Here is a 144,179-nt window from a genome sequence, read left to right on the forward strand (position 1 = left end):
GATGAATTTGTTTAGATCAGTAATTTTTTATCCCTTCACTCGGAGTGTGTGAACCGTCGACCTAAGCATTTTTACAAAGCTTATGTTGAATTAATTAAGTAGAAAAAGTGGAATGGGATCAGGAAATAAGAGAACATTTTAGAATGAAGTTAAGCTAAAAAATAGATTTTAAAATATCATTACACACACCAACAATATATATATATAAAGTGTATCCTCTAATTCTTCATTCAGCTTGGATATAAACATGGCAGGAAGAAAAAAAAATGTGCCTGTCTAAAATTTTTTGGTTATGCAAAGTTTTTATGTAAGTACCATATTTACAGAAATTGTCTATCACGTGGCAAAAAAGAACTTGAAGAATTATGTGAAATGACAATTATTTCAGCTCTATAGCTCATTTAAGAGAGTGCCTGGAGCAATTTAAAAAACTGTTGTTGGTTTCTGGGCATATGTATATATATATAGCTGTAATTCAGAAACTCAGTAAACATATTTGGAGGGAATTTAGTAATTTACCATGCATATAAAAATAGTACACCTATGACAAATTTTTTGAAAATTTCAGATGCTGAGGTTTATAGAGTGTGTTGAGTTCACCTGAAATTACTCAAAAAGGTAAATTTGAGGCAGGCTTGTAAAACATTTTTTTTTTTTTTCACCATTCTAGTTGATTTTTTAAATCTGAATGAAATTCCCTTACAAATGACCTAAGGTCAAATTGAGATGCACATATTAACTGTCAAACATCTCACAATTTAATAAAAATCATCACAATTCTAGTACCCAAGTTCTCTACATCTATTTCTAGTTTCCATAAGAAGTAGTGTACCTTTTGACACAGTCAAAAGTACATACAACATAGTGCAGTTTTACATTCAAACTTCAATTATTCATTTTTGATTAAGAATATCAGTTAAAATCAGAATTATCAGATTAAGAATATCAGAATAAAAATCAGTTTTCCTGATGTATTTGTCTAATAGTATGCACACTGTAATATCATCTCTTAATTCTTTTAAAAGAAATTACAAGACTAAATGTCATTTTTTTTTTTTTTTTTTTTGCTATTTTGTGATGAATGGCATGGTTGTTCTTCATCTGTGTTCTATCTGTGAGGTGTGTGAATGTGCCCACCCTGTAAAAAGGGGTTGTGCAAGCGAATGTGTGAGTTTCATCTTCATATGAGCTAGAAGTCAGACTTCTGCCCTCGGGTGCTCAGGGGTATTTACCCTCAGAAGCTACTGCACCGCCTTTCCGTGGTAACGCGGACACGACATCATCATCATCATCAAGTGAATTGTTAAATTAAACCATGTATGTAGTCGCTGCTGTCAACAAATCATTCTAATAATTGCTCCAGTTCTTTTTTTCTGTTATAAACTTACAAAAACAAATAATATTAACGCAATGCATAATATCTTACTATGCGAAGACAAATGTAATAATAATCAAAAAATAAATTCTTAGCGCGTGAAGCGTCTGAATCATCAGTGACCTTGGCTTCCAAAAGCGATTCTATTAGCAAAGGATTGCTTAATACTTCTATGATTTTTATTCATGGTCCAAAAGGGGAAATAAAACTTCGTTGCATTTTTGATTCAGCTTCGGAAAATAATTACCCTGGTATAGTTAGTCAACAGATTCTAAGACGACCGCATTGCGATGATTCCACTTCATTAAGGGATGAAACGCGGAACGATGAGTGCATTTCCGGTATTCTCTTTGACCTTGGATTTTCCCAATTAGATACTAGTAAATGTAAACATTGCATTTTCCTTTCACCCCTATTTTGACGAATTAAACCCATCCTAACCCATGCGCAAAAGCGGGGAGGGTTTTACAATCCGTTGCTTAACTATAACACACCCCGTCCGATACAATTGAAGCCTTTATCGAGGAGTAGGAATTTCAGCTTATACTATTACAACATTACATATAAAGACTATTTAAATAATAAAATCACATTCATAAACTGAGATTTCGTTTTTTGTAAAAAAAAAAAACGGTTTAATTTATTAATAAAAATGTGATTTTAAAAATATATTTTTTTAAATTTTAATGATAAATTTTTAACGTTTTAGTACATTATAAGTTACGGTCCTTAGCATACTTGCTATTTCCTTATAATAAATATAAATAAATCTTATATATATATATGTGCAAATACCATTTTTTACCTAAAGAAGTGATTGCAAAATTTTAGATCTTAAAGAAGCAGATACAAAATTTTTATATCATAAAGAAGGGAATGAAAAATAGATTCAAAATTCCCATTGTATAAAAATCGGCATTCTTCATAATAATTAAATATTATTATAATTTTTTTAAAAAAATCATATACCAACAATTTTTTAAAAAATTCAATGTTTCTTTTTTTTTTGTCGAACTATAAAGTGCACAAATCCTTGCAATCATTTTCGTAGAATATCATCTTATCACGGTTGATATTGCTTAGTTTTGAAAAAGGCAAAAAACTATTTTATATAGATATTTCCTTTTGTTTTCATATTTGGTAAGACCTATACATATTTTAATAAATTTTTTCGTTTAAATGAATGGTGGATTTTGAAATGTTTTTAATGTTAGATTTGGAAACTAGATGTCACTACGTGCAATTCCAGCACAAAGAACTTCAGGGATTGCTTTATCTCTTGTTGCTACGCTTGTTCAATTTTTACATTCCCAAATTTCTGTGAACTCTATTCTTGTGAGATAAATATCATTCCTCTTATAAACTTTCCATTAAGTTGAAATTTATTTTGTGCACAAAACACAAATATTGTTATTTCCTTATTGCTACATGCTGCTTAAAAATTAAACTTATTATTAAAAAAGAATGTTTAGGATCATTTCTAACTAGTTTGGGCATTATGCATTGTACATAGAATGATTTTATTAAAAATAATTATTGTCTTATTTCGACTTATTGTATTATTAGTTTTCAAATTCGTTATGCATATTTCAAAAATCCAGAAAACATTAGTGACGTAAGATAGGAGGAGGAGGAATTTGAAATTCCTCTTGCATCCAGACAAAAATTAACTTTGATAGTTTGTTATGCAGCAGCAGTGGCGTAGTGAGAATAAGTGCTTCCAGATTTTTTCCATCCCCTCACTATTGCCATCAGCGCCTTAAAAAGTGTAAATGGCTCGTTAGAGTGTCCTGGTCGAATTCTGCTTCTCCCCAAAACTTTCTCACATGCTCTCCAATAAAGTACTTATCCCTCTCATTCCACATAAATTTGATTTGTGGACGTTGGTGAGGCCGCGAATTCTTGCATGGCAATGACGGCAATTGTCATGAAATATAGATCTTTCGCGTGAATCTAGCATTTCTATTTTCTCGTATACGTAGTGCAGAGAAAGTATAGTAATCGTCCAAAAAATTCGAACTCGAGATCTTGGCTAATCTCCACGTTTTGTACTTCCATGAGTTAGAAAAACACATTTTTAGAAAATATCCGTCCATCTGTCTTTAAGAAAGGTAACTCAAAAACGCTTTGAGCTAGGCAGCTGAAATTTGGTATGCGATCTTTACATTAAATTTTCAGATTTCTATCCATTTTTGAATAAAATCTGCTCTGAGGAAGTTCTCTGCCGTTCTGAAGATATTAGAAATATCCGAAAAATATCAGGGAAATTTCTTTAAAATCCTGGAAATGTCAGGAAAAAGTCTAGGAAATTTAAACAGCAGGAATACTGACCACCTTCATAAACCAAAAGTAAAAATAAAATATACTGAACAATCTAATGTCCTAAATAGTTTAACTTAATTATATTATGTATGTGTTTGATTAGGCTTTGTCCTTGATTTCAAGTTACGCTCATGAAGTCATATAGTTTTGGATATCTTATTCTTTTTTTTTTTATTTCACGGGATTAAGCAGAAATTTAAAAAAAAACAGATAATAGACATATGAACGAGATATTTATTAAAAAAATTTCATTCGATTAAAGTATATAATCAGACAAAGACATATTAAAACTTTAAAGAAGAGGGGGGGGGGAGATTAGGAAAATAATACAGAGGGGAAGGATATCATAATTTATTATCCAAGATCCCCCGGAGTCTTTAATTAAGGAACAGTCAAGAATGTTAAATAAAATAATTTTATGCTTTTGTCATTCTTTTAATTCTGAAGTAAAAAGCTCGCGTCATTTCATATTTGCGTAGAATTGATTAATGCTTCCAATATTTGATTTTCGTACACATGCTTCGTCTTTATATAGCGTTTACTTATTAAATTTCTATAGATGAGTAATTTTTTTACATGATATATGCACATAATTTTGTTAATTCTTTAGTTGTACAGGTAATATTATCAATGTTTCTGCATTGATTATTTTTACGTTTATTACTGTATTAAAAATGTTAAATCATACTTGTTTGAAAATTGCATGACAGTTTCAGTTACAGTTTCATTAACTGTAATAATTTATACATTTTCTGGTTTCTCAAGATTTTTTCATTCGCCTAATACATAAATGACAATCATTTCATTCAAATAGAAGACAATCATTTTATAACGTTAAAATCTTTTTATACCTATACTAAAATTGCTTACTATATACAAAATTATTTATTTATTTATTTTAAATAAGCGCACTACAGAGACTGACTCCATTTAGAGAGTGCATTAATCAAAAACACGCAAGGAACACTAGCCACAAAAGAAATTAAAACACACATAAAAAAGTAACTGCAAAGAATAAAGAATTACAAAGTTTTTTATATCAATTAACAGATTAATTCCATTAATAATTTAGCAATTAATTCCAGTAATAGCATTAGTATTAAGACCAATTATTGAGTTTAAACAAAATAAGAATTGTCTTACATTATTTTATAATTATTTAAACCAGGGTATGTTATTATTATTTAGACTTTTATGCCAATGTCATTCCTTTTTATTTTTGTAAAAATACTCGGTGTCCCTATTTAAGTACTTAAATCTTTTGGGGAGCCTACAAGTTGACATAAATAGTATTAAAACCAGCAGGATTGGAAACCCAGAAATTTTCGCTCATATTCCCAGATAAAAGAATTATCTCCCTTCTCCCAGTAACTTGAACAATGCAAATACTCATTTTTTTTATTATTATTATTAATATTATCCATCTAACTCTTTGCGTTTCAAAATTATCGTATTCACTTGTGAAAGGACTGACACATTTCTTGCTTGTGGATTCCATTCAAAATTTGATAGAAATCTACAAATTTGGAGTAAAGACCACATAGTAAATTTCATCTATCTACTACAAAGTGTTTTTGAGTTAGACAGATGACCACATAGCAAATTTGATCTATCTACTACAAAGTGTTTTTGAATTAGACAGATGATCACATCGAAAATTTCATCTATCTGCTACAAAGTGCTTTTGAGTCAGACGGATGACCACATAGCAAATTTCATCTATCTACTACAAAGTGTTTTTGAGTCAGGCAGATGAACACATAGCAAATTTCATCTATCTAATACAAAGTGTTTTTGAGTTAGACAGATGGCCACATAGCAAATTTCATCTATCTACTACAAAGTGTTTAAGTGTTTTTGAATTAGATAGATGAATTTTGTGTATTTGAGTTATTGTATATAGTTCCAAAACTCAGAGAGGTCTTCCTCGTACTCAGAGAGGTCTGAAACATAGAGATTCGTTTAAAAAAAGTTCAAATATTTTGATGAATGTAATACTTTTTTTTTTCTTTCTCATACTTCATGTATGAGAAAATAAAAATGACTTTTCCGAACTCAATGTGATACAACAAAGCCAATTCTTGATTTTGACTTTAGCTAATAAAATTTGAGTAGGACATCTTCCCTATGCTTTGAGATTCAATTAAAGGAAAAGATGCCCTACCAGACGACCACCCAAATTTAGGGCGCAAATATTGAGAAGGGCTTTACTGAAAGGACTGGGTAATGAATGCTGAGTGTTAAAGGAGGGTCAACTGGTGACTTCTAATCAGGGTGGCAGCGTCAGCCATTCGTCAACGGAGGATGTGATCTTTTCTTTATAATAAACTGCAATATACTCCTTAAGGTTCTTAAGTCTTGTAATATTATACAGTAATATAATTATGCATGAATGTACATGTATTAAATTAGCAGTGATGAATAACATTATTTTTCGAGCAAATCAAAAAATCAAGTGCATTTCCTTTTTTTTATGATTATTTTAAGGAATGCTAAAAGGTTCAAAAACCAACGGGACCGCGACGGCCTGGTGGTAAGGTCTTCACTTCGGTATTAGAGGATTCCAGGGTGGAAGCCTGCTTTCAGCTATGAACCGCCATGTAAGAAAGTCTGATGTACGCTGAATCTATCGGGGTTAGATGTCCTCAGTTGTCGTCCTCGTCATCTGACCGCGATTCAAAACTAAAAGGTTCATACCAAAGTAGACTTAGTGTTGTTTTAAGTTGGAACGTTCATATAACGAAATTAAACTGGACAAATAATGCTTTATTGAAAAGAAGCATGATATTAAAATCTTTTCTATAATAGTTGAAAAAATTAGCATCCTTAAGAAGTATTTCATTTATAAATTTCAAAAAACTCTGATTGTCATATGTTTGCGGGATGAAATACGTGTTCGGTACCATGAATGTACCAAAATGTTTTGACGATTATTCCGTATTTGTATACGTACTGAAATAATAATATTCCTAGTTTACGATTACCAACAAAAAAATTCTATTAAAATTATAAGTCAAAAGTTGAATAAAACTTTACGTCATTAATTAATTTTCTTTCAAATTATTTCACTTTTAAAAAGATAAAATTCTGGAATTTTTTTTTTTATTCGCTTTTTGAATGGGCTACAGTTTTAAAATTTTGTGTGGTTGTGCATTCTCGATAGCAAAGAGTTATTTTAATATTTTCTAAACATAATTATCATCTAACTGATTAATTTAATTAAAATTTTATTTCATACAATGGCGTCACCTGGTATAGAATTTGCGAAACTTTCATTTCAAGTTTTCTTAATATTCTGATATATTTACATAAACTAAAGAGTAATAAGTAATGAAAAATAGGAAATGTTCACTTTCTAATATGATAAGAAAGATGTGTTTTAAAAACTTATTTTTCTAACGACTTAAACAAAACTTATTTTTCTAACGGCAAATGATATTCAGACGATATAAATCAAAGCTCTACAAGCAAAAAATAAGATTGTGCTCAGAAACTCACTGAAGAAACTGGAATGGTTTCCCCAAAACTTTCTCGCATACTAATAAAGGTGTTATCCTTTACACCCCTCAAAAAATTGTGGACCTTAAGTGGTCTCAACTGTAGTTGGAAGCGTCTTGCATATCATTGGCATACAATACTTACACGAAATATTAGCCTTTGACATAAATTTAGCATTGTTGCTGAATATACCGAGTGATCCTTGGGGCGTTTTATACCGATTAATCCCTAGCAAGAGGTTAATTGCATCCGAAAATCGAATTTGTGTTTTAGTCAGGTTTTTTCGAGCTGACTGAAATTAAAATTTGACACTACAACGTTTGAAGTCGCAAAATGCAGTGCAAATGTAAATGTACACTTGTAATCACAGAATTACAATTGTGATATAAAATTCAACATACCAAATTTCATCTATATAAATCTTTGCGTTTCTGAGTTTTCGCGTATACATGCTTCTGAAAGTACAGACCGACAGACGTTCAACCCTTTATTGGATTTGGGTTAAACATTGATATCAGTCTGCTCTATAGATGTTAAATCTGTTCCGAATTTTATACATATAAGTCTTTTGGTCTTTTAATTACAGTGTCTTATATTCGAAGATCTGGGAAGACAGACTTCCTTTGAAGGAAGTTTGTCCAAATTTTGATAGAAATTTACAATTTAGTGCAAAGACCGTATACCGAATTTCATCTCTGTAGCTCAAAGCGTTTTTGGGTTATCATTGTCAGAAATAAACAAATACATTTTCCAAAAATGCATTTTTTTTTTTTTTTTTGAACGTCTGAAACGTGAAGATCCATCAAATTTCCTGAGTTCAAATTTTTTAATGATTACGATACTTTCTCTATACTTCGTATAAGAAAAAGAAAAAAATAATAAGATATGACAGCGTTACGAAAGACAACATGTAACTTGTTGATATGCGCAGTTGCTCATGCCATGTGAGTATGACGTTAGTCTTCAAAAGTAAAAAGTACATCGAAAGCAAATTCTTGAGTGGTTTCTTCCACTCCATTATTTCCCGCTGGTGTGGTGTGGACGTGTGGAGAAGAGTGCAAGCTCAGTTGTAGTTGTCGTCTGATCGTGGTTCAAAATGACGAGGTCCATCCCAAAATAGCCTAAAGGTCCGTCCCCAAATAGTGTTTCTCTAAAACGGGATGCTAATATAACTAAACTAAATTAAACTAAACTGAAAAAAAAAAAAAAGCACTACATTATTAAACTTGTCTTGAAAGAATTTAAATATACTTTTGAAGAGAAATTTCAATTTATTTTTTAAAGGAGATAATAAGCAATTGGTCTCTGCTACACATAGTGCTTTGAACTCTATTGCATGAAACCTACAGAAACCTCCTGGTCAATCGGGAAGGACAGTGTGAAGTGGTTTTGTGGGAACCGCTCTCTGATGCCGTTTGCAAACTAATGGAGGAACTTCCGGACGGCGGAAGTCGCCTTCGAGTCACGTGATTGTGGAGGGTAGGGAAAGACAAACGAAGAACGGCAGCCTGAGTGGCCTGAATGCCGAACAGCTTAAAATGAGGCTGACAAAATATAGCAAGGGAAAAAAAATATTAAAAATATTGAGTGGGCAAAATTGAATTTAAGAAAACGATTCGACTTTTACTGAATCTTAGTTTATTCTCTTAAATCCTTATATTTTTTTTTTATATTTGGAAAACATAAAAATAAATATATGGTATAAAATTTATGGTATACACTTTATATTTAGTTTCATAAAGCAAATACGATGGATGTTTTCGATACAGAAATAGTTAAAAACTGTGACGCTATTTCCTAAACTGGAAATCAAAGCTAAATAGAAAAGACAAATAAGTTCAGTAGGAAAATATCTGTTACAGAATGAAATAATTCAAGTTAAATGTAGAAAGTTGTTAACTGCCGCATTTTATGTTATGGCCACTTTGATCACTTGTTGTATAACCAAGCCACATGTATTTTTACATCTGCAAAATGAGCTCAAGGAAATTAAGCACTTTGCGTTTTAAACTAAAAATTTGAAAATAAAGGTAACTAAAATATCAATTATTAATATTGTTACGAATCTGTGATGCGGCTTCCCAGCATAGTTGGTTCCATAGGAGGTCCCAGAGCTTGGCGACAAATTTGGCGACCATTTGGCGACTTGGTGACAAATTTGACGACTTTGGCGCCAAAATAGATTATACCCGAAACATCGAGAATTTTCCCGATCCGTCCAGTAAGAACCGAGTTACGCCTCAAACGTTCCTGATAGGTTGAGAGGCTTCTAGCCCCGCCTCCTGAGACCTATAAAAAGAGCAACCTGCAGCTGCCGAGTAGTCGTGAACCAGTCGTAGTCGAGAGTAGTCGGAAGCGACAGAGAGGAATAGTCGTAATCGACGGTAAAGAACTGGCCTTCCCGAGATAAGCGGAGCAGCGACGGAGTGAAACTAGTGCTGGACTAAGCTGTGCGCTACTGTCTGCAGTAGAGTCTGGTTATATGCTGCACGTCTCGGCTGAAGATAATCGTATTTTGTGCTGTATACAGTTGTCGTCTTTGTGCTGTCCTGTGTGTCTTCGTGTAAATAAACGTCGTTGTTTTATTTTCTACTGCCGCCTGCCGTTCTCCACACCATATAACTCCCACTATCCAAACGAACTCGGAAATTTCGTAACAATATATAAATTTAAATTATATATAGATGTAGCAATTATTTTGAAACATCATTAGAATCATATTTATAACTATTTATCCAGATATCATGATGTATCCCATAGATTTCCTCTTACTACTATTAAACTGTCTATAGTCATGTGATCTAGCTGTATGTTTCAGCACTACCGTGTGATCAGAGAAGTTACTTTTTATTAGTTCATCATTACCATTAAGCATATTTTTATATATTCCATGCATAGATTCCTTTTATTATTAAATTGATTTGAGTAATGTCTATGGTCACATGATGTCGGTTATGCTGCAGCGCTACACTTTGATCAGATGAGTTACTTTTTTTATTAGTTCATCATTATCATCAAACATATTTTATTGTACATCTCATACATAAATTTCCTTTTATTATTAAATTGATATGTGTACTGTCTGTGGTTATGTGATTTAAGTGCATATTTCAACGCCGCATTTTGATCAGATGAGTTACTTTTTTTTTATTAGTTTATCATTATCATCAATCAAATTTCATTATACATTCTATACTTAGATTTCCTTTTATTATCAAATTGATTTGAATATGGTCTGTGGTCACGTGAGGTAAGTTATGCTGTAGCGCTACACTTTGATCAGATGAGTTACTTTTTTTATTAGTTCATCATTATCATCAAACATATTTTATTGTACATCTCATACATAAATTTCCTTTTATTATTAAATTGATATGTGTACTGTCTGTGGTTATGTGATTTAAGTGCATATTTCAACGCCGCATTTTGATCAGATGAGTTACTTTTTTTTTATTAGTTTATCATTATCATCAATCAAATTTCATTATACATTCTATACTTAGATTTCCTTTTATTATCAAATTGATTTGAATATGGTCTGTGGTCACGTGAGGTAAGTTATGCTGTAGCGCTACACTTTGATCAGATGAGTTACTTTTTTTATTAGTTCATCATTATCATCAAACATATTTTATTGTACATCTCATACATAAATTTCCTTTTATTATTAAATTGATATGTGTACTGTCTGTGGTTATGTGATTTAAGTGCATATTTCAACGCCGCATTTTGATCAGATGAGTTACTTTTTTTTATTAGTTTATCATTATCATCAATCAAATTTCATTATACATTCTATACTTAGATTTCCTTTTATTATCAAATTGATTTGAATATGGTCTGTGGTCACGTGAGGTAAGTTATGCTGTAGCGCTACACTTTGATCAGATGAGTTACTTTTTTTATTAGTTCTTCATTATCATTAAGCATATTTTATTGTACATCCCATACATAAATTTCCTTTTATTATTAAATTGATATGAGTACTGTCTGTGATCATGTGATCTAAGTGCATATTTCAACACCGCACTTTGATCAGATGAGCTACCTTTTCTTATTAGTTCATCATTATCAACAAGAAAATGTTATTATACCTTCCATACATAGATTTCTTTTTAGTATCAAATTGATTTGAGTACTGTCTGTGGTCATGTGATGTAGGTTATCTTGCTGCGCTATACTTTGATCAGATGAGTTACTTTTTTCATTAGTTCATAATTATCATCAAGCAAATTTTAGTGTAAGCATTATCATACCGGGTAGGTTTGTTTTTTTTTTAATGTTTTTCCGCATTAAAAAATCCACGAAAAGATTTTTCTACAAATTCTTTGTGTTCTTGCTGTATTAATTGAATGCATTTGTTGAACTCATTTCTCCTTCGTAAGGCTATGAAATATTTAAAATTATCAAAATCTTTGCGGGAAAAATTACTCGTTCTCTTATTTCCCGGCTATAGTTATTTGAAACAAAGGGTTCTATTGCGAAGCGCTCGCGCAATTATCTGGCAAGTATCACCCCTTGAAACAGTAGACTTTAATTGAATCCCATTATAGTCCCGGATCGTTACTATTCTAAACATCATTTCATAGTCATAATAGTGGACAAAATTGTTGGTCTTAATGGGAGTTGTCTTAATGGAATAACCGTTACCAATCAAACAATCGGCTGTGTGTTCAGTGGATTCGCCTGCGAATTCAAGACGTTAAAATTCTGGGATCGGCGGTCATTTTCAAGTGATTAATATTTGAATTTAATCGTCTAAGATTGAGAAGTAATTTTTAATTACTATTTTGTAAATATATCTCCTTTCAAATCATGATGTCCATTTGAAATTTCTGGTGATTTCATTTTAATCTGAACTATTCATTTACCTAACACAATAAAGTGGACTTTTTAGATTATTTTCATTTAAATAATTGATGCTTTTTTAAATGTTTACTAAATCAAATAAAAAAATATTTTTTTATTTCAAATAAACACATATGTAAAACTTTGCTTTCAGAAAGATAATTTGATACATAATTATTCACCTGCTACAAAGAGTCGTTTATTGCTCCAAAAAAATAAATATATATAATTGTTTTAAGTTGAATTCTCTTGTTTAATCAATTTACATCTTCTAACTACCCTGCAGGTATGCTCCTTCATTGCTCCCTTCATTGCGTACATGAATCTTTATAATGAAGATCAGTCCCATGACGTCACAGCATTATTAAAAACGTAAATGTGATTTTCATTTATCTTCCAAATTTTATGATATCGTAACTTCATTTTTTTTTTCCCCATTCTTCTTATAAAATGCACAGATATTAAACAGAATCCTTTTTCTTTAGCTTTCATCAATGTTACAAAAATCACGCTATCAAATATTTCATGAAACAGTAAAAAAGGTTTGAATTTCAGGACAACAATATAATCAATTGTTAAAACTTAGTCAACAATTTTTTTTTAACTTGTCAAAATTCTGGAAAAATGTAAACGACTATTAAATTGATATCATCAAAAAGATAGTTTTTAAAATATTGACACTGTAAAATTTATTTTTATGCTATTATATTCCCGGAAGACATTGCAGAAAATCAGCAAAAATTAGCTTAATTTTTAATTTATTTAAAATTTGAAAAAAAAAATCGCTTTGAAGTGCACATATCCACCCTCCAAGTTTTATATGTGCCATATTTGGCACATAATTCGCTCTATCCCATTGAAGACTATAACAATTGTGTTTTTATAGTTTCCTTGTTGCCTCCGTACCAAGAGCAAGTCTTACATTGAAGGCACTGCAATTTGGTCTTTCTACTAACTGCGTAGTATACTAAACACTTCTTCAAGATGGATAATCGGAATCGGAAGGTTTCAGGTAAGAAATCCGTATCCACCGAAGAATCGTCGTGTAAGATGTTTGGTGCATGTTAAATCCGTCGGAGACAAACGTCCTCTCGCTGGTGTGTAGCGGAATTCGGAGAGGAGGTGTCAGCACAGGTGTCGTCCTCGTCATCTGACCACGATTCAAAATTACGAAATTCGTCCCAAATTCGAAATCCGTCCAAATTAGTCCTAATGTTGATTTAAAACGGGATTTTAATACAACTTATCTGAACTTAAGACTGACAAAATGAATGACTAGCACAGATATTTAAATATTATTTTTATTCCCTAAGACACATTTAAATATAAATTTTGGATGTTTCCTATTTGAAGTGGTGGAGAAATTAGATTCACCTATTTTAAATTCTACTCTTGAATGGAAATCTTAATTCCTGTCACACCATTGGGATTCTTGAATGAAAAGAGTACTTAATTCATGACACACCACTGAACTCTTTCCTCATTCATAACTATCTTAATATCACAACGTAATTCAAAGATTAGCTGGCAAAATTCAAGCACGGGAAAAATGACATCAGAAAATAAGTTTGGTGTGATCTCAAGGACATTCATAGATTCATTGGAAGGAAAAGGCGGATGTACTCGCAAAAATGGTCACCCATAGCTGGAGTGGATTTCTTCAGAAGATTTAATTTCTAATTATCAGGAAATTTCACGACAAAAAGCGAATTACATTTGCCAAAATACAAATATCAAAAATCTATTGGTGATTTTCCCACCATGTTTTCCCTTAATCCATTTCTCAAAAATAGAAGAGAAGATATCATAACTGCTCATCTTTTAAACCGGATGATTATAACTCCAGTTCTGTTGGATAGATTAGGTCTACACAATTATCTTCACTGCCAAGTTTGTAATCTTGAAACAACATCGGACATATCATCTTTTTTTGTTCCGAATATGCAACTCATAGGTCAAATCTTTTTGCAAAACTTAATACTGATCTTCATACTTGTTCTTCATTCAAAACGTTTATTCAAAAAGCTGTTTCTAATAAGCAGTATCTTCGAATCCTTCTCCAATCTCTGAAGTTTTTTAACAAATATTGAAGAAACTCTTTTGGCATTAGGAGATAACGGCCTTTGTTGCCAAAAATCCTCATCCCATTTCAATCAATCAATCACAACGTAAATGTCACTCACACTGTGAAAAGTTGTTCACAATTTACCTTGATCTTCGATTCTAACCTTCTATCCAGATAATTCTCTTTATTAGAATTTTTGTTGAATTAATAACAAATAATAAATACAACTTCAAATAATAACCAAAAAAAAAATTTGTTGAATTAATAGAAAGAAGTTTCATTCCCCCTCCCCCTCCGAATAAATACGGTTCTGTTGCCGAGTGGTAACTTGCAAGGAAGCATTCACACCTAGCGTTTCAATAACAGCCCAGAATCCCCACATTTAAAGCCATAAACCTGCCTATCTTTCTCCACAATAAGTATTTAACTATGTATCGAGTGCATTATCGGCTATAAGACTTTCACTGCCGCCCTTTCATCAGCCATATGTCCCGTGTCAAATGCACCGAATCGGGGAAAACCGCGAGGGCTTAGAAGTATCTTTTCAGAAGGATCCCAAGATTAAATCTGCGGGTGGTGACTCGGGGGTCGAGGGATCAGAGTTATTGAAGAAAGGAGGGACACGTGCCAGAGGAGGCCACTAGGTCGTAGGTCAGTTCCAGCTGCCCTCATTGTTGCCCCTTGCCACTAATCGGGGCTTAAGCGAAACCGATGCTTATGCGTCTTACTGTTGAGATTAAAGGCAGATGCCTGGACTCAAAAGCGCAATCTAGCGACTGAAGAAAGCCGTTAGGAGAAAGTATGGGCAAATTTGATGCAGAAATTTGTTACACAGAAAGAAAGGACACTTCTTTATATTGCTGTGTCTTTAAGAAGAGGACAAACTAAATGAATATAAAGTAGGTTTTTATTAGTCTAATACGTTAGTTTATTGAATTATATATGAAATAATGATGCCAAAGAAGTAAATAGTCATTAACAGAAAATTATAATCCCAGAGAAAATATTTTGTCAATAAACTTAGTAGCAATTGCTCTATTTTTAAAAATATTTTATCATTTCGAATATTTATTCGAATATCTTTTCGAATATTTGTATACTCCTCAGTTCTGTACCAAAAAAAAAAAAAAAAAAAAAATTATCTTATAGAATTACAGCATCAGAATAATTGTTTTTATACTGCATCTCAACATAATACCTTGATGTCACACTGATTTTTTTTTAACCTTAATAAACAAATTTTCAATCATTAATAAGAATTTACAATTATTGTTGCAGCAATATAAAATTAGTTTCATTTCAATGTAAGATAAATTTCTAAAATCCCGGTTTAATATATATTTTAGTATCTATTTTAAAAAAGACTTCGAATTATTGTTATATAACGATTATGGTGTAGTCATATTCCAATACTTAATCGAAGCAATATTTTGAGACAGATCACTTAATATTGAACGCTGGTAAAATGAAAAAGTTGCCACCGTCTTCAAATTTCCGTTCCACACCAACGGGTGGACATCTGTAGCGATGAATTTAATCTGCCTTCTTCTTATTACTGGCAAATTTGTTAAAGAAGCGTATATTTCATAATATATTTGAAATCTGAAATGAACCTATTAGCATTCTTCAATGATAACGAACATGATATTTTTAATGACAAAAATTTTTTTGAATTGCATTAAGAACTTTCCAGAACTGATATTTGCGATTAGGTCTTTTAAACCATTGATGTGCGTATTTGTGATAGTATTTTTATTATCATAATAACTGCTGCAGTTTGCTATAGCATGAGGATTCGGGTCTGGTCGAGTGACAGTGTACATCTGATCTGGATCAGGACATAAATGGTATAGCGACTACGAATGTAACTGAACCTGTTCTTATTGCATGATTCCCTGTTTTACTTCGCCTTAGTAGATAGGGGTGTTTCTAGAGTTATTGCCAGTTCCAATTTGAAATCGGGATATAATGGAATTTAATTAAATCAGATTCCTCTTGTGCTACGAACTATGCATGACTTTTCTGTCTATGATGATAATTATTGTATTTTTTGATTCAGTAAGAAGTAATGTAATTGTTCCTAGATTTATTGCATACGTAATTCGATGGAAAATTATTCAACATGACTGTGAAAGAAATATGTAATTCCTCATTACCAGGTAAGTGCTCTATATTTTAACTTAAATTGAAATATGTTTATGATTTAACACGTCATTTCATATTTGGTTGACAGTAAAAGTTTTCATTCAGTGTATAATTTTATGCGAGAAGAACAACCCTGTGCTTAATTTATATTTCCTTATTTTATCCGGTTGTTCACTGTGCGAATCGCCTGTGATTATAGCTATCTTCTCCATTACAACTAAGAGAGTAAAGAAGTAAGCATCTTAAGGATTTTCTTAACCCTTTCGCCAACAAATAAATTTCCAACTCATGGATCGAATTGTAAAACTTTAAGTACTTAAATCCGTAACTAAAGTCAAAGTTATGGTTTATTTAAAAGACAAAAATCATTTGAGAGCAAGTAAATATATTACTGACTGTCATTACGTCTATACTGATTTAAACAAATGCCCCAAACAGAATGATATATAATTGGAAAGTTAAGGAAATTCGTAAACAAATGAACTAAGAGGAAGTATAGATGCCAATTTCAAAAGATATTAAAACCTATTTTACGTCATGTATGTTATAATTATTTAATTGCATTTATTATTCACATATCGAGGGTCACTTAGCACTTGCTCTAAGTAAAATCTGAGATACCCTATCCCCGAGTCACCCATGATTCCAAGTACAATTGTATAGAATTGCCATCACATATAGTTCAATTGCAAGAAAAATAAATTTTATTTTCATTTCACATTAATAATAACTTGAGAGAGCTTTATATTGTAAATTTTAATTAAAAAGAAACTATTGAAGTCAATTATTTTCTTATCAGGCGATTCTGGTAAATTCTGACTCATTAACTGATTTTATTATTATTAGATGACCCTACCCATTTCTGAAATGTATTTTGTTACTGATTCATATAATAACTTATTGAATACTTAAAATATTTGTGAATTATATGTGATTTTTGTACCATACTGGACCGCGGCTTTGAACGATTCAAATTCGGTTAATAAGTTTGAAGAGTGACAATTCGATGCTCGTATGAAGCACGGTCACAACGGTTGTCCCTTTGCAGTCGAATGTCTTCTCTCAGCCACCATTCAAGACGGTGCATCATTTTGACATCTTATTTATTTATTTAATTTTAATTGTTAAAAATACGTACAATATATTAAAATGATGTAGATTCATTCATTTCAACTTAAAATAACTGCATGTATTTATTTTTCGGTGTAATAAACAGGTCCATGAAATAAGTGAATAATTATGCATCGAATTATCTTTCCGACTGCAAAGGGTTAAAGGATTCAAAGAGACATTCTCAATTCATGGTCCGAAAACCTCATATAACTATTTGGTGTCTTTAACTTTAAATGCTGTTTTCAAATAAATATATTAATGGGGTTTTCCAAATTGGAATAAGGGGAAATTGCTATTCACTTTTGTTGTATTATTTTTATGTAGAAAAGTTAATTTTTTAAATTTAAAAGTAATAGGAAAAATCTTTTAATTTAAAAGTAAGTGAGAAGGATGAAGCGTTTTAAATATTTCATAAATCCTACTTTAAAGAGCATGACACAAACGGTACATTTTAACAGAATAAATCAATTCTAAATAATAGCCTTTGGGAATGAAACGTTTAGCACTGTCAAAAAATATTTTGAATTTTAACTTCATAATGTAAACAAATTAACTAAAAGAGAACATTACTGCGATTAAGAAAGTATATAGTATATATTGGTATGAAATACAGAAAGTGTATAAATATATTTTTAAAATTTAATTAACTATAACTAGGATAGAAAAAGCCCCCACCCCCCTGAAATCAGGTTTTGTCAATTTTTTAATCGGAATATCATGCCATTTCATACAATATATATGGAATTGTATACTTTTAAATCCATTTTTAGTTACTTTTGTACTTCAATATTTTTTTAATGCTATTTATAATGGAAAATGCTGTGTATTTTTTTTATATTTTCTAGTTACAGGAAATTTAGCATATTTAATTTTTTTAATAGATTAAAATGCAACCAAATTCATTTTAATTATAGTCTTATTTATAATTGTTTTTTCTGAAAAAAAGGATTTATAGTTATGAAATTCAAATTGAAGTGTCTCAACGCATTTCCGATTTGACTGATGAAAATTAAGATGTAACTATTTTTATGTTATTTCAACATGAAAACAATGAACTGTTTTTCAATTCCTACTATTAGTTCACACTCTCCCTATATATATTTATATATCTTGTCAAATTTTCAATCGTTAATAAAATACTCTTTATTCATCCACTCAAGTTCAAATATATTTTTATAAACTTGTAATGGATGACACTTGATGTTAATACAGTTTTTTCAAATATTAACTCATTAATTAAATTTAATTAATTTTTAATACTTTAAATAGAGTTTTAGCAGTTTGTAATGAAAATTGAAATCAACAGGCAGTAGCTAGCGGTACACCTAAGCTGATGAATATATGATCTTTACACTAAAGTTGTATATTTACACTGATTTTGGAATAAATCCGTTAAAGGATGGTTTGTTTACTCATTTGTCTGTCCAAATACATTTGAATTTTGAAACTCAAATACACGAACAGCAAGATAAATGATGGATGTTTAATGTTACCACTTAACCCTCTCGCTACTAATCCATCCCAGTCCGGCCGTGCAAATTCTATACTAATGACGGTTTGGGGCCGGTTTCTTTCTCAAACGAGGAGTTCAAGATGTAGAACGAGGGCATCCTTAGTGATAGTTTACATTATATGCTGTTTCCTCGTTACAATCAGAAACCGGCCCCAAACCAGCCCATTAAGATGAGACTTTCACAATCGGTTTGAGCCGAGTTAGTAGTAAAAGGGTAATATCGATATAGATCAGGAGGTGATAATTCTATGGAAAAACTTCTATGGTTATAAAAATAATAATGTTTTAAACATATAATAGTTTATAAGATATTACGCAAGAAGCACGTAAATATATGTGAAAAATACAGATAGTCATTTCTAGTTGTATATTATTTTTTATTTGTTTCTGTACATAAAATGCGATTCAACATTGAAAAATGAATTCTCACAATTTGCTGAAACCAAGAATTTCTTAAGTAGATCTTATATGCATTCAACTAATATTATTTGCTTGTAAACAACAAGCTTCATTCAAAACAGAAAGAAATAAACATAATAAACTAATATTTCAACAAAATAGATAAAAGGAATTAATTTATCACATCTTATAACAAATTTATGAATGTATAAAAATTTCGTAATCCAAAAACATTAATAAAATAATATCGCTAATTAAATATTTAAAATTTTCGAGTTATTAAAACCATAAGTATTAAAACAATGTAAACAAATAAATTTTGATTATGTAATATAAATAAACATTCATAAAGCAAATAAAATAATTTTTATATTTTATACTATAATGTTAGTTTCTAAGCCAGTCTTATAACGCATTTTTTTTTAATTGACTTGAAACATCAAGAAATTTTTAATATTGAAAATGAAGATTTTTGCAAAGTTCATGTTAAGTTTAGTCTATAATGAAAATTCTAATATTTTTACACTAATTTACTTTAGCAAAGAAAAAAAAAATTTTTTTTTCATTAGGATAAAACCACAATCAATAAATAATTTGCACTTTTCCGTCTTTTTTTACAAAATGAATTCATAAAAAAAAAGAAAATGATTTAAAAGTATGCAGTAACTAAGCAGTCATAGTAATTATCACTTTATAGTCACTTTTTAGTTTATAAAAATATTTTGAAAGAACTTTACAATTGCCTGTGTCATTAATTTTCTAATAAATCAGAGACATCTAATTTATTTTGCAAAATCAAATTATCTTTTTATCATCCAAAAATGAGTGCTTTTACAAAATTTAATTAAATTAAAATTTAATAAACACTGGCTATATTTTCAATACTGTCACATTAATATTTTAAGCATTTCATTTAAATATCATTTGTTCAGCTTACTCTTTATTTTTAATTCATTAAAAGTATTTTCTATGAATTGTTTTTCTATTTCGTACTTTTGAAATCTGTGCCAGAAAAGCAAAATTAATACATTACCAGTGAATTAAAGTCACCAACGCAACATTATAGAAAGATAGTACTTAAAAATCAGATTTTTGATGCTACTAAAAACAATGATATTTAAAATTAGATTGATAATTTGACAAGCCGAAATCCATGTGCATCTTGGGAGATAAAAAGAAAATAGTGTCTCAGCGCAACCGGCATTTGGATTACCTGAATAGTTATATTTGCTTTTGATTGCAGCCTTATATAAATTGATTCCATCATAGCATTAATTTATGTTCATTTCAAAGGTGTTAAAGTTTTTTTTTATTTGAAATAAACATTTAGTATTATTTGTAATTCGTCGTCTTTCTTTATTTTATTACCTTAAATGTTTAAGTTTTATTTAAAATAACTATTTGAAGCAATTTACTCCAAATATTGACTAGAAACTATAACTACAACAATAATGATTTTCAAAGGTCATTCAAAAATTAAATTATATACCTTATCATGATATGTATGTGTTATTTGTATATGCGCTATGAATATGCAAAATCGAACTTGTGTGCTTTTAATATAATTTAGCATTTTGCGAGTGTTTCTCACAAAAATTTGAAACAACACATTAATGACAGAGATTAAAATAATACACTGAAAATTAATTTGGCTGTTATTTGATTGGCATATGGATAACTCGATGAATAATTAGAATGGAAATATACTCCGTTTTTCTGTCTAAACTAAATAAAATTCAATATCTTACAAAGAAACGGTGCATGTCCAACCTTTCAAATTTCACACTCGAAGTTGCAGCCTGTAAACAGTTCCCTTTATTATTATAGGACTGATTCCATTCAAATAATTGACAAGTCTGCAGTGCTTCGCATTTTTCTAAATCGTCTCCCTCTCCCATCAGTTATGCATAATGAGAATAATGACTAGGTACAGAACCTGAGTGATGATGAGGTAAAGCATGTGTCGTTGGAATACTTGTATAAATACTGCTGTTAGGGCTACTCCAGTAACTTGTGGGAGTCTGGAATAAATTGCTCGGTGGGGCAACAGGACCATGATGAGGGTTGACACCAAAATTCAGTTTGTGACCATGCGTATAGTTGGGAAACAGTAAATCAGTTTGGTACTTGTAGGCTGTAGAAGGGTCCGATAGAGATGGCTGTGATGTTTGCTGAGTCAGTCCGTGGAAATCGAATTTGTAAGCATACCGCTTTCCGTGGACTTTGGTCATGATGTTCTTGTCGTAGTAATACCTCAGGGCTCGGCTTAGTTTGTCGTAATTCATGTTGGGCTTGCTCTTGCGCTGTCCCCACCTTCTGGCGACTTCGTCTGGGTCTGTTAGTTTAAACTCTCCATTGGTGCCTTCCCATGTGATACAGGAGGCGTTACTGCTGTCCGACAGTAGTTCGAGCAGAAATTGCCACAACTGAATTTGTCCGCTTCCTAAAAGGAGATCATATTCTTATGAAATATAATACATAACTAGCCACTTTTGGCGACCAGTTTGTTCACTCAAAACATTAATAATTGATGCATCTAAAAAAACAAGACTTTGAAGAATGTGCAGATATTTAAAGGGATAAAATAATTCACTTTATGCAAAAGAATACATAGCGTTATTTTAAAATTATATATATATATATATATATTTAATTTCTTAAGTATTAAAAATTATTAATGCAAAGCTAATATTGTTCTGAATTATCAAAATTTATTTAGGGAAAAAATGAAAACTCTATCCTTAATAAAAAAGAACAAAGGACTAAAATATTTAAGTATTTAAAATATTTTCTCTGCTTTTTTCATGACTTCTATTTAAAAAATTTTCAGAAAATGTTGTAGTATAAAATATTATGGTTTTTAGTTCGGGAGAGGGTAAATCATTTAATATTAATAATCAAAATTAAAATTTTTAGGATATGCTCCAAACTTTGTTACTGGAAAAACCTTTCCCTTAGACTTTAAAGAAAAGTCCGGCTATCTTTATAAATAACGCATCAATTAATGATTAATTAAACGCTTAGAAATAAGCAACTATCACAGACTCACGCACGCATACCCGCAGACACACACTGTTTATTCCATTATTTCTGATAGTTAATAATAATGTCTCTTTCTTAAGACTTAGGTTACTTTTCGACGATAATCTATAAAATTAAAAAATAATAAAAATAATGTGAATGTAATTCTGGAAACTCAAGAAGAGAAATCTAAAAGCGTTCTTAAAATTTCTCTAAAAAGAATTTTAAAAGTATGTACTTATAAAAAAAAGAATTATTCACAGCAATATGTGAGCAGTATAAACGTCGATCCCATCCAAAAGTATTTTAAACTATGGAGAAAGATGTCAAGTATGCATATTTGCTGTCGAAACTTTATTCAATCAGCATTATTGTAAAAAAGAAATCAACATGCATGAAAACCGTACTGTGTCATAATGCATGAAAATGACAACGTAACATAATACTGGAAGATGCTTTCTTGCAAGTAGCTCACGTTTTAAACTATAGATGAACAGCCAATGAACTATCGTGCAAAATGCGTAAAGATCGTATTAGAAAGTAGTATTTCCGAGATTTGAAATGCGTAGTTTCAAAATGATTTATAGTGCTTGAAGTGTATATGCTGACTAACTAGGAGAAAAATTTAAAGGAATAAGCAGGCGTTTGTCGAATTTGATACAATAAATTTATTATTCAGTCTGAGGATATAATTAATTAAAATCCAAACCAATTCTATTTTAATAAAAATGATTGAGAATACTGGAATCTAGCAAAAAATAGCAATTTTAAATTTCTACATACTAGATGACAAAAGACCAGAATTCATAGAAAAATTCTTATTCCGTGATATCCCTAAAGGATGTATATCATTTAACTAAAAGAAACCCACCTCCATTTAAATAAAAAAAAAGGAATTTGTGAAAAAATAAATATTTTTTTGGAAAAGGAAAATACGGCGCATAGATTTTTCTTGATACGTCAACACTAAATTTGTTATCTCCAATGAAATTTAAACATACACTTTTATGACTTCGAAAATTACTAATTATATTTATATCAGAAGTTTATTTTTAGAACTATTCCATTGTTTTTATAGTTTATTAATTAAGATCCAATATTTATTGTAAATTTTTATTTTTCAATATTTTTATATGTTAACTTTTAAATATATAATTCCGTTATTTTGTAAAGTTCAGAGTTATTTCATGAAATAACTGATCATATTGTATAGAATAACAGATTTATTTCAAATTTATATATATATATATATATATATATATATATATATATATATATATATATATATATATATATATATATATATATATGAAATAGTGGCATATTAGCTTCATATAAAAATATATTTGAAATTCCCTCACCCCACCCCAATTGTAGAAAAGAATGAAACCTGATGGTATAGAATGAATCATACCAAATTATTAACAAACGATAAATACATAATTTCAGATGAAATCTCAGTGATTATATGTAACTGTGTTTATATGTATAAATAATTTATATACCTGAATTAGCGAGTCTTGTACTAGTTGGACCAAACATTTGATAAGGATCTGAAAATGAAAAGCAAAATGAATGAATAAGTATACTAAATAAGACAAACTACAATTTTATTTTATTGAAATTAGTATTTAAATTGCTGGCTCATAAATTTGAAAATTATAATATTTTTACTTTTATACGCAAATTATTTTCGATGCGATTTAACAATTTAAGACCAGGATTTTAAAAAAATTGGAAGAAAAAGTGCAGCTTATAGCTTAAAGGCAGCAGATGTTGATTTAAATGCATCTTTATTTATGCATATGCATATATCAACACAAAATTTAAATGCATATGTCAACACAAAATTTTGTAGATTTTAAAAACTGCATTTCAATATGAAATTGCATGATTAATCTTAATCTTTTTTGCTAAACATATATGAATATACCCTTTTTAAAAATTTTTTTGAACAGGCCTCCTTTGGCATAGCTTAACGGAAGTTTAAGATTCATTCGTGGAAATTAATAATTAAATGACTCTTTAATTTGAACTTAAACTATGAAACATAAACAGATATCCCATCAGATGGCTGATTTTAATTGAATTGCCGTACACTTTAATCTTCACCGTTTTATATTAGTTTAAATAGAAGGGGAATATATAAGAAACACAAAAATAAATATAAAAATGTTCTGTATGGTTGATCTCTTTATAAAGTGAAGCTAACAGAGAGTAAAATAGTTTATTATTAAAAAATGAAGCCAACCTACATTTAACATAAATTCTGTTAATAAGTTGTTAATAAGAATCATTTATTGGCGAGTACAAACCAAGACAATCAGGGACACTCAATTCAAAATCGGAAAAAAATCAAAGACTACTCCGCTAATTAGTGCGGTATTCGGTGCACCCGAGTTTTCAAGCAGCCATGACATAAAGAAAGGGTCAAAGAATTTTTCTAGCCATGCTAAATGCGATCATGGCTAGAAGTTTCTTATGCCAAATAGACAATTTTGTAAAATTAGATGAAGTGTTAGATTAGTTTTACTGTGCATTAATAAAATATTGCTTAATTTTGGGTATATTCGCAGAAACTGTAGTGTTAAAATTTATACATTGAAAGCTTAGAAGATAATGTTTCTGAAATAAATGGTCTGGATGTTTTTCTCGACATCCTAAGAGTTTCTTATGCAAAATAGTTAATTTTGCGAAACTAAATGGACCATCCTTTTGCTGTACATCATAAAAATATCCCATAAGAGTGGATAAATTTTACAAAACGTGAGATGTTAAAATCTATACGCTGAAAGCTTAGAAGATAATTTTGTTGAGATAAATGCCGAAAAGGAAACTTAATGTCGCTTACCTTGTGTCTGAGCAGAAGGAGGAGCGCTCCATGCCGTTTTATAGGAACTCTCTAGAAGATGGAGAAATTGGACAGATTAGTGATGTTTCTGTACTTAAAAAGTACCGTTCAATGTCAATTTTGAATATTAAAAACATGGTAGAGGTTCATTTTCCCTTCAAAGAACGAAAGAATATTGTTAGCTTCAGAAATCTGAATAAAATGAATTAGAAAATATTGTTTTGTTACTTTACTGAAAACTGATAAAAGTAAACACATTTTTTTTTTTTGTAATTCTTAAAAATAAATTTGTATTTATTAAATAATGGAAATTAGAATAATTGTCATTTTAGATACTGTAACGTCTGGCAGTCAAATTAACAGACGCTATCTATATCCGTTGTTTTTAGTTATAGCAGGGAATAATTGATTGACAAATTCGTAAAATGCGCAAACTTTTTTTTTTCCCCGGAAAGAATTCAAAAACAAAAAAAATTGAGAGGAATAATAATAATAAAGACTGTCTCGATAATAATCGCCTTACAGAACTTTAAATTAAAAAAAATTAACTCAAATTAATTAATTACCTTATGTGATTATTTCGAAAGCAAGTGCTTGGCAAACTCTTTCGTACACAAATAATGTTTTGGATAGGGGGACAAAGTATTTAAAGAATGATGTTTTAGTTATTTTTAATTGGTGACAGATGATAATAGATTTTCTATGGAATAAAAAAAAGCAGAGGCGCAAAATGAAATTTTAAGCAATCATTACATTTATTATATATTTCAATATAAAATTCATGTGAATAACAGAACAGATAAAAGGTAACAAAAAATACTTCAAAGAAAACCATAATCTATTTTTATTTAAATCAGAGTTTTTATTATTTCAAAAGTTGAAAAATATCTTCTTTTCTAAATATAGCAGGGCTATACAATTTGCTATATAAATATTAAAGAAAAAAGCATCCATTTTCTTATATTAGCCAACAAAATAAAATGAAACTACTTTCAGGGGTCAGTGCGGGTTTTTTTCCCCCCAAAGATTTTTTATTAGACTTCAGTTTTTTTAATCATTGATTAATTATTAGAGAAAAGCATATATATTTCCTTTATTAACTAATGAGTTATACAAAGCAGTTTTAGTGAAAGAAAAGTATAATATAATGCAACTTATTAGATTGAGCTATTCAATTTATCTTAGCTTAACAAATCATTTTAGTTTAATTTGTCATTTTGAATAATATTAAAATGATAGAAAAGATGAAAAAAAAATTTAACTATTGTGTTTACAGTTCATTGATATTTTAATCACTAAATGGCAATAAATCCTTAATTTGAAAGCGTAATACAAATCTCTTTTATAAATAAATAATTTCTTTTAATCTCTTTTATAAATGAATGAAAAAATAATTGATCTTTAGTAATTTAGAAGCAATCATTAAATATTTAAATATAAATAAGTCCAATTACTTTGTATTATTAACAAATCAAAGAAAATGATTTAAACAAAAATACAAAAAATAATAACAAAATAAGAGATACATAACAATACAAAGGATCAAATAATATCTACTTTACCTGCAAACAACATTTTGAATAACAGTCAATTCTATTCAAACAACAAACATATTTTGTGAAAATTAACAATATTAATTAATAATCCATATCCTAATTTCGTGTCAGTATTAAAAAATCTTTTGACAATCACTGAGTTTTCCGGTCTGTTGTATATTTAGCAGTTATTAAGTTTTTATAAGTGCTTATCTAAAAAACAATGAGCAGTTATTAAAATATCAATAGAAATCAAATAAGTAGTTTTTTGCTCTTATCAGATAAGCAGTGTATGCGCAACTGATTGATCATTTAGTGTAACTTACTATAACATCTCCAGATTTACTTTACCGTACTGTTAGCGAGTGGGCGGGGATTTTCTACAGATACACCAATCGGAGAACAGATAGTGATGATGTCATCCAAACTCTGAAGCCGTGATTGGCTACTCAAATAACAAGGGAAAAGTGTGCTTAAAGAGGTGGGATATTGAATGAAATGATGGGAACGGAGTCTGTACGCAATGTAACGTGCTAGGTAAAAGTAAAATTGATCATCATGGCATCATATGCATGAGTAATTTTAATCATCGTCATAAAATAAGACTGAATATTTTATTTCAGCTTGGATTCTCTATTTTAATAAATCTAATTAAGGCTTCCTTAAACCATAAGATTCGACAAGCCCAAATAAATCTTGTACGTGGAGTCGCGGAAACATAGGTAGAACCAGCATCTGTTAAATTTTTTTTATATTAGCAAAAAAAAAAAAAAAAAAAGAAAGTTATAAAATATCTAACTAATCATCGTTTTATTTCGAATTTATTTATTTATTATTTATCGTTATTATCTTCGAAACATATAGAATGTTAAACATTTTTTTTTTCGCTGAAGAAAGGCAGAGAAGGGAAAATTCAGAAACCTCACTTTGTATAAAATCTGGTCACTTTTGGCTTCAATTAAAAACATCAGTAGTAGTGGGATGTTTTTTATTATTATTTTTTTAATCTCCACTTTGGCACCTTACGATAGTTAAGCAAATATTGCAATTCAGACTTTCTTTTCTTTTCTTTTTTTTCCGTTATTTTTGTACGTAAAAAGATTCTGAAAGTACTGATTTAGGTCTCTTTAAGCATATCAAAATCTACTCCATCCCTCAAAGCGTATGGAAAGGGTTCTTTAAGTATGAACAATTCTCCCCCCTTCCGCTGCACACTTTTTGGCTTTTCCGAACAAAACCTTTGGAATTTCCATTTCTGTATTAAATAATACTTCCAATGCACATACGTAATGAAGGGGGGGGGGTGAAGAGGGCTGAGCATTAATGAACAATAAATAAAAAAGAATTTTTATTTCATTCTAAATGTTTAAGTTTACTTGGGGGTGGCGAAAGAGGAAACCCCTCAGTTCAGACAGAAAGGGGGGGGAGCTGCACCAAGAGATAGATGCTGCTCTACTAAGCAGAAGACGAAATTCTCTTACTTATTATTATCTCCTATTAAACGAGGGCGTGATCTAATATTGCATTCTAAATTTAATAGCATTAATCAAATCATAATTTGATATCTCTTTGTTGAATTTCATAATAAACTGTTTTAAAAACTACAGTCCACTTCATTTTATTGAACTAGAGACGCTCAAAAAAAAGTAAATCAATTTAGCACGATTTTCTTTATTTTCTTATAAAACATATTTGAAAAATAGATTATTGAATTTCTTGCTCCTCGTAACTATGTTATGGTCTGTGATATAAAATTACAGCCAGGTAACATAGTCTTGTGGTATAAGAAATTTCAACATCCCTGTCGTTGGAATAAAAGTTCAATTTAAAGAGTGCGGTTAGTAATGAGAATTCTACTATAGAAGCAAAAGGCAATATCTTATAACTTTAAAAGAGTAATTTGTGCATATATGTATATATAAATTTATTTCGTGCATCTCGGAAATGGATTTAATGATTTGGATCAAATTTTTATATTTAAATAAGGTTTTGCTTTTTAACTATATCTATATAGGTGTCTTTCCTCAAAAATCGCGATTTTACACACACACACACACACACAAAAATTATAACTAACTATTAAGGATTTCTATCTGATCTTATGCAAGGCCGCAGTGGCTTGGTGGTAAGGTCTCGGCTTCGAAACCGGAGAGTTTCAAACTCGAGACCCGATTCCACCGAAGAACCTTCGTGTAAGCGGGTTTGATGCACGTTAAATTCGTTGGGACCAAACGTCTTCCAGCTGGTGTGGAGTGGAAGTTTGGAGAGGAGTGGTGCCAATTCAGATATCTTTCTCGTCATCTGACTGCAGTTCAAAATTACAGATCAGTGCCAAAATAGCCCTAGTGTTGCTTCAAAACGGGGCATTAATATAACTAAACTAAACTAAACTGATCTCATGCTGACAATGTCATTCAGTGTCATCTCGGATCCAATTTTACCATGGTAAAACTAAGAGCAAGTTCAAAATATAAGTAATGACAAATAAACTTAAAATGAAGACTGTAATATCGCAGACTGTTTTGAATAACAAACGCATCCATAACTAAACTAAATGCATTCATGACTTTTTTTTTTTTTTTTTTTTTTTTTTTTTTGACTGACCAGTTCATATGTAGGTAAGATTGAAAAAAATTCATTCGTAATCAGTATGTGATTCGCATCTAAACATTTTCTTAAAAAAAAAAAAAAAAAGCCAAGCGGAGTTTGACCTTTCAGATATTACCCTCAATAAACGAAGGTGAATGACAAAAAGTATATTTATAGTGAGTGAAATATAAACTTTCGCTTTTTATAAACTTGCTGAAATAAAAATGTCGTGTCTTTTCTGTAATGACCTCACCAAAAGGATGAAACTAGAAGCCAAAACATTCAAGTAAAGCATTAATCAGTCTAAGAAATCTCTTTTAGCTGAATATAATGCACTCCTTAGAACATATATAGCGGACGGTTTTCAAAGCAATTGAGATTGTTTTTTATTAATTCAATTGGTAATTTATATAATCCAATAGATAATTTAATTGTACATAAAATACTTCCAATATGTAATGTGAATGTGCATTTTAAGAAAGAAAAAATAAATCTAAATAAGAAAGAAAAGGAAAGGATACAAGCAGGCCTTTCCTTTGCATAATTTGTTTCTCTATTCGCTACTAATGAGAATTTCTATATGAAGACAATTTTCACTTTCAGTTATAGTTTGCAGTTATAGCGGACCTTTGGCGACCAGCTTTATTCACCTAGATTATGAACTTTGGGGACAGTTGAATATTAATGCGGAATTCATGTTTTTAAGATTTTATCCTTGTTATTCGATAAGATAGAAAAACATGAATGAAGGAAAGAAAAAAAAAAGATTAAAAAAAGAGAAAAGGATAAAAAACAAATCAAAACAAATTATAACGTGTGCAGTTAAAAAAATGTACATGAAGAAGAGATTCTGATACCATACAAATTTTAAAATTCAGATATTTATTTTGTAATGGCAGCTTAAATGTCGTGCTATTTTGCGTAAATTCCACAATTTTTCAAAATTTATTTTTTAAATATATGTGGGAGTTTGAAATGAATTATATGATAGTTAATGCTTTTTATTTCTTAGATGGCAACGCGTATATTTAAAACATTTTTTTAAAAATGTATGTAGCATTTTTCTTAGTCGTGAGTGGCAATCCTCAGGAAGTTTAACACATTAATTAAAAAAAATTGTCCTATTTTTATTCAACTTGAATAAAAATAGGACAAATTGAATGAATGACAACATGTATATTAAACGTGTATATTAAAAAACATCATATATGACTATTTTTCTTTATTTTATAAGATACGATGTATTCAAAGAGAATGTGTTGTATTCATCCAAAAATTCGATCTCGAGATTCTATTTCAGATCTTCCTGAATTCAAAAAACAGACTTTTGGAATTTTGTCTATCTATCTATATGTAAACTCACTAACTCAAAAACTATCTGAGCTGGAAAAGGAGAAAATTTAGTATGTGATCCGTATATTAAATATCTACTAAATTTTGAAGACAATTTGGTAAATATCTACAAATCAAGGAAGTTTGGATGTTTATTTGTAGGAGCGCAGGTAAATATAATAACTATAAAATTTAAAGAGCTTTATTTATAGTTGCACAGTTTTAGCATCCAACATGTAGATCCATATCAAATCATAAAGGCGATAAAAATCACTCGGCTCTAAGCCGCGTTCTCGGGTAAAAGGGACGAGGTGGCAAGTCTGTCGCAACAGATCTTTTTCTTAGTTGTTCAAGTTTTCAAAAGCAACGTAGGATAATGTTATTATAGGCAATGAGTTGGTCGGTAAGCATGCAAAAATTAAAAATTTTGTAGGAGCCTGTCAAGATATTCCTATTCCATTTTATTTATTTTAAAAAAATTCCAGAATAATGAGGAGCTTCAAAGTTAAAGCCCATCTCACGTGACTGACGGTAGCATTTTTCGAAGAGGGACCGGTGAGACAAATTCTTGCCTATTCATGACGATCATATCGAAAAGTAATCATGTTCTTTCATGACTAGATAATAAATTCATTTTATCATTTGGTTTTCTGAGCTTGGGGGGAAGGAAGGGAAGAAAAAAACGACTCTTGTATTAAGCATCCAATGATGGTGAGTTTTGTTGCACTTGAGTGAGCTTTATTGAGCAATGAAAATAAGCTTAAAATGTAAGAAACGGTGGTTTAGTAATAAAATTTTGATTTCCATGATATCATGCATAAATTTCAAAACCCAATTCCACTGGAGAATCACCTTGGTACACGTTAAATCTGATATTGTGTGCCAAACGTTCTTTCGCTAGTGAGAGTTAGGAAGTTTGGCTAGGGGGTGCTATCGCAGGTGCCGTTCTTTTCATCTGACCACGATTTAAAATTATGAAGTGTATCCCAAAATATACTTCGTGTTTGTAAACAGATTATTAATGACTAAATTAAAGACATCACGGGGAGAGAACAATATTCATGATTAATTAATATTTAAAAAAATATATTCGATTCCTAAAAAATTATGGTTTTAAATTTCAATAAAATTTGAACTATATTTTAATTTTATAAACATTTTTTGCTAGCAATATTAAATTCTCTTTTACTCCCAATACACTGATTTGTAAACAAACCTATTGAAATTTACCATGCAGTGCGTCGTTCAAATTGTGCTTGTCGAACCATTTTTCTAGCTTTCTTTGTCAACTGTGTTTTTTTTATGCCATATGCGATTCTATCTCAGGACATGATAAACAAGATAATTTCTCACGCGGTGCTCACAAAGATGTCTCACAATAGCTTTTGTTGAAGGATGCGCTTCACAACAGTAAACAGATTCTCGCGCCTCCTCCCACGCACGAGTACCTGTCAACATCAATAACTGATGGGAGACCTTTCAGAGGAGTATGACACCCGAGAAATCTCGCCACGTGCCTCAACGTCCCTTTTTTCACCCCCGCACCGAAATCCCACAAAAATCGAAACAAAGAACTTATCATTTTTTAAAATTTATTTTCTAGTAAAAAAAAACGATTTCCTCTTAATTCAAGAATGCTTTCTAAAATTTAAGGCTGTAGTTCGTACCATTTGAACTAACTATCGGTTTTCTGCATCCCCAATTTATAGCAAAATCAATTGCTTAACGTCTTTTGGATCATTTTAGTCTTAATTTATAAAACAATGTTATAATTTATAGAATAAACAAGCAAATGATTTTATAAAGAAACCTGTTCAATCATTACGAGCATTAATCTTAATTTATAAATAAATTTTTCATGTCTTTGTAAGGCCATTGCAAAAGTGTTGTAAATACAACTAAATTCAAAACTGTTTAAAGTTTTATTTTCTTTAAAGAGAGGAAAATAACATTCGTCATCAATCTTAACATTGGAAACTTGCAGTTTCTTTTTTTATACATGTAGTCGCTGATGAACCGAGTCTTTGATAAGAAAATGCTATAGACAGCTCCTTTTTCAAGTTCATTTCATGGACCTTCATGGCTACAAAAATTTCAAATATAGCTTATTTTGATTTTATATGCCTTATTACATTAAAATCAAAATTTATTTCCCTAAAAATTTTTTACAACTAGTATTATAATGTAATTTCTTTCTTTGGGAACGAATTTTTTTATCCATGTTTGCAGTTTTCTTTGTTTTCATATTTTAAATTGAACTTTAAAACACTAAATGTGTTACATGAAGACGAGATGAAAAAGCTCCTGAAGGAAAATACTCATGAAAACTGCCATATGGTTCGAAAACAGTTATATTTTTGAATATTTGTCAAAAAAAATATTGAAAAAACATCTTTCAAACCAAAATATACCAGTTAAGTGGGAAAAGTGTTTTGAACCTCGGGAAAATATGGCTTTTTTTTCCTGGTTAAAAAGAGTTATAAAGCAAAAATCTTTTAATTTAGAGGTTTATCAAATGATTTTATTAAAATTTTTATGATAGCTTAAGGAATATATTTCTATTTCCTGAACTAAAATATGAATTGTATTTTTATCCATTCTATAAATATTGGCGTTCGAATGTTAGCACATTTTTTTTACATCGTGAAGCACTAAAAAAAACTATAAAATATTTCTAAATGAATATATCACGTGTTCTCTTATTAAAGATGCTGAAAGATTCTATGATATTCTGCAACATATTGTGAAATTATCATAGCAAATTTAAACAAAAAAATAGGCATTAGATTTTAATTTATTAGGTTTTACAAAAGAAAATTCGATCAAAGATTAGAATTTGAGAAAATATCATCTAAAGTTGTAAAATAGCATTAAAACGTTTGCAAATATAAATATAAAAAGCAGTATAACTTCCCAAAAAGTAGACTTAGAAACAAAATTCTAACGGCTTTATAAAGAAACATTCACACATTAAGGACATTAACTAAAAAAAATCTTTCATAATTTCGCAAAAAATTGACATTTCAACGTCGTCACCTATCTTGATTTGCACACAATAAAATAACTTGTAAATAAGATTAAAAGCAATTTTTAAATTGATAAAACCTGATACTTTAAACTATTTTCTATCAATCAGTATTAAATATGGCCGAATTACGTTTCGTCATTATGAACACTTATTTTGTAATGTTCAGTTTGCCATTAATAATTATATTCTTTCATTATATCTAAATTATTTCTCATACATTTCGCACTGAATATCAAATGGCAGATTTTTTAATTCAAGATTTAAATCGTAAATAACACTATTTTATTCCTGCAGAAAAATAAATAAAAGTAACGAATAGTCATCTTCAATTGAAAATCTTTTTTAATATTTTACTTATGTTTTCATGCTTTCGACCTAAAAAAAGATATCACATATGTTAAAAATAGTGCTTCCGTATTTTTCTATTTATTTCTATTATTAAATTTATTTCACAAAATCACATTCAAAGACACACACTAAACATAGCATCGCACATCATCTAAAATCAAATTAGCTGTCCTTTCGTTTCCGCAGAGTGTCCAATGGATAGAAAAATTGAAAGGGAACGCACATCAGTTATATATGATATAAATATGAATTGAATCTATTCAGCATGTTTTCAAACTTCTTCAAATGAAAGAGTTAGCAGTAAACAAGTTAACTCGTTTCCATAGCAACCAGACTGACGAAACTCTGACATTATTTTCGCTTTTTATTATTATTTACCCTTTATCGAATCCGACGTTGTATGACAGAACTCTTCCTTTTCCATCATTTCCACGCAATGCAAACAGTTGGTTCTTCACGCCTTTGACAACCTCCGACCCCTCTCTTGCAAATCGATCAGTTTCTTCGGCGTGCAGCATATTGTCATCCCACCCACTCTGGGTTCAGGGGGTCAGTATACGAGTCCCCACGAAACGGATCAGTTTCATATACTTGGTAAACAACTTTTATATTAGTTTTCTGGATGGTGAAGTATATTTTTTTCAAAAAAGGGGATATATACAAATTTAATTCTGTAATTCAATGAATGAAGTTTTGGGGTGGTTAAAATTTTCAGTCCTTAATTTATATAAACTGATTTCTGAATTTTGATGATAAGATCCAAATTTGCTCGGACAAAATGAAAAACTATCAATGATTATTATATTCTGTAGAGAAAACGAATTTATTCTTATGGGGGCATTAAAAACTGATTTTTGATAGAATGACATTCAATCGTTTACTGATTTTAATTTTGAAACTCTTTTTCAAAGAAAATTTATTCAAAGAAGTAACTGAACTCAACAAATCATGCAAGTCAAAAGAGAAACACCAATTGAATTTTTGAATTTATTACTTACAAGAATAAAAAGAACTTGAGGTCACAATACAAAATAATGTGCTGTACATTGTTCGACAAGCGCATTCCCATTTCTTTTATAAACGGACGCATCGAAAGTATGCTATGATTCTTTACTTCAACTTCGATAATCAGGAAAGTTTCATAAACGGATAATTTAAATAAAGGGGATATATTCATAAAATTGAATATATCCCCTACGTTTAGAATTTAGACTATACGAAGAATTTTTGAAATAATATTAAATTCATATTTCTATTGCAATGTTTAAATATTATAAATATTATGACTTCTTATATTTTTCACTCGCTCTAATATTTTTGCAAAAGAGGATATGTAATAATGAAATTAGTGATATACTTATTTATATAATTTTCAACAATGACGATTTGAGTAAATGAATTTTTTTTTTGCCATCACTCTCTAAAAAGTTATCAATACTTTTGCGTGTTTTTTATATCTTTTTTTCATACGGAATGAAATAACAATAAGGAATAAAATAACAGTATTTTTTTAACATCATTAAACCCGAGCAGTTATTGATTGTAGAAAATGGTAAAAATCTTACATTTGGTTCCCACCCCTCATCTGAAATACTCCAAGTGGGTCGCCGCAACAAAGGGTCGTCCCGAAATGCCTTCTTTTAAGTTTGTTTTTCTGCGGGTGAAAGAGTTTTCCTCCATGTGATCGTCACAATGTGGCGGGTATTGACACGTGCCCAAAGCATGATGAGGCAAGAGATAAGGTTTGCACTCATTCGGTGCCTTTTTGTGGATAGAATGAGAGACAAAAAACGGTTTTTGAGGGGTGAGGATTTGACGGATACACTTCTTGTTTACAATTCAAACCGCAAGAAGCATGAAAAAAAAAAAAAAATCGACAATCTCCTTCCTTTCCCCCTCTATACAGTCGGAAGATAAATATTTTATAATTGGTATTTATTTTTTAGTTTTGAAAAGATCTTTTCAAAAGTGTTGAATTTTCTGATTGTTATTTTTATATTTGATAATATTTAAATTTTGATTTTCTATATGTAATGATATGTCTTAATTTAATTTAAATCCTAATTAATTTCCTATTTTTTATATTAAATTAGCCCATGCCACTCTTTTCTAAAATTTTCCAATTCGAATCCCACTTTTTTTATTCAGTTATTTTTAACACACGGTCCAAAAAAATTGATCCGCTCCGAGTGAAGGGATAAAAATTCCTAACACCTACGGCATAACTTAAAAAATCCAAGATTTCCTTTCCTGAATCGACAGATGTCGAAGAAATCCCCAAAAGAATATCTTAATGAAAGCACTAAGAGAAAAATTTCTCAGATTTCGCTCTTGTGTTCTGGTGCGAACGGTCGTTTTCTACCTTCGGCCCGCATGAACAAATCATGCCCTCGCCATGAAAAATAAATTGAAGTTAATTCTAACTGTGCCTTTTTATCGGCCATTCATCTACAAAATTATGTTGTATATATATATATATGTATATATAATCATGGGTTTACATTTCAGAAATTCAATTTTTGGTGATAAATTTGAAATATATAATCAAAACAAAGATTTTTTTTAATCCAAAAATTAAAATAAAAATTCAACGACGCTGTCTGAAATTTTTCTGCAATTTCAATAATTTTTTAAAACTTATTTTTAATTATAGGCTTGATAAATTGTAGAAATATTAATTTTACATTAGATGAAGTGACAACAATAATAAAAAAAATACATAGAATAATTACCTTGAATCTGAGAGACAACAGAGAAGTACTGATTTTATCCTTCAATCAAATTTACCGATCTGACCATTTTTTGCGATCTTTTCAAATCATTTAATAAATCAGGTTATAATTATTTTATGTATCCCTAGTTCAGGAATTTAATACAAATATGATTACATATCTATAATTCTGATACACACATATGGCATTTTATCCAAGCTTTATGGGGTTTTGAAAGGAGAAGCGGTGAACGGACAGTGAGGTCTCAGCTCTCACCCAAGAGAGTTTCAGGTTCCAAATCACATACCTTTAAATATTTGTCAAGCTTACGGGCCTAGTGCATGTTGCGAGACAAGTGTCCTGCCAACGATGTGGTTTGGAATTTCGGAGATAAAGAATTGGTTCAGGTATCGTCCTCATCATCTGACCGATGTTTAAGCCTTTATTTACCGATGGAACTTATAAGTCCCCTCGGTTTTCTAATTGTATTGCCTTCATTTTAACGCTTTGAGACCCTTCTCAGCCCACTTCTATGAAGTATGTTCGTCAATTGAGATCTTTAATTTTGAGACATTACTTCTTTCTGGGAACTTGCTAGAGATAAGATATAAGATGGTGAATGTCCAAGAGATCTCTATTTTTTCTATTTTCTATTTTTATACTAGAATAATATAAAAAAGAATAGTTTTACAGAATAGAAAATAAATTTACAGAATATATATAAGAATAGAATAATAAGCACAAAATAATTTTATAAAATTGTTATTGTAGTCTTTCATATTACCATTGAAATTTCAAATATTATAAAATAATACAATAATTATTATTAGAAAAAAAATTGTTTCCATAAAGTCCTATTGAGATTCCCAAGTCTTAGATCATTTTCCATAATGTTACTGATTGTTTATACTGAAAATTGAGCTATGATGTGTTCGTCTGACCCTCAGTTAAGTATTAAAAAAAAATGGACCGAATTTTAAAAACTGTAAAATTTAGTAAACAAAAGGTTGAAACAACGAAACCCATATCAAATCAGTTCTTGCGTTGCTTTAAAAGTGATATTAATATAGCTAATGAATTTAAATTTTTAAATTAAAAAAATTAACTAAATACAATCTAATTTTTAAGACAGTTAGCTCACAATTGCATTGGCATAATTAAAAAAAAATGTCATTTTATTTTCTTTCAAAAATGTCTTTTTGGAAGAATTAATTTAACAAAATTTAAAGATCCAAATTTCTAGAAATTACGTTTTTTTTTTTTTTTTTTTTTTTTTTATGTATGCGAGAAGAATTTATATATGGATACTATAAACTGATAGTTCTCACATCTTCGCGTTAATTTTCTTCTATTCATTAAAATAAATGCTCTCATACCCGCCCATATATCTAAGAATAGGTTATTAAATTTTGACTTTTCTACTTTTATACACCACGGCAACCTAAAAATTATCCATACTCTTAACCTGAAATCAGACACAAAATCCAATATTCAAATTAACTTGAGGGAGAAAATAAACTAGAAATAATTTTTCCCATAACTTTTTTTACGACCTTACGTACATTTATAACATCCCACTGTATATTTTCAAGTACCGTGGCATGTTTCTGAACAGGAAGAAGGTCGTTTATTTTAAGGCCTATTCACTTGCAAAGTTAACCACGCGACCCAACAAAAGCGGACCAATCGGCCCGTGAGTGCCCGCGAGGACCCACACCCGTTCTGCTGATAGATGAATGATTCGCACTGATTAACTGTCGCGTTCGACCAAGTATTTGCTGCGACAGGACACTTTGGTTTAATTGATGGCCAACTTCCGATTTGCCTTTCCACGGCATAAATTTCAGGAAATTAGGCTACGTGATCACAATAACATTGGAAGCATTGTTAGGACGCGGACATTTTTATACCGCCATTGACTGTCGCTTCCAGAAATTTCGTCTTGAATGACCTTTTTAGTGATGGATTAACAGAAATAGACCGCTCATATAATGCGCAGTGGGATACTCGAAATTCTTTGCTGTAGGAATAAATAGACGGTTGCCAGTTTCAAACCAAGAAGGACGGAGTTGCCAGAGTTGTACAAATTAAAAGTTAAAATTATGTACCTGCGATGCTAAATAACAGAAAGAATAGTTTCACAAAACGTTCTCGCATGCTCTTTAATAATGGTGATTTTTTTTTTTTTTTTAGACATCAAATCCAATGAATCTTCCAATCGATTGAAACAAAAATTGATGCAAAAATACTATTGCGGTCATATCACATACCAAATTTGATATACTGAAGTCATTGCGTTTTTGCATTTTCGTGTTTACATGCTTTTGACAGATTGATAAACATTTAACTATTTGTTGGATTTGGCTTAAAATTTGATTGATATCTATGCTATAGATGTTAAATCTGTGTACCGAATTTTATCCTTCAGCTATCTTCATTTTATAATTATCGTGTTAACTTATATTCGAACAGCTGGAACAGACAGACTTCTTCTGAATGGAGTTTGCTCCAAATATGACATAAATCTACAAATTTGGTTTAAAGACCATATATCAAATTTCATTCCTCTAGATCAAATTGTTTTTCAGTTATCTTTATAATATACAAACAGACAGATATTTCCCAAAAAGGTATTTTACGATCTGAAAGGTCTAAAACGGGAAGATTCGTCAAAATCTTGAGTTGGAATTTTTTGACAACGATTTGACTTTCTCTATATTTCGTATACGAGAAAGCAAAAAGCAATAGTAATTTCTTGGATAAACTTTAGCTCAAAGCATTTTTGAATTATCTATCTCAAACAGGCAGAGGGGCAGTGTTTCTCGAACTCCGGGAGATCTAAAACGTGGAAATTCATTAAAATCTCGAGTTCGAATCTTTTGATGTTTACAATATTTTTTTTTATTCCTCGAATACAAGAATCAAAAATAAAATCTCTTAATATATCAATCGCAAATTTTAAGGAGAAAAACAAGAAAATTTTGATAGTTATTTCTTTTGTCTTGTTCTTAGATTTTATCTTACCCATATTGAAGATGAGTAATTGTGATTTAAAGTGCTATTTAGTTACACATTTTATTGAAATACATTACATTGAAATGGTTCTCATGATATAATTTTGTAAAAATATCTGAACAATTTTTTTCCTGTTGAAGATCTCAATGTGTATAAATAAATATCTTACTCGTATTATCTTGTGAACACAATATCTGGAACAATTTAGACTGAATTTCAATTTGTAATGGATATACTGTAGAGATTTTGAAAATCTCGATCGAATAGCATAGCAGAATCCCATCACTAAGATTGTGCCGCTGAATGAAGAAGTTTGAAATGTTCATATATCAATTTGTTTTCATTTGACTGTTGCCATTCCACAATAAGTAAGAGCGATATCTGTGACACGTACGTTTGCATATATATATTTATTTATTTAATATAGATGTTCATGAGAGAAATTAATAACGAATATAAACTATGTGCAAGTGTAAAAAGGATTGTCAGCAGATAATGTGTTAATTGATGCATGTTATGTTAAAAAAAGTCTCCCATGGTGATTCCCTAGCTAATTAACCATGTCTAACCATGGTGATTCAGAAAGCTAACTTAACAATTAATCTCAAATCCTTTACTCAGCATTTAATAAATAAATAAAATCTCACATTTCTCTTACAAAGACATCAAACAGCAAATAAGTACTGCTATTAGTAGGATGAATTATTATTAGAATCTGCTAAAAATGCAATCCCGAATTAAGATGAAGAGAGATGAAGGAAATATTCAACCTTTATAATTGAGAAAACAATTCAAATGCTGGTAAATTTCAAAAACCAAATATAGATTTCAGATAATAATTTACATTTTATCTCTTTTCACGAATAAGGCTCGCGACTTGAATTAGTTCTATTCTAACGATAAATCAGATAATCAAATCCATAATCCCATATTCATTTTATCATCACCTGAAATTCGGTAGATGTAGCTTTTAACACGTGGTCTGGAGTAATCATGTAATAAGTCAACAAGAAAAAAAAAAAGTCCTTTTTTTTAACTAGATTATTTTGTTTTCTTTTCTTCTCAACTCCATATGGCAGAAATTGGTCTTCTTACAATCATTTAGGATTTTTTTTCCATATATTGCTGAAGGCTATTAATTTGCATTCGGGATACTACAAGGGGTGTTCAAATGAAAAGGTACGAAATGTCATAACATATTTGCTTGTGCCGCTATGGGAGAACGTAGCGAAATATCTAGGGATGCGATTGAAATCTCCAACTTACATCGGAGCATGCGTGGGCACCCGCATGCGCAGGAGAGAGAAGAGGCTCTTATAAAGAGCACCGTCCAATTGACGTGGCAGTGCATGTAAAGACAGGATGGCATTCAAAAATTGCAAAATTTGAGGATTGAGGAGCAGCGCGGCGTTATCCGATCTCTGACAGCCGAAGGTGTTACACCGGTCGCTATTCATCGCCAGATGGTCACAGTATACGGAGAAGACTGTGTGTAAGACAATTCAGTGAGAAAAGGGAGTGTCCGTTTTCTTGCAGGCCGTGAGAGTTCGGTCGATAATCCGAGATCAGGCCAGGCAAACACAGTCATCACGGCCGATCTCATCGACATGGTGGACAACCTAGTGAGAAGTGATCAGCGTGTCACATTGCGAATGTTGTCGGTGAAGGTGGATGTCAGCGTTGGAACAGTGTGGGTAATTGGTCAAGACAGGTTGCGTTATCGGAAGGTGTGCGCGCAGTGGGTTCCGAAGCAGTTGACCGACTAGACAAGGAACTGCGTATGGGCCTAGCACTTCAACATCGGTTTTGATATCATGAAGACTCCGCTTTCCTGAAGCGAATCGTCACAGGTGATGAAAGCTGGTGCCATCACTACGCGCCAGAAACAAAGCGGGACAGCATGCAGTGGAAGCATATGTCCTCACGTCCCTCTAAAAAGTTCAAAGCCATGGCATCAGCAGACAAGGTGTTGCTCACCATTTTTTTCGACGTCCAAGGTCCGCTACTTGTTGAATTTCTCGAGCACAGAAGAAACATTAACTCCGACGTGTACTGTGAAACATACCGAAGACTACGCAGGTCCATCAAGAACAAAAAACCGGGGCTACTCACAGGAGGTGTGGTTCTGCTCCATGATAACGCGCGTCCACACGTGTCCAGGAGCACACACGTGGAACTGGCCAAGTGCAAGTGGGAGCAGCTCGACCATCCGCTCTACAGCCCGGACATGTAGCCCTACGATTTTCATATGTTTGGTCCCCTGAAAAAAACATCTGAAAGGGAAGCGCTTCAACTCGTACGGCGAACGCAAGGACGCTGTGAAGGACTGCCTCTCGTCACGGACACATGAATTCTAAGAATAATGAATCCTTCGTCTCGTTAATCAATGGGATCGTTGAGCTCAGGCCTGTGGTGTATACTTTGGATAAAGTCTTCATTTATATCCACAACATCATTTCGTACCTTTTCATCTGAACACCCCTTGTAATTTGATATTTAGTATTATACTAATATCTGATCTAACTAATTTGATGCTAACATTAATTCGATATTTAGTCTGATATTAATATGTGACGTTACTAATTTGATATTTATATAGCAATAACTCATGTTACTAATTTTAAACTAATACTAATTTGATATTTACTGTCTTACTAATATATGATGTTACTAATTTGATATTTAGTATTATACTAATATCTGATATTAGTTGATAATTTGATACTTGGATTCCAACCATCCTATCTAAGCACGGAACATTTGTTTCTTTCAATCCCTTTCTGCACCAAAACAAAATACGAGGCCAGGCATTTTTCGATGACAAAGCCAAGCATCTTCCCGCGAGTGGGGTACACAACCACTTTTCCATTGCGATTAGGCATTCATAACTCCCTCCACCCTCCCGGCCAGGGAAAGGGCTTTTTGTTGATGTCTGGGAACAACCCTCGCGTGACGCCGCCACGCGACAGGGTCCATTGTAGTTCACGGTCCGCATCGGACACCGATCTTAGTGATGGGATCCCAGAGCACGTGGCCCCCATTGAACCACCGGAATCGCTGATTTAAATCCAGGAGTCCCAAGTACATGATCGGCTTGGAATACAAACACGAATTAATTTTTTTGGCGGTGACCTGTCATAAAAATTAAATTTTCGTTTCTGGATTCGGAAAGCTTTCTGGAATTTAAATGTTTGGATAGTGATTTAAAATTGTGATTTTATATATCTTATATTATAGTCAGTAAATTGATTCAATATCTGAATTGGAGCGGAATTTTAAGACTTTTCTCCGACTTTTTTTTCTTTTCGCTTTTTGTTTTAAAAATAATGAAAATATATGCATGGCATTCAGACCAATTAAATATAAACTTCCTGTAAGTTAGAAAACCAAAAGAAGAAAAATCCTCATTATTTTGTAAAAGAAAAACGAATGGTCTTATGCATTTTTGACCACTCGAGGCAAATTTTAATCAAACATTATTACCATGAATGTAATAAATACCAAACCTTTAATCATCGTCCACCAGTTTTTTTTTTGTTTTACTTTTCTAAATTTTCGTAATAAAGAAAGAAAAACCTGAGCAGTTATAATATTTTTCACAGTTGCGTTTGTTGACATATCAGATTATGATCACGAGATGCTTATTCCTGGTTGGAATGATTCCTTCCTAGTTAAACGCTTTACGAATATGGCTAAATGTTCCGCTTCCTTTTCCGTTTGTGTCTGTGAGGTCTTTCGTTATATTTTTGTTAATAATGCGCAATAATTTATCAGTAAACTCATTTCTCATTGGGATTGAGAAAGAGACGGTGCAGAAAACTCTTCAAAGTATGATTTTATGTTTGAACAAAAATATCATTTTACTTTATCGTATACAAAGTATAGAGAAAGTACAGTAATCGTATCGTCAAAAAATTAATTCTGGAGATTTTGACGAATCTCCACATTTTATACTTTTATGAGTTTGAAAAACACATTTTTAGAAAATGCCCGTCTGTCTGTCCGTGACAAAAATAACTCAAAAACGCTTCGAGCTAGATCGTTGAAATTCAATACATGGTCTTTATACCAGATTTGTAGATTTATATCAATTTTCTCTAAAATCTGTTCAGAGGAAGTTCGAATATAAATTAACCCTTTAAAGGGTCATTTTTTTCTAGTCATATTATGTTAAAATATTTTTAGGCTTGAAATTAGAATAAGAAAAGGGATTCATTTAGCTTATTAGATAAATTTAATTTGATTAATTGATTAATTTGGTTAATTAATAATTAAATAACAAATCAAGACAAATAATTTTGTGTGAGATAAAGAACTGAAGCATCTAAGTTTCTGTCTTTCTAAAAAAATTTGTCAGAACTTATGCCAACCTACATAAATTCATACAAAGATTGATAAATTTGTTGGGAAGCATACTTCCCACGGCCCTAGAAAGGGTTAAAACGATAGCTACAAAATGAAGATAGTTAACATTCGGTTTGCAGATTTAACATCTATAGGGTAGATACTTGCCAAATTTTCAGATAATCCAACAATAGATCATAAGCAAAATAAACGAAATCCCTTCAGAGGAAGGAAGTTTATATGGTTGTTCGAATATAAATTAACATAATAACTACAAAACGAAGAGAGCTAGATAGTTAAAATTTGGTACACAGATTTAATATCTATAGTGTAGGCACCTGTCAAATTTTAAGACAAATTCAACGATGGTGTTGTCTCTCTGGTGGTCTTTATTTTCAGAAACATATAAACGCGATCATTCAAAAACGCAATGACTTAAATGTATAAAATTTTGTATGTAGTTTTGGGACTGCAATTATAGATCTTGCTGAATTTTTGCTTTAATAGGTTGGGACGAACGTGTCTGAAATACAAATATTCGATTTTTTTGATACTATTGATCGTGTGACAGGGATTAATCGCCAAATAACTCGCAAAGGATGACACGATTGATTCAGTAAAATTGCTAAATTCATGTCAAAAGTTATTTCGTAACTATTGTACGCCAATATGGCGTTCCCTGGTATGACAAGATTATTAGAGTATGCGAGAAAATTTGGGGGAAACCATTCCTGCAGCTTTTAATTATTTTAGACACTCTAGATTACGAAAAAAAAATTATGTTTTTAAATTTAAAAATTTATTTAATTATTTGATATTATTATTGGTTGTTATTAATTGAAAAATAACGGAAAATCAGCAGATTTGATCTTCAAAACTTTATCGCGTACTTTTTAAAGTTATTTTTAACGATATGTAATACATTTACCGTATACTCTTACTATATTCTTGGTTTTACTGTACTCTTACTATATACTTGGTTTTACTGTATTAATAAACTATTTTTTACTGTATTATATTTTATATTGCATGACAAACTATGAAGCATTTAAACTCAGTTTCGATCAAAATTTTCAAAATCAGATTAGAAAGTAAGTAATCACATTTTATGAGAAGAAAAGAAAAAGAAATTTTTTTTTATTGTACATACTTTATCTTATGACATTAAGAATGAAATGATAAAAAGGTTTTAAAAATCAGCAAAACAGAGGGGATGAATGAACAATTAAATCATTCTGACAGATACACAAATTAATATTAAGCATGAGAAATTCCGTCATGACTAGTCATGAAATATTAATTTCAATTTTTAGAAGATTATACAAACTTTATCTTATGAAATTAAGAGAAAAATGATTAAATGTTTAAAATCAGCAAAACAAAGGGAATAGATTAACAATTAAGTAAAACTTATCAGAGATATAAATTAATTTCAAGTTTGAGGAATTTCATCAGGAAAAGTCACATTAATTAAGTTGTCTACGGAAATGAAATCAATGTTCTGGTCGCTTGAGAAGATTATACAGACGGGACATGTAGAATAATAATAGTTTTCTAATATTACTCCAGTTCTTTTTAAAGCTTATGACTGTTGGTGTTGTTTGAAGAGAGCATTTTATAAGAGACGAGTGATTAATAAACCACATCCGACCGCTCCCTTCCTGTTGTTTCTTTGTACAACGTACACATGATCTTCAAAAAAAAAAAAAAAAGAGCTGAGAGGGAACTATAGTCTTAAGATGTTTTTACTTTTTCGTAGACGAAAGAGAAAGTATTAAAACCGGCAATAAATTCGAGTGCGAGATTTTGACGAATCTTCTCGTTTCAGTTTCCCACGCCCCATCAAAGTTCGAAAAACAAATTTTTACTTTCTCGTATATGAAATATGGAAGATCATCATTTTTACGATCATCTTATCCAGGGTTCAAAATATTATGATTTGCAATTTTGATTAAAAATTCATCTTGGTGCTATTTTGAGTTATTACATTATCAATACATGGATAAACATGCCGATATACAGTCATCCTGATAATGGAGTTGGTCTACATTTTGACTCATATCTATGATTTTTATGGCAAAATTAAACTACATTCAGGTAGTTTATTTTGTTCTTCAGTTATCGCGCTCAAAGCCTGAAGGACATGTTTTCATAAATGTTTTTTCGGATTAAGGTTGGGTATAAAATAAAATTAAAGAAATTCGAATTTCTAGTGAAACCCATAGCAGTTTGCCAATGGTTTAAGGTTGATTTGTCTTTATATTATTTTCAAAGTTTTACTTTTTTGTATAGCATCAAAAACGGGTATAAAAAATGTATTTTATATCAACGTTATCGCAACATCCAGGAGCATAAATGCAGTAACTAAAAAAATGAAAAGTATTGTTGTAAAATATATTTAAAATATTTTGAAAAATTTAATATTGTTAAAGAAAAACTCTGTAGAAATAAAACTGGTATAACTGAAAAGTGGTGTAAAAATAAAATTTGTGTGATAATATGTTTTAAGGTTATTGAGGGAAAAACTTGAACATGTCGATTTTTTCTCCAACAAACTTTTTATCTTTTTAGTTATATCTTTATCTAAAGTTTGTATTTAAATCTTTACTGAAGAAGTGATTACATACCAAATTTTGGCAGCTTTAAATGCAATAGTTTGACCTGGAGAGATCCTTCTATGAATTTTGTATCATGTACGGTCATCATGAAATTTGCTGATAATATATAACTTATAAACATTATCACGCTAAAATATTTGAATATTGGAAATAAAAAAAGGAAAGTCCGATACCATTATTGAAGATCAATATTTATGTGCAAATTCTCAAGTGTTACAGCTAACTTACTGCTTCATAGATCAAAAAAAAATTATTAACGATTAATTTTTTTTTAATTTACAAAAAAATTTGTACTCGCCATCAGCATTTTTGATAATTATAAACAGATAAAATATAATGCTAATAACAATGTTCTGTTTATTTTAAAAATAAAATGGGAATGTTTTAAGAACCAATTAACATTTGTACAAATTTTGGAGGATGAAATAAGATATTAGAAAATCGTAACATAAATGTAGTTTTTGAGTTTTTAAAACTTTTTGAACGAAAGGTAAAGTTCCCATTGCCTCTTTTAATAATTATCAGAAATTTGTTTTTTTTTTCAAATATATATTCATTAAAAATAGAAATTTTTCTCGTGCATATTGCATTGGATAGCAATTATGTTATTTTTAATAGTTAGCATTATTTTTTTCTAATCCTAATAATGCAGAAAAAAAGCTCTATGAAGATACAGAATATAAATGCTCTCCATAACCTGAAAATAGACATTCGCACTTTCTCAATTTTTATAATAATTGAAGCTCAATAATCTATGCATTTTATAAAAGTGTTTTCTTAAAAATTGCCAAATTAGCATGAATTTTATCCTCATTTCTATATTCTACTTTTCATTTTTGTAATTTTTATAAATATACATAATACGTATTGAGAATATTTACATGTCAGAGTGAAAACAAAAGATAATACATGGTAAGGCATTCTTATGGAATTTGAATTCTTTTAAGTTAGCATTTTCTATTCGAAATTAATATTTTCAAATGTAATGATTGTAAGTAGGGATTGCAATACCGGACCAAAAGTTCAATACCGGTATTCGGTATTTTTTAGATCTTAATACCGGGATACCGGTTTTAATAACGGTATTAGAAATTTTAGGAAAAAAAAAGAAAACACGGGTGTATCTTTGTTTTATTTACACACGGGTGTATCTTAATTTTATTAGAGAATGTAAATATCACAAAATAATTTGCAACTTATAAATTATAACAGTATATATACTGTTATAATTTATAAAGTCACAAAAAAGTAAAGGAACATCTTCTTTATTTCAATCACAAAAAAGTGTTGTTGTTGTTTCTGATCCAAGGTGCTATAGCTGCGCTATACCACCTTCATGAGACCAAAGATCTCTAAAAAGTCCAAAAACAATAGCAAATTCCTTAAAATCTCAAAAATCGTAAAATTTTGAATGGGGAAAGTTGAAACCGTATGAATGGGGGAGGCTTGATCTGCCTTGCACCAAGGACATTCAGCAAAGATCCTCCGTCCGTGTTGGAAGGTGAGGGATGTGGTGTGTCCACTGAAAAAACGAGAGAGAGCCGTTTGCTGTTTTCTAGAGATATTCAGACGGTGACACCAACCGGGACTCTTACCAAAGTACCAAGGGTGAGAAGGTGGGACTTTCCAAAGTGCACTCGGCTCCTCTTTTTAATAGACAAGATTTCAGAATAAGCCAGTTTTGCTTTACCCTGAAATGTGTCAGCTGAGGCAGTCTTAGCTAAGTTATCCGCTATCTCATTACCATTTAAACCAACATGTGAGGGGCCCACTGAAAGTGTATAGAGTGTTCAGCGGAGAGCCTAGCAATAATGTTTAGATAAACAAAAAAGTGTTAACATCACTATTCTGTCTTTGGTACTATTGCAAATTTTTTTAATGTGATCTTAAAAACATAATGCATCAATTGTACTGTCATTAAGCCTGGAATGTAATTTTGTGCAAAAATTATCAGCTGTCGAAAACGCTCTTTCGGCATCTACGATATTGGTGGTACGGTTAGCAAGTTGCGATATACTTTTTCCAAATATTTACCTCTAAATCCCTCATCTTGAAATAAAGCGATTACTCATCGGATGGTTTTGTATATATCTGATTTCTGTATTGTATTTTGGTTTGTTGAATTTTTTTATCGCTAATTTTAATTTTTGTTCAAGAGACAATTCCTTCCACATTAGTGTCATCATAATCTCCGATAACTGTACCGAATTCTTCTGAATGTGGATAGGTTTGTGGGATTTTTTTTTTAAATTACTATAAACTTGATCAGATTTGAATTGATTAGTCTCTTTTCTTCTTTTTCATTTTTAAAATCATTATAATTATGTAAATACCGTAAGACATTTTCTATTTCGATATGCCTTTCTTCTGTGCGATTTTTCAATGTAATATATAATTTTTCAAATAGTGATGTGTGTTGTTCTTTCAATGACTGCAACATGAAATTTATTGTTGCATTAGCTGTTAATAAATTAGAATCTCTCCGATATAATGCCTCAACAGCCAGTTTTAATATTAAGTTTATATTAAGTTATAACAACCTGTTCTGGATATTAAGTCGAATTCACTATCTGAAAAATTAATTTGCTGGTTTAAGTCGATTATTGCTTTTTAGATTGGATTTCTCAGTTTCAAAAATCGTTCCACCATTAGGAGTAAACTGTTCCAAAGTGTTTTAGAATCTCCTCCTAAACATCTCCTTTCATCGCCTTTCCTCCTATTTTGTCGAATAAAACCCATACTAACGCATGCGCAAAAGGTGGAGGATTTTACAATCCATTGTCGTACAGTATTTTATCACTTCTCTTGATTGTACGATGCAACTTTGTATTCACAGCCTAATTAATTTCTCCCTTTAGGGTGACATAAAAACAAAAATGTATTCTATTTTTCTATGTTGGCGATCCCTGAACAATTTAAACAATTATAAGACAATTTAAAAAATTTCTAGTAAATACCGAAAAACTGGTATTTAAACTTATGAATACCGGTATTTCAAAATTGTACAAATGGTTCAAAATACCGGTATTCGGTATCCCGGTATACCGGTATTGTAATCCTTAATTGTAAGTTAGTACTCTTTTATTTATTTAAATACTCTTTTTTTTAAAAATAAGTTGCGAAAGATCATATTTTCCAATTCTACCCTCTAAAAGTTTTTTTCAAAATGATATATAAAAAAAATTCAAGCATTCGATAAGTTATATTTGATGCTTTATAAAAAAAATAACTTTTTATTCAATGGATCCTATGTAAAGGGAACTGATGGCAAATGATTGCTTCATGAGACAAATAATTAGGTGAATAAAAACAGATAGATAAAGCTTATCTATAAATTTTTGATAACAATTTGCTTTGAAGAATTCAAATGTGGGATAGGGAATTAACATAGAGCTTTCAGTCTGATGTTTTAATATTTATGAGCAAAAATAACTATAAAATTTATTGACAATCAAACTTGCTGAACAACTATTTAAAATTACATTTTATTTTGTTCATAGTTTTATTCAAAGAATGCTTCTTAATCTTAAGGTTGTTATAATTTTTCACCAGACAATAGAATCTCAAGATATTTCCCACCAAACTTGTTTTCAACAAGTAAAAAAAATAATTAAAAAAATGCTGGCCTTTTTATTAGGCAACTATTAATGAAAAGCAACAGTTTAGCAGGATTTCAATAAAATTGGTTTATAATCTATATATTGCTTCCAGCATCAAAAATATACAATAAATGATACATCAAGCAACTATAAGGATAAAAGTAGAAACTAGAGACGCAGATCATTATTATCCCCACTATAATGACGAATGATATTTTACTAAAAAATCGGTCCCTTTTACAAAGGACGCGCGCTCCACATTAACCGTGCAATGCGATCAGTCGTTGCGGCTGCATGCCCCGGGTTATGTTCAAAACCCCTCTTCAGTTGAACGCGTGTCGGGCGACGCATACAACTACAGCTAATACCAATTTTAAGCTGGGTCAGGCACAGCATGCCCGTAAAAAAAGAACTAAATGGTTTCTGCACGAGCATCGAAAACAAAACGAGATAAAATAAAGAAGGGGAAAAAAAAAAAAATGGAAGTTCAGATTTTTTATAAGTACTGTATAGGTTTTTGATATACTCCGCGCTGAATTTAATATTTCAATGACTTTTCGAGTGCTTCTTATAATCCGTAAAAAATAGTGCGCGGCATTATTTTGAATAGATTCGGGAGCTTATGGCGTAGAACGGAATCAGTGCTTGAAGCTAGTCTGGCACATGCAAGTATTAATGGGGTTTTCAAATTTCAAGTGGAATAAATTTGAGATTAGAAAAAAAAATCAAATTTAAAAACGTAAAATAGAAAAAAGTTTTTACTTTCTCATAAATGTAGTATAGAGAAAGTATAATAATCGTCAAAAAATTTGGACTCGAAATTTTGACGAATCTCCAATTTTAGAAATCGGTGAGTTCGAAAAACATATTTTTAGAAAATGTCCGTCTGTCTTTCCGTGAAAGGATGAAAATTTATATACACTCTTTAGACCTAATTGTACATTTCTATCAAATTTTGAGTAAAATCTGTTCAGAGAACTCCATTTTTTCGACTGTTCGAATATAAATTAAGGCGATAACTACAAAACGAAGAAAGCTAAATAGATAAAATTCAGCATACATAATTGATATGTATAGTGTAGACACGTATCAAATTTGAGCCAAATCCAACTACCTGTTGACTGTCTGTCACTCTATACTTTCAGAAACAAGTAGGCGAGATAATTAAAAAACATAATGACTTATATCACGTTTGATATGGGATTTTGTGAATACAACTAATGTTTCGTGTTAAATTTTTCTTTCAATCAGTTGAGAAAAATGTGCTTTAAATACAAATTCAATTTTTGGATACTATTAGCACATGCCAGGAATGAATCGCCAAATAACTCGCCAAGAATAACATGACGAACAGAAAAAAGTGCTAGATTCGAGCTAAAAGTTAATATTTCGTAACTATAGTACACCAGAGCCATATAAGGCGTTCTATGGCATAGTAAATTTATTACAGCGTATGTGAGAAAGTTTCGGGGAGACCATTCCCACTGGTTTTAATTTAGATTAATTATACAATTAAGAATAAATAATGAAGTAAGAATATATAAAAAAAAGCTCAGCAATTCAAAGCAATTAAATATAAAAACATATGCGTTCATACAGCAGTTCATTTAAGCAGTGAAGGTGTTAAGGAAATTTAAAATTAAGAGATACTCGAGAACAAAATAGATAAAATGGCAATGAAAAAAATTTAATGATTGCCATCATATCTTTCCGTTGTTGAAGCATTTTTGCGTTTCAATTACTATTTCATATCTTTTTTCTTATTCCATTACAGGATTTTAATTCCAGAGATGTTTAATATGTATTTTTATTATTATTGAAAACTATTGCGCAAGGCAAAAAATGCCATTAGCATAAAAAGTTACTGATTATAATATCTGTCATTTCTCCTATGTGTTATATATTAAAAATTCGCTGATATACCTGCGGCTTCGGCTACTTCTATTTGTTTTATATGTATTTAAGAAAAAGCAAAATAAAGTATACTTGTAAATCGTACAGGTTTTTATATTCAACTTATAAACTTTTTTTAAATCTCTTAGGGGTTTATTAGTTGTTATTAATTAATTGTTACTGTAATCTGGATAAAATCATTCTTAGTTCAGCATTTGATGCAAATAACCGAAGATTTGAGTTCCAATCTAGAATTTGGCTACATATAATTAACCATGCAAATAACAGTTTCTTGGTTCAGAGTACTGTTTTTAAATGGTTAATAGTGTCACAATAAGAGCTGCAATGAAGCTCAAATTAATTTAGTAGGGTTGGGGGTAGGTAATTAGATACTAACAAGTATGTAATCATCTAGTAAATTAGATTAGTTATTATGTCGTTCCTTTTTTAACCATTGACTAAGGGATAAAATAGGAAGAATATCTCTTAGTAGTTGCTATTCTGATAAGTTTGGTACATATTTTGAAGAGTGAATTTTTGGTAATCTAACTGTTTTTTCAACGGCAATAAATTCAATGTATGGATATGACTTCATGGCCATTTTTATGGTATATTCTGTGATTCAAAGAATCGTTTGGTATCTTGGAGTACAAAGAGTTTCAATTACAGAGACTGACTATAGGCAATAGTAATTTTTTTTCTAGAGCTGAGTGGTCATCAGTAGCTTGATAAATCGCTAAAGCTTTGACCAAGTCAAAATTAATGGAATGAATACGATAAGCGAAAGATTGCTAAAAAAAGACCTTTAATTGTAATAAAATACTTTAATATTAACAACTAAAAAAATTTCAAAATTGAGATAACATACAAATATTTTTAGCGAATAAGATTTAATGTGCCTATTGAAAATGCCAACGTAATGTGCCTATTGAAATGCAAATTTTGTGATCTGCATTCAGATAGCATTACAAATATTTAAGAAACTTAATATTCGAATTTTTGATAATATTGAATCAAATATTCAAAATCTAGTATTTGGTTTTTGAATTTATAAGCAAATTTATGAAATGAAATAAAATCTCTTCAATAAACTCAAATTATAAAACAGTAAAAATTAATATATGATAGGCACATTAAAAATTTTAAAATTACTAAAATAAGGAGACAATATTAGATGAAAATTAAAGAACTCCTAGCAATTTTAAAGACATATCAAAAGGTATTATATAATAAATTTAACCAAAAAAAAAAGTAAGTAATAAAAGTAATAATGTCACGAGAAAGTTACTTAACTTCAATGTTAGCAATAACAAAGAAAGCAAATGATATATGTGATTAAGCGAGATGGTTTAATATGTCGATAAAAAAGTGGAACTAATAAAAATTAATTTTATATTAAATTTGAAAAAAATTGATTAGATATCGGTGAAAAAATAGTACGGCAATGGATTATATAATTACTACAATTACAAAGCTGTCTTAATTTTAAAGAGGTAAAAAAAATTTTTGTCGGTAATTTACCAGAAACTATGGTTAAAAAGCGTTAATTCCTTTATACTCCTTTCAACATTTAATAGTGAACATTAATTAAGAAACATTTTAATAGTGCAGTTAATCTTTCTAAATATTACTAAAATGAAAGCCAAATTTCGTTTGAATCCGTCAAGGAGGGGGAAATTATATAAGGATCAATTAAACAAACAAATCATTTAGAATGATGCAAAAATAATTGAATAAATTAATAAAATAAAATGAAATATTATAATATTAAATAAAAAAAAAGGATTAAAAATTAGGTTATAATTCAAATTCTCATTCAAAAATATTGCGAATTTTTTTTCTTCAAATTCTGAAGACTTTTATTTCAAAAATATTTATATCAATGAAATAAAATGAAACTATTTTCGTATTTAAACATGTATTTGTTTTAATACTAATTTTTAATGAGTTACTAGGTTTAATTATAAATAACGGTCAGTTATTTATAATTAGTTAATTTCAGGTTTACGATTTGGTTCAGAATCGTTTTTAATTTTAATTAAAATCGAATCAAATGCTGAAACTGGACTGATTGAATAAGAAAAAGATATGGAATAATACATCGATTCTTAAGCATTGTTTGAATGTCTATCTATGGCACAATTTAGCCAAATATAGCTCTTGTGCAAAAAAAAAAAAAAAAAAGAAAAACCCGCATCAATGTATATTTTAAACAAATGCTCTTTAATAAAATTATGCGTGGACCGAACAAATAAAACCATGAGCTGCGAAATTGTTATATATTGTACACAGAATTAACTAGAAGTCTATTTTGAGACCTTTCCTGTTTCAGTTCTGTTTATAAAGTTTTATGATTTTGAGTTATAATTCAGATAGATATATAAATTTCAGTCCTGAAATATTTTCTTCAGAATAACTTTTTTGAGAAATATATCTTAATATATATAAATTACGTGTCACGTTGTTTGTCCGAGATGGACTCCTAAACTACATAACCGATTCTAATCAAATTTGCACACCGTGTGCAGTTTGATCTAACTTAAAAGATAGGATAGCCCTTTTTTTGAATTTTTAATTAGAATTTTAATTATTAATCAAAAACTAACATTCCCGCCAAAAAATCTTTTCCCGCCAAAAAACCGCCAAATAAGTACGGCTCCAGTTTTTTTCCCCAACAGTCATGAGGCTATTCTTAAGATTTTTCGGCTGATTATTTGAAACGATTCTATTTATTTTCTTAATGTTTGATGCATTTAAAATTAAACATTGTTAATTAATCGATCTTTCAGATTCATTCTTAAGTACTTTTGAATTAAAATAAAACAGAATAAAGGAAATTAAAAATTTCTAATCTGCATAGCGTTACCCCAACTGCCGTAGAAACACTCACGCATTTGCGTTACGTTTCGAATCCGAATGTTCGAATTATTTATGATCCTATCCGAAAACGTTTCTCAGGAATAAGATATCATTTTCCACAATTATTTTTTAATGCATACAATAAATTTGATACGTTGCAACGGATAAAGTATCACGATCTTATGTTTGAATTTTGTATTACTGTGCACGGTGGCAATTCTCAGAAATAAGATATTTTATTTGAAAATGATTAATTACAAACGTTTTAACGGATCACTGATCAATATAACATACTAAAATTCTTTTTTTTAATTATAAAGAAGTTTGGAAAAATACTTGGAGGTGCACACGGATAATTATTACTTTTCGTTTTGAATGAATTCCGATTCTTTATCTGACTGTTTACTAAGAAAAATGTTGTACGGCAATAACATTTGTTACCTTCATTGAATTTTCAATTAAATGATTTTATTTCTTTTTTTAAGGATATCGTAAAAAAGATAAGTGAACGAGCCAATAATAAGTTCCTCTAATCGGATAATAAAAAAAAATATTAACTCATTTGAATGCTAAATGAAATTTAATCTTTTTTTATATAAATTATTGAAGATATGATAATAAAAAATGGTTACAATAATCGTTTCAGTTTTTCATTTCTTTACTAATAAACTGCATGTACGTATCAAGTTATGTCAGCTATCATCAACTCAGGTATCATTCACTTCAGCTACAATGCTTATCATTATTTAATAAATGTTTCTGAAACTGATTTCATTTTGTAAATGAATTTTGAATTATTGCAACAGACAAATGTATCAATGACGGAATAAATCTCATGGCAACTTCATGTGTGGAATATATCTTTTTTTTTTTTTTTTTTTTAAATCTTTCCTTTAAGCTAAGGAAACCAGAATCTGTATCATTGAAGTTAGAGGATTTATTATACATCATAAAGGGTTTATACTAAGAAGGAAGGTATTAAGAAGGAACAAATTATTTGTTCATTATTTGACAGTCACAATTATCTGTTAGCTCCAAGCGATTCTAACAGATGGCGGTATCTGTTGACTGGATTAAGTAAGTATTCTAACAGATGGCGCTGTGTTAAAAGTACCAACGTTTCACATGAGCTACAATTTAATGGCATAACCACCACGTGTTGCTGAGGCTAAAGTATAAGTTAAATTTATTTCGTAGTAAACGCAATACAATGAAATTCAATTGTTCTTACTTTTTCAACTTTTGGTATTAGCATAGCCGACCACGTGTTATGTAGACTAAAGTATAAATTGAATTCATATTATAGTAAAAGTAATACAGTGGAATTCTTCTTGCTTTTTAATTATTAGTGCTTCATTGTTCAACAATCTTTAATTAAAATGCATGTTTAAAACAATCATTCTTATGGCGAAGTGTTGAAACACTTCGATTGGCCATAAACATGTGCGTACAGTTGCAAAATGATCCATCAGCACAAATATTTTCTGAACAATTACTAGATATTGGGAACGGTAAAATAGAACTGCAACCAAATACGTAATGCATTAAACTGTCAGACAATTACTGAAACGAGTTAGATGAATAAAATTTGACATGGTCTTTATATTGAAGATTTGTGTCAAATTTCGGACAAAATTCTGTCAAAGAAAATATTTGTCTGCCTATCCTTTTCACGCACATGTGAATACAATAATTCAAAACTTCAGTGATTAGATGAATAAAATTTGGAATAAAAGTTAATATCTGAAATTGGATTTATATCAAATTTCTAAGTGTTCTTTCGTAGCCTTGAATATTTGTTGGTATGTCTAACGTTTTCTGTATTTGCGGACGTGGTACAAATAACAATATAATCAAATGAAATGGCATATCGCCTTTTGACATCAGAATAGCAAATGAGTACTCAATCTTGACTTAATCATTCAGAGTGATCCAAAAGTTATATTTTATTCCTCTATATGTCACAAAGTTTCCTATAGCAAAAAATGCCAAACATTGTTAGGATATTCTCACAATATTGTTAGGTTTTCAGAATATCGCACAATATCTTGTACTGATAGGTTGTTATATTATGTAAATATACATAGCAATCAAAAGAATAACAGTTCCGCTATAACTTAACTTATCTTGGAAGTATAACTTAACACATATCTTCTAACTGTCGCCTCAGGGAATCCTTTAGTTCACCAAGAGTATTGTTTACATTTGTTTTCAGATAAAACATTTAAATATTATTAAATGTGCATTATTCCGCCAAATTGTCTGAAATTAAAGTCATATTACTTCAATTGTCTTATTTAAACTCTGTTTATTGTGTACATAAACTTTTCTCATGGGGTCAGTCCAATGAGTTGACAATGGTATTAAAAACACAATCACACTAATCATTTCTTTTCCAAATTTCGTGACATTATAATTTTATTTTTTGAATTGTCTTGTAAACTGCTCAGATATTAGATCATTTTTCTTTTCAGCTTTAGATCAGCTTTCAATAAGGGAAGAAAATCACGCAGTTAAATATTTGATGAAATAGCGAAAATGGTAGAAATTTCAGAGTGACAATATAATCTGTTGCTGAAAAATTAGCAAAAATAAATAAATAAAAATAAAAAATAAAAAATTAAAAAAGAATGGCTAAAATTCAACAAAAACTTCCATTGTTATCAAGTTCGTATCATTAAAAAGATTTTTTTTAATATTTTAAAGCAGTGTAAAATTAATTTTTTTTCAATAATATTTTTGATTATTATCATGGATAAATAATAAAATTTCTCTTAATTTTTAAAAATTGTTCCGAGGTGCACATTTCCACCCACTAAGGCATATATGTTTTCAAATTTGTAGCTGTAGATCAACTAATCAATCCAGTAGAGCGCCAACGCATTCACACACATGCACATGCATTCATCTTTATTATTAATACAGATCGATAAATCTACTCTTATCTATTTATTTCAAGAATAGTTTAATGAAATTGGCACTTCTCAACCACGCTGTATAATTAAAAATATTATTATTAACCATTAATTTTTATTTAAGTTGCGAAATCTTTGTTAGCGGGCTATGATTTCTTATTCACTTGCATTATCTTATAAATGTTATGATACAGATAAAGCATCGAAGAATGTTTGACGACAACAAGACGCAATGATAGTCAATGCTCTTTACTATTCGTCAGTGGTTCCTCAAGATATGACAGTTATTTATTCACATGCGGGTTTTCAGTCAAGATATCTTGAAGAAAAATAATGCATTCCGTCAGCAAGACTCATCGATATCGGAAGTGCCCACTTCCGGAACAAGCGAGTTTTACACTGACCGGAACTGAGATACCCGTGATAGCGAGTTGGGCTGATTTTCATCCGGATGCATTTCCGGCATCTATAATTGTAACTATTCAAGATGTCTCTCAAGGCTTGACCCCTTCGGTCAAAGATTTGTTTGTTTACTCATTTTTTTCAAGTCATGCAAAGTAACAGAAATATTCCAAGCCAGTAATCTTAATAGTAATTTTCAGTAATTCAGTGTAATTCATCTTATATATAAGTACATGTCTCAAAATAGAAAGGGATATTACGATATTGCGTTAAATTTGAAAGAACTTTATCTAAATATTTTCATTAAAAATTAAAGAAATTAGATCAAAAAGATAATATGTAGTTTTCATTTTCACTCTTATATGCACACAAGTAATATAATAGAAATATTTCAATTCAGCAATTCAGAGAAATTCTTCATATACATAAGTACATGTTTTAGAATCGAAAGGGATATTACGAGCTGAATCCGAAGAAAACCATGTAATATAATTATTTTGTTTTGTTACTAAAATTGCAAATCAATATCAAATTTTGGATCGTATTCGAGGATAGCTAGAGGATGTAATTTTCGATCTTTAGACTAAAATTATAGATCTGTATTTCGGACTAAATCCCCTAATAGGTACACTATCTGTCTGTGTAGTGTGAATATGGGAAAGATTAATTGGAATGTAGCCTTGACAATAAAATTGACGATCTGCTTAAAAATTTAGATTTAGTTGGTGAATGAATATATGTTCGAAATGCCTATTCGATTTTCGGAATTAACAGAAGTAAAGCACAAAACATGTAGCACTGTATAAATATACGAAACAAGGTGTTTTATTGCATTGTATAAGGAAACTGTCCATCTTTGGCAACAATACCAAGATGTGTTCTTTAACGAAGTGAGAACCATTAGGCACGAAATTCAACTTGTGGAATTGTTAATATAGGAATCTCACTCTCATACATATAATGCTAACATACGTGGCACAGAAATCACTTTTATTACTTATTGTCGAATGGCAGCAATCAAATGTAAACAAAGCATCATATGAATTTCAGACTACTTCATTGAACCTTTTTAAAGCTACTTTGAATTCAGCTCTTAGTTAAGGTAATTAATAGGGGTGCAAACTATTAAAATTGTTCTAAGTTGATTCGCCGTGTCACCAAAAAAATATTCAGACACAGAAAAAAAGATAAAAGAAATCACGAAATATGCTTCAAAAAGAAAGTTCAATTGAGCACAAAATATATGCTTAACCGTCGCCAAATAAGTAATCGTTATAACTTACTTACGAAAATTGTTGCTCCAATCTTCCAAAACAAATATCTTACAGAAATAGTCCTTGTATTATCTTTAATATTAAAAAAAAATACTTTCTTAATGATATAAATTTTATTTCCACTCCATTTTTCCTCCTTTACTTTAATAATATTTTAATTTCAATTTGATGCACTATTTGCCACAGTTTTTTTATGATAGAATTCTAACCATCCTTCAAAACATTCAATATCGTGTTTTTACCATAAACTCCGTAGAATTTATATTTCTGCTTTTATTACTTAATGCATGCACTTTTAAATTTTCAATAAATTGATTCAATATGCAAATAGATTCAATATATAGTATGCATTCTATATTAAACATTTAACAGCCTAAAAAGTCCATACCCGGACGAACAAGCTGGTCGTAAAAGACAACTGGTATATTAGAAACAACTGACATGCTTCTAATGCATCGCAGCCGCGTTTACAAGATCACAATATGACTTTGCAGCCATATGTAAGTTATTTAACTGAATCAATAACCATAACGGCAGTTAATCAGTAAGACACAACGAAATAAGTCATATAAATTCTTCCTTTTTGTAACAATACCTAAAGTCACAGTTTCCCTCGGATCTTCATCTCTAAATACTTGAAACCGATCTCTGAATTTGTATTCGTGAGGATTATGAAAGAATGGAGGATTCTGAGGAAAAATTTGTATTTGTATTTCTTAAACATTGACAGAATGGATGCCATGAAAACGCTCAGCATAGCTTCTGGGCCGGGGGAAAAGAATGGTCCCCGTTTTTTTTATCCTATAATTTGCATCTTTTGCTTGTTTGTAGGAAAAATGCAAAGAATGTAGTTTTGTTTTCCAATAAAATAAATGATTAAACTTTAAAATCTTTATCTTTACTTATAATGAAAATGAAAGAGGTGATGTTTAGTCTCTACTAACCTTAGACCGTTTGACTTAGAGATCCAAGCATGGCATATATATATATATATATATATATATATATATATATATATATATATTGAAGGGTAGAAATAAGCATCTCAAACATATCTTTTTTTTGAAATTTTATTTAGAATTTAAAAGATAAATCAAAATTATAATACCAAAAATCTAATTTTTGGTGTTTTCTATAATCTCAAACATTTTTTTTTTTTTGAAATTTTATTTAGAATTTAAGAGATAAATCAAAATTATAATACCAAAAATCTAATTTTTGGTGTTTTCTATAATCTCAAACATTTTTTTTTTGAAATTTTATTTAGAATTTAAGAGATAAATCAAAATTATAATACCAAAAATCTAATTTTTGGTGTTTTCTATAATCTCAAACATTTTTTTTAAAATTTTATTTAGAATTTAAGAGATAAATCAAAATTATAATACCAAAAATCTAATTTTTGGTGTTTTTCTATAATAACTCCAAAAAATATAGCGGTACAAAAAATATTTTTACATCAGCTTAAAATCCAAAAAATTATCTTTTCAATTATAGAAGTTTTTTGAATTTTAAAATTTTTTTATATATTTAATCAATTATTAAAATATATTTTCCAACAAAAGCACGAAAATAGCTAGAATTTTGAGCGAATGTTAAACATTTCACGAATGTTAATAAAAAAGATTAAAAATTCTGGAATACCAAATTTAGTGATAAAAAAAACTAAAATTGCAGATATTTTTCCTTTTTTTTAAAATCAAATTATTATCGATATTAATACAAAAATAATGATACGGGTAAAATACTGAGATTCACTTTCTATCCTTAACCCAAATTATTATTGGCAAAGCATATTTCAGAGAAGCAAGCTTATTTAATTATGAGAAGAATCTGAAAAATACTTTTTTCATAATTAAATAAATATATCGCAATTATAAAATAAGTAAATTCAGTAAATTGTTAAATTTATATTTGAAATACTCTTAGCATGAAGAAAAATCCCAAATTTTACAATCCAATTTATTTAATTTTCTTATTTGTTGTTTATAGATAGTGAAAACTAATGTTAAACAAATATTGTACAAAAACTCAACATCTATAATTAGATTTAAAATGAAAATTGCGAATTTTTAATTGTATGATAAACCAGCGACAATGGTCTTGCCTAAACTTTATAAAAACATCCTCTTTAATAAAGGTGTTTTACACCACCACTCCTAAAAATTGCTACTTTTCGGCCCTAAGTGCTCAGATTTTTTTTGTTCATTTTTTTTAAGTTTAATTTATGAGAGTTGTGTATTTCATAATATAGTAAAGAAATCTGGTACTTTATAAAGAATAGAAATCTTTGTAGTGAATTTAGAGAGCTATCTATGGGGATTAATCGCTGGCCTACGGTTAATACACAAGTACACTAGAGAATCAAATACATATTTTGGATGCTTTTTTATCTCTCAATTGAAACCAAAATTTGACACAGAACTTCAAATACAATCATAAGATCACAAACCAAATTTAATATAATTAAATCATTGCGTTTATATCCATGGAAAAGTACAAAACGACAGGCGTTCAATCCCTTGTTAGATTTGGCTAAAAATTTGATAGAAGTTTATAGAATTGATATTAAATCTGTATGCCGAATTTTATCTTTATTTTGCAGTTAAAGTATTAATTTATATTCAAACAGCCGGACAGACAGACAGACTTATCCTGAATAGATTTTTTTCAAAGTTTGATAAAAATCTGCAAATTGTAAAATGCATATACCAAATTTCATCCTTCAAACTCAAAGCTTTTTTTTTTATTTATTTATCTTACTTGCAGACAGATATGTTTCCAAACATGTGTTTTTCAAATAAAGAAAGGAGGAATCTGCATAACTTCACGTGTTATGGCATCTTGCAATTCTGACACATCTCGTGGACCAGGCGTGTACAGCTTTGATTTTAAATAACCCCAGAACCAGAAATCCATAGGAATGAGTCGGGGGATCGCGTTGGCCACGAAACTGCAAAGTTACTAGAGATGACTCTATCAGCAAAGTGTTGTTGCAGCACTGGTCGAACACATTGGGCGACGTGTGGAGGAGCCCCATTTTGCATCCATACAATGTCCCTAATGACATTTCGTTGCTGCAATTCAGGAATAACGGAATTCTGCAACTGTGTCAGAATTGCAAGATGCGATAACACGTGAAGTTATGCAGATTCCTCCTTTCATGTTACGTTCGGCATTGTTGTCCACAATCTCCCGAATGCAATGCGTTGTCGCCTGCGAAGATAAACACGTTGAAAACCTGTAATTATAACTTTCCATTCCAATAAAAACTTTTTTTCTCTTTCCTCTCTGTGTTGTCATTAGTCCTTTATAATGCTCTTCTTTGCAAATGCTTTAAGCCGGCAAATTTCGTCACACGCTAATCGTTCCAACGCCATTTGTGGTTTTTCAATACGCGGATCAATATGCGCAAGGAAAAAGTGAGTGTTGCCATTCGAAAATTTCAAAATTCTCTCACTGTAACCGTAACCGTGAGCTCTGCGTTGTTTAGAATCATCACAATCTCCAGCGCATACCTTCAAACAACCATGTCTGAAATTTTGGTTCGATTGGTTGAGCGGATAGGCAGCTAGGGTTTCATATATAGGGGAAGTTTTTTTTTTGACCACCCTGTATATATATAATCTTATTCGTCTGAATTCTGAAGATTCATGATAATATTAATCGCATGGGCATATAACAGGGGGGGGGGGAAGGGAATTCAGCTATTATCAATTGAAAATTCTAAGAATAAGCGTAAAAAAGGGTTTTAATCAGAATATAAAATGATTAATAGTTATGAAAATTTTCTTTTTTAAGCGCCCGAGAATGCAATGAGCTTGCCGCGGAAATAATCCTTTCCGTTGGTGATGACGTTTAATTGTCAGTGAGGTTCCGGACAACCATCCGGTGCTGAGCAGTACCGCTACACTACACGCACGGAGAAAGACACCAACAAAAAAACAAACTTGCAAATCGACATTGTTTTAAGGCTTCTCAAAATAGCACCCTGGCTGTGTTTGCAACTAACTATAATAATCATAATATGCGATGATTTATATCGATTTTCAAATTTCATTGTCATATAATCATGGAGATTCTATGGCAAAATGATGGCAAAATCCGTTAAGAAATTGAAAATATTTCAGTATATTGTGTCTTTTCGTATGATGATAGTAAATATAAAAAGTGTACGCTTTTTCATTGACGGATACTACCATTACAAAAATAAAACAGATATGAAGAAAACTACAATAAATAAATAAAAATTAATTGCTACTTTCTATGAGATCTTATCACAGATCGCTATAGTAATGACTGAAAATAAGCATTTCAAACTGAATTGTAAATGCGGAAAAGGTGAAATAATCTATAATTAGAAATCAAGCATGTTGCAAACCTCGAAAATGCAACGAACAAGAAGATTGATATTCAGTATCTGGTATTTACACCCAAACTGTGTATAGGTATCAATCCGTTGACGGAAAGAAGTGTTTTCCCCTAAAATATACTCGATTATCTATATTGAATTTTGAAATTAATAGGAAATAAAACATATTTGCATAGTTTATTTTTACCAAGCACTTTATCTTGAAAAAAAAAATTAACTACATTTTTCATTAATTCATTTGCCAGCACAGTATTAATGAAATGACTTTTACAAAATTTACCACCGAAATTAGTGTAATTAAATATTTTGTTTTCTTCTTATTTTTTGTTTGTTTTGTTTTATTACTTATTTGCCTATTTATTAACTTTTTTAAACTATTTATTTTAAATCTCAAGAACATGTAAATTCATTAACTATCACGATCTTGTAAATTTGTTACCATCAACAAAATCATTTGAGTCACAAACCGTCAATGAATAAGAAAGCTGTAGTACTTTTATTGAAAATTTATCAATATCGTGAAAATTGTGTAAGGCAAAGGCGAAATCTTTTTCGACCAAGCGTTGATTGATGTCCTTCCGTGAAAGTATATAAAGAAAAATGATTTTAAAAACACACTTTTATTAATCTTCTAAACAGTAGAATATTATTTTTAATTAAAAATCTGGGGAATAGTCTGAAGAAAAAGCGTCAAGCTCTAATAAAAATATTTTAAATATTTATATCTATGAAATTTATTGTGAATATTATATATATGTGAAATTTATTGGGATTTCAATCGCAAGCATTATATATTTTAAATTCTTAAAGAAAAATTTTCTTTCTTATTATTATTAACGTATCTTGATTTTTCCATATTTCAGTGTGTCTCAATTTTATGATCTTCTTGTTTTTCCCTTTAATTTAATATGCTAATAAAAGAAAGTTTTTTTAAAAACTATTTTTATCTTTATTTTGCAACTCACTATTATCAATACCATTTATATTATTTTTTTTCCTTGTGTACACTATTAATTGAAATCATTTGTGTAGAAGTAAGATTTAACTATACCTAACCGATTAATTAATAACTAAGTTTTAAATATAAATATAAAATGAATGTACTGAAGTTTAGAAAAAATAGCTGCTGAAACTTTCATGACTTGAACTAATCATGAAGTATGAAAAAAAAAAAGAATATAAAATTCCATCTTAACAACTATGACAATAACATTTATCAAGTTTAATTAAATTTTATAGAAACTCTAATAGAATGCAGAGTAAATAATTCCTATCTGCATACCAAATATCTTGAACATAAAAAAATATTACAAAATCTAAAAAGAAATTATCTCTCAATTGTTTGTAGTCATGTTCATTTATAAAAATGTTTTTTTAATACTTAAATATATTTAAATCTTTTAATTATTTACTTAATAATAAAAACTGATTTTAAGCGATTATTTATTTGATTGAAATTTAATGGAAATGATTAATGTAAAATACCTATTTCGATTCAATTTCCATGCTAATTCGCATATAACATGAAAATCCATTTTCTGTTAATTATTTCATGGTATTTGAATTCTGCAGCAAAGCACCACTCGAGATTAAATGATTTCAAAGGGAATGAAATGATTGAATACAACTTTTGCTTAACCTCTTATATCATAAGAATTTATTTGTTACTATTATACTTATATTACATTACAATATAAATGCAATCTAGAAATTGATTATTGCAATTTGATGAAAAAAAAACGGATTGTTAAAGGGATTGTTTTGATTTGTATGTTTATTAAAACATTGAATAATTTGTCATTTAAAAAACACCGCCTCTCCTTGATTTTTCTTATATATTGACACCCCTCCACCGTGGCACCACAGAAATGAGGATGAGAAGCTTCCAATATGGTGGTTGGTTCTCGCCACCCTGGTGGGCGCAGAAATGGTGGGAGTCGGCTGCCTCCTATTGATGATGGGACGTGCTTTCTACGGGAAAGGTTGTACAGTGGCCGGTGATGATCTTTAGGATTTAATCATAGTTCCCTCCAGAATTGCTGTCGCGGTGGTTCGGTCAATCCGATTTAATTTGAATGCCTCTGTTTTTTGGGGGGATAGTCAATGTGGTTATAGGTTGACATAATATTGAGCACTTCGTACTTTGTAGCAAAATGAAGAAAACTGAGAACGTATTTTGGGTGTCTTCCTTGCAGTATTGGTGACCAAAATAAATACTAAATTTAATTCTCCAAAATCTTTCTTTTGATAGAAATTTGCAAATTTGTGAAATGGCCATATACTGAATGTTATGCCTGCATTTCATTCCGTTTTGAATTAATGCATTCACAAGCTAATAGACAGACAAACGTAATTGTAAAACATAATTGTTTGGAATCGTGGAACTCTGAAATATAAATTTAATAACATGAGTCGATTTTTTAACGATGATAATACTTTCCCGTTGCATATAATTCTATACCAGGAAGAAGAAAAAAGAACATAGCTAAAAAGAAAAATTGAATACTTATGAGTAATTGAACGCTTATTATAAATATTCAGTTATATTAATATTTCATTATTATAAGCATTCAGTTATATCTTATGTAAATACTTATGAAAAATCGAAATTAGTACTTACATTTAGTTGACTTACTTTGGAAGTTGTTTTAAAGCTTTAATTATTTGTTTTATTTGTAATATCCATAAATTTTTGATTAAGAAAATTCAAGATCTTATACAAAACGGTTTGTAATAAAATGAAAACCGTTTGCCAAATTTTGAAATCACAATTGGAGGATGAAAACTTAATACATAACATATCACTCTGTGGAAATATTAAAAGCATTACATGATAAGGTAAAATCAGCATGAATGTTTTGAATCTGCTTTTGAAATCGCTTGTGTAAATGACAACCATTCCTTAACTTAAAAAAAAAATTTCATTTCCATAACCAGATTTTTCTTGACTTTATCGTTCTCCTAAATAATTGGAATCGATTTAGTACATGATATAAAATTTCAATTATTATCAATTTGATTTATTACTATCAATTAAAAATGATTATTTGTCTTTCGTCATGGAAGAAAATGTTCTGTTTTACTAAACCTGCCCTCTAAAATTAAAGGAGAAAAGGGAGGGGGCTCTAATATTAAATTAAGTGACAAACGAAACGGGATGACGATATAGCTTATTAAGAGCTGTTTAAATGCAGAAAATGAAAATTTTTGCGTTGAATTTACGAATTTTCATTTAGCTAATATCAACACAGAATGGCACATTTTCACATCGAGGAATTCTCAAGGAAGGATAGTTTTGCTTATTAGTTTCTTAAAAACGTAGGAAACGAAGACCAATTAAGTTTAATATCTGTTTTTAAATTATACGTAAGTATTTTGCATTGCTCTCATACATTTCAAAAGCGGACAGATAATAAGGGGGGGGGGTGCTTGTTTGGCGGAATATCCTCTTCAAACCTAAAATACTACACCAGAAGGTAGATGGAAAAAAAAAATCTTGCCAGCAAGCCGGAAAGTGTAAATAGATTCTTTTTGATTAGTTATAAGAAAAAAAAGGAGGAAAAAAGGGGGAGAGGGCCTTTGCCCCATTTTCCTCACTCTTATTTTAGAAGGATTGGAGCTATGAGAGAAAAAAAAGGGGGGAAAAGAAAGATAACCCTTTTCCAATATAATATTCCAAACTTAGATTAAAAAGTAATCAAACCTTAAGAATGAAAATCTCTTCTCGGCCTCTAAATTTTGAAATAATTTCAGTTACGGAAAAATTCTATACCGAAATTTTTAATTATAAAGAGGCAAAAATACTAATTTGAGTTATATTTCTATTTTCAATCATAAGAGAATTAGAGAAAAGGAACATTTCCTCCTACCTACCCCACCTTTACAACTCCTTTTGATTTGATTGGTCCATCTAAGAACTCGTCTGATATGTTCACACAGCCAAGATCATTTCACACTTTTATGAGAAAAGATGAAAGTGTGGTAATAAGCAGTCTGAAGAAAGGAAAACAAACAAACAAAAAATCTCATCTGATTACGTAGTTTTTGGATAGATGTAGTTTCTTAAAAGCTAGCCGCTGAAAAAGGATTTTTAATTGCCAGCTTAATCTCAGCTTACAATAGTTTGGTGGAAAGCATTCATTGGTTATCACTTTTTCCCTCCTTCCTTTATTCTCATAGATACAACTCTTATAGAATTAAATGAAGAAAGAACTTGCTTCATCAAATTTTCCATTTTCAAAAGATGTTTGAGATTTCGATTAGGTATAAGCCAAAGATTAAAACATGTATTTTGTCTCGGACATAAATATATGACAAATTGATCCATTCGATCCGATTTTCAGATTTTGCCGAAACTTTATGACTGAAGAATGTAGACCCATGAAGATTTTACGTTTGCAAATAGCAGATAAAAAAAAATAATAAAATTTTGGACTTACCAAAGGCTTGTGCTCTCGATTCCGGATACACTACACCGAAACCATTTTCGGATGATCTTAAGGCCGTGACCACCGGACGATAGATTTCAGAATGAGTCTGTCCTCCACTGAATTTCGAGGATGAAAAATTACTGAAAGATTCGCCTTGTCCTGCGAAATCGCTCGGGTATTGCAATAGTTGACTGGGATAACTCAAGTAAGGATCCCTCAGGGTAAAAACTGAACTGTATATAGATCTCCCTTCCGGGTACTCTGTGCACTTGAAGCTTTGACTAACGTGTTCTTCGGGTAGTCTTGGATCTGAATCAAGATCTCTATAATCTAAATGAAAGACAAGTGAAATTATTGTTTGAATCGAGATTTCGATAGTCTATACGAAAAGAAAAGTAAAACTATTGTTTGAATCGAGATCTCGATATATACGAAAAGAAAAGTGAAATTATTGGCGCTTTTTTTTTTAACCAAGGATTTAAAGATTATAAAGATAAAAGTTTTAATAGTTGCAAAATGAGTTGTGTCATGACATTTTTTTCAAAAATGAAGGGAATAAAAGTTTTTAGACAAGTTTTTTTTCTCTGAGAGATTGGGACGGTTTGTATCCTCAAAAAATGTTCAATTTTAGTTTCATAAAATAGAGGGTATTCTACTGATTACAGAAATGTATAAAGTGCATAAGGTGGAAAAGTTGAAAACTCGTGCACATTTAAAAATAGGTGTAATAGGAACTCTTAGGGCATAAATAAATAATTTTTACCTTTTTCGTGTTTTTTCCCCTTTTAATTTGGCTACACATATGTAATTTCTTTTTTAGTACCACTATATGAATAATATATAATATTTACAAGTATTAGACAGCTATTAGACTTATTTTTATTTATTTTTGGGCATTAATGTATTATTCAGAAGCCATTTATAATGTAAAACCTCATGTATTTTACAGATTTTCAAGTTACATGGCATTCAATATTTTTTAAATTTTTATTTTAAGTACAATAAAAAGAATATAATTTCACTGCAGTTATTATACATATACTTACGTAATTTTGGAGTGATTTTGCTCATAATTTTGTTTGCTGAGTGCACCAACTTGTGATTTGATCTAAGATTGTCGCAATATGTTTTAAAATTACATGATTTTTTTAGAATCAAATATTTTTATATTTTGTAATGACAGCAATTAATTCATACTATACATTTACTACATTTACTTGTAAAAAAACTTCATTATTTGCTATTCAAATTTCGACGATTTCCATTGTTGGGAACAACACAGTTTTCTTAACCTTTAAGTACTTCTAACCTGCTATGTTAAATTTTTGAAAATTTTAAGAGCCTCCAAAACTGTAATGAAATATATTCTTTCATGTACATTTGAATTAAATTTTTCTTAAAATTTTTGAAATTGATTTTAAATATACATTTAACAGTTATTAAAAATTATCACCAAGGTAAACTGATTTAGGATGCTTGAAGAAACTGGTTAAAGAAGCATTAGAAAAACATTATTTAAAAAGCAATGATATCATTCCAGAAATACAAAAGTATACCTTAATACCTTCAAAGGCGATAATTTTGGAGGAGTAATAACTAAATATGTGAAAGGTCAGTTTATATTAATTTGAATATTGTTCGACAAAAAGCGAAATATGCTTGAGTTAGAATGTTTTAAACTTTAAAATGTAGTTTTTCTATTCAAAACGACGAAAAAATCTCAACATTAAAATTTATTAAATAATATGATCCTATATTTTCTGTGCGTATAAACCATTAATATAGTGAAATTTCTTTTAACCATCGAATTATTAAAACAGAAAAGTTAGATAAAAATAATTTTTAACTTTATCTTTCTTTATAATAATAATAAATGTATTTGAGCATTTGTATGTCTATATGCTAACCCTCTACATGTTGGAGACTTCGATCCAAAAATACTAAATTTGGCACATATATATACTTAAGATAGTGGAAATGTACACATCCAAGCATTTTTTAAAATTAGAAATCTAATTAAAAATTTAGCAAAATTTTTGGGTTTTTCTTTTTGCGATAACTTTAGTAAATAACAGTGATAAAAATCACTGTATCACTGAGTAAGAAATTAGTGATTTCGGTACTTTTCCATTAGCCGGGCGCAAGCGAAAAATCGCCAAATAATGTAGAATTTCGCAAAATTTCTTACGCCAAATTCGCGTTTAGTTTACAATTGGCGACATTTGCGCCGACTAACGGAAAAGTACCGTGATTTCTTAGTGATAAAAATCACTAAGAAAGCTCTAGTTGTAGTTGAATTACATGTCTATCAATATTTGAAGCTTAAAAATATTTTATTAAAGAAAGTATTAATATCAAATTACATGGAATATTTAAATGCAAATTTTAGTGATCATTAAACTCGGCGAAAATAAGTCCATCGCCAGAGGCTATTAGTTCTGAATAAAATTTTATTTTAGGTAGAAATTACTTTTTTTTTTTGTTTTTGTTTTCTGTAACATGTGTGAAAAATCGCTTGAATATTAATTAAGTTATATACTCAGAAAAGCAAAATTGTGGTGCATAAACTCTTGTTATGTAATTGTAAAACAAATGTATAACTCAGATTTTGTTTATTGTCATCAAGTTGTGCACTCAAAAAAACGTAAACAAACAATCGTTCTAATTTTAGTTGGTATTTATAATTGCGGTTTTTACTCATTTCCTTTTTCCGATGGCTATTTCAAAGTGAAACATTTGTGTAATCAAACGGTTGTGAAATCTTTTTATAAAGAATTCATTGCAGAATGAGTAAATTTTACCAGAAACTAAAGCCATTGTACTTGATGAAAAATTGATGAAAATGTTACTGTGATATTAGATGACTTTTTTACTCCTGCATATAATGTAATGTTTATTTTTGTGGTTTGCACTAATATAACTATAAAAAAAAACTTATTGGCTTGCAATTTTCTTGAATAACTGATAAAAAAAATGTTTCTGGAAGAATAAGGATCTAAAAATCTAATAAAATTAATTTCAAAGAGAATAATTTGAGGAATTCTACTCATCTAATAATTTATTTATGAGGGAAAAAAAAAGGGGGAATGAAATCAATGAAATTTAGACAATGGTTTTCAGAATTCATTATATTAGTCAGAAGAGACAAGGGTATTATGCTGCTAATGGTCCTGAATTGTTACCACCCTTAATTGTTGGAGCTATTCCGTGAACTATCGCTATTTAACGCTTTATTTGGAGCTCGGTTAATAAAATAGTTTTTGGAGTTAAAAGTTTTAAAAACTCAAAATATGAATTTAATATTCAGATCAATGATCCTGATGTGCATGATCATGTGGAATCTGGCTATATATATTCCAGCAGAATTGTCATGAAAAATGCAAATTGCTATTATGTGTTTCTCCATATATTAAATATGTAAAAAACCCCAAAATAACAATTTTATTGGCTTAAGTTATAGAGAAGGCTATCCAAAACAAGCCTCTAACCTTACACCCGAGTATGTGACCGTATAAGGAGCGGAAGGCGTGGAAGTTTTAACGCCGGTTTTTCGCATTTAAACAAACTTTATTGAACTTAGTGAAATATTTTAAATGAACAAGTTGTAGGAATTGGAAAGACAAAAGAAATGAGCTAAAGAACGTAAGCGATAGCTTAATTTGATCAGGAGTAAATTAAAAGAGTAAAAATATGAGAATATTTTTATTTTTTTAAATTTGAGTTAAAATTTTTAGAATTCTATTTCAGTTATATAGAATAAATAATCAGTAAAATTTTCAGGTAAATGCCTGCATTATTATTATTTTTTTAATTGACTTCATTGAAATAAATAGGATCATCAAAAAATGCCCAGAAATGCTTTTTCATTAGTAGGAACTCGCAAACCGTTAAAAAAATTATTTTAAAAGATTTATTCTGCGATTTCATTTGGTATCACAATGTTCGACGTTCTAAATAAAAAGGTGGGGAGGGGGAGGGATTTTCATTATACAGCGATTAATTCTCGGAAAACGTGAAAAAATACTGTTAGCAAGCGTTACGGTCCTCAGAAAAGGAATTCACGCTTAGGAATATAAACAAATTATTAACTTCTTATTCAATTTTCGTTGCTTTTTCTTGAAAATCGACCATTATGACACAACTTGAAATATAACTTTCAGAATAGGAATCTTTTTCGGCCCTCGAATTCTGGTTGCTAAAAAGGTATTTATATGCAATTTTCGATTGCCCTGTTGAGGGTGGCTAAGTGAACAGATCACCCTAATTATAAAAAAGGGGAAGAAAAGAGTTGGTACTCTTTTATCACTTTTCATTTCCCTCCTTTTAAATTATTTTCTTAATTTTATTATTTTTTATTTCATATATATATTCAATATTTGTTAAATAATATTAATTTTTTCATTTTTCATGTCGAAAATTACTGTTCCAAAATATCTCAGAGGGTATTTGATGCACATTTCAAAACCATTCAAAAGAGCTAACCGAGATTGTAGCAGATCAAGCGGATATTAAATTCATCTCAATTGGTGCTATTAAAATATAGAAAATGTATCATTCGACATGAAATGTAACAGTTTTAATTTAATAAAAGATGGCAGATCTTTTATAGGTGTATTTTTTAACACATTTTGTTTCCGAACTTCATACATTTGAAGACATGCATAAACATTTTTTTTATACCAGATATTTGCAGAGTTAGAAAATTTTTGTTATGAAAGAAAACAGTTTTACGTTCGGAAAAGAAAATCATTATCAGTTCTAGAAAACAGAATATTGAAACAAGTTTTCAAGGCAGAAGTTAAAGATTAAACGTAAGCACAATAATCTTTCTTTTATCAACTCCTATATATATAATCAAACATTTTCCACAATTCTTTCATAACATTAAAGTTCGCCTGAATCGCCAAACCATTGTCCACTACTTACATTGTTTGATAGGTTTCTGCTATAAGTTTAAGAGTTTTTTAAAAGTTCTTATTTCTTTATCTATCTTTTCCTCAAGGGGACCATATATTTTTCTAAAAACCAAATACAGCCATTTTAAAAAAACCATCATAGAATACTTATGGTTGAAAATTTTTTTTTCTCATACTTTATGATAGATTACACAAAATATTTAATTCTACCTAATTTACTTTCTTTTATTTGATCTATCCTTAATGGTTGTCCAAATTTTTAGCTGTTGATCTAACAGTATGTCCTGTAGAGCAGCACCCCATTCTTATCACACGCATTTCATCTCCTTTATTATTAGAAAAGATTATTTGAAGATGTATCTATCTGTCCGTTTTCCAGTTAACAATATCTCATATCTAATTGTCACAAATTAACTAACGAACCTTGAAATAAAAAAATTTCAAGCATATTAGTAGAGTGTTTAAGAAACAAAGAAATATAATTTGCAGCACACTTTAGATGCAGATGAATAGTAAGATGAAGAGTAAAAGTTTTGTTTCTTTCGGAAGGGATATCCTTTCTCTATAATTTTCACGAATTCTCAGATAAAAGCTAACCATTAAAATTGGATTGAAATAAACCATGATACAGTACAAATTGCAATATTCAATACAATTTTTTTTTTAATATTGAAAGAAAATATTATCAATAACTTCAATCTGGTCAGTAAAATGAGCATATTATGAATCAGCATAAAATAATAAAAATTACAGATTTCAGCTCATTGACCTTTATCATTTATTCATTCTAATGTTTATTCACACATTAATAAATCATTAAATTTAAAATTACAATAAAATAAACTGTCTCAGTTGTTAGAAGCCAAAATAGAAGTTAGGATTTCGTATCCGATAATGACAGCGCCCCAAAGGCAGGGATGTTTTTAATTCCGCTCAGCGTTACAGATGGTTATTTACTATTATATATACTATTTCATATAACTGTGTTATTGTGTGCTATTGTAAATTTGGATTCTGTTTTACCTATTTTATTGTTTCATCTTTATCCTTTACTTTTTACTTCATTTAGAAACAAATAGTTCTCTGTAGCTACTGGCTTTTGCATCTGCGATTAAGTGCTTTTTTTTTATGTGCACCTAATCTACTCTTGAAATTTATGCTTTCCTCATGTTTCACATAAAAAACAAAATATTCTCGATATAATATCGATCAAATACATTCGCGAAATATACGAATTTATTACATATAACATGCAAAATTGCACAAAATATGCAAATTGATTTTTCTTTCACCAGGCAATCCATCCCCCCCCCCAAAAAAAAAAAAAATTGATCGAATTTTTTAATGATGTGATTGAAATTTTTTAATGATGTAGCATTGAACACGGATTTAAATTTTATAAATCTGTTATTATTATAGAATTGATTATTATATTTTATATCTGATTTATCAAGTGCACAGAAAAAAACACTGAAAAAAATCAGAAGCATGGCCCAAATAAGAAACAGTTATTTTTATAACAAAATATTAAACAAACGTCAAAAAATTCTATTTGTGTTTCTGCGTTATGTGAAACGATTGTGTGAACGATATTATTTGAAGTTCTGCATTGTGAAAACGATCAAAATGCGAACATAATTTTTCTTTGCATAATTTTTACACATGCCTTCTGAAAAATTTTAATATAATTTACAACATGTAAAAATTCTTAATTAAAAATTGCAGTAAAATCTATCATTTTTTTAAAAAATAAAAATGAATCAACTGATGTTTGCAAGACAATAGTTCACTTTTTTTATCTTCATCTTAAAACGGGTCAGTATTATAAATAAAATCGTACAAGTAAAAAAAAAAAAAAAGTTTAAAATAGAAAGAGGGAATGCCATGTAGTAACAAAAATAATTTAGATATCCAATATTGAAACAAAACAGTCTAATTTTGTCGTTGTTAAAGAAATAAACCTCTTAAAAGGCAAGTGCATAATATTAAAAAAAGAATACTTTTAGAATAGAACTGATTCCCTTTTGGAGAAAAATGGAATATTCTACATTTTATTATTTTAACCAAAACAAATTTTCACATACAATGGGGAATATATGCATATGTAACAGAATTATAATATTTTTGATATCCATAATATTAAATATTATGGACAAAGGTCTATGTTTTAAAACTTTAATTCCTTTACTTCCAATTTCAAATCTATTATTCGAACCTTGCACATTTTTTTTTTTTTTTTTGAATTTGCCTGCTTTATCTTGATGTTCAATGTTAGCTTTTTTTAGCTATTTTGGTGTGTGCCTTTAAATTAAGAATTAGAAAAAAAAATTAATGCAATTTAGCCATTTGTTATTTTTATAAAATTGTTTCAATTCAGAAAAAGAAAATGTTTCCTATCAAAAGGCGGTTTCTGAGAATTTCAATATCGAGGATAATTAAGAGTGAAAGCAGAATTACCAAAATATCACGTGCATTTATTTATTTAAGAAAAGAAAGCATCTTTTCTAAATATGGTTCTTGAAAAATAGTTTTCAGTTAGCATTTGGAAAGAAATATTTTCATGTCCCCAGAAGTTTAACATATTATAATAAGTTTCCTTTTTAAATTTGATGCTAATTAACTATGAAGTGATCAAAACATAACACAATTGTTTCAATTATTGTAAAAAATTCATTGAGTTCTTTTATAACATTTGAACAACTAAATGCAGAAATTTGTTTCAAAACTGAATATTTTGACGTTTGCATAGTAAATATCATAAAATTTTCAGTTTGCCAAAATACTTTTATAATAATATTTCACATTAAAGAAAATTCAAACATATTTATTGAATTTCTTGGGAAAATCAGGGTAAGTACTAAATTTTGGAAAACATTGAAATTAAATCGGAATAATAAATAGAATAAGAATAATAAATAAAATATTGAAATATTATTCATTGCCTTTTGATTTTTATAGATCAATTTAAAATATATTTAAACAGCATTTTAAACTTCAATATTTTCTTTATTCTGAATGGGCAGTTACCTGAAACCAGACGCTTTTGTTTACAAACAATGGCTAGAAACTTACCAGTGGTTGCACCCCTTGTATCTTCAAAAGAATTCTCTCGAATTTCGTGGGACACCAAAGGCGGATGATTCAAAGATTCTTTCTCAGAACACAACCCAGATGACCATTTGGCATCTTCGCATTTTATTTGTGGAGTCATTAGATTCGATCCACAATTGTCGAGTGCCCTGTTGTCCGTCGAACTCTCTTCAACTCCATACAGTGTCCTGGACACCTCAAGAAGCCCAACGGTTCCGTTTTCCGGTTCTTCGGCCGGTTCCGGCTGACCATTGCTAAAGTTCTGTTCTTCATAACGACACTGGTTAGAACCTTCGAACATCGTCGCGAGCCAAAGTCGGAATAATTGTTACGAACGAACCTCCGGTCTGACTTCCTGTAGTCCTTATTCCTGGAAGTAGAATATAGCGGAGGTTTTCCGGCGATTTTGAAACAGAGCTACTTCCTCAGGAAGGATGCAAGAACATCGTAAGGTGAAAAATGTTTGAATAATTCCGGATTATAATTCTGATCAGTGACAGTGTCCACAAAAGCTCTCAACTACTGATGAATTAGCAGATTCTGTCTCTCTGCGGATTGCAACTCATGAATGAAATAGGATCAAGCGGAAGAGTTACAACTTGCAAGTAACTAACTGCCAATCGATTATCAATCTCGACTTTTTTTAGAACAATTTCACCTCAAAAAATATTTTAAGCTGTTTCTAAATCGGTATTGCCGATTCTAGCTTGATAAGCAATGTTTTTCGGATTAATTTTTTTTCATGTTTTCTTTTACACTACAGAAGACTTAACACTCTCACAAATTTTACAGATAATAATTTTGTATTAAAAATTATCATAAGTTTAACTTAGTTTTTGAGCGAACAGAAACTGAAATTTCTAATAAAATGTTTGTCTTACCAGTTTATCACAATAATTATTCTTAATCAGCCAACATAATGCCACGCTACACATTTTCAACTATTCTAATATTTTCAAATATTTCAATCATCAATGTCACCATAATACTATTCCATTACCAAATATTCCTATTTAAATATGTTTCTTTTTTAAGTATATTATTACGAATAATTGGCACCTCTTTTCGGTTATTGAGAAGACCAACCAGTCAAATTTGATTCTTTTTTTAGCCAGTGTTTCCATATAATCAGCAATTAAAACAACTCATTACACAATAATTTTCAGTATTTTTTTTATATCAAATGATTCTTTTATCTGTAAAATATCTTCTCGATGAACATTGTTATCCTGTAGATAATTAAAATATTATAATCCTAAGGTAAGCAAATACCTGAACATGAACTTAAATAGTTGTGACTGTTAACCGTTTTGTCTCGTTCTTCATATATATATATATATATATATATATATATATATATATATATTAATCCTTCCGTGGCTTATGAGAAATCTTTTTTTTTTTTGAAAGACCATCTACAAGTTTATTGCAAAAATCAAGGTAAATAAAAGAACTAATTGAATTCGAAACAGTAAGATTTCAGAATGTAGAATCAAGAACGTCTGAAATGAATTTTATGACCAACCATAAGTAGTAGAAAGTTCATGATTATTTTTTAATATACACAGCTAGTGAATTCCTTTTTAACTTAGTGAGAATGAACTGAATACGACTGCCCTGGGATTAGATTTAAAAATTGGTCTCAAGATCAGCTCATCCAATTGAGGGGGCAGTGGTTCGCATCATCCCTCTACCCCCCCCCCCCCCCATCTACTATCGCTTTCAGACTGGTAAATTTTTATTAGATGCCTGATTATGGATTGCATAATTTGTGATGTAGTCTCCATTATGGCTCATTGGGGTGGATTTTTGTTTCTCACACATACACTTCCGCTCTAAAGTTACGCATATCTGTGGGTCACACGTCGCCAGATACGGTGTTTATTGGGAACATTGTTAATCAAACACGTGACGACCACGCGCTTGACACAACAGTGAATATGCATCACGCAATGCTCGGCTGGGGGAAGGAGAGTTAAATGGGGTGAGTACAAAGTGTCATAGTCTCATCCCAGCTTTCGATGAGTGATGCGATGTATGGGATGGGAAAATAGTTGCGTGTTATGGAAATCGTTTTGATTGTTTGTGCGTGCTTTTCTTTTTTGTTTGACATGCTTTTTTGTTTGAGATCGCATATTGGGCAGTGTAATGGTCACTAATGATGGTGATGAGTCGTGGATGAGTTGCTACATTGTTTCGTGGGAAATTCATCTTTCTAAAGTAGAGAATTGAAGATTCACACGATTTTCTGTTCATCATTTAGGAAACGTTTTATTATAGTTACATTACATTTACTTTGCGACTATATGAAATGAACTGAGCTATAAATTTTATTAGCTATCCTTAAAAATACATTCAATTAAATAATGTAAATAGTTCTTTAAGGAAATAGAATTCATAAAGGTATATTTGTTGAATATATTTTCATGAATTCTGTTTCATATTTTTTATAAGACAAACAGTAATAATGATAACTTGTAGATAAATAATTAATGAGTAATAATTTATATATAGAATAAAGAATTCAAGCGCCCTATATCCAACCGTCCTCCAGTTGGTTGGTATGGAAGTTTGAAGAAGGGGTGCCAGCTCAGCCGTCGTCCTCATCATCTTACCGGGGTCCAACATTAAGAGATCCGTCCCAAAATAGCCCTCGTGTTACTTCCAGATTAGAGTCATATGGTGCCCGGGTTTACATTTCCCGTATATAATGTTTTTCCTCATATAGCATCATTCTTCTTAGGTCCCAAATAAATTACTATATTTGCAATGCTAAAAAATCCCTGATTTAACATTATTACTTTGAAACATTTCCCTCTTTTAACGTTTCTTAGTGGGAAGAACTCAGTGGAATTTTCCTAAAACGTTAAGCATTTGTGACGAAAAAAAGAAAAGAAACCTTTCTTGTCAACAAATGCAATAAAGTATATGAGATCCCGCATTCCCTCTCACTGTGTTAAAATGGGAAGACTCCTTATCTTCCTTGGCCATGTGAAGGATTGGCTTACCCATATTGTAGAGTTTAGTTGCTACAGTTGCGATCTAGAATGTCAAGATTTTTTTGGTGGTTTTATTAGCTCTGGAAGTTGGAAGTAATGAGAATAATAAAGCATATCTAATTTGCTAAAATTCACATGTATTGAGAATGTCATTTGTGATGCAACTGATAAAAACAAGATGCAATGCAAAATGATCGATTTCTTCAAAGGATAACTTTAAAAACTGATGTCAAAACCATTGTGAAGGAAGAAATAAAAGGTATGCAGCCAAAATTAGTTTTTATTTCATGATCAGTGTTTTGTTTTTGTCCCATCCCTATATAGCGTTCATTTCTTTTCAATCAGTAACGTTAAAAGGACTGTACTGCACAAGAATTATGATTTTTTTTCCATTTTAATAATATTCATACAAAATTATAAATAGCTAATTCTTAAGATAAAATTCAATATATAATATATCTTGATTCAATTTATTTTAATATAATGGTAAAAAAAATCAATGTTTATCATTGCTTTGTTAGGCTTAAAAATTTCATAATGCATAAAGAAATGAATAGAATTGTACTGGAAAACATACCAAAAAATATTTTGTATTTAATTTAGTTAAGTTATATTTACGTGCTGTTCTGAAAGAATATGAGGTACTTTGGAGCGGACATCACAATTTTAAACCATGGTCAAATGACGAAAGCGATATCTGAGTCGATATTACCATTACCAAATTTCCGCATCGGACATTTGTCATCGATGGAATTAGCGTTCATCTGCTCAACCTATGCGGCGATATTTCGGTGAAATCGGATTATGAGCCTCGAATTAGTCAGTTCCGAAGCCGCCGCAGTTTTCACATTTATTTGGATGCGATACTTATATTTTACTGAAACTATATTGTTAGAAGACAATAATATTGATAACTTGTAAATATATGATTACTAAGGTATAATTATAATAGTTAATATAAGGTGTATCTAAAATAAAGAATTCAAACTCTCTGCATCCTCCAGTCCACCAGTTGGTGTAGTTCGGAAGCTTGAGGAGGAGATGCCAGTTCAGATGTCTTCCTCATCATCTGACCGGAGTTCAAAATGACGAGGTCTGTCCCAAAATAACCTCATGTTATTTCCAAACTGGAGGTTAATATAACTAAACATACATCAAATGCTCTACATCGCTGTGATATATAACCCTTTATATTCATAATATATACATTAAATACTATTTTTAGGGGGAGGGAGTATATCACAAATTGAAGCAATTTTAAAATATTATTAAAACAATAAAAAATACCTGCACTGAAGACGAAAGTAGTTTCATAATTAAATTTTCTAATTCCCAATCCCAGTACCAAATAATTCTAAATTTAAAGCTCTCTAATTTTAAATTCTATTTACAAATGAAAATCAATCTAGATCTTACTTTCTCTGATTTCCATATGATGCGGTACTAATTCAATATTTATCAGGAAGAACTAAGAAAATCTCTTTCAAATGTAAAATCTGATTTACATTCGAAAGCTTTAAAATTTGTAAACATATTTTTAATACTGTATAGTTTCGTCTCCAATCCACAATAATGTATATATTTTTTTAAAAAAGTTATTTTATGATCAAAATTTTTATGAAATACTCTATTTTGCTATATGTTGCATTTTATACATAATAACAAATGTTTTCAACATCTATCGCACGATTAAAATACTGGAATTAATGTACATTATAATTATACAGCCAATGCTTGTAATGCTCATTATATATAATGTTAGTATAATTAATGTACAAATAACCATGAAATCTTTATTTATTAATTGCATTTTTACCATTGATTATTCTCATGATCAGCTTTTACTCTGGCTTTCATTTTTGAAGTTTTATTTGAGGGTGTTATTCATTTTCACATGTCTGATATACAATAATTCATCATCTGTGTACTTCTCATTTATACATCTTTTTGAAATAGTCCCTTTCCTTTCGCAATCATTGTAATGTATTCCGTTTATGCCATGCAAAAGGCGCAACGTATAGGTCATCCATCTATCCCCTTCTTCCTAAAATTCGCAGGATTGCTCCTCAGAATAATACGCACATCACCATCCCCTTGACAATATTTTTCAAGAATGAAATAAAATTTCAGGGTTATTCATAATTATAATTGTAATTAAGCAATGATGAGGAATGCGAAGACGTTATTTAATGTTCCTTTAAAAACTCAATGAACTCCAAGAATAATTTCAAACGTATTTTATTCGTCAAAATTTTAGTAAAAAAAAATCTTCAGGAAAAATTCGATTCATAATTCTCTTCTTAAAGAAAATCAATGTGCCAAGTAATCATAATCAAACGTTCATAATCAAACAACTATCTGCATGTATATAAATTGTATAAATTAATGTATGTATAATAAATTGTAGAAATGTCTAATTAGTACATAAGATATGCAATAAAAGTATGATTTTTCCCACTTTTCTGATAAATTTTAAAATTTAATTTCTGTACTTAATATAATGTAGTAATGTGCAAGCATTGTCTTCCAAAAAATTAAAAATGATTTCTTTAAAGTTAATTTTTTTAGTAGCATTCAATTTGTGATAACCAAAGTTCCTTTAATCAAAATTTCGATTAAAAACCTCTTTATATATTAGTCATTTTATAGAATTCATTGAAAGTATTAAAAACGGTTCTTCAGTGTATAAAGAATGCTGATTTCCCATATCCCATACGAAAATATCCAAGGGAGTTAAATCTGGAGATCAGATAACATTATCACAGATTACAATTTCTCCATAGAAACCTTTACTTTACAACCAATCTTATGAAATTAGAAAAGGAAAAGGTGTGGGAAGGAGAATTTTCTTTTCCTAATATGCTTGGACTAAAAGAATTATTTATATAATATTTCCGTTTCAAAGATGACATTTCCCTATAATTTAAGCTCATAGACTCAATTTTCGGCTTGGCGAATTTTAACGCTATACCGATAATAATAATAATAATGCAATATACAGGAAATGCAGGAATTCACCAAAAATTAAAGCAGTAAATTGCCGATATGCAGCAGGGTTCACGAAGTGCTTGAATTACATGGTTCTGTATCTCCAGACATTGCTTTTATCTGGAAATAATGGAATTATAAATACTTCACAAATGCCTTAAAGTTACAAATGAATGCATATAAAAAATAAGTATGTTATTTGCAAAACATGATATATTTAAAAGCTGGGTGATAGACTGATTGTTCACTTAATAAAACTATAAGAAATTTAATTTCACAGATTCATTCTGGTGCGTTATAAGTCGTCGAGGAATTAGTAGCAGAGCAATTGTCTTGATCTTCCTAGGTTTTTTTGGATGCCTTGTATGATAAGCTTCAATTTCTTTAATAACAGCATTACATTTTTTTTCTAATAGCTCAAAGATTTTTGTGTACGTCGTTGACGATAGGTTGTAAATCTTTTTTTTTTATATATATATCAATATTACGAACAAAGCGCAGCATATAACTTGTTTGCTTTGTAGTTTTATTTTGAGTTTTTAATTTTTTTGATATCAACAGCAGTTGCCCAGATCGGTGTTACGATATATGAGGCCTTAACATGATTTTCTGCACAAATAGCTCCCGGATAATTTGCATGGATTACTGATTTTATTATTGGATAGTTTTGTTTTTGTACTTTTAAAATCATATTAGATTTTCTGAATGCGATTTTTAAACATACAATGTTTATCGAGAATCTTATCAAATATTGCTCAATCATTGCATCAGTATCATGCAGTGATACTGATGAAAGGATTTTACGTTTAAGGATTTTTTCAAAGAATTGTGGAAGACAAGGATGGTTACGTTTCTAGGTAAAAAGAGGTTGCTTGAATTTACTGATGTTAACACAGATTTTCTATTATAGAAGTCATTTTTCAATAATTTTCACATGTTCCTTTAATTTAATTATGATTTTGTAAGGATTCTTCTCAGGCTAGAGGTTTGCTGTATCTCCCGCAAGAAACTGGAGTTTTGCTTTTTGGAGCTTTAAAACATCGTTAATGATTATGTTGAAGCATTGGATCGAATTTGTAGCTAAAGACACTTTCTGCTTGTATATCTACCGGAGTAGAAAATGAATTTTTTACACGAAGCACTAATTTTCTATTGCAGAGATATAATGACAATAATTTAAATATTCAATTTGGAATTTTCATTTGTATATGGGACGTTCAACCCAAACTTGGTCGAATAATTTTGCGATGTCCGTGAAAAATTTTAAAGTATTTTTTCCGGTATCGAATCCTTGTCTAGCGTTCTCACTCATTCTGAGTAGTTGCCCATTGCCTGTAGATTATTTTTAAAAATCCTAATTGAAAAGATGAGATGAACATGGTTATTAACACCATTGAGGGTAATTTGTCAAGTGATTTTACTTTGACTAAGAAGGAGGTTTACTGGACGACAACTAACGGATTGATTAAGATTCTTGCCTGGCTTGTGAATGGGAATAACAACTGTTTTTCATTCACTGGAGAAGTATTTAAGTTTCAGGACAGAATCAATATTTTCAGTGAAACAGAAACTTGTTTGAAGGGGGCGGGCGGTTCTTAATTAGACAATTATTGATACCATCAATGCCAAAGTATTTCGAATACGAGGTAGAAGAAATTTCAGTTCTGATTGAAATAATTGGAAGGAGAAAGGGGAAGGATTCAAAGAGATGGAAGGCTTCTAATTTCTTACCCCCCCCCCCTCTACTTTCAGGGCTGAGATGTTAAAGCAAAATCGTATTTCCTTTTATTTATATTGTCTTTCGCCATGGGCGACTAATAACTAAGTGAATTCAAGTTAAAAATTCTTTCGATTTAAGACGCGCTTTCGTAAAATAATAAGATTTTTAAAACAAACTTTAAAGAAGCGGTTCCTGCTTTGTTTTAAATTGCATAAGATTTTCTAAACAACAGTGAGGAAATATCTGTAAATTTTATAAATGTGACTGAAAAAAAAATTTTTTTTGAAGAAATGGTGGAGGAGCCTACAACTATGCAGTGTCTGTAAACCACTTCATAATATACTTACCTTGTTGTTCTTAACTTCAAAATCATAACAATCTATCCATTTGACTGTATTTTATATTTGTTATTCATTTAGAAATTTAAAAAAATGATACTTCTACAGAAAAAAAATAACCCTTTTTCTTTTAAAAAAAGGCTCTACGTTTGGATGTGCGGAACATCCGTATGAATCGGAAATAAGAGTTCCTTTTCCTAATATGCTGCATTAGATTAAGGAAGGAGCACATCTCATAAACTAACATCCTAGAAGGGTATTTGAGCGGATGTTAAAAGCTAAAAATCTATCTAATTGACTACATTTGTTTTTAACTAAAAAATTGTTAAATACAAATAATTTTGAAGCTTTATAATTATTTCCTTTATTAGTGAATATCGCAATCAGATGGTATTTCCTTCATATGACGTTACTTTACCATTCCAATTCATGAAATCTAAAACCATCTATTTTAAAAAACTTGATATTTAATAAAGTAATTAGGTATATTATAATTTGCTTTAAAAATAATAAAATGCAAGACTCCAAATTTTATGTTTCGACTATAAATTTTCATTAATTTTGACGGACGATTTCGCAAGACATTATTTTGATATCAATATTTTTATTTGCTACATAAATATGCAAATTTAGAGCCTTTTACAAAAACAAGGGAGGCAGGAATCCTATTGCGTTGTAGAAAATGGGATAAATTGCTGGTAAATTTAAATCATATTGCCACATTATTGATGTAGATTTGCTTTCTTGTTGTCCCTTATTTAAAAGTAATATTTTTATGTATGAAATTAATTATTTTTAACACAAAATATGTATAATTTGAAGTTTCTTTAATCATGAAATTTTAAGATTTGCAAGCTGTGTAATAAAAGTGATCAGCTAGTGTTTTTTAGTTATAAGAAATACTTACTTGGTATGTGAAAAGATTTTTTTTCTTCTAGAAATTTGAAGTAATTATGAATTTTTGATGACACATTTCTCCAATCATCTTATTTTCACCATGCAAAAAAAAAAAAAAAAAAAAAAAAAAGAAAGAAAAAAAAAAAAAAAAAAGTGCATTTTTGATACAGGTAAGTTTCTGGGGAAAATATTTCTAAACATAAATAATTCTGAATCCCTATTTAGTTTAATTCTTTTAATGATAATTTTTCATTTTCCAATTCGGAATTATGAAAAAGAATCTAAGAGAGGAAGAACCTAAAGAACCTAAGCACAAGAGAACCTAAGTAATGCTAGTAAATATAAACATCAATTAGTACACATCGGTTATTTGATAGCAATTCTGAGACATAATGCTAGATAATTATAATCGTAAAACCTCACTCATATTTAAAGGCTCCAATATTTATTACTAAAAATTATTATTTACTGGAATTATTCAATAAGAAAAATTGTTTTGCTGTTGAAATTCCACTAAAATCTGGGTAATGACTTTATAAGTTGATTTCATTAACTAAAAGCAGGCATAATTAGTACAAATGAAGTTGTTATTGTTATTATCTGAAAGTTATGCAAAATTTGTTTCTATACAGACTTGGTACAGAAGAAAAAGACTCAAGAAACAGTAACATAACTACGGTAGATTAAAACAAGGTAAGAGCCCTGGATGTCATTAACAGGTATGAATTGCTTGAATTTAGAAGAAACTCAAAAACTTTTATTCTCTAGATTATTTAAAATCTCGAAAAGCTCTACTCAAATAAATATAGTTCATAATCCTATTTATAATTTGGAGACCGAATAGAATAGGTTTCACACAACAAAATAGCAGATGGCTTTATGGTTCTGAAATTTGAAAAGCAAATCCTGTCTGCAAAAGGAAAACTCATATTTGTGTCAACTGAGAGTACATGTGATCATAATTACATCTTTTTATAAGAAATGAAGTTAGTATATTGATGAATTTTACAAGATGTACGTAGAAATGAAATGCCACAGCAGCCATTTTTATATTGAATTGATATCGCCTTCTTCTGAGATTCATGTTAAACAGTTAATAATAAAGTGTCATTCCTATTTTCAAATAGAAGAAAAAAGGGAAGAAATAGTTCTATGAGTTAGGAAAAGTGCAAAGGAAATGTATTCTAGTAAATATTTCATATTTTTATGGATAAAAAATGGAAGATTGTTTATGAAATTTTCATCATTAGTTTATTTGCAGTTTTTTTCTGTGGATTAAATTATTTCAATGTATCATTGCTTAAAGTGAAATCAATGAAAGAAATGTTTAAATGCTTTACATTTTTCAAATGCAAAAAATTTAACACAAATATCTTTTCGAATTTTTTGACTCAAATTCTTTTAAAGTAGCTAAATTTTCTGAGTAAGTTCCACAAAACTCCATTAAAAATATTTGAAACAATTGTAATACAGTACACTCCCGATTATCCGCGGAATTGGGTGGCGCGGCCGCCGCGGATAACAAAAATCGCGGATAATCCGAAAAAAAGCTAAAAACGGGTATAGCAAAAGAGAAAACAGTCATTCCAACTTTGAAAAATCGTTTTATGTACCATAAAACGTAAAATAAACAGCAGGAAATGTTTAACTAACGCTTAATATTTTAGTATATCACTCGAAACCAACCTAAAATGCATTTTGTTAATGAAAACAGAAAAGTGCTTTGTACTTACGAGAGGCGTCGAGGATACACAGAAAAATTAATACATTTGTACTGTTTTAATTCTGTAATGTATTATGTAATTACAAAAGCATAACTGTAAAACTACACCTTTTTGAAGAAATCAGTCATTTGGGTTTGCTTCTTGCTTTGGAAGCATTTTCTCTTTGCTTGGAAGCAAAAAAATACTTAGTGCGGCAGGCGCGGATAATCGGGAGTCTACTGTAAAACTTGTTTTTTAAAACCTTAAACTCTTTTTTCCTTATGATGCCATTTAGATTTTTTTTTAAAAAGCTATCCTATTTAATGCCCATTGTATAGTTAGTTATCTCTACTGATAAAAATCAAATGTCTGTATCTTCTATCAATATAAAGCAGATCATTAAAGCATAGTAACCAAATTCGGCAAAAAAATATTTAGGATGGTGGTATTCTATTTTTCCAATACTATGATTAAATTTTAATTCCTTAAAAAGTAAGCAAAATTTTAGCTTTTGTTTGATAATTTCTGAAAATATTGTTGCACATTTATGCTGTCTTGGAATTCCAAAGAAAAAAATTTAGTGTGCAACTTTTTTGAAATACTAACAAATTTTTAAAAATAATTTTAAATATGATTTTCTACAAGATTTTGTATTTCTATAATTTAAGTCAAGACTATTGTATTGTCTCATATTTTCTTTCAAAACGTTTTTTCCCCTCTTTTTGATGAAAAACATCACTATATTTCACATAACTTTTTTTAATCAGGACTTTTGCTTTATTTTTTGTAAGCTATGAAATGGAAGCTAGAACTCGATTTTGTTCAATATATTAGAATATTTATAAATTAAACATATTTCATTACTTTTAAAACTACAGTTTCCTATAACTCATCCTGTGTATTTCATAAAACAATTTACGATTTTTATTATTTTAAGGTTTGAAATATCTTCAATTAAAAATTTGTTATTCCCTTATGTGATGTAAATAGATTAAATGAGTAAATTCTAACCATGTAATAAATGTAATTATTGAAATAACCATTAAAATAATATGTAACTTTTAAACTTAACTATCGTTATATATATATAACATTTACACCAGGAATTTTATTATTTTCTAGATATCTACAGCTTATGGATTTGTTTTTCTTGATCATGTTTTATAGGCAAATGATACTTCATATTTATGAAATACTTAGATAATTACCATTACGTTTTTTATATATTCTAGATATATATTGTTTGTTTCAGAATAGAAGCACTTGCAACAATTAATTTGTCACTCAGTTATGTGTTGAAATTTACTTAAAATGTATATTTATGCTTAATTAGCTAAGTAATGCGCAATTATTGTAATCTAAATTCCTGCTTGACCAATAGTCAATAATCCTAATTAAATTATCTTTTTGAAAAAGTCATTTTGTCTTCTCTAATAGTTAAATATACAGGCTTAAATCATTAACTTCTTTAACTGCGAAGCATTCATTGTAAAACTGCAAGTATCTTTATTTTGTTTAATTATCAAAATTTAAATCAAATAATACAAGTTTTATGCATTGTTTTTATTTTCTTGCTGTTTATTATTTAGATGTTTGCAGCAATTAATACTTTCAGCATACCAAACATGAAATAAGTTCCATAGCTAAATTAAAGGTGAATGACTCTAATGCAACAGATTTGATGAGTTGAACCAATGCCAAAAGTGACTGTTTGCAACAGGTAAGCCATATTTAGAAAAAGTTTTATACTAATATTTAGGTTTAATTAAAATTTCAATATTGGTTCATACTAATAAAAAATTCTGCAGGGAAATATACAGATTACAGTTCAAGAAAGAATATTTTAGTAACATTTACTCTAGTGCCATTTTATAAAGATAGGTCACTGTATGTGAAAAAAATTATTTTGAATATAAATTTCTTATATAGAACATAGGCTATTGACATTTTATGCCAGATCACATTTATTATTGTCATTGACCATGATAAAAAATGTAAAGAAATATGTACTGATCTTCATATTGCTTAGCATTACAATATAGAACAAGCAACAAGTTTGTAGATTTTGGATTCTCTCTTGAAATTTAATTAAGTGCAAATAGTTTAAAATAAAACTGAGCAAACTTTCTAATACAATAATTTGAAGAGACACAGCTTTTTCTAAAATGTTTTCGGATTGGCTCCTTACTGCATTACTAAGTCTATGTATGTCCGGAAATTGGTATAAATCCATACCGTTGCACTTATTATATAATAATTACATTATCTGGAAAATTAAAACTGCATCACAAGAAAAGGGCATCATAAAAATTTGTAACTTTTATTTACATAAATTTGTTTTATACATACATACAGATAAAAACCAAAAATTTTTAGTTATTCACTTGTTACATGTTCAATACACAAAATTCCACTCTTTTCCTTTAAAATACTTGGTCACAGTCACAATACTACTTATGTGAAATGTTTATAACTACTCATCTTTGTACCAGAAAGTTCTCTAAAGAAATAAATATTGCAAAGAATTTCTGGTAGCATATTTATTCACAAAATAAACATAAAATGATACACATAAAAATGTGATATATATGCAGTATTAGCACTTAAGTTACAATGTCATACAGTATTTTATAACAATCATTCTAGCTTGAATATGGAAATTTGCAACAGAAAGCAATAAACTAAGCATTTTAAAATTGAAAGCCTGGAGTTTCAAACTCATGTTATCTTTCTATTTGAATTTTTGAAGTCATAAATCATAAGAATATAAAGCAATTATAATTGTTTATAACATTATTATAAAAATTAACTTGAGTAATAAATTATATATAATGTTTTTAACTTTCAAGTTATGAATACAATTTTTATTTGCATAAATAATCACTACTTTCAACATAAATGATATCTTGCATAACAAGATTATTACTGTTTTAAACATCACATTGATTCATTTTCACCAATCAGACAAAATAGTCTTATACAGAACTTAAAATGTGCATAGGTTAAGTTTATTTTAAGAGGAATTATTTTTTTACTTTTCATGCATTTATTTTTCAAGCCTCCTTTAATTTAAAATAACACTGTATTTCTACAACTATACATATATTATAAATGAGTTATTTACAATTCTATAAAATTTTCCAAGGATAAAATAAGAAAAATTGAATTGTGATAAAGTCATCTGAACTAAGTTTACCATATAAATTGATGAATTTTTAAATATTTCTGGTTTTCAATGTATAATCTTGCAGTAATCAGTGGAAGCGTGAAAAAAAAAATTCTTTTATTTTATTAAAACTATGCTTATTATTAGTACATCAACTTGAAATATATTAAAGAACAGCAAGTTGGAAACTAAATATTTTAAAGAAAAATTACAATTTTGATTCAAAATGAAATGATGATGTGCGGAGCCTTATTGAAGTTCATGAACATAAAAAGATGTTAAGAAATGAAATATTATATACACAATTACAAAAGATTTTGTAAGGGGATGATGTATTAAAGCATCTGTTTGTTTTGTTCCTGGTTTTATTATTTGAAAATCTTAAAAATTGCAATTAGCTCAATTTCTAATCTTATTTAATCCAAAATTAAGGAAAGAAAATGCTTAATAAAACAAAGTAATATATTTTAATATATTAAAATGAATGAATTTATGAAATTTATGGCATAAAAATATATTAGAAAGTAAATCACAATTTTAACAAGGAATGTAAAATAAGCTAGATTCCAGTCAATATTATAATGAATTCTAAATAAAGATTAAATCACAAGTTATGAAATAAAACTATAAAATTAAAAAATAATTTAAATATCCTAAGAAAAACACAACACTTTCTGAATACGAGCAGCAAATTAAACAAACAAGACAGGTAAAAATATAACTTTTTTTAAAGCTGCTAATCAATTAAGATTATACATTGCTATAAACATTACTGATTTTAATTTTTTTGGCAATAAAATTGCATTGATTTAGCAAAGCCATAAAATTGCAATATATCTTTGAAAATAAATAATAAAATTAATATTAAATTCTTGTGTAAGATTTCAAAAGAAATGATTAATACTCCGATGTTTCTCACTTTCTTTTTGTAAATTAAGTTATTCTATGTAATGTTAAAATATCTAATATATGGCACATTTTTAAGTACATTTCATCCATATGAAACAGATACAAAATTTAATATATTCTTTTTTTGCATTTAGAAAGAAATACTTCAATTCATCAACAATATCATAATACACATGACAATTTGTTTGAACCTTGCAATTTCCTTATAACTTTTCGAAGAAATCATCAATATTTAAGAAAGTTCATCTTTGTAGTCATTTCATTTTATTAGTTAGCTTATGAAAGAAAACTCTAAAATATTAATAACAATTATGTCAATTAGACTAAACTGGGAAAATAACTCTTGCAGGCAATGTATGCTATTTGTATGCCGTCTTCATCTGAAAACCACTTATCTGATCAGAAGATAAAACTGGTAATTTACTAAGTAATCAATCACATATCATCAAGCTCATTATTAATAATATAACTTTAGATTCAACTCATAAACCATTTCCTGAAGAAGACAAAAAGGATTGATCTCGATAAGTGTGATTAAGCAAGTAGATGCCCTTGGATCAAGCCACCTAACATGCACAGTAAGGCCTAAAAAAGAAAAGCCATAAATAAACCTTCAATGTAATTATATCAAAATAAGAAAAACTGAATGATTTGTTTTTATGCCAAGGTAAAATAAGTAGTGTGAGCACTTAAAACATTTACCATCTTTCTAGAGATAATAAAGCATGACATGCATCATATAAGGTGTGGTAAGAAGCAAAACAGTTTTCTGAAAGAAAGTAACTAGAGTATTTAATTTTTGAACCAATGGATCTGATGTGGTGGATTCAACTTATGCTTCACTAAATCTCTGTATGTAACTCTGCTTCAATTTCTCTCTAAGAGACATAAGAAAAGTCTTATGCACAAATTCTATGATTCTTCTCAAGTTATTGCCATCAGAATTGGTATCGCTGCTATTGAAGCACATGATTTGCTGTGTATCTTCCAAAAAGTTGTCAGTAAATTCATCACTAATATAGCAATATGTGATCACTCACCAGTAGAATTCTGGTAAATATTCATGATTTTTATATATTTTTTTAGCTATCTATAATTTTATTTACTTGTTTTTTTTTCTATTTAATGTTTTCAAACTCACCTTTTACCAGACTTTTTTTTTCCCACCACATTCTAAAATTTTTGACAATCTTTCTTGCTACAAGGGGAAAAAATTTAATAAAGTTTCTCAATAAGAGAGGTTTTATTATTTCCTTTAAAACATCTTTTAATGAAGAAATAAATTGAATTGTAAAACGAAACTGAACTTGCATCTTTTTTTTACTTTTCTTATAAAGAATTGATAACTGCACTGCATAAATATTAATCTATCTGCATTATTTTAATCTATTGAAGTGTCTAAATATTCTAAACCAGTAACTTTCAATTCATAGAAATGCATTTTTAAAAATGGAGAAACAATACTTTTTGTTTCATGCAAAAGAAAAATCTTTGCAATTGGCAGAAATTATAAACAAATCCAAACTAACAATTTTGGTACTAAACATCAGAAATAGATAATAAAAACTTGATTCTTTTATATACAAATTATTTTTCTTACCTTTGAAAATCACAGATCGCAGAAGTAAATTTGTGCCTTACTAGAAAGGTTGCAATGGCCTCAGCAACCTGAACAAAATGTAATGAAAATTACAACATTTCATGACTACATAATTGAGGTACATTTAATTAAAGAAAATAAAAGCACTAATGTGAAGTCCTGCTCATTTGTTCTTAAGGATAAAGGGTATTTTCAAGGGGGGGGGGCAACCAATAAGAGGATCAAGATAAAGTACAAAACATGAGTGATTTTATTTGCCATAAATTTATTAAACTTTTTTCAGGTTGATGCATTAATGTAACAAATGTTATGTATGATAGTTTGAGAAAGAATCTTTGACTTTAGAGTCTCAGGAGGAATTTTGTGTATTTAGCAGAATACACACCAAGAAATATAGGAAAGACTTGAGATTAACTTAAAATTAGCCAGCCTTGGCAAACAGTTTACTCATCATGATTATTGACTTTTTCAGATGTAAACTATTATGAGGGAATGCAATTTTTTAAATTTTACCTTATTATTTGATAATTGAAAAAAAAAAGAATTTACTCAAATCAATCATAGAAAAAACTCTATTGTGTGTGTAAAATAAAAAGTGTATATATTAAGAAATAAAAGTGGAAATGAAAATCATATTTTAGCATAAATGTCCAAAGAAAGCAATTATCATAATTTGAACATCAGCCATTAAATTTTTGGTGATTAAATATGTATTTCATCATAACATTACGAATTTTGTATTAAGTTATACTATTTTTTAATTAAAAATAAAGAAAAAAATATTATAGAAATGAAACTGATATCATTAATAAGACAACTTTTTAAGATTTAAGATCATGTAAAAATTTTTTTGCAAGATAATAATTTTGGAAAATATGACCATCAACTTCTGGAAATAAGTCATAGCGATTATCCATTTGATAATGGTTAAGTCTATTTTTGCATCTGATTTTACTTTGTATTTGATATCTATTTCTTGATTTTTTTCCTCAGACAGAATAGAGTTTTTAGTGACGATGAATCTTATTAAATTGATATTAAATTCAAGTAAATGGGAGGATGAATTTGTGAAAGATTTACTATAAGGCATTGTAAAGAAGAGGACAGAATAGAACATAAACAGAAGAAACACATACAGTTTGAGTAAAAAAATATTAAAGTACAAAATCTTAACATACACAACACACACACAAAAAAAATAATGAGTCTAATCGCAAATGTTATTCTCTAGAATTATAAAAGATTCTTTTAATTTAAAAGTGATTAAAAAGCAATGATATAAGGCTCCAGTCAATTATATTTGGGTATCAAACAAAATGGTTAAAAATTAATAAAGCTGGATGGAGAACTCAACTAATGCCACTTCTATGGTTGAGAGAGAACCATCAACGAAATCTAACATTTATAAGTAAAATAACTTCTATGATGATTCATGCAGAAAGATTGAAAGTTTGAAGTGAGATCTGGCAGGGGCTTCTTGGAGGAATCGATATAAAGGATTTTGATTTGTTGGAGGATCTGTGGTTACAAATCAAATTAAAAGAAAAAATGGATTTCACATCTTTGTAAACATTAACCTATCTGCTAGATGATTATGATGATATCAAGGGGAAAAAATTTAGTATCTTGCCAGTAATGACAAGAAAAGATCAAATGGAAATTTTAGGAAGTTATCTTTTCCAAGATAAAAATGTGACAAACATTGATTACAACAGACCGGGTATTTCTCAAAATCGAATATAGTAATGTTTTATTTGTCGTCAAAGTTTTGTGTGAGGATTAAAGCAACATTTAAGTCAGCGCCCCAAGGTGTTAAGAGGAAGAACATCAGTGGAAACAGTGACTCCAGTTACTGGTATATTTAAGATTCCTGGAGGATATTGCTGAATCACAGATGAATTAAAGTACATTCCATTACTAGATAAGGTAAACTATTTGACTTGGGGAAAGAACCAAGAAGAATATACAAGGTACAATATGTATGCTTGTAAAAAAAACATATCAAGTGGGATAAAAGGTCCCGAGTTTAGATATGATTTCTTCGTATAACCTACTAAAAATGGATAATGTCTGTGAGTACCATAGTTTTTACAAGACTACATTCAGTTCTCATCAGAAGGAGGATGTGTGAGTAAGGAAACCATGTCAATAAAACTGATTATATTTAGCATGATTCAGCAATTCAAAATGACATATGATCAAGAAAGCAGTTTTAGAGAAATATTTCCTGCTCCAGTTGATTGTAGTTTATATTAAGACACACTTATAAACAAAGAAAGAAGCTATCGTTATAAAAAGAAGTTGATATTTTAAGCAATAATAAAGTATTTTCAATAAGGATCTGGGTATAATTACGGTGCTCAATGTATCATTAATATGAACAATCACTGTATTCCCAAATGCTTAATCCCACATGAAATTCCATATACTTTATAAGAAGTCAAATTCCACATTTAAGAACTGTTAGAGATTAGACTCATTAAGTACAATAATATTGGATGTGCCATCAACTAAATAAATATAAAATTCTGGATGGTTGTCCAATGAAGCTTATGGTTGAACTATTATATAAAGATGGGAAACCTAATTTTATATCCATATACTATTTTTGTCATGTGTTCAGGATTGTATCATTCAAACACAATGCCTTTCAAAGTACAAAAATGTAGGAAGAACAAACAATATCTACTCATAACATTGAAGATATTGTGAGGTATATACTGATAATATTTTCATTTTCCCACAGACTGAAGAGATGAAATGATTTTTTTCCTCATGCTAGAGTAATTAATTCTTATATTATGCAATTGAAAATAAAAATATTTAAAGCAATGATCTATAAGGTATGCAAAATTAAAAGTAAATTCCATTATTATTTTAACCATATCATTGCATTTCATATAGATATGCGGTGTAAATTTTTTATTAACAGAATAAGAAATATTTTAAAATAGACAACAGAAACATAGACAACAGAAAATTATACTGAATTTAATTATATATATATATATATATATATATATATATATATATATATATATATATATATATATATATATATATATACTTATAATAAAGCTCAATGTGTGTGTGTGTGTGTGTGTGTGTTGGCGCTCTACAGGCCAGACCGTTTGATATACAGCTACCAAATTTGGTACATGTATACCTTGGAGGTTGGGAATGTGCACCTGGGGTTTCTTTTTTCGAATTTTTAATTAGAATTTTAATTATTAATTAAAAACTAACTTTCCCGCCAAAAAAATCTTCCATTTTCCCCACCGCCAACTTTTCCGCCAAAAAAAATCTTCCATTATCCCCAGCGCCAAACGAGAAAGGCTTCAGTTTTTTTTTCTCCCAACAGTAATGAGGCTAGGGTTAAAATTTTTCGGTGGATTATTTCAATCGGTTCTGTTTATTTTCTTAATGTTTGATGCATTTAAAATGAAACATTGTTAATGAATCAATCTTTCAGATTCATTCTGAAGTACTTTTGAATTAAAATAAAACAGAATAAAGGAAATTAAAAATTTCTAATCCGCATAGCGTTACCCCAACTGGCGTAGAAAAAATCACGTATTTGCGTTAAGTAACCGGCGAAGAAAATTCACGCATGCGCATTCTGTTCTGATTGTTGCCATGACAACGTTATCAATGGATGATTTAAATTATTTTTGGGTTAGTTGCATGCTTTTGCAAGTAAATTGTATTTATGTTAGGTATATATTTTTTTGTATATGCTTATAGTTTTAAGTACATCGTTTTTTAAGTAGTTTTTTTAAAACCTGTTTTCAGCCGTTTATTTTAAACGATTCGTTTTATTTTCTTAGTGTTTGATGCATTTAAATTTAAACATTGTTAATTAATCGATCTGCTCATAATGAATTTAAGAAAATTTTGTTGACCAACTCTTGAGATATTACATAAATTTAAAAAGATATTCTTTAGTGCCCATAAAGTTTAAATGCTGAGTGACTCTATTTTCAGTAATCAGATTATAAAAAAATGCTTTGTTTCAGTAAAAAATATTATTATATTAATTGAAGATAAATTCTTTCCACTTTAATTTAAAGCATAAATTCTACCGTTTTCAACCGTTTATTTTAAACGATTCGTTTTATTTTCTTAGTGTTTGATGCATTTAAATTTAAACATTGTTAATTAATCGATCTGCTCATAATGAATCTAAGAAAATTTTGTTGACCAAGTCTTGAGATATTGCATAAATTTAAAAATATATTCTTTAGTGCCCATAAAGTTTAAACGCTCAGTGACTCTATTTTCAGTAATCAGATTATAAAAAAATGCTTTGTTTCAGTAAAAAATATTATTATATTAATTGAAGATAAATTCTTTCCACTTTAATTTAAAGCATAAATTCTACGGGTGCTAACAGAAAATGAGAGAGATACATATTACGTTATGACTGAAGGCCTTTATAATATTATGAATGAATTATATGATAATCAAAATTTGAAGTTTTGAAATATTTTGATGAAGAAGCTATTAAAGTAGAAATTGCATAAAATATTTAATTATTAAAATTTTAACGAACATTAAGATTGGCGAACCGGCTGGTCGCCAAAGGCGGCTAGTATATATATATATATATATATATATATATTCTGTATCATTTATAATGTTCTAAGGCTTTGTTGAAAAATATATTTAGCATAAAATTCCAAATGGGATATAAATTTTATTAAAATTAAAATTGATATGACATACGCTACATAAATGATATTCCTTTGAGTTGTTGATAAATATATGTTAAGAGATAAAAAAAAGTTTTAAAATTTTTAATAATCTAAATGCTATGGTACAGATTGAAATTGACTGTATAATAATAATTTCACATTAAGGTTTCTTTCCATTAGACATTTAATAACCATCTAAATTTTTTACAAGACGGCAAACAAATCAGAATGTATTTAAAAACTTGTAAAAATTAGAGAAAAAAACTGTGCCATATTGAACATTTTAAGAGATGTAAACAAAATGAATTTTTTGCTTCAATTTCAGTTAAATAATGATCAGAGTTTTAAATTTTCCTTAATATTAATTAGCTATTAATAATAGTTACAAGTAAACAAACAAAAAAAAAAAAAAAAAAAAAAAAAGGTGTTCCATGTATATGAGAGAAGAAAACTTGCTATAATAACATAATAGTAAATTGATACCTTTTCAGGATCATCTTCGTGAACTGCATGCCCACATTGAGGTAAAACTTGCATCTGAAATTTGCCTAAAACAAATGCAAGATTTTTTAAAAAACAGATAGTTAAAATAAAAAAAAGCTTTCATGCAGTATTTATCAACATTTATAGTAACACTGTATTATTAAATAAAATAACTTTTATAATAAAACCGTAATTTTCATATCAGGAAAGAAAATAAAAAAAAACTATCAAATAAGAATGAAAATTATCATATCACAGAAAAGGCTACTTTTTAAACATACATTAATTCCAAATTATCCTTAGAAAGGGAAACTGATTGTTTAAAAAATTAATGTTCATAAAAAATATTAATTTAAATAAATAATATTTTAACCACTTTAAAATAATAAAAACACCTTCTTATCTAAAACAAGAAAAATATTTTAATTGAAAAACAATAAAGGAGAGAGAAACCCACTAAAAGCTAACAATTAAAGTATTCCAATTATTATCTAAAGATTACAAACCTTGCATCTGGCCAATGGTCAAATCTTTATCTAATCTATCCACACCTAAAATGGTTGGAGGAAAAATTATGAAAAATATTTTTAGAAGTAACAATTATCAGAAAAATATTATTCACAACGAAACAAAAAAGTGTATAAATTAAACATAAAATCACTGATAAAAATTTAAAATATTATTGATCCTGCAAAATCAAATTTTTTAATCAAAAGTAATTAAATTGCAGATATACTTTAGATACCTAGATTGTTAAATTAAAATTAAAATCCATTAAAAAATCTACATTCTTAGAGTAAGAAATTATTTATTTAAAGTATTATAAATGTTTTATATTCTATAATTCTGTTTATTTTAGAACGAAATCCTTTTTTGCAGTATAAGAAATTCATAGAAAGTCTATTTAAGAAAATAAAAAGGAAGGAAATTTAAGAATGATAGTAGGAGGATTTAGATTAGTGAATAGAAGTTAACTAACAAAAATTAAAAATAATACAGATTTAATAGTCAAACTGACTTGTGTTAAAAAATCAGATTATGTATCGCAAGAAATATACTTCTACATACAATCCACAATATTAGGAGCTGCATCATTCAGTGATGCAAAAATGTTAAACTACAAATTATTTGACATTAGATCTCATGAAATACATTTGGAATAATCTACAATTCATAGCTAATTATGAATAATGCCAATATTTCATAACAATATGCAATGTAATTTTTTTTTTATTTGCTTGTGTATGAAGTGCAATCTGAAAATATGTAGTTAATCACTAAAAATTTTGAAGTCTTAAAAAAAAAAAAAGAAATCTTTTTGAACCATGCAAAAAGAAAAATTTTAAAAGTTTGACGGATGAAATTTGATGCACTGCCCTTTAAATTTTAGATTTATCTAATTTTGGGCAATATCTACAGGGGTGTTTGTGGGACCCCAAAAAATCCCCTGAAACTTTTACGGACTTACTACCGACATTTTGGAGTTTCGAGAAAGGGGGGGGGGAGAAATGAAAAATTACGATTATGAAGTATTGAATGACCTAATTATAAAAGTTCAATGAATTACTTTTTTTGCAAAATTAATAACCATTAATTTTGCAAAATTAAGACCTTTGAACCCAGGTCACGTGATCGCACATCTGGTCGAACGAAGTCTCTCCCTTTTTTTTCTGCCGCGCCAACTTGCCGAAAAGAATCCAGAAGAGAATGTCCGAGAACCGGGGGAATGAGTCATAACTCGCAATAAGGAAAGAACAAAAAAGAAGTTTTTTCCCCCTTTTCACGCATTATCACTGCCTTTGGAGAAAGAAAGGAAAAGTTTTCACCACACACACTGACCTTGCGTTTTCTGCTTTCAAAGCAAACAAAATTACCCAGATCAAAATAAATAATTCATTATTATTCCTACTTCCTTTTGAACGACGATCCCCGGAATTTCCGGGTATCGAAGTTCAAAATCCCCGGAATTCCGGGGTTTCCCCGGAGCACAAACACCCCTGTATCTATTAGAAAAAAAGCACATTACATTGAATTCATATTTTTTAATATAATAAACAAACAAAAAAAAAATGCAAATTCACACAAATTTTTTTAGCATATGTACTACTACATATGTAAAGTGAAAACACTTCAACAAATTTTAATTATAGCATTCACATACTTAGGCATCATGTCTCAAATTAAGCAGAAAATTAAATTACATGAATAAAATAAGATTTTCATTTATTCAAAGGAAAACATTCATTTACATACACATAATTGTGTCTCTATTATTTAAAATTAATTCTTACAAATATAATTCAAATGAGAGAAAGTTTTTTTTTTTAATAATAAAACTATCATTATTGAATAAACAATTCATTTTTTTTAAAAAAAAATATAAAAATAATTTCCTTTAGATAAAATTTAAGGGAGCACTAAAAAATATCAGCATTATCAAACAAAAAAATGAGAGAAGGGGAAAAAAGCATCAACAATATTTAGAAGGTAATTTTGGACCCTTATAAGTTTTCTACTAAAATCAATAGCATTAATCTAGTTGTATATCATTTAGATAAATTATTTTTGTCAACTTCCTTATATAGAAATGTAAAAAAAAAAAAAAAACAGTTGCATGAGAAAACATTTAAATTTTTATGTGAAAATTAGGAGAATTTGCAAATATCCACATGTAGGTTAAAAAAAAAAAGCATGAAAATACAATTAAAATTTTTTTTCTTGACTTAAACCAATCTTTATCTTTTTATTAAACTCTTGATTTTTATCTTTAAATTATACTGATGGTTCACTTTTCATGTTAATATAATAAAAACTATTGAAAATATCTTTAAAAAGGCATGTAATAAGTTTCTAGAAGACAAATTACAACAACCTATTGACACAAATTTCAGACTTATTCCAATGTTTATAATCACACCAAAAATTATTCTTCCATGAAACAATGAATTGCATTTTTTTTTACAAATGATGGCAGTAATAATTTAATGTAAATATACCTGCTAAAAGAAGCAACTTTGGTATGGAAGATGACAAAAACATGTTTGATAATCCTTCAAACCATCCTACAAAGAAATAATTCAAAGATTGCATATAGTATACATACTTAATTTGACATTAAAAGAAGACAAAAGGAAAAAAAAATGTATTTTATTCTGTTTACTCTTAAAATAAGATCATTCTCATCTAAATTTAATACCATAAATCTGAAAAATTACTTAAAATGTATTTTTAGAAATTCTGTAGTCAAATTTTCAACAGAAGTTCTAGCAAAAATTAATCTAGATTTATTGATTCCAGTGCTCTATATTTTCTTTCTGAAAATAGAAATCCTCTACCACTAATTAAGTGAAACTATTGAGAGTGAGGGTGAGGATAACAATATATGTTACCTTTTTTATTTCCCAATTGATATTTCGATGCTTGTGTATATTATTTCTTTTGCCAACATCTTTTTTTTACCACTAATATTTATACAGTAGATACAATTTTTGTATTCATTTAATATAGTATAATCAGCTTATGTTAAAATACTTTGCTTGTTTGCTCCAAAATATAAATTAAAAGGAAATTTAAAACCTTATCCTCATTTTGAATGATTTAATTTATTTTAGGAAAACACATATTCAAAACTCAAGTAAAACTTTTATTTCTTTAAAATATATTTTAATAATAGGCAAAATATTCAAGGACAAATGCCCAAAGATCATACTTGCTAAATGTTCTACTCTCTAATGCTAAATTCAATCATGGAGAATTCTATGAAGTTTTTTCCAAGGCATTAAATATAGCAGTATTTTTGTATCATTACCAAAATGACTTTAAAAAATCCAACATGGTTGCTTTCCAATACCAAAATTGCATAAAAAGAAGACTTGTAAATTTATTTACATAAACGAAGTTTCTTTCCTATTTTGTTATTGTATTTTGAGTTTTTAATTTTTTTAAATCAATGCCGTCATTAAAATCACTTTTTTAAGAGAATATGTAAAGGATAATTTATTTAAAGTAACATATTTAATTTTAAAACAAGACAATGAACAAGATAATCTAATCAGTTCTATTATTGCAAGGGAGAGCAAACTCAGACAGCTAAATCTATAAAAATGATAAAATACTGATTTTCAAAAAGAATTATGTTAACTAATACTTTACATTTATCACTTACAATTATTACCATTCTCAACATACACATGCAAAGAAAAAAAGTAAGAAAAGATGGAGCAAGAAAAAAATATAATTGAAAACGGATAATTTAAATTAGCAAATTAAAGAAATTGTACTCACCAGTCCAAAACTTTTCTGTCTTTGACAATTCTATCCTCCATATATACTTAGCAGATGAAGCTGGCTATTAAACAGAAACAACCAATCAATTGGAAAAAAGAAGAGATATTACTAGAAAAAACAAAGAGAATAAAAATGCTAATAAATTCTGGCATGCAACTACTATAATGCAAGAACTTAAAGGCCCTGATAAGTAACATATTTTAAATATGTAACATTCAATCAAAAATGATAATAATTAAGCAAAATTTAGCAGTCTGCATATTGACATAAGCAATGGAAAAATGAAGTTTAAATAGAGTGAATTCAATAAATGAACATATTTTTGTGGAAAAATAAATCTTAGTTGCTGTATAATAGAGGCCTCCTCAGGTAAATATATAATAAGATATACAATAATACATATGATAAGAAATCCTGCAGAAAATTTACAGCTCATTTTCTGTGATGCACAATTGAGCTTCCTGTTTATTTTCTAAACAAATATATATATATATATATATATATATATATATATATATATATATATATATATATTAAAATGCAGCTGATCTATATGTACTTGAAGAATGTATTTTATAGATCAATAATATATTTAGGAAGTTTTAAGAGATAATTACTAGTATTATATATTTCTGCTATATTCTTAATTAAAAATGAAGCTAAAACAGATATTTTTTAATGCAATATAGCACATGCCTCATATTAAATTTGCAAACAAAATTACCATAAAAGTCGCAATGAAAAAGTAATAGATCATAAAAAGATTTTAGTTTTGATTTTGAAAATTCTTTGGAGTATTTATTGCTTATCATATAAAGACTACCAAAAACTAGGGGGGGGGATTCCAAAAGCGATTCATGCAGCTAAAAATTTCATACATGAACAAAATAGAATAAGCCTAGAATAATATCTATGTATATAAAAATAATATCTAAAGAGTATAATAAATTCATAAAAAATATTAAAAATATTTATAAGAAAAACCAGGAATAATTTTTAATAATTCAATTTATTTATAGATCTATGGAATTAAAATATTAATGACATATGATTCATTATGATATCATCTTAAGCATTAAGAGAGGCATATATATTCAATGCTTTTTTAAAGAATGAAATTTATTATAGATCTATTATATAATAATAGAAATTCCAAGATACATTTTAGTTTATTGCTTTACTCTTGTAATATGATTCTAAATCTTTTTATACTTAAAATTTAAACATTGATTGTGATTTAATTCTTGATTTTCTACCCCTCCCCCTGCACATTTTGTCAAAAATTTTTTTTAAAAAGATAAGTTTTCAAAAATTCAACAAACTGCCAGGAATGATTTCTCATGATTGAAAACTGAATATACTGCTACAAACTTCAGAAACTTTTGTTATCAATATATAATGCAAGAAGCAACACCTCTTCTTTTTTTTTTTAATGAAAAATATTCCAAATAATTATTTAGCAAGCATTAAAAATACAATTTTTTTATATAAATAGACATTTATGAATTAAAGAAGTGACTTCTAATGTGATTATACATTTAATAATAATAATAAATCTGACAGCTTTAACTATAAAAAAGTAAAATGTTCTTGTCAAGTGTTTTGAAAACTAAACAAAAAATATTTAAAATTTCTATAGATACATAATAAAATTCTTTCATAAAAATTGCTACGATAAATACTTACAGAATTAGGAATTTTAAATGCACTGCTTGGTTCTGCATCTGCAGAAGCATTTTGTGCTTTATGTTCTTCGTCCTCTTCTGCTTCTTCTAATATACTGTCAGAAGGCGGAACTTGTCTGGGGGCTAGAATATCAGCAGCTGCCTGTTCATTTGAAGGCTGAAGATGAATATCTTTGGTAGCAGTTTCGCCAGTAACAGAACTAAAAAATTTATCACTTCATTATACAAGCACAATAAACTAATACAAATTCACAGATCAATATCAGCATAGTAAGTAATATCATACTCAGACCAGAAGATTTGCTTATTATTCCAACTGTATATGGAAGTATTAGAAAGTGTATCACTGATAACTGAAGCGTATCAGTGGAAGAATCACTGATAGGCAGGTTTATGGTGAAGGGCTGGGGATTCAAGCTCCTCTCCCCAAATATTTTTTTTTTTTTTTTTTTTTTTTACCTCGATCAGTAAAATTTGCTCATTACTTGACATTATTTGTAAGAATAATTGGACAGGACATTTTATTTTGCAAATCAATGACATGTGCATGTTTAAATGCAATTGCAGAGTGAAAAAAAAAGAAATTTTAATTTTAAAGTCAATACTTCAGAAAAGTCTGCTAAAATGTTTCTGAAATAATTTAAACATTTATAGAAAAAGTTACTGTTCCTATGAAAACAGCAAAATTATATTTGTTATGTAGAAAAAAAATGCTGAATCATCTTCAAGCTAGCACACAGCACCTGTATTTTTAAAATCAAATTTTTAACTGATCCAAAAATACATAATACATGAGCAACTAGATCACATTATTGTTTTAAATTATCTATCACTTGTCTAGAAGTCAGTATACATCAGGTCACAAAAATATGATTATACTACAAAGTATGAAGCTGTTAAAAACAAATAATTTAATGAAAATGCATAAAGTTTATTATGCTGATGAGAAAACAAATGTCAACTGAAATTTTTTTGAAGGTATTATGCATAATTTTTAGTGAACAAATGTAATTTTACTGTTTTTAAATTATACAATTTTCTATCTGATATGTATAAAATTAAAATTAAAATTAAACACACACACACACACACACACACACACACACACACAGAGTTTTGGTGATTAAACTTTAATTTGGTAATAACAGAAATAAACAGACTGCACAGATTCAATATAAGTTATGGTCACAATATAAAGGTTAATCCTGGAATTAAGAGAAAAGATGACCTGGTGCTCTTGAAAATTACCTTTATGGGAAAATACCTTTTAATTCTTTTAAATCAAAAAACAAATATGTCTCATTATTATTTTGATCAGATTTAAAAACATTGATGAAATCTTTTAATTCCTATAGGCAATTCAAAGGACTATATTTATAAAGATATTTAATAAACTGAAAAATTTTAAAATCACAATCAATAATTCAATTTTTTTTCCCGCCTCCTTGAGTAATGTCAAAACATTGGCAATAATTCGAATATATTTTTATTATTTTAATGCATAAACTAAAACTTATATTCAATTCTGAATTGTTTTTATCATTTAAATAAATCTGCATATTGAATCTTTAATGATCTAGGGGTATAATTTTTACATTTCCACATTCAACAATTGGTAAACTAGTTTCCGTCAAATTTAAAAACTTTTTCCTTCGATACCTTTAATTTTGCAATCCTGAAAAGGATTTTGGGCAATATTATATTTGAGAAAGAGTTCAAAATTCTTTCATACTTTATGAAGACATTATGCTTAATGGCATTCTCAGAGAAACCTTATTATTTCTATATATTAATTGCATCTATACAAAATTAAAAAACACCAAAATTTTGATAGATTAATCAAAATATTCACTATAGTTTGAATAAATTTATTCTGTATCTTCAGTGTTTGATCTTTCTAAATTTTTTTAAACATTTCCAGCAAAGAGAAATAATTATTCAACTTAAAAAAAAATCAATGCTGGATTTCATTCCACAACTTTTTACAGAAAAATAATAATGTTTATAGACTGAAATAAGAATGATTCTAAATTCAGTAAATCAGCACCAATGATCTCTCTGAAACTCTCCAATAAAGTTGTTAACAGTCTCCTTGCCATATAAATATTGTAGAACTTGGTGATCCAATTGTATAATCACAATAATTGCTCAGATTTTTGTCATGGTGCCATCCAAGAAAGTTTAGCATTTTGCAGCATAAATGAAAATATCAAATATTTATATTGGATGCATTTTTCTGACAGATTCAAATCAAAATTTGTCACTAAAAAATTTTTATATACATTGCTGCATTTTTCATTGTACTTACATACATGTGTCTATAGACTGTCAACCGCTTGATAAATTTAGTGCATAATTTAACACATCTAAATCTTGCACTGTAGTTAGCGTATTTATGTGTACTCAGGCAGCCAGACAGACTTCCTTTGATGTATTTGGTTCAAAATTGATAGAAATCTACAAATTTGGTCTCTAAACCACATATCAAACATCAGTATTATGTATGAAGTGTTTTTGAGCTATCCCATGTTCATGGGCACACATACATATAAATATATATATTTAAATTAAAGAAAATCATTTGTTAAAATCTCAAGTTCAAATTTTTTTAATGATGAAAATTCTTTCTGTTCATATATTTTGTACACAAGAAAGTAATAAGTGCTTATACTTTGTAGATATATCGAAGACAGTAGTTAAATTACTAAAGGTTCCACCCTTCAAAATTGTTCATATCATTCCAAGATCATCATTACCATCAGAAGCTTGTGAATGATAATTTAGAACAAGAAATGTGATTTTCAACTGTAATCAAATAAACATAGTTAAAGAACGTACAATTAATTTATGTTGGTCTTACCTTCAAAAGTGATGTTCAATCCATTCATGATTTTGTAAATAAATGATTTCAATTATACGTCATTAAAATAAAGCTAAGGTCAAATTTTTTGTTAATGAAAAACTCCATAAAATTATTATATAGTGTTATAAGATTATTCATTAAAAAAAGTTGTTTCTTAATATAAGTATTTTGTTTTTGTTGTTTATAATGATTCATAAATTCTTATTTTTACATCATTTAATATTTTTCAAGCTCTTGGTACCACTGCTCTTTCATTATTTTATAAGCTCTTTGATGCATATGATGTAGCAACAGACAGGTATATTAATTTCCAATTAATATACTGTCTTACAATATACAAATTATAATAATTAGATTAATTTTAATAATTAGATAAATTTTAAAATTATATTAATTTTACAATTTTCAATCCAAAATAAAATTAATCAAAAATTATATTATAACCTGTAGTACATGAGCATAACTATAAACTAGAAAACATAAAAATATTTGAATTTAAAGTCAGCAAATTTCATCTCTAGTCAATATTTCTACTATCTTATAAACCCAAAAAATGAGATGCTTGTCAGGTACTTCATTACTTCAAATAATAATTAACAAAGAATCATAAAACTTAAATATCTCTGAAGTATTTTATTCATTGGTATATAAATGGTTTATATTGGACAAATTGAGTTTTAAAAAATTCTGCTATATAATTTTTAAAGAAAATCATGTTTTATTTTTACTACATGCTTATGCTCAAAACTTACTTTTTCAATTGACCAGGCATAGAAACTTTAGCTGATTCCACATTTCGCACCTGACCACTTCTGACACTATAAATAAAATATTAAAAAATTATACATTAATAAGATAAAAAGATTTTTAAAAAAATCATCAAAAATTAAGCATTTAGTAAGATTTTAAATAGAATTTTTTTCATAAATTATTATAAAATCTGTGAATTTAAAAAATGCAAGAGAAAAATAAACTGTTATTTGAAAACTCAATGAGGAAATTAATGTAATTTTAATAGTCAACAAAAAATTCAGAAAACAGTTCAAAGTAAAGAAGTAATATTGAATTCAAGGATAAAACTGACAGATAACACAAAAATTGAGTTTAAAAAAATTGAATGATAAAATGGTTGCACCACTTTAAAATATCAAACTGTTCATATAATATACAAATACAAACCAGATTCATTTCTCAAACAAGTTTAACATTAAAAGTGTTAGACATCTAAACGTATTAGTTTTGCTTAGCTTTATTTAAAATATCAAGGACTTTCTACTAATAATAAAGTAAAAAAATGTAAGAGATGGCATTTGATAAGATGGTTTGCAAGACCTAGAGCTGTCAAATTTGGAAGCAGGGTACTTCCGCTGAAGGTGAAAATATGCATATCTGAAAGGTTTTTTTAATGAAATTTTTATTGAAAATTAAACAAAACTTATTTCCCACATTTGCTTAAGATATTGCACAACAAAAATAGGTTTTACATTTTCTGAAACATTTTAAATTTCAACAATATCAAATTAATTACTGTAGTTTGTTATCTATATTTAATTACTTTAAAAAAATATTTTTAAATTTATTTTACATTATATTTCATTGGTTAATGATTTTTCTTCCATTGTTACTGATGATGGTATGTAAATGCAGCTTGCTTTTACTTGGTAAGTAAGCTTCTGAATAAAGTATATTTTCAATAAATTTACTGAAATTTTGTTAAGATTGCAATTAAGATTAAACTTTAGAAGCAAACAATGATGAAAAATTCATGAAACACATCATTTTTAAATAGTTCAGCAAGATTTTTTTTTGTAGTGGCTGAAATTTAATTAATTCTATTTCATATTTAAACTCAAATTTTAAGTGAAAAGATAAAAAATTAGGTAGATGCTCAAAACAGTGAACAGAATTGCAAAAGGCTTCTATAATAACCTGTGATATGTCTACTGAAATTTGAAATTCAAAAATACCTAGTTTTGGAATCCAAAGCAAGATATTTAAAATATTCAACAGAAAATTGTAGCAGCCTTCAATCCCAACAAACTAATTGATTATCAACGATGACTTGTAAAAAATAAGACAAGAGAACTGGCAAGTCTTCATCTATGGGTAAACTGAAGCACAGAGGTGTTGGCTTTTGAAACAAAATTTTTGCCATCCAAGCATTTTATTCACATTATTCATACATAAATGTTTCACAACAATGAAAATACCGTACTTTGACCTTCCATTTATTCTAAAACCAGTATTTAGTAACATGATGACAGCTTCTTTAATAACTATATAAATAAATACTTATATGCTTAGTTGCAACAAATAGAGGAAAAAATAATTTTCTTACCACCACTCAATAGCTGTGCTTAAATTATTAAAAGAGGGTGGACGACTTCTTAAGAAACTCTGCATGCTTTGCAATGCATCTAAAGCTGTTCCTATTAGAAAATAATTGCAATATATAATAAAAATCACATTAAAGAGAGTCTTTTATCATTTTTATACAGATATAACATGAAATTTTTAATAACAACACTAATGTAATTTCAAATAGCATAAATGGCAGTATAAAGCAAAATAATTATTACAACTTACCTTCTACTACATCAATAACAACAAGACCTATCACTGTTGGAATCAAATCTTTATACACAGTATGAACAGCAATAGCACCTCCCATGCTACAATGAACAAAAATTCGAATCAACATTATACAATGACAAGGCACATTTGAGTAATACAATTCAATATCTAACTTTTTAAGTAAGAATTAAAAAATAATAATAATAAAAATAGCAACCAATGAATGTTTAATTTATGAAGCACAATTTACCCATCCTTAACTGTTCAGACATTTTTCTCCATCTAGTCTTTAACAGTAAGAATTTTAATTTAACATTTACTGTAGAAACATTAACTAAAAATTGTTCAAAATTAAATTCTTAAATGTCTTCCAGAGCTAAATTCAATGAAATACTTAAAAAAAAAAATCACGAAATTTATTTATGCAGATTTTTATGTATATATTTTTTAAACTTTGAGGTGCATGTTAAAACTATTAGTTTATCTTCACGATTCTATTTTAATGTTATATATATACATATATATAAGTTACTCAAGAAGTACTTGTTCTGCAGAGACTAAATTAATTTTTTTTTAAATTCTTTTCCTTAAAGTATTTTATTATTTGAAAAATCACAGTTTAAATATTGTAAATTAAAACTTTTTAATGGATCAATTGCATTTGCATAATTATTGAAGTTATCAATAACTATTAGTTATTGATAACTATATTGAAGTTATCAATAACTGGGGATAATTAATGACAGTTTTTAATTCCTTTAATTATCACTAACAGAAACTTCACAAATCATCTTTTGGGAGTAACCTGTAAATTCTATCAATTAAAAAATAATATAACAAAATAATAAAAATGAAATTACAAACTATTCCCAAAAAATTCATGACTCAAAATTCTTGATTATAAACAAACAATAATTATTCTTAACAACAATGTCATTAATTATTCTTAATATATTTTATAATAAATTATGCACTAAAGTGGTTCAATGATCAAAATACATTATCAAAACTAACTTGAATTTTGTATAAAATATCCTTCAATAAAACAATAATTTGGGGATAATTAATGACAGTTTTTAATTCCCTTAATTATCACTAACAGAAACTTCACAAATCATCTTTTGGGAGTAACCTGTAAATTCTATCAATTAAAAAATAATATAACAAAATAATAAAAATGAAATTACAAACTATTCCCAAAAAATTCATGACTCAAAATTCTTGATTATAAACAAACAATACAACTAGTTTAAATTTGGCAAAAAGAAATTTTTTCAGGGCCATAATCTGAGAATTGGAATAATAGGGTAACATGTAATAATGATCATTTACTGTTTGTTTAATTCTATTTTTAAAAACTTTAGCTGCTAAAGCAAATAAATCAACTTCATAAATTTAAAGTCTTCTTTCTTAAAAATAATTTTCTTTAAAAATTTACCTCGTTAATGCAAACTATTAAATAATTTCTTTTATTCCTCTTTAATTTACAAATAGGAAAAAGTATCTGAAGCTCTGTGACATCATATAAAGCAGAATTTGATATATAATTAAGTTAAAATGTTTATTAATAAATAATTCAAGATTTTGCTATTCTAGTCATACTTTCTGGCAATCCTTAACTATACACAGAAACTTTTATCAGAGTCAATTTGCATACAGGTACCATTTGATAGCAAGGTTGATTCAGTCTAATAAGTCATCAATCCACAATTCTAATTAACAAGTATTGTTTAATTAGATATAAATGTTACTTCTAATTAGATAAATAATGTTTTGACTGGAAAAATAAACATATCACTAGCAAAGTTTAATATCTCATTTTTTAAATAAAAATTTCTTATGTAAAAAAAATGGATACATTATATATATAAATATATATATATATATATAAATATTAATCTCCACTCACAAACTCCAGAGCACTGTCCATCTAGTAATAGCCTTGGTTATCATAAATATATTTATTAAAGGGTCATTTTTTTATATTGCCAAGAAAGAAAATACAATTGATTATCAACTATAAATATAGCATCAATTAGAAGGAGGACTAAATAACAATTAAATAGATACCTATGCCCAACTAATATAACAGATGGTTGATCTTCATCACCATAAAGAGTCTTAAATACTTCACCGACATCACTGAAAAGAAGAAAAATCATAAATCAAATAAATCAAACCAAAAACATTTTTCAAATGCAGAAATAAAACTTTATTTTAATTTAGCTTACTTTGATAATCTATCAGCAGAAAGATCATCCTCATCCAGACAATGAGTTTCACCTAAAGATATATTACAAAAAACAAATTAATAAAGATTTGAAAATTCAATTTATAAAAAAAAATATTCTATAAATAATGTATCCACAAAATTTTGCAAATTCATACCATGGCCTCTACAATCCATTGCAGCTATTTGACACTCAATAAGTTGGCTAATAGTCGCCTGTGAAAATCAGATTCATACATTTAAATAAATACAAGTTTATGATTAAATATCACATATAATTGAAAGTTTTATTTAAAAAATGAATACATATTTCATTAATTTCATCATTAATTACAAATATATATATATATATACATACACGCACATAGAGGGTCGGTGATATTGTTTCCAGAAAATTTATTACTTTACAATATTTTCAGATTGTCGCATTTCCATGTATAATGAGATTTTATAAATTTCACCATTCACATTTTTAATTTTGGTAAAAGTATCAATTTGTTCTAGTAAAACTATTATATTTGTAACTACATAAAGTTATGGTTATTCTTAGTGTATAATTTCAATAAAGTTCAAACATTTTTAGGAAAATTTTTATTACAATATAAGATTAATGTATGTTAAATCAGGTTAGTGATTAAATATTTTATTATATTTCAATTTTGCTCTCTGAAAGGGTTTATCTGAAAATAATACAACGTTCAGTTATTTACAACATAGAATTTTTTTTGAACTATTATTTTTAAATCTATAACAATAAATTTCATCTGTTCACATGAGTTTTCATATCCAAGCTGTCAGACAATAAATCATAAAAGTGACAAAAATGACAACAACTTTAGTAATTTTATATTAACTGCATACACATGGTGAATTCTTAATTTAAACATATGACACAGACTAACTTTTGACTTAACCGAATATCATTGGTGAATCTAATAAATAGACTAATATGACATGTTTGGCAATTCATCAATCGCATTTGGTTAATACAAAAGTACACAAAAATTTTCATTAAAAAAAACCTTACACTTAATAAAGACCAGGACAATCCACTATATCCTCCACCATGAAGTAAAAGCAACAATGGACCAGAGCTGCCTTTTAAATACACTCTGAAGGACTAAAATATTATTAAAGAAAACAGCATTAAGGTTTTGCAACACATAAAAAAAAAGTTTTAAAATTCATGCATCCTTATTTAATCATCAATTTAGGTGATGAATCTTTTTTTCTTAGCAAACTGTACTGAAATATTAATTCATCATTATTTTATTTTTTTGATAGTTTTGAATAAGTGTGCACACAAATATTAAAATTAACTGTGAACCTTTCTAAAATGCTATATTAGCATATAAGAATCAATAATTGCATTCTATCAAAGTGAAGATCCTCTTTTTCTTTGCCGTATTTTGTTCAACCAGATTTGCATATCTTTCTTCAGTATTCTTTTCATTAAAAATCTCTACAATTGAAATTTTTATTTTGACCTATTTTTAAAAATAAAATATTTTTAAAGATACAATCCAATCATCGTCTCTTCTTTATTTTATAAGTCTGAATATATAATTAAGATTACTGTTTTCCAGGCATATAAACACAGTTAAAATTATTAGAGAGAAAAAAAAAATTATGGAAAGAATCTATATATTTTTTTTCCATTTAATGTTTGTTAATTAGCAAAATTCATTTTTAAGGCAAATAGCTTTAAAAAAGACAACTGTTCAATCTAAATCCTGATTCATCAAAATTTCAAATCTTTTAATGAGCTCAATATTTTCAGATCAAAAAAAGATGTTAATGCAAATTAACGTCTTTTTGATTGGGTAAAAACAGGAATCATAAAAGATAAATTATGTCTAATATGTTGGCAATGAATATATTACTTACAATTTCTATACTATTAAATATATTATCCTTTTTAAATAATTAATAGGCTATCACAAAATAACTAGTAAAAATTTATTCACATGTAAAACAGATTCAATCTATGATTTTGAGTGGTTTAAAATATAGTTTTTGATTAGTGAAAAGATTTCAGTAACAAAAATAAAATTCTATAAAATAAAAAATATCATTAAAAAAAAGGATACATTGCCATCAGAAATGGTGACATCTCGATAGGTATCAAAATATTTGTCCCATGCTACAGGTGTATAATCACGGCGTCTGTTGATTTTTCGAGCATTTAATCTGCAGAATTGAAAAGGAGAATTTATGATATATTTAATAATTGCTGAGAAAATAAAACACTGTAGCTGTTTATGAATGAAAAAAAAAATTATTAATTTTCACATATACACATAGAGAAAAAAAAAAATCCTTTTTTGTTAATTGGACTTAAACGAACAGTACTGTCCTATCACAAGATTGCACAAAAAAAATTGATAGGATTATATGATGGGAGACAGAAACATTCAACTTTAATCATTTGAAATAAATTGGAAACTAAAAAGTTATTATTTGAAAAATTCAAATGCTGCAGTAGTACCATGTTCTTAAATGTAATCATTTTACCCTGATTTTTCACATCATAACAGTAAAAAATTTTAATGTTCATTCTAAATATTAAAATATGATAAAATTTCTTTCTAGAGTTGCAAATAAGAACAGGATTATTTTTTGCCCTCATATTAAATTTAACCACATTTTCGATATTTCAGTATAATACTTGATACAATACTGTAGATTGAATGATAATTTTAGGACTTAAAATAATATAATTCCATATAGGTGGTAATTAAGTATATGACAGTCAACAGAATACTTGCTGTTAATAAGAAAACTGTAAAGATTGTCATTCGATTTATCCTTTCCCATATATGTACATCTAAATTATTGTAAATAGTGAAAAATTTGCTATCGATATAGAACAAATATATCCTTATTGCAAAAGAAAAAAAATAAATAAAATGCTATTAAAATAATAAAAGTAATGTTTCGCAAAATGGGTTATAATATTAAAATGTTGAAATATAAAGAAATAATTAATAAGATAAATATATATAAAATTTGCCTCTTTGTCGAAAAATAAATTCTTTTGCAATCAGTACCACATCCTTTCTATAGTGATTAATTTTCACTACAAAGTTAAATGAAGTAATACTTGGTAAAAGTGAATGCAATAAAAAACATACGTCGATTTTTAGCAAATTTTAAAATAATAATTTACTATTATAGGAAAATTATTCGAAAGCTGTAGATTTTTGAAAAATTATATTGCATAATGTGGAAATCTTGGCAAATCAATGTATGTCACCATTTCAACACATGAATTATAGATTGTTTTTATTTTGAAAATGGACGCATGAACATACCCTGTACCGCCAGAGTACATTGGCGGCAGTTTACTTCGCATAATTTCTTTGGCTAAAGCCGACATGTCTGTGCTTTATTTAAAAATCAATTTATTATGGCATTCGCTCAAAGAAAAACTCTAAACGCTAAAATTTAAAACGAAAACTACGAACTGACTTCAGATTAAAAATCGCAACAAGAAAAATTTCGTTGCCAAAATTCGAATGTTCAAGCAATAAACCTTTGTAAAAAAAAAGCCGGTCGAACACTTTTAAATATGAGTGGTAAATAATGAACAACATAAAAAGATTCATCCAATAAAATAATTCTAAAAATATATAATGGTATTTACATTAAAGCATTATTTATATCTTTGAGGGATATCTTTAGCATGAATTTCTGATTAATATCATACTAGAGCATATTTTTAGTGGCAATCTTTAATAATGCTACCCTGCTCACATTTACCACAACTTTTTAATTCGGTTCATCATTATTAAAAAAAAAAAAAAAAGAAAAAAAAAGTTGTTTGAGATCTGAAAAAGTAGCTATGTTCACGTACAGATAACACAATTAGAGATTCCGCAGTGTGGTGAGGAGACAAATTGAAAGGAAAAGAAAATCTAAGTTTTGTGAATTAAAAAGATGAAAAATACACATTTTCATACCTTTCACCAAAAGATACACATTATAAATACTTAATCATTTACAAGTGAAGAAGGTAGCATTGAAATAGAATTTGTGAAAGTCTTCTGAAATTCAAAATCTTGAACCTTGACCGAAATGTGCGAATCTCATTTTAATTAATAATTACACCATAACCTAAGAACCGAAAAGAATTATGAGCAATTCTTCCGCTTTAATTTTTTTCCCATTATTAACTCTTTTATTTTAAAAGAAAACTCAACATTTATATAATTTAATAAAAATTGTCCATTAAAAAATCTAATACATTAATATTTATTAAGTTTTTGTAATTAAACAGGATTAATATTAACAGAATATTTAATAAATGAAATATTTTTTGTAAAATGCATGATAAAGTATTGAATTGCATTTTTTTGCTTCACTCAGTTTTTTTGTAAGATTAAAATGATATAAATGGCTCATGTGCTGATAATTTTTTCTTACCTTAATATCAAAATATCATATTTCACAAGTGTGCAGGCATTTTATATAATAGAACTAACTAAAAAATAAATATTTATCATGTGTATTATTAGCCTTCCAAAATAAATACAAAAGTACTCTATATCATTATTTATTATGGTTTTTATACAGTGATTTTTTTGCAGTATTTAAGATTCTCATATTCATTTTCAATTTATGTAGTTTATATTAAAATTTGAAACCCTTCATTTACTTATGTTACATCGCTTTTATATTCTAAGAACCAATATTGTTTTGATGTATGTGAACCATTTAACAAAACATTTTGATACGCATTAAGGTAGGAAAGCTTTAATAAAAATTATAAATTTGTAAGTTTGTTAATATACTTGATTTTAGTAATTTAAGTTGTGCAATCAATTTGTTTTGACAGATTTGTTAAAAAAATAAACTACACGCATATTTGTATTTGGATTAAAAAATGCAGATAAGAATGGCATTTACATAATCTATATTTTCATAGCTTTTCTTTGCAATCAGATCATAATTATTTCTTGCCTCTGCGAACATAGTAATTGAGATCATAATTTGGTTCATAATTTTCAGTTTTAAAAATTGGTTCAGAGTTTGCCAAAAAATATCAAAAGATAATACCACATCATGAAATTTAACTTAGAGATGTTTTATATTTTTTAATTGCAAAAATATTTTTTTAAAAGTAATAATTTTCCATAGAGTTTATCTAAAACTATACAAATGCATGAGTAATAGTTTTCAACAAAAGACACTTACAAAAACAGTGAACTTGAAGCAGAAATCAGAAAATAAACATTTCAGAAACGCATTTATGTAGTAACAGAATTTGAAAGATGACTGTTTTATTTCTGCTAATTCATATGAAATAAAAATTTTTATTTGAAAGAAAATACTGGAAATAGTATTGGAAAATTAACAAAAAAAACACTTTGATACTGTTTGAAATTACCGATATGACTAGAGTTTATACAAAAACCGACTTTTTAAAAAACCGGTTTTCAAATTCAATATTTCCAAAAAAAAAACAAAAAAAAAAAACCGGTTTTAGTCGGTTTCCAATTTTTGTCAAAAAAATAGAATAGGGGAAAATATTTTATTTAACTTATATACAATAATAAAAAACGAAATCAATATCAAAGTCAAAATATAAAAAGAAAATTAAGGATTACATTTACACTTTCTTAATTTCTCCTAAGAAAATAGGATTTTAAAAAACATGAAATATCTACTGAACGGTGGTTAAGTCTTGTTCTTATTTTGGAAACAATATTGCTGAAATCGAAAATACTCGTTCACTAGCTACTGAGCTTGGTTTTATAGTTTTTATAGTCGATTATTTCAATTAATTCTAAGATTCAAACGACTATTTAAATTCCAAATGCAAACATCGTTTTTGATTTAGACACGCCAGTCATGAACGTTTGGAAATATTTACTTAATTTGTAAGCAAAAAATAAATATATCATTATAATGTAAGTGAATCATGCGAGTAACATTCAATAGAACTCATCTCAAATCGGACTTTACATAAATAAGCTCAAATACTTATATCTCTAAATAACATACTCTTTTATGAATTATCAAAAAAAAAAAAAACGAGTTGTATTTTGAAATAAATAATAGATTATTTAGAATTGCTGTAAACTATGCTGAATGAGAAGAATCGGGATCAGATTTCATTAAGAATGCCAAATGCAGAAATTATTACCAAAAAATCTTTTCAAGTGACACTAAACGTATAAATAGAATAACGATTAGACGTATAATAGAAATATTTATTTTAGCCTTTTTTTTAATTGGCTTAATTACCAATTTTTGAAGCAAGAACAAAATTATTTCTTTATAAATTCGAATCAGAACTGCCAAGAAAGAAATTTTGATTTTTTCTTCCCTCTTCTTACCTATAATGTTAGCTTTGCGCTTGAAAACGCTGAATATTAACTCGTTTTTTATTATTAGATTCAGTTTGAAAATTTCTTGCAGCCAATAATAATTAATTATTTCAATTGCTACATAGTATTTGACACTGAATAATTAATCAAATAACTGTTTTTTATTTATATTATCTCATTAAACATTAGAAAAGACAAAATTTCATAAATCAGATACCATAAAAATGTTTTTAAAAGCTTTCAAATTCTTTTAATGTAATTTTTTAGCCTTGTTCAGGAAAGATTGAGTATATTAATTGTTATATTAAAAGATTAAAAACAAAACTGTAAATAAGAAATTCCCATATTTGTATAAAAATTTTGATATATTAGAAAAATATGAAATTAGTATGCATTTTATTGATCTTGTCATTATCGAACCCCTGATATTTTGATTTGTCAGTCAGGAATTTAAAAAAAAATATTTTAAATGCTTTTACACATTTTAACTATATTTTTGTTAATAACAATTGTATAAATTATTTAACAATTGTATAAATTAACCTTTCTAACAATTGTATAAATTATTTATTTTTTATAAATAATTGAATTAATCTGTTCAGATACTTAAGATTATTGATCAACTACCACGCCATTAGTTCAAAAAAATCTTTTTTAATTATTTAATCTTAAATTCAACTCCTACCTTCCTCCTTTTTGAGAGGAGGGATATGATGATTTCAGTTTAGAAAACCGGGATGGGGCGCTGTTTTGATATTTGCCCTGGGAACCATTTGCATTGGTATGCTTCTGTTCCTGAGACTGGTCTCCGTTAGAGAAATTCATGTACATAAAGAATAGAATATATATAAGACAATTAAAATAATTTAGCTTTAAAATCAAATAATTTGATGGAATGATGGATATGAAATAATATCTAAACGATTGAACTGAAATTAAACATTAAAAAAATATGAAGATAAACTTATCCCCGTGGAATAAGCTGATTGCCGAAAGCGATATTATTAAATAAGAGAAACAACGTTAACAATTTTTAGACTCTTTTAAAATGATGAATTTCAGTTAATTCTAAGTATAAAATTCCTTTTCTAAATATAAGATACATTTTAAGTTTTCTGTATATTTATGGCATTTTATGCTATATATATATATATATATATATATATATATATATATATATATATATATATATATATATATATATATATATATATATATATACCAAATCAGTAAAAATATACCAGTAATATCAGTAAAAACACCAAGTAAATATTAGCAAAAAGAATAAATATAGAATAAAAAAGGAAGAAATTAAGAATCTGGCCTTTCTGAAGGGGCAGCCTTAGGCAGGGATTCAAACAACGGATTTTTTATATGAGGGGTATAACTTTGTTCAACAATATTGACCTCTCGTGACCCGAAAATCTCCTGAAATTGTTAGAGATTTTATCTCTAAGCCCTCAGTTCAGAGGCCACGTCACTGACCATAATATGGTTTTTCGATATTTAATTGCAATATTTCTAATTATAAAATTTATTAAACCAGAGGGAACTGTTTATCTGAAACTTTCGAACACACACACACACACACACACACACACACACACACACACACACACACACACACACACACACACACACACACACACACACACACACACACACACACACACACACACACACACACACACACAATTATGATAATCTAATTTATATCTCAATTAATTTCCTCATTTTTATCGTAAATTACCTCATATTATTTTATTCTAAAATTTTTTCCTATTTCCTGATCCAAATCCCATTTCTTTTATTTTAATTATTTCTAAGATACGTTCTAAAAAACTGTTGAGTTCTTACACTTCGAGTGAAAGGATAAAAATCCTTAATGCTAAGCATTTTTTTAAAGATATCTAAATTTCCCTTTCCCAAATTGAGCGAAATCCTAATTCTCTTTCCCTAATCGAAAATAAATTTAAAATTCCCTTTCCTAAATCGATCCAAAGAAATTCCTAAAAGTATCTCATTAAAATCACCATGGGAAAATTTTTTAATACATTTTCACTCTTGTGCGAACAGACCTATTCTGCTTTTGTTCCTATGTACAAACAATGCCCTCAAATGAAAAAAAATAAATTGAAATTAATTTCAAATTTACCATCTTTTTGACCACGCATTTACGAAATTATGTTACATATATATACATGAGCAGAAATATTGTCTTTAGTTCTTTTCTCCTCGAAAATGCTTATAAATGGCATTTAATTGCTAGTATTTTGAAAACTGTCATACGCCTTAAAAAGTAATATAAAATTTTCGGATATCTTATTTCTTATTTTGAATTTGCACAAGTCATCCTCAAGGGTCAAACAGGCTTAAGTGACACAAAATGACAGCGTACGATCAAACCTTTTTTTTTAAAAAAAGTTTTTACTCCATACGATTTTTTTACCTTCTTCTGCATTTTAAATATACACTGCATCCAAAAAAAATTACTTGTATAGTTTGTATCCATTGAGGGTTATGTATACGTATCAATAGATTATATATACCGGTGGGAAAAGGGATGAGCCAGAATAGTTTTGCAGGGGACGCTGAATAATTTGGACCAGTCCTGATTAGTTGCAATGAAACCATGACCTTACACGTGCTATCCTAGTTGATGTTAAAAAGAATTACTATATTAATAAAGATTATTCTCAAGGCAGTTATATTTCTGCATAAAAAAACTGAGAAAGGAAATTCATTAGGATTAATCTTTTAAAATCCTTTTACCTCGCTACTTAGTATTAAAGACACCCAGTGAGACCCCAGCGTCCTCAAAACGTTTTCGCATACTCTATAACAAATGTGAGTTCGTGTTTTAGAGGCGTTTTTCCCAACCGATTGAAAACAAAGTTTGATATAGATTTATAATTGCAGTAAATAATAACAACAATAAACAAAATCAAATCTGACATATATAAGTCATTGTGTTTTCGAGTTATCACGTTTATATGCTTCTGAAAGTAAAGACCTATAGAGGTTCAACTGTTCATTGGATCTAATTCAAAGTTTAGTTATGTCTGAACTAAACTATGGATGTTTAATCATTGTACCAAATTTTATCCATCTAGTTGTCTTTGTTTTGTAGTTATTGTGTTAACTTATATTTGAATAGCCGGTCAGAAAGATTTCCTCAGATAGCTTTTGTTCAAAATTTGATAGAAATCTACAAATTTGGTATGAAGACCGTATACCAAAGTTCATCCGTCTAGCTCAAAGCGTTTCTCAATTATCTTTGTCAAAGACAGACCTTTTATAAAAAAATTTAAAACATTTTTTTTTTTAACTCAAGGAATCTTAAACGTGAAAATTAATGAAAATCTTGAATCCGAATATTTTGAGAATTACATTACTTTCCCTACATACTGCTACATACTACTACATTTGACTTTCTATACGAGAAAGTCAAAAAACGACACTTGAAATCAAAAATAAAAGATCCATCTATCTGATCATAACATAAAGTAATTTATGCACTCCATTTCTCTCTCTCTCTCTCTCTTTATATATATCAAAATGAGATTCGCTGCTTCATCAAAAGTCTATTATTTATCAAGGTTATGTTGTGTCTTGAATCTCTTTCGTTGTTTTGTTCTAAGCATCAAATGTTAAAAGTCGAACTTCGAACTATTCGATGGAATTCGTGTCAGATCTGCTCGTCTGTTTGAGAAGTTTCATTTTGTAGCAGATGGTTATAGAATGCTGCTGAAAAATGAACAGGAATTCGCTCAAGAATACAGGCAATGAAAATATGGAAATAGTGTAAATTAGGACTTGTGAAATGCGAATTTTATTGTTATGCATGTATGGCTCGAAGAATTTTGTTGCTGTGAAAAAGTAAGTTATTTAATAGGATGGCTTAAGGCTGATATTAATTTTGAAATTCATTTCAAAGAGGTAAGATTCTTAATTAATTGACCTTAAACTATCATTTAGTAACTAGTCCGAATTGAGAGAGGTTGTTTTCAGTCTACAGGTAACATATTTATTTATGTTTCCTTTCCTTTTGATTTTACTTAGTAAATAAATATCCATGTGAAAAACTATTAATTTTAATAATTAAAGAGATATTTTTCAACTTTTCATGACATTAAAAAAAATTCTTTTTTTAATTAGGTTTGATTTTTTCACTTCATTAAAATTATTTTTTTAAATATTACATTTGTGTAGAAATTACTTATTTAATCTAAGTGTCATTCGGAATGTTACAGTTTTAAATTCCAATGGTTTTAAATATAATTTCCAAAGATTTAACATGTTTGAAGATTTCATTTTGAATAGAGCCGAATATATTTTACATTAAATTCATTTAATGCTGTCTTAGATTGCAACAAACTGAGAGCAGTCTTTTTTTTAAGCAGGGGGAAGGGGGGAGGACCTTTGAATTTTCATCTGTAAAAAAAAAAAAAATTACTGAAATTCATATTCCGAAACAAAATATTGGTTGAAATGACAAATTATTAACATCAGACGACATGGCTTTAAGCAATTTAACTTTCACATTTTTAATGTTTTTGTATTGTGGTTAATTAAAATAAAAAAAAAAGCTCTGAATATTTAAAAATAATTAATTTATTAATAAATAGTTAATAAATAAAAATATTAAAAAGTAAATATTATACTTTCCTGTTTTTTTTTTTTTTTTTTTTTACATATATACTAGGGATACAAATCTTTAAAAAAATGAGTCTTTCAACAATAACGACTTTCAGTATGAGCTATTCCTTGGATTTTGTTGTACTATATTTAACATCAGAATCAACCAATGGTGAATTGTTTTTTTTTAATGAGTCCACTTTTAATTTACTTTTGCTCTTTTCTGTGATATAATTGGATGAATAAAGATCTAGACCATTTGTCCTACTATGAACAAAATTTCACAGTACAAAAACATAATATTGTTAATGGAAATCTTCTCATATAGTATGACACTCATCTTTAAAAATTTGAAATTTAAAAATATTTTGATAGGGAAGTCATTTAGAAACGATGCACAAAATATTTTTTTTCTTCCAAATTTTAGTAATTAATATTCCCGGGGATCTATCTGGTTCCTAGGGAATTATTTTACTAGTTTATAATATACTACTCACTAGTTTTTAATATACTAGTGTGCAAAAGCAAAAACAGCATTTGGCTCAGATGAACAACAAATAGTTGTATCTCAGTGAGGAATATGACCTCCCCTAACTGAAAAGATTGTTTTGCGCTTCCTGTTTATACTCAAACTACTGTAACAAAAATTGTAGCTCAGAAAAAAAAAAATTTCAAAATACATATTTAATTTTTGGTACTTGTGTATTAACCATATGCCAAGGAATAATAGCCAGATAACGCTCGATAAATTCAGCAAAAATGCTAGATTAACGCCAAAAATATATTCTTAACTATTGTCCGCCAGTGCTAAGCAATTAATACACAAGTACTTCTTTACAGCACTACGAAGTAAGCAACTTTCATGCAGGGCACTGTGAAAATAAAAAATCTGAGCATTCTTGGCATTTACGGGCTTCTCCAATTTTCACCATTTAGATGGGATAACGAAAGCACTTTTAGTATTTTAAAAAACTTCGAGGAGGCTATTCTATTCTACTAAATTAAATTTATTCTATTAAAAATTTTATTCTTTTCTTATTGACACCGATTATTCGGATACTTTATTAGACAGAAATCTTCTAATTGGTTTAATTTAAAAAGTTAACTTGGTAATTTTAATTATTTTTCTGATAATAAACTTAATTTAATTACTAGGTGGTGTATTCACCTTGTTTGAATAGTGGGTAGTAGTTTTTATCAAGGAATATAAAAAGTGTGAAATTATCAATTTTTGTTGATTACTGTTTCTTCTCAACTTTCTATAATTTGTAAAATTAAATGAAATTAAAATTAAATTTTATTGCTGATTAACGTAAGCTGAAGTGTACAGACGCGATCGTTGAATAAAATTTCGAAATAAATTAAGATTTCATATATTTACTTTTAATTTTAAAAAAGTTTCTGAGTAGCAATCGAAAACTTAGAAATAGGTTGAGAAACACTTGTATGAGGATGACAAATATGAAAAATTTTACTATATTATTTATTAAAATTTTTTGTCTGTTACGTACGTATAAAATTTGTGTACTTTCTAGCTTTCATATACTAAAAATTCATTTTTAAAATTTAGAAAATATTAAATTTGACAACTGAACTAATTTGATGTACTGCTATAATTCTATTACAGCTTCTTGTATGCTAAGCTAGTTTTTTTTTCTCTATAAATGTCTTTTTAAATTTATTATTATTTTTTAAATTTTTTAATTACATTTAGATTTATTATTTTTTTTAATATTATTTTATTATAAAAATTTAGATTACAATTAGAATGTGCTTTTGTGCCTGTAGATTTTCCTGAATATTATAAATGTTCTTAGACGCTCTCATGGATATCTTTACCGCATTATTTTCTCAAAGGGTACTCAAAAATGTACACAAAGGAAAGAGGTTGAACTTTTACTAATTGCGATTTTTATTCTTGCATGATTTTGTTCCATGGCATACTGGAAATTGAGATTTGTTTTTAAATATGAAATTATTAATTATTATTTTTACTAGAAAAAGGAGGATTTTAATAGAAAAAAAGTTTTAAACCTCTACAAAGGCAATGTTTACAGATTTAATAGCAGCAAGCACCACATTTAACTTAGCCCTACACGTACACACAAAATGAATTTGTTGCAATTTTTCTATAAACATGATTAAAAAGTCTACAATACAAATAAAAGCTAAAAAAGAAAAGAGATGTCAATTGCTACTTTAATATTTAAGAATAAACTTATAATTTGTTGATACTTTGCAAATAAATATTTTTAATTAGTTGAATTTAACAATTTTTAACGCATTTAAAAAAATTTTTCTCTAAATGAAAAAAAAAATGAAAAAATAAGTACATTGATTTTATATACATTTATGAAATGATTTGGATATGAAATATATTGGATGATTTAATTACCTAGCATCGTTTCGTTTTACCTAATTAATAAAGCGTCTTTTTAAAATGCTTGCATTAAAAAGGAAGAAGAAATATTTATACATCTAGTTCAATTTTTTGTTTCAAGCTGTTAATCATTTCTGATATAAAGACTATTATTGTAAGAGCAGAATTTCATTTTATTGGTAGATGTCAGTATGTATGATTTAGGCAGCTGTTTTTTAAATGCTGTTAAATTGAGGGACCAAATGTAAAATTCGGTAAAAATATACTTCCAAAAGTAACATGAAATAGATTAGTTGATAAAATTAACATTTTACAAATTATATTTAACATATGACGCATAATAGCAATATAAGATCCACTACGAGTAAACATGCCACAGAGATCAAACTTTGTGAGAGAAATAATAAGCTCTAGATATCTTTAACATTCGTTAGATGTCAACTATTCTGCTTCTTTATCTTTGTTTCTACTATTTTTTTTATTTTATATTCAAGTTTTTCTTCCCTTCCTCTCCCTCGGTAATAATAATAATAATAAAAAAAAAACTTTTACAAGAAGCCAAGTTTTGCTTTCTTAATTAAATTCTGTACAACCCTTGCGATAATTTAGTATGAAGTCTTAATATTTAAAAATATTTCAGAAAGTGTTCTTTTAAGTAGTATAAGTCAATGAATTGCAAAGTAAATTTGTGATACTATTGTATAGTATGCAGCTATTGCATCGTATGTTTATGGACTCCTATATCAACTCCTATTAATGATGAATGTATGTGTGTTGGCGGACAAACTCACATGGTTTTTCCTGTGTTACAGAACAAACCATGAGACCTAGCACGACCAAAGGTGGAAATGCGGAAGGTGGAAATACGTACATTGAAACGAACTTTAAAAAAAATTTCAATTAATTTAAAATTGAGCAAAATTTTAACGATTTTTTTCCCTTCATAACTTACAAAAATATGACAGCACAAAAATTATTTCTGCATTATCTTAAAATTCAAGAAAATTATATTTTCAGCGATATCAGTGCCGTTGTTATACACTTTTCAAAAATTTAAATAAGTTTCTAAAAAATTATTTTAGGTAGATTTTGCTAATTTGTATGCCGTTGTTGTAAAATTCAACGAATCTTAAATCGTTACCATTGCTTCTATAAATATTCCATCGGATTTTTCTTCAATTTTTGTCAAAGAGGATGACGATAGTCGTATTTTATCATATTAGAAGGGTTTATATTTAAAGCATACGTCTAATAAAACTTTGGAAATTTTATTCCACTTACAAATAAATATTAACTTCGGATTTGTCTGATCTTCAGGGAAACCATTATGATGAAATTACATAAAATATTAACTCAAAAATTTTAAGTTTTCTATATTATTCTGAAATTAGTGAACATTAATTTCATTTATTAATGTACATTAATTCATCATCATTAATTAATGAATATTAATTTCAAAATAATTGGTCAATTAGTTCAATTGCAATCAGATGGTGACTAAAATGGCTGTTTTAATAAATGTAATATAATAAAAATAAAAGCATAATTTTCCAATTAAAAAAATAAATAAATAAGTAATATATAAAATATTAAAATAAATAAAATATTCTTACTTTTTATTGCAATTGAATAATAATAAATTTTTAGAACCTAACATTAATTTGAATTTATATAAAGCATGTTACGAAAGAAATCAATTGCTTGATGAATGTATTTATTGATTTAAGAACAGTAGGATGTCAGAATTTGTTAATACTTTAAATAGTTGCTTGTAAAATTCTGAATTTCATAAAGAAACACCAATAGCATAACGATATCATCAGAGAGTGCTAGTAACTATCCGATCTATCAATCATATCTTTTACAGAATTTATAATAATATAGTAAAACGTAGGCGATCTACGAAAAGAATACATACTGTTTTTTAATCTCTTCTTGTATTAATTCCCTTTGTTCTAAATCAATTTTTATCTTCTTAAATTTCTTCTTTTATTTTTCAAAAGAAATGTAGAAATCTTATATGTCTCTTGTTTCTTAAAGCAGATTATATTGAATAGAGAAGCAAAATCGTAGTATTCATAAGCATAAATTGGAAAGCTTTTCAAAAAAAAAAAAAAATCGCCCCATTTATGTTATTATACAACCATTTTACTTTATTTTGTATCATTTTAACAATAACATTTCCCACTTAAAGATCGAAGTAAATTCTTATTGCTCTATTAAATGTAAACTCTGACAGGCGGAAAATAATATTGTCTAAAGCTAAAACAAAGAGAGTTTTTTAAAAAAACTTTTTAAAGATTTTTAAGTCAGTAAGACATTAGAAAGTTACTGAAAAATATTTACTAACAACTAATTATATTTATTTTACTGATATATAAAAATAAACAAACTGATTATATTTTATATAATTACATATGCTAATATTTTCCAGATCAATTCCAGTGTCCAAAATGGCTTTTGTGTATAAAAAAAAATTCCACTTTTTATATTAATTCCTTTCCATATAAAAATTTTTTGCTTTTAAATAAATCCTGAGTTGTTTATATTTTATGTTCTGAGAAGTTTTTATTTTAAAGAATATTTAATAATGATCGCATTATGTAATAAAAGTTAAAACTCATTTCGTCATCTTTTTAATTTAAATTTTCAAGTCAATGATATTTCCTCTTTTTAAAGGAGCTTTCAGAAAAATCATTGAAACGATAAATTCCAAAGAGTAATAAACCAGAAAGGTCAATTACTTTCCCCAAGACGATTTGAGCGCACCAGAAAGACGATAGAAAGGAAAATTAGCGATTCTACGGCATGGAGTGTCTTTCTCCCAAATGGGGAAAAAGTTCAATCATAAATATCTATAATAATGCTCAGTAAATTACCCTCGGCCACTCTCACCTTCATTAGTATTGTGCGAATCTCCAAGAGCCTGACAGTGAACTGAAAATCTTTCGGGCTTAGAGATAGCTTAAACTGGCCCAGGAGAACCTAGAATGATTGAGCCTAATACATCTACCGCGACTTTATCTTCGGCTGTGCACCACACAAAAATGTCCCCGGATGCTCTAATTCCACTCATTTTTTTCCATCCTCAACCACCTTAACTTAGTTTGGGCCGCTTGATAAACTCCCCTTAAGATGCGATAATAACACTTGCAGAAAAATTAAAAAAATATGTAACAATAATAACAATGAAAAAACATTAAAACGAGTCCCTCGAAACCTTTACCAACTCCACATATAAATCACCAGCCTATGTGTGATTACAGTTCTGCTGCAGCAACAATATCTTCTTTTTAAAAGTTTTTTTGAAGTGCAAAACGCATTAGTATCGCTTGGAATAAGCGAATACTTACCTCTGGAGTTATAAACGAGCTTATTATTTTATATTTGGAGCACCAAGCCGTCATAAACATTAGCTTATCGATTCTTTAATGAGGAGGCAGGCGCGGTCCGGCTTTTAAAGATGAGCGTCCATCATAGGCGGCATTGTCGCCCGGGTATCCCTTCGGAGCTTATTAGTTACGGGCGGTTGCTTCTTCATTTACATGCTCTCGAAAAGTTGGAGATCTATTTATTAGGTGGAGGAAATGCAGCTCGTTGGCATTGTTGTGGAACGGTGAGTTAACCGGGAAAAGGAGAGAGCAGTTGATGATTTAAAGGAGCCATGTTGTTCGCGCAGTTGAACAAAAAACCGTTATTGCCTTCTGGGTCCTCATTCGGCTGAACGAGGGACCTTCGCGGCAGCGAATCGCAGCTATTTTCTGATTTCCATCCCGTAAGAAAAATGTCACACTTCCAAATTCATTAAAACTATTTTCTTTGAAGATATTGCCTCAAAAATCGCTCTTTAAATTACGTCTATCATCATTTATCATCATTTCCCCCCAATCATTTCATCACTAATGTATTTTTACTTTCATGTACACTAGATCAATTGTAAATAAAAGCTTATAATGTGATCCGTCGGACTCTATCATTTATCAAAGTTCTATACATTCAATTCAGCCATCTCCTTACATGATTAGAATTGGCACTTTTTAAAAATCAGTTATCTTTATATATAATCATCCAGCGCCGTCTGTAACGCTGGGAGGAGTTTTTAAAATATTGTGATCCCTTTTTACTGTATCATTATCGGATGCACATATTCAACCTCTGTTTTGGAGTCAAACAAAGCAGCGATGTTTTTATTTTAAATGTTTAAAGTGACTGATTCATCGAAGTGTGAATAAACTAAGCCTCATTATATAATAGTATACTGATTCTTCATATTTTACTTTCAGTTACCGAATGGCAGTTATTATTAATATTTTTAAAATTTTGTATTCAGTATTGCATTATTTTTATTAGTGGATTACTATTTGCTTCAATCCAATGCATTGAATTGTTTTAATTTGAGTGTTTGCAAATATCATGGATAGAGAAAATCTCATCGAAAAAAAAAAAAAAACAGAACTACCAACATTATTATATATTTACATTGAAAATAATATTTAAAAAAAAATTTAACTACTCAGTCAATGTGCATGAGATTTTCTACTATAATTTTCGTCGGTTAATCTGTTATAATAAATAGGTTAAAAGGGTTCGGCCATATTTGGAGAAACCAGTCCTGAAAACAGCGCCCTCAAAATATCCACTTTTAAAAATCCTATGTGATCCCGAGTCTGAGGAAGACCTTCAACTAGATGGCTGGATGATTTGGAAAGAGACCTGAGTGTTTTGAGGGTAAAGAACTGGAAGAGAGTTGCGAGGGATAGAAAGCTGGAAAGTCCGCGTGTTTGAAGCAGCCAAGGTCTGCAATGGGCTGTTGTGCTCATGAAGAAGAATCTGTGCTAATAAGATTTCAGATACAATTAACAGAATGACAGCCCGTCTCGAATAACATACCTTTTTACATAATTAGAGCAGAAGCCACTTTCTTTTGATTTATTGAGATGATATCCTCTTTAAAAGTGTTTAATCTGAATAGAAATAACAGTGTTTCTAAGTAAGAAAAAAATGTTTTTTTTTGAATAAATATTTTAAAAATGATTTTTAGAAAAGCTTTATTTATTGTTTTTTTTACAGAATTCTCAGTTTTGTTATAAAGTAATGAATAATGTTTTTGACTAAATACATTTTTATATCATGATCTATTTGTTATTCGGGATCTAAGGGTTCATTCTTCCTTAATCAAAATTGTAATACGTATTTTTGCAAAACTTTTATTAATTAAAGCAAAAATAATAAACATTGTTGTTTTTATCATTTTTAAGCCCACAATCCCTTCATGTAACCAAGTATAATATCATGGAAGTTTAATTATCGATATAGAGCTAATTGGATAAAATTAATCTTTACTTTTAATTTTAGAAACTGATACCTTTGAATTTATCATTGTTTTGAATGCATGAAAGGTATTTATTATCAAATAAAAATTTAATCAATCTTTCGAATGATAATCTTTTTTGACGAATTATAACCATGTCGACGGGTTAATTGAATTTAAATTTGAATTATTTAAGATATTTCTATCCCTTTTTATTTTTGCTTCACTAAATTAATAGTCTTCTTTGATCGCAAATAAATTTATATGAAGAGTGCAGATAATTTTCAAATTTTAGGATTTGAGCTATCAATGTTATATGTACATCAAAAAGTTGTTTCCAATACTAATGTATTTGTAGTTTTGTTATTCTACTTCCAAGTCAATGTTTTATTATACAGAAAGTATTGTAATCATCAAAAAATTCAAAGCATTGCAATCGTCAAAATTTGAACTCCAGATTTTGACGGATCTCCACGTTTTAGACTTCCCTGGCTTCGAAAACACATTCTTGGAAAATATCTGTCCGTCTATTTGTGACAAAGATAACTCATAGACGCTTAGATATCTATCAGATTTTGAGAAAATCAATTCAGAGGAAGTTTGATTGTGAAGCTTTTCAAATATAAGTGAACACAGTAACTAGAAAAAACAAAGAGAGCTAGAGAGATGAAATTTGGTATAACGATTTAACCTCTATTGCAGAAACTCATCAAATTCTGTGTCAAATACAGCAAGGGGTTGAGCGTCTGTCGGTATGTACTTTCAGAAACATGTAAATGGGATTCCTAAAAGATTATTGACTTAAATAAATCGAATTTGGTATGTGATTTTATGACTACAAGTTTAGTTTTGTGTCAAATTTTTATTCCAATCGGTTGGGAAAAATGCGTCTAAAATACAATTTGATTTCCAGATACTATGAATCGCATGCCAGGGATTAATCGTCAAAAGATTCGGGAAAATCATCTATAGATTCAGTTTTTTTAAAACCAAATTTTACACCAAAGGTTAATATTCGTAATTGTTCTACACCAATGCCATGCAAGGCGTTCTCTAGGATAACACTTTTATTAGAGAATATGCGAGAAAGTTTTGTGAAGAATACTCCCGTTGATTTAAAATAATGCATGATTATGGATGATATATTTTTAAAGAAGTCGAATTCACTTCTTGAAGAATTCCCATTGCCCAAAGGCCAATGACAGGTGCAAAATGAAACTCGGTCTTCACTTTGTGACCCACCCCTGACAGAGAATATCTCGTTATTACAGAGGGAAAATTTTCTGGTAAACGACGGCCGTTCCACGATAACACTAAACCACAAAGACACTCCAAGTGCAGGAAGCGCCGTTTGATTATCAACCTGATGCTTTATGGTGATTTTTTTCCACCGGAGTCATATTTTTTACCTCTTTTTAGGTTTTGTAATGGGCGGCGTGCATCTGCATGCGAGCACATGATAAGGGAGAGTGGTCCTCAAAGTTCAGCTCCCTCGGTAGAGATGTGTCTGTTAGCAATGCGCCAATGAGACACGAGATAAGATGGTTATAAGTTACATTCGGTTAAAAGGACCCTTGGGATTGGTTGAAGTGGAAGAGAAGTAAAAAGTGATGGGAAAGAAGGAAAGTTAAGCCTTCTGAGAATTTTGATTTTGCTTTTTTTTTCATGACTATGATATTTATTATTTTTTTCCAGTTTTGGTATATTGTGATATTATTTAGATTATAGTGGAAGAAATAAATAATTAAAAAAAAGTTTAATGCAAAATAATAATAAAAATGTTGTGACTTAAAGACATTTGACAGCACACACACTTACAATTCATTCACTTTTAAATTGTTAGAAGAATTTAACATCACATTATCATTAACTAATAAAGATAAATATATTTCTATCAAATCTGTTTATTATTTATCAGCTCTTAAAATTGTTCTGTTTTAGTAGTTCTCAATCTTAATTTAACTAAATTTAGAGATAGTTATTGGATATTTCAAAATCTTGTTATAAAACACTGGTCAAGTGATAAATAAGCGATGGTAAGGGTTAATAAACATAGTTTATAAAATTAAACAACTTCTAACAAATCACACCAACTCACACAAATTTAAAACTAATTTAAAGCGTTCCTTATTATATTTCTGAAAATGATAAATGCTTAAATATTTATTACATGGAAGCATGTGTAGATAAGATGCATTTTTAAATATATGAATTTATCTTTTAAAAATGTATGAAATATTACACAAATGAGTGATAAGTGAATATATAAAATGAAGTGCTCTAAAGTAATAGAAATATTATGATGAGTTCAAAAAGTGAAACTTTTAGATAGGATTGTGCATCTCTCGGTTGTATTAAGCTCTAATCTATATATAATATTAATCCCTTATAGAAAATATCTAAAGAGATTTTGCTTTAGAGAAATGATGGGGAAAATTTAATTATATGAATATCAATTAAAATCAGTGAAATGTTCTAAAATAAAATAAATAAAAGTCAGGAATTCAAATGTAGAGAAACTTCCTAAAAAAAGACATTTTTTTACTTCATTTGATCTAAGATTGATAGTTTATTTTGATTAACGTTATTGCAAATGTCTAATGTTCCTTTCCTGCAACTTTTGTCTTGGAAAGACATTTATCGGTGCTTTTTAGTGGATGTTGATTCAATAATTCCTCAATCTTGGAAACTTTAAAATAAAATAAGATGAAGTAAATGGGAATAAAAATGAAGTTTCTAGAAAATGCGAGAATTGTATTCCAATTTCTATTATGAACCGAGATCTCGAGATTTTTCTATAGAATTCCATGTGACGCCTATTTTATGCACGGGAAATCTATATAAACTGTAGAGGCTGAAGACATGAATTCATATCTCACTTTGAATTGTGTTCACAGAGCGAGTCCACTATCTGATACATCCGAAGTGCTATTGATAGCTATGTTATGTTTTCTAATTAAATATTTGTTATCTATATGCTTTGTTAGTTCTGCTAGTGCCATTCTTTGTGAGCGTCTTTCTTGTATTATTATTACTTGCTTTTCGCGTCTTGGAATTTTCGTGGAAAAAAACGTCATTTATCAACCAGCTAGTTGAATTTCATTTATCGTACACACACCGAACAATTTTCGTTACAATATATTTCGGGTTAGCGAATAAAGTTAGAAAAGCGTTTCTGTGTGCTAACAGAAATGATGCTGAACTTAATTTATAAAAACTCTTATATAAATTAGTTCTCCCATTTTTAAGATTTTGAAAGTGGGATGTTGTATTGTCTCATATTGAGAATTCCGTTTACGAAAGGCGAAAGAATGGTTTATTAAAATACTGCGTAAACCCTTTGGATATTTATATTTGATTTTTTTAGCTAAGTAAAATCAGAATTCAAGACAGGTTAAAAAAGAAAAAAGACAAAGCGCAAAACAGTCGTTTTTTCTTTGAAATGGCTTAAGAATGCTAGAATATGCCCAATCTAAAATTACATATTAATCATTGTTGTGAAATAATTTAAAATATGTGCACTGCATACATGAAAAGACGAGCAAAATTGTGTCTATGTGGAAAAGTAATAAAATCGAATCTCAATCTCTCTCTATAAGCACTTGACAACGGTTGGATTTTGAGTTATAAAATTGGTCTTGAAATTTGTTTTCTGTTATAGGGAATGGAATTTCTCATTGAATTTGTTAGTAAATTCTCTCTAACAGAGGAGAAACTGGAGCTAATTTTAACAATTTTTGGAAAGGATATTTATATTTTAAATATAGAGATTCCGTAATTATAATTACTTTTTGATACTTTTACTTCTTATTTATCATTCATAATATGCATAAAAACAGTAAACAATTTTGTACACCAATTTTTTTCATATTAAAACTAAATATATTTTTCAAAAAAAAAAAAAAAACATTACGGTTGTCACAACGTGTCAAGAATATGGAGCAAGTTATAATAGACTTGGGGAAAATTTTAACACTAAACATAACAATATTTAAAATTATTTTCCCTTCCCCATTCTTTTCTTAATGAAAGTTCATAAGACATTTGACAATCATTATTATTTGGTATAGTGATGATAAATCTCAAGTAGTTTACGGTAGAATAAAGATAAAATTATTCCACTAATCAATATAAAAGTCAACCGACAATAGAATTGTAGTAAGCGCATATAAATTATATGATTCTTCCTACTGCACACATTTTGCAAACTAAGCACTGAACACATTTCTTTTTCTTCAGAACTGGTAGCCGGGATCTGTTTGTAATGTCTTGGCAGGTATATTCCTGGTTCAAAACCCGATTTCGTAGAACCGCCTTGTAAACGGGCTGTGAACGTTAAATTTATGAATGTTGAACACTTCCTCTCTACTGTAGAGTGATAAGAGGAAATGGAGTGCAAGTTCAGGCGTTATCCTCATCATATGACCTGATTTAAAACTACATCGTTTATCGCAAGATAATCTTACCAATGTCTTATAATAAGATGTTACTGTAATGTACTATAACATCATACATCGTCAGAGTTGCCGTACACATTTCCACAAGCTAGATCAAACCGTTCTTCGTTTTCATAAGCTATATATTCAAAATCCTCTTTTTCATTCTTTTTTCCCTCTGTTTTCTTATTTGGATTTTTTGCTTAATCCTTTCCCTTTCTCTTATTATTTCTTGTTTTCATTTCTTATTAATTATGCCTTTGCTTAATATTTTTTCATTGTTTCTTTATCAGGTGAATGAGTTAGGATTTTTTTTTCTTTTTACTTGGTGAACCTCTGTCTGTCAAGGCAGATCTCTATAGGGATGAGATCCTTGAAGCCTATGTGAGGTTGTTCAAGGGTGCTTTTGGTCCAGACTTCATGTTTATGGACGATAACACGCGTCCACACAGATCCCAGATTGTTGATGATTTTATTGAGGAAGAGGATGTTTGACGTATGGACTGGCCCTCGAGTTCTCCGGATTTTAATCCTATTTAACATGTTTAGGATGGTCTCGGAAGTGCCATTGTATAGCCTAAACCCCCTCCTAATACCCTCCATGAGTTAAAAGTCCCACTTTTGGAAGAATGGGCTTTGTTGCCCCAAGCATTTATTGACACCCTCATAAACAGTATGGAAGCTCGTTGTGAAACCTGTATAGAAGTGCACGGTGGTCGCACTCCATATTACGGTGGTCCATATTACTCCATATTACTGCTCCATATTACTCCATATTAAGGTCGCACGGTGGTCGCACTCCTTTCCCCGAGATAAATGCTTTAACTCTTATTCATAATGTAACACTTTTTGATATAACCTGTTTCTTGATTCCCAATTAAAATCTTTTTCATGTTGTTATGTGTCTATGTTCTTTCTTCCATTGTAGTGTACCTCTGTGCCAAATTTCGTGGCAACACGATGAATAGTTTTTCATTTTTAGCAGATTTTATGTTTGTGACCTTAATTTTGGACATGAGTGTGTATATATATATATTACATACAATCTATTAATATAGTCAATAAATATTAATGTGTTATGTTAATCATTCAGTATCGAAAACTAATTTCATGATACTGTAAAACTAATTGTTTACCTGAAGAAAAACATTTTAATTCAATATGATGATGGGGAGAATGCATTATAATGCAAAATTATATTTTTTATAGAATTAATTGAAAGGTAAATTATGTTTGAAGAATTTATTTATAATTTCAAATAGTTTTAAAATGTTTCGAAATTTGAAAGATAGAAATATAACTTGAGGTTTTCAATTAATAAATCTATAATTTTCTCAAAAATATCCAATGAAATATCCTTACACAACTACTAAAAATATTTAGTAGGTTGCAGTTAAAATCCCAGCCAACTGAGAATAAAAAAATATTTCTATAACAGGTCAGATAATTTGATTATAATTTGCAACATTTTTGTAAAATTGACACACTAACTTCCAAAGAAAGTGAACGATTTAATAAATGATGTTTAAGGGCATTATTTTAAGAGTTTTATTTGCTTTTAATGCGGCGTGATGATGTTAATATATGTTGTTAGAATATTATCTATTATATATAAGAAAAGGGGATTTTTATCGTTTAGATTGAGAACAAGTGGGGTGGGAGGAGTGCAAATTAATCAAAATCAAAAACATAATTTATAAAATTGATTGCACAGAATATGCAATTTTTTAAAAAAATTTTAGAGTAATTTTAATTGGCCAATAAAATATTCTTAAAAATTAATAATTCGATAACAAAACTTCCGTAAATGTTATTAAATATTCTGTTTTATCTTATAGGATATCCGACGGTAGTTTTTCTATGAAAGATATAAAAAAAAATCAAGATATGCTTAAAAAATTTAATAAATAGAAATTGGAAGAATGATATTACAATGAATGTTTGCCATGTTGTATAGAAACAGTTAGCATAGAAACCTTTGATAAATAACTATATTTTATATAATAAAACTAGCGGGAGTGATTCCCCCAAAATTTTCTCGCTTACTCTCTAATAAGGATGTTATCCCAGACAATGCCTTGTATAGCAATGGCGTACAATAGTTACGAAATATTAAACTTCGGGCGAGAATTTGGCAATTTCATTGAATCTATCGTGTCATTCTTGGAGGTTAATCATGGCGTGCGGTAAATGGCAGCTGAAAATCGAATTTGTGTTTTACACGCAATTTTTCCTACTGATTGAAATAAAAATTTGCCTCCAAATGACACTTGTAGTCATAAAATCCCATATCAAATTTAGTTTTTTTAAATTATTGGTTTTTTTTTGAGGTTTTGCGCTTGCATGTTTCTAAAAGCAGAGATTGGCTGAAGGCCAACCTTTTGTTGGATTTAGCTCAAAATGTAAACCGGTGCATAGAATTACTGTAGATGTTAATTCTATGCAAAGGATTTTATTTGTCTAGCTCTTTCGCTTTTATAGTTATATTCGAACAGCCGGATAGAAGAACTTCCCCTGATGAGATTTTAATCAAAATTTGATAGAAATCTTCAAATTTGGTATTAAGACCTATACCAAATTTCATTCGTCTGGCCCAAGGGTTTTGGAGTTACTTTTGTCACAGACGGATGGATCTTTTCCAAAAATGTGTTTTTTGAACTCAGAGTGATCTAAAACGTAGATTCACTAAAATATTGATTTCGATTTTTTTGACCATTACAATATTTTCTCCATCCTATTTATACGAGGAAGTAAAAATTCCTGGGCTTAATGGATAAATATATTAGACTGAAAAGCATTTAATATGCTTTACTTCTCTTCGAAGAATCTCCGTATCCTATTAAGTATTGAACAGTAAATTACCTAAACCGTATACTTCCTTTTCATACAATTAAAAAAAATAAACAAATAAATAACAATACAAAAAGGGAATCCACCAATTTTGTGCTAAACACTTAGCAAGTGGATGACCAGTTGGTCCTCAGGTAATGAAACTTATTCTAGCCCTGATATGTTACAGGTTAACCAGCATGCTTGACTTTTGATGTTTACCAATTTTCTCTAAAACTTTTAAGAAAGATGTTCCTTTCTTGGATTCCTGTTAAGTTTACCGTCCTTAAATTCTCATGTCACAAATGAAAGTACTTCGCTAAAAAATATATTAATCTTTCAATTTTGTGACTTATTTCGAAGATAATTTGATGAATTATTCAATGTTAATGCGTCGAGAATCAAAATTCTACGATTTTCCTAATAATCATTTTAGTTGCTTTATCAAATTGGATGACATTTAATGAAGAAAGCTATCTATTGAATCTAATTATAAAAAAAATTAGCCTACATTTGTCCTAAACTTTACATAACGTAATAGCAGTTTAAAAAAATAGATATAGAGTTCTAATTTTGATATTCACATCATTAAGATGAGAGATTCCTGAATTAGATAACTAATACGAAGTAACAATAACTATGCAGTAAAGAAGTCAAAATCAGTATGAAAAATATTATAAATGTCTAAGTGTTCAGTGAATGCGTAAAAATAAGGATAAAACTTACGCATTCTTTGGATCTTCAATTGCTTTGAATGTGTTTGCATATTCATAATAATATCAGTTTACTGAGTGCATGGAAGAGTTTAAGATTCATAATTAAATTTAAGAGATTCATTAAAGGTATTTTCTTTTTCAGAATTAGAAAATTAATAAGTTAAATGAGATTCAAAATATTTGATTATTCCTTTAGAGAATTTTTGTCTATAACTTAGAATGATCAAACATGCATTTATTTATTTGTATTGAAGAGAAGAAACGAAAAAGAAATTCTTATAGAGAATAGAAGAAGATAATATTGGAACTCTGTTAAAATATTATTTTTCAAGTAGAAGAATCTCAAACCTATTGTCAAAAGTGATAGCTCAAATCATTTTACAAGAAATGAAAACATTAGAAGTTAGGAATATTGTTTGCAATGAAAATTAAACTATAATATTAAAAAGCAGTTTAGTCCCAGAATTTAATACCCAAGTTTCTTGACTGGATAAATGGGAATTATGAGTTTAATGCTTCAAAAATAAAAAAAATAAAAACATAATAGAGCGTTTTATGCGATATTTATCAAGGTTTTTTGTTTTTTTTTTTGTTTGTAAATATTTGTTTTGAAATTATTTTCTATTTATAATATGATAAACATTATTTTGTTATGATTCTGAAATGAGCCATCACCGGTGTTTCTTTAATTAAAATACATGCATACATATATCTGATTTTATCGTTAGACACAGAAATGTATCTACATTTTTACGGAATAAACTGAAAGGAATGAATGAACTAAAAATTAGATACAAAGTAAACCTTGTTACAGAATTTTACCGAGCCATTTCATTCTCAAAAAGAATCCGTCTCGATAAAATATTCAAATAATTTCGACAACGCGTCTTTACAAGAGATTTCGATTCTTCATTGCACTCATTGATCGAGACACCGAGCCCCCATAAATTCATAACACTTGATGCAAAAAGCCCGCCCATTAGCATCTCCAAACCGAAAGTTAATTTCTCTAGACGACAAATGCACGCGCATTTACGACTTAAACAAAGGGCATTAAAGGAGACCACCAGTCCCATAACGCCGCTCCGATTTCTATGATACCTGCGATAACCATTAGACTGGTTATGGAAAAGGTGTAACAAATAAAGAGTTATGACAAGTCCACGTAATTAAGAATTCACTTACGGATCAGCTCTCCTCTGCAAACAGGGATCTAACAGCTGCAGGAAATTAAGTTAAAGTTTCCAGGAAGAAGAAGAATAAGGGGACTAATTCACGGGAGGCTCGATTTTAATGCTAATCCCTCTTTATCTGTCTGACGATCCGTTGCCAGCAATGAAGAAGAAATTGATGGACGCTCGGCCAACAGAGATCGTAAAAAATGAACGGCATGCCAAGGAATTTCGGCCGATATCCATTTAAGCAAATTTCCAATTAAAAACTTGACTAATGAAAGAGAGTTTATTTCGGCGGGGTGGAACTTTGCCTGCTTTTAATCGTTCTTTGGAAAAGGATTTCCACCGAAGAAAGACCTAAATAATTTACGAGGCTGCCTAATTACAAGTGAAAACAAAATCTTAAAAGCGCATTCCGAGGAAGCAGGGGGATAAAGTAGGCTTTTCTGTTTTAACCCTCCAAAGCAAAGAGAATATTTATAAACTGACGACACCTGAAAACCCCCTTTTAAAAGGCAAGGGGGCTAATCGATTCTCCCGGAGTCTTCTAAGGCATTCTCCGCATTCTTGCGAACCGAATAGACGCTCATGATATCTCTTTAAATATTTTCATTCGATATTTTATAGTTTTAATTATACCTGGACGTTGATTATGTACATAAATATCCTCCTCGCTAACTAGGAAGAAAGGCAAAAGTTTGTTTCCCTTCATTACCAGCCTTAAAAGAAAGCGAGCAGGATTTGAGGCCTTCTTCCCCGTTTAGGGTCCCCACCATTCCGTTTTATTATCTGTTAGTCCCGTATGCTCTTCCTTTATAGCTGTGATAATATATTTAACAGCAAAGGACCTCCTCAGTTTAGGGTGAATAATTAGCAGAGGCAATTAACGAATGCAAAGTCAGTCGGAGGACCGGTGCGAGAAACATAAAACATTTAATTAATATCGTAAAATCACATTTATAGCTCTGTTCGCTCGGAACGGTCGAAACTCGAAATAGTTGCAGCCCTCCTTACCACACGGGGTCGATCCTCTCGCCATCTATCGGAGGACATCGTAAATCCCCCCTTTTCCATTTTAGCACTTCCACATACACAATGCATTACGATTGGGTCCTAGACTAGGGGAAGGGTTATTACTTAGGGTTCGGGCCGGGCCACATTTATTTAGGGGCGATTATTCATGGTCCCGTTCAACAGCTTGCATAAATCAAGGAGAAGTTTGCGGACATAAAACAAAGGTAATGTCTGTCTTTTATTAGCGGAATGGCTGTAACCTGCAGCCCGAACGGATTGTTGCAAATTTTTAAACTTGATCATTCCCAGTTATGATCGCGGCGAGTTTTCGGGAAAAGTAAAAATCGGGTGACCGTTAAACGACCCCGTTTTATTTATGGCTGTTATTCAACTGGAAAAGGTTCCCCCGTCGTTCGTATAATTAATTAGGGTCGTACTGCCAGAAACGTCCGGACGCCGGCCCTATCTTGAGTACTTTTGCATAAATAAACACATTCTAATCGATTGCCCAGGTGGGATGGCTTGAATTTAACGTTCAGATGGGTTACTATTAACTGGAGACAAAATATTTCCTTAAATAGATAATTATCATTCTTGTGAGAACGATTGCTAACACCAATTGATAAATGATTTTAAATAAAATGAAAATTGATTATTATGTAAAGTATCTCCAAGAAAATTTTAACCAAGTGAAATTCTGAAAAATTTGTGCCGTTTTTGTTCCGTCATCATCAAATAAAGAAATACAGACGGAGCAATATCTTTAAGATTTTTATTATAATTTGCATTACAGCAATCTGGCGCCATTTGGCACCTCTAATAAACTCTATACAACCGATAATAAAACGATAATGGTAACTTTGTAGGTATCTCAGCTTCATGACCAGAAGAAATTTTAGAGGATAAAGCATTCTATTTGTTATCTGATTACTCTATTTCATATTGGTACTTCTTGAAATTATATTAGTGGCTTACATTAAGTGAACCTATATCGCTTATGACTGGGTGTAAATCCATGAAATTAAATTAAAATTAAAATGTACACCTCGCCTATACAATGCATTAACTAATCAAATAAAGACATTATGAGTTGTTATCTGTGAAGATAAGCTTAATAGGTGTCGACCCTCTTTCGCAGGAAGTATCAAATCACCGCATATTCAATAGAGCTTGATCTCTCTACAATCAAGGTAACTTCAGTTGCAATGAATATTCTTGTTTGGGTTACTATTCCTAAGCCATGAGTTTATGTAGCATAACAATAAGCCAAAGAAGTTCTTTAAAGTAAAATATTTTGCTGGAGCTTCTATTTCATGTTTCCACAATGGACTTTTCTACTAGAGAATCCAAAACAGTGGAACGATCATTTATTTTTTTAAATAGTACCATCTGCAAAAACAGTATGAAAATATTTTAACTTCAATACAGATTGATAATAAAAGGTTATAAAATTAAACTTCTATACGACCCCCATAGTAAAAAGTTTCAAATATTTAATATTTCTCTGACATTCGGCTATAAACGTCAGAAGTTTATTGCTTCCATTTGTAAAATTAGCTGAATTATTAAAAAGCAAATTTATTGATTTGGATCATTTATCAGACTGGTGTTTGAACGAGTCTTTCGTTGTACAATTATTTATCAATTTTCAAAAAAAAAAAAAAAATAGTTAACTAATATATTAATTGTTTGCAAAACTTGCTACCAACTCGTTTACAAACTTTGGCATCTATACAAGGGTATCAGTACCTATACAAAGTTGAATTCTAACATTATTATATACACACGTCAATATTCATCAAAACGTTTTTTTTTCAGTTCTCTGACAAGAATCATCCCACTTATATAGTAGACATTTAAAAAAAAGTGACTTCATAAATAAAAGAGGATTATTAATAATCAATAATCATATTAGGTAATTTAGGTTTGGTTTAGTTATATTAATGACCCCCTTTTAAAGTAATACTAGGGCTATTTTGAGACGAACCTCGTACTTTTGAACCTCTGTCAGATGACAAGGACGACACCTGAGCTTGCACCCCATTTCCCACATCACAACAGCTAGAGGACCTTTGGATCGGATGGATTTAACGTGCACCAGACTCGCTTACACGACGATTCTTCGGTGGAATCGGGTTTCTAACCTGAGACCCACCAGGCCACCGCGGCCCTAGGTAATTTAGAAGAGAAATTGAATAAATATTTGTTAGTCATTTCACCTATCCGAGAATTAAACCACTGTCTTACAACTAAGCTTTGGTGAGAAGGAGTACCAATTAATTACAACCACATTTGTGGAAGTATTGCGAAAAGCAATTCATTCAGCGGTTCTGACACATTGCCACTCAAAGGTAATTGAAAATATTGTTAAACATTTAGCGCACCGCTATACACAATGAGACCAACCAAAGAGTTTTTGAAAATACCACAGTACACATATATAAAAAATTTCACCGTTGGTAAACATTTCATACGAAGAAAAGACTTTTATCATTCCAAAAAGGATCGTTTTGACGATTGATTATTTCATTCCTTTTAAAGAAGTATTTAACTGCCCAAATTACATTTCTCTGAAAAGAACGATTTGACTCTACCTGAACTAGGGATCAACTACAAGTACGATTTTAGCTATCCATTGAGCCCACATATGCTGAATGGATACTTAGTAATTATGCTGAAATATTCTGTGTTCTATTGTTTTTGGAATATTGAGTTCTAAACTAACTGTTCATACACTAGCATACAGGAAACTTGAAAAGTAACTAAGTAAGTAATTTTGATTAAAATTAAGTTCGACACTTATTAAAATTAAAGAAAGAATTGCAATGTAGTTAAATTAGTAACATTAGAAAGTTAATTATTTGCTTTTAAAATGACAAATAAACCCCTTTTCCCCAAAAGTTCGTTGCTAGTAATAGTTTAAAAACATCGGACATAGTTTACTTTAATTAATTAATTGGCTGCAGATTTTATATTATTATAATTCACTGTTTAGGAAGGAATTCTTATAATAGAGAGACATACGTATTGCTGCTTTATAATATGTTTAAAAATTATGAGTTGTGTGAAATGATTTATGTATTTAAATGATTTTTTTGTAGAAATTCATTTTAGCTAAATATCCTTTTATTCTGCTTAACTGTGTTGATGAAAATGTAGCTGATTATCTACAATAAAGCAATTAAGTATATCTAGATTACTAAAATGCTTAATAGAAAATTGGTACACGTTAAGAGATATAAAAAACATAATTTCTCAAATGTTCAAATTCCTGTAAAACGAAGACTTTAGGAAGTTAGTACCTCCACTAATTAGATTAAGTCATAATAAATCCAAATAACAATGGGTTATTTCTGTAAATCGCTGTTTATATATTCCTTGCAAATATCTCTAAATATTTCTGCAACGAAACAAGTTGCAATTTCCGTGCAAGGCTGTGATATAATTCTTTGCCATAATGGCAAAGTATAATTCATTTAAATCAATGAATTATAAGGTTGCTGACGAAATTTTACGAAATATCTGAATGCCAATTTTTGCTTTATTTGATATAAAATGATTAATGTTAATATTAGAGGAGGAACTATTTATTGAGTTGCTATTGTAATCAAATGTATTCATATCTTAAACTTAGCGATCTACTTTTAGTAAAATCTATCTTTTGGTGTAATTTTAATTGAATTAAAAACTGAGGAAAAGTTATACAGGATGCAATTACAATTCGTGTAAAAATTAGAAATCCATTATAAAAGGAGTAATGCTAGGAATAAATTTCGGTTTGCGTGAATATGA

The 144,179-nt window shown here is 28.9% G+C and overlaps 2 protein-coding genes across 2 annotated transcripts; both read right to left on the reverse strand.

The window, feature by feature from the left end:
• Positions 1 to 19,700: 19,700 nt before the first annotated feature.
• Positions 19,701 to 76,781, reverse strand: LOC129964203 (DNA-binding protein D-ETS-3-like). The gene is made up of 5 exons (XM_056078923.1): positions 76,403 to 76,781; positions 68,424 to 68,744; positions 25,151 to 25,201; positions 23,805 to 23,852; positions 19,701 to 21,721 (listed from the first exon to the last, which is right to left on the reverse strand). The coding sequence occupies exons 1-5, from the start codon at positions 76,719 to 76,721 to the stop codon at positions 21,180 to 21,182; spliced, it is 1,281 nt and encodes a 426-aa protein (XP_055934898.1). The 5' UTR covers positions 76,722 to 76,781; the 3' UTR covers positions 19,701 to 21,179.
• Positions 76,782 to 89,371: 12,590 nt separating this feature from the next.
• On the reverse strand, positions 89,372 to 115,052 carry LOC129963314 (protein phosphatase methylesterase 1-like). The gene is made up of 16 exons (XM_056077613.1): positions 114,871 to 115,052; positions 113,647 to 113,746; positions 112,584 to 112,676; positions 111,715 to 111,772; positions 111,558 to 111,609; positions 111,397 to 111,468; positions 109,339 to 109,424; positions 109,091 to 109,181; positions 107,505 to 107,570; positions 103,891 to 104,089; positions 102,202 to 102,265; positions 100,914 to 100,979; positions 98,424 to 98,468; positions 97,918 to 97,982; positions 92,741 to 92,808; positions 89,372 to 91,725 (listed from the first exon to the last, which is right to left on the reverse strand). Exons 1-16 carry the CDS (start codon positions 114,933 to 114,935, stop codon positions 91,707 to 91,709), a joined length of 1,209 nt encoding a protein of 402 aa, XP_055933588.1. The 5' UTR covers positions 114,936 to 115,052; the 3' UTR covers positions 89,372 to 91,706.
• Positions 115,053 to 144,179: the final 29,127 nt, after the last annotated feature.

This window comes from Argiope bruennichi, chromosome 3 (assembly GCF_947563725.1).
Source record: "Argiope bruennichi chromosome 3, qqArgBrue1.1, whole genome shotgun sequence".
Lineage (NCBI taxonomy): Eukaryota > Metazoa > Arthropoda > Arachnida > Araneae > Araneidae > Argiope > Argiope bruennichi.

Excerpts from the sequence above, each read along its gene's own strand:
- LOC129963314 (XM_056077613.1), bottom strand. The coding sequence starts at position 114,935 with ATGTCGGCTTTAGCCAAAGAAATTATGCGAAGTAAACTGCCGCCAATG. Across the intron at positions 111,773-112,583 it reads TGTCCTGGTCTTTATTAAGT|GCGACTATTAGCCAACTTAT; the intron begins GTAAGGTTTTTT and ends TGATTTTCACAG. Across the intron at positions 97,983-98,423 it reads GACCATTGGCCAGATGCAAG|GCAAATTTCAGATGCAAGTT; the intron begins GTTTGTAATCTT and ends CATTTGTTTTAG.
- LOC129964203 (XM_056078923.1), bottom strand. The coding sequence starts at position 76,721 with ATGTTCGAAGGTTCTAACCAGTGTCGTTATGAAGAACAGAACTTTAGC. Across the intron at positions 68,745-76,402 it reads TACAAGGGGTGCAACCACTG|ATTATAGAGATCTTGATTCA; the intron begins GTAAGTTTCTAG and ends TCTTTCATTTAG. Across the intron at positions 21,722-23,804 it reads TACAAGACTCGCTAATTCAG|GAAGCGGACAAATTCAGTTG; the intron begins GTATATAAATTA and ends ATCTCCTTTTAG.